Below are 144,179 nucleotides of genomic sequence, written 5' to 3'. Positions count from 1 at the left end.
GGAAAAGTAAGCAAATTTAGGGGAAGTGCTGTCCAATTTTCTAGGCCGTTTGGTTCCTTTAAGTTTGAATTGCCTTTTGGTAGTGTAGACACCAAATTTTAGCATAATTTCATTTACTATTTTATTTTTTTGTCTTTATTTGTCGTGTTAAATTTTATTCACTTTTTAGTTTATTTTAAAGGTTTTTAGCGTAGAATTTATCGAAAAGGAAAATTTGTTCACAAAAATATGTTTATTTCTTTAAATTCAATCTTTTGGCACTTTAGTTATTTTTATTAAGTTATTTTGAGAAATAATGAAAAATGAAAAATGATGAAAATGAAAAAAAAGGAAAAGTGAAAAATGCATTTTTTGTGGTTTCTAGTTCATTTACTTTTTCATCCAATGTTAATCAAGGTGTTTTTGTTTTTTTATTCTTATTATTTTAATTTTGTTTAAGTTTATTTAAAAAAAAAAAAAAAACGTGCTCGCGGCATTCAAGCTGCATTTTGCCGCAGCTTGCAAAGAAGCATCGGGCAGCTCCTTAGCTGCAAATATATCAGAAAGGGCTGGGGTTTAGGTTTTGGGGTTGCCCATATAAAAGCTAAGAGAGTGGACAGCCGCAAGGGGGGAGTGACGAAAAAGAAAAACCAGCAAAGGCAAAAGAAAAGAGGAAGAGAGCATCGAGTGGCGGCTGGAAGCAAGGATAGAGGGAGAAGACCGAGAGCTGGGGAAGGGTTAGCTTAAAAAGAAACCAGAGCCGCAAATAGGGAGAAAAAGGATCTAAAAGAGTCCGACGGCAAGAGTAAGAAACCATGGAAGCTGGGTGGCGGTTGAGAGGTTGAGAGAATAGATACAAAACTGGAGGTTGCGAAGGGATTAGAGGAGAAGAGTGAACAGCAAAAAGGCTTCGGCAGCAAGGGAAGAAAATTTTCCAGCAAATTTTGTTTCTCCAGGCTGACTTCCTGCTATCTTTGAGGGCGATTTTCTCTATGAAGTTGGCTCCTTTTTGGACGTCTTGACTGATCTGGAACACCTATGAAGTGATGGGAGCAGTTCTTATTCAGATCTCCTGGAGGAAAAATCATCAAAAAAGTCTTCTAATCACGTCCAAAAGTACCTGGATCGCCATTGTTGGAATTTTTTTTTTTACAGCAACCTTCTCAAGCTCATCTCTAGAACTAGCATACATTTTCTGGGCAGCATCCCATGTTCAACTGGCCAAGAACCATAATCAGGTAATCATAACTCCATTTCTTGTTCATCCTAACTCTTGAATGAAGTGAAATCCACGAAATCTGTGACTTTGGTGTTTCTTGGGCTGACTTTGATTCTCAGTAGTCGATCACGGTTTGGCTTTTGATGAATCTGGTCCCATCATTGTTTTTTTGGCAAAATAGGAGGATAAGATGTCCAAGTAAATCTGATTGAGGACTTTCCTTTGTTTTGGTCACATATGTTTGTGTTTTATTTTCTTCCTCTCGTTGCTTTGATCTGTCCTGTCTTGCATTTTCATCATCAGAAATTTCATTTACCAAAGTTGGGTAGCTTAATCGATGCTTTGTTATGTTAGGAGGTTGAGGATGGTTCTAAATTGATAAAAAGGATGCCATGATTTCTTTTCTATTGTGCGTTTGGAATTTCATTTTTCGCGTGAGTTAAAGCTGCATATTTGCAGCAGTAAAAAGAAGCTCCGGCCTTCTCTTGGCAGTTTTCTTGCCTACATTTGTTCACCAAGTTTCGGCTGTCCCTTTTGCTGGTTGATCTTGTGTGGAGAGAGGAATTGGATGGGTGAAGATGGGTTGGCATGATTGAGTCTAAAACATTTGAATCATGTTTGAACACTTACTAAAAATGAACCAACGAAACTGCTGAACCATTGTGCACGTTTTCCAGAATTTTGTATGATCGTGGCCTAAGTTTGCTGTTTGTTTGAATGTCAAAGTTGAGTGTTGTGCTGTTTAAATCAAAGTTTAGACATTTGGTTTGAGAAAGATTGATCGAGTGTTTGTGTTAGTTTTTCTGAAATCTGTTTTGGAAATAAAAAAATGCAGCAAGTTTGAATTGCAGCAAGCATTTTCATGGATTGTATGATGTTGCCTTGAGAATTTTTTGTACAAGTGTCTAATATTTTGGTTGTTTTGTGGACCAGTTTCTAGCATGTTTTGTTAAATGTTTTTGGTTTGATGTTTTGAGCAGAGATTGAGAATCTCTGTTGTTTCTTTCTTTGTTCTCTTGCTTGGATACTCTGTTGGGATCACTAATGATAGATGATTATGGCCTAAAGTTGATGATTTGGGATTCCTATGAGTTGGGTTGGCAAACATATGAACTTTGTGCATTTTTCTGGAATGAAATACGCATGGTTTGAAGCTGCAAAGGATTGCAGCAGGATTTTGCAGAAATAAGGAAAGTTTCAGCTTTTCTAACGTATGCATGCATGGAAATCAAAAGAAAATTGTTCTTTAACCCCCCAAGTTCTCCCTTATGCCACTATGACCCAACCAATTGAATAATATCCTCAATTTGGTCCTTCGCAGCTTTTAATTTCACAACTTCATTGCTTGTTTGTTTCAATTGAATACCACGCTTTGTTTCAATTGCACTTAATTCATGACTTTAAGGGCTTTATGACCAAGTGAGCTTGTGTTTGCCAATTTTCTTTAATTTTCCCCAAATAAATTGGTACCTTGACCATTTCTTTTATTTTGGAGGATAAATAAGTGATTTTACTCCATTTAGAGCATCAATTCAAGGGGGCGGTATAATTTCTTTTATCCCTCTTTGTGTCTCTCCTATGTGACTCAACGTGCTAAGTGAATTGCATGTCTACTTTGCTTTTCTAGCTTTTCTTTAATTCCTTTTACTTATGTCATTTACTTTTTGTTTTCATTAAATTATTCTTTTAATGGGGTATGTGTACACCTCTTGGCTTGTAATAGATAGGGCTGTGGCGAGCAATTTGGTCCATTTTCCCTTTCCCCTTTTGTTTTACTTAGTGAATGTAATAGATTCACTAGCTTGGTTGCATGCCTACGTGTTAATTTGCTTTGTTAGGGCCTTGCATCTAGTCGAGCTTGCTAAATGTTATGTGCCATGTGTTTATAAGTGTTTGGCATGTCTACTCGCTTTCCATAGCCTGAATGAATGTGATGGATGAATGTACGTTTCCACTAGTCCAACGCTAGTCGGAATTCATAGAATGGGCTAGTCCAACGCTAGACCCTTAGGGATTTCCCCTCGTTAGTACATGTTTGCATGTTCATTACATGTCATGCATTCTTTTTAGTTTTATCATTTTGCATGCCCCTCGAACCCCTTTTCCCTCCATTTTAGGATTTTTGCATTTCATGCTAGTTATAGGGTTCATTTGCTTGAGAGTCTCCTTAAATATGGGATATAGACGAGTGTGGTTTTTTCTAAGCCTTAGCACGCTTGTATTCCCTCTATAAAAGGGCAAATTGAGTCACGATTTAGGTCTCCCCGTACCCAATATGCATGAATTCCCTAGGCTCATGCATTTTTAAATCCACTCTACCATTTTATACCTTCATCACACTTTCATTTTTCCTCCCATTTTTCACACGTGCACCTTTATGTTTCTTCACTTGCACACGAACACTTTTATCATCACTTGCACACATGCACTTCATATTATCATTTCACATACCGTACCTTGCCCACTCACGTGCACATTTTCATTTACATATTTATTGTCTTTTATTACTTTTTCAAACTCATGTCCTCACATTGCATACATGCATTCCATTCATTTGCATCCCACTCGCATTATTCGTGACTTCTTCAAAGGATCGTTATTGGGCTTCACAATTAATGTGATTGGTACCACTCAACCTTTGAAGAGAAATTTCCCCCAATACCCCTAGGTCTAGGGTTTGCATTCATGTAATGCATCCAAATGTAATAAATTCTTTGGTTAAAACAAGAAAATCTTTGATTAAATCATGCAACTAGCCTTGACTAGGTCAAAGGGGTGCCTTGGATTTTATCCTTGCCTTCCCCTTTGTCAAATGTGACTCCCGAACCTTTTTCTTTGGTTTACGTGGACTAGGAGTCGTTTAAAAGGGGTTTCTTACTACTTTTTCCTATTTTTTCTTTAAAAATTCATTTTTTTGGTGACTTGGTACACCTTAACTCATTACCAAGTGGCGACTCCGTATTTAGTTTTAAAAACCTTTTTTAAACTATAATTTTGGGTCAAATCGTCGCATTCTCAAAACCCCATTTAGACCCATTTTTCTTTTAAATCACAATTCATTTTCCAATCACAAAATACATTTTTTAAACCATTTATTTATTTATCAAAAATGGGGCGCGACAGTTGGCGACTCCACTGGGGAAATTCGAGAGTCCGAGCAAATTTGATTTAATCAACCTTTTTCCTTCTTTTAACCTTTTCATATATCACATTTGGGTATTTTAGGGTTGCATTTTTTCCTTTTTTAGGATTTTGCATTTCACGCGTATCCAACTACTCCCTCACTCGCGAATGTATGATTGGTTGATTGGATGTATGTTTACTTGCTTATTTCGCGCTTGCATTGCATTTGGGTGGGGGACATCACCTTAGAGCCTCGCGTTGGTTCTCGATCCCTCCCCTCCAAACGAGCACTAGCATACGTGCATACGCTTTATTTTTTATCCCTTCATTTATTTTTCTTTTAGTGGCTTGTCACGCCACTCCACCCTACTAGGATTAGGCGACCCACTTGGACATGTGATCACGACACGATGTGTGTGTAGCATGATCCAATGGGTCACTCAATCTTCCGCTTTAAGCTATGGGTTGATAGCCTTTAGCTTTTAGTCGAAAGTTGAGGATTTTGATAGATTCACTCAAACACGTAGCCGTGACACGATGTGTGCGTAGCGGTGTTTGGGGAATCGCTCGAGCCACCGACAAAGAACCTTGGGATTGATGACCCTTGGTTTCCAAGTCTGAAGGTTCGGGGACCTATTGAGCTTATCGAGTCTAGATGCATTAGCGAACCCCAACCTCATGCATCCATATTAGAATTGCCTAGGGTATAGTCGGCCTTATCCTGAGCTAGGGATACTATTCACGAGGGGAGGGATCCCACCTCCTTCCTTATCTGTCTTTGTTGCTTTTATATTATCTAATTGTCCAAATGTGTTATGTGATTACGTGTTATGAACTAACATTTTCTTGTTTCTTATCTTTTGCATTCACAAACGTTAGGAAATAAGAGGTCTGGCATGACCTCCTTTTAGGACCTACCCTTGTAGATAGGTTATTGCACGTTTGAAATTGTGGTATATTTTGTTCATAAATTAATAATGCCATGTCATTTTAGGCTTACCCTGGCAGATAAAGGGTTCCTTAGGTCACGTTTCATTTCGAATTGCATATTTACATCGCTTTAATAACTGGCATCATGCATTAAACCCTAGAAAGGGAATGCCATTTAGGGGATCCCGTGTCAGGAATAAACCACCTTGTGTCTCGGATAATTAATCCAAAGAGACTTGCACGTTTACATTTTGTACCATCCAAAGGGGTAGTGCACAAGGTAAGGTAGGATCCGATCGTCTTCATAAGAGCGATTTTTGGAATATGAGCGTCTAATAATCACCTTTTGGTCATTTTATCGAAATCGGTAAAAATCCCTGGCATGAAGGACATTAATTTGAAGAAATTCACAAATGATTCCTCCTGTTGAGACGATGAATAAATTGAGGCCAAATCGTGATTTTAGAAGGCTCATAGACTAATTTTCTGAAACCATCAATGGCCGGCCGATTCAATCGATCCATTTTGTCAATTCATAATCAATTTTGAATAAACCATCATTTGATCAATTTACCCTTTTTAGGGTCATCCGGTCGATTTTGAATAAATCGTCAATTCATTTGACAAATTTACCCTTTTTACGGTCATTCGGCCGATTTTTGAATAAATCACTAATTCAATTTCATTCATTTGGCCAATTTACTCATTTTTAGGGCAACCGAGCCGATTTTGAACAAATCAAGTTTCGTTCAATCTATTTGATCAATTTACCCTTTTTTAGGGTGATCTGATTAATTTTGGATAAATTAAATTTCATTCAATTCATTTGACCTGTTTCCCTTTTTAGGGTAATCCGGTCGATTCTTAATAAATTGTCAATTTCATTTGACCAATTAGGATTTCAATGTCGAATTTCAAATTGGAAAACCTAGTCGATTTTGAGAAAACCATCCACTGCATCCAGCCATTTGATCAGTTGGGGTTTTGACCCGCGCTTTACTGAGAAAATTTTGTAAACGAATTCTAATCTTTTTGATAGGAAGTTCGTCAAGGTCAAACCCGTGCGTTTTTGCAAATTCTTGTATCAATCAAAGGTGATCAATCCATTCGGACGTTGACCTCATTTTGACAAAGTGTCTGTCGTCACTCTAATTGACCAAATTTTCAAAATTATTTTTTCAGTCAATGAGTTGATCGGATCCATCAGGTATTGTATAGTGCCTACTCTGGAGGATTGCATTTTCATGCTAGACCTACCCTTGGCATAAAAGGGTTCCCCCCCATAGGACATGCATACCAATTTTATATTCTTTTTTACTAACTCAGGGTATTTTTCTTTTGTTTCCCCCCTCCCTTGCATTCATAAAAATGTTTCAATAAGGCGAAAATATTCTTCTATATCTGATAATTTTGATCCAATAAAGTGTCAAGATTACAAGTATTATTTGATTCTTGGGCAGATCCTACAATGAAAATACAAATGATCTATCTGGAAGCTCTACGTTAAAGCCTCTGAGAGATTTTGTAATTATTTTTCAAAGGAAATTCTGTTTATTTGATTTGTTAATACATTTTGTTCCAAAAATAAAAGGAAACAAAAAGTGTATATGTGGAGCTCTTTACAAGTTTCTCTCTTCTCATTTGTATAATTGAATGAGAAATTTTGTTTCAAACTTTTTCAACAATAAAATTTTTGGACAATCATTGTTTTGTGTATATTTATGTACATTTCATTATGTATTCTTATTCATTGGAGATTTCATGATGAATTTTAAGAAATAAGACTAAATTGGGATTTTTTCAACCTCCTGCCTGAAAATTCACAATAAGAGTGCTCAGAATTAAAAGATGTCACTCAAAAAGCCCTATGAGATTCCTTTTCTCCTTCATTTGACCCCAAAATAAAATCAGTCACATTGATTGATAAATTGGGGCCATCTTTGCTTGAAAATATCCATTGTGTTTAACCGATTCAGCTCACATCTAAGTGAAAGCAAAAATGTGCATTATTTTTGTTTGTTTTGAAAATTTGGAATGATACTTCGAGCATTCTTTTCTCTACCTATACACATTTTATCATTTGCTCTCCCATTTGAGCCTTTGAAAGAATAATTTCGCTTCAAATAAGAGCCTTAATGATCACTACCTTACATTGGGAAGATTTCCAAAAGAGGAATGGATTTTCAATGACCATTTCACTATTTTGGTTGTCATGAGGTGTAAGAATGATACTTTGGCCATCGTTTCTACAACCTAAACACCATTTATCCCTTGCATCCTCATTTGAGCTAAAAATTGGTGGTTTTTTTCGAGTGCACATATGATCGCACCCCACATTGAGGAAGGAGATTGGGGAATTTTGAAAAAAGAAAAAGAAAAGGGGAAAGGGAACCGCAAATTGGGAAAATTTGATTCCACTTAGGTTCCAATTTTGAAAAAAAAAAGAGAGAGAAAGAGATTTGTCCGCACGGACCGCCTATGTTTCACAAATATGGATGAACAAGGGTCTTCCTCAGTCAGTTAATTCAGATACATGCCAGAAATTTCCCATTAATGAAGGTTTCCTTTCAGAGTTATTGTAAGGAATGGAATAAAAGTCAGGCCCTCTTCTTTTCCAATCAAGCATTCTATCCCTAGTTATCCCTTTTGAGCCATCAGAATAAATTAGTTCGTTTGGCAACCCTTGAGAATCGCCAACCCCACACTGGGGCAAGTTTGAGTTGAAAAGGAAAAAGTTTCCAGAAGTAAAAAGTGGAAGCCACAACATCAAAAGCAAAAGAAGAAAAGAGAACCTCAGTTCAAAAATAAACTGGGGCAAATTTTGTGAATATTCAAAAATGGCAGAAGGCTGAAAAATCAAAAAAGAAAGAAAATGAAAGAGAAAAATCCTCAATTGAGCATAAACTGGGGCAAAGTTCTGATTTAGCCCTAAAATAGGGTTGGCGCAACAATGTGATCTCAGATTCTTCAAACCATTTTTAAAATCTGCCTTCAAGCCTTAACTTTTCTAAAACACCACACCTGACCCCATTACAAAAACCGAAAGTCCCGACTTCTGTTCTTTGCAATAGCCCTGTCAAGAAAATTTCTGATGCTGGAAAATTTTAGCTGTATTTCTGAATTGCTTGAGTGTGGGGGCTGATGCTACTCACCATGGAAAACCCACCAGATCAAAGAAAAAAACGGAAAAGCAAAAAGGAAAAATGAAATACAAAAGATTCGATGGTGAAGTCCATATTGAGTGATCAAACAAAGTTCAGAATCTTCGAGTTCAAAATAGGGGCAATTTTGGAAAAATGCGATCTGTGGTGCAATGTCCTTGAAAGTCTTATCCTTCAACTATCGTTTCAAATCACATTACAAGCTAACAAAATCCATCGTTGACTTATTCCTTCATGACAATCCAAAGTGAATATTATGCTCATAAGAAATCCATCAATCATTTGTGATCATAAGGGTATAACCAGTTTTCGCATGTTTAGCTATCGTTCTTACCCATTTGTTGCAAACTTAAAGCTTATACGTTGACTCAATTTTCTTAAGAAATGAGGGTGACAAACTATTTGCTTTCACTAAGATGTGACATATGATGGATTACATACAACTGGGGCACAAAAATGAGACAAATTCTGACCTCCCATTTCCTTAGCCATTTCAAAAATAAAGTCACTTGATTGGTTCTGAAAAGATGAGTCAACCAGAAGTGGTGACCCGTTACCCTAAACACCAATGTTAAAAGTGAGGAAGAAATCTTCTTGAATTTGGTGTTACTTCGAGGAATTCATCATGAAATTTCTGCATGAGTTCAAACTTGACGTTTAAAGTTTCTTCACATTGTTGTATATGTGCATTCTTTTTGTTCAAATAAATGGGAAATCATCTGAATGAATTTTTGCAATTAAGGGAGCCCACACTGGGGCAAAATTTTATTTGTAAGATTTCATGAAATAAGCCTATACTGGGGCAAATATTTTATAATACATGTGAGATTTTTGTCCAAAAAATCAAATAATAACATTTTTCGGATCAATCCCGCTGCTCTTTTCATGGAATTTAAGTGCATATCATGCTTTGTTAAGCCCCCTGTGCAGGTATTCATGGTTCAAAATGACGAAAAGCATCCAGTGAGGCGGAAGGCCGATACTGCAAAGAGAAGTAAGAAGAAGGAGGGAAAAATGGACCCGACACTAGGACAAATTAGTTTGAAAAATTCTCTCGGAAAAATCCGAAAGGAAAGAGAAAAAATCAAAAGGGAAAAGTCAGAAAAAAGAAAGGAAAAATCAAAAAAAAGGAAAAAATGAAAAAAAAAATGAAAAAAAAAGAAAAAAGAAAAAAGAAAATAAAATAAAATCAAAAATCAAAGTCAAAAATCAAATCAAATTCATCACGCCAGGCTCAGGTTTTATCCCACTGACCGCTTTTATTTTCGTTGGGCACGGGTTTTATCCCTCCGACCTCGGCAGGCTCGGGTTTTATCCCACTGACCGCTTTTACTTTCGTTGGGCACGGGTTTAATTCCTCCGACCTCGGCAGGCTCGGATTTTATCCTACTGACAGCTTTTACTTTCGTTGGGCACGGGTTTAATCCGCCCGACCTCGGCAGGCTCGGGTTTTATCCCACTGACTGCTTTTATTTTCGTTGGGCATGGGTTTTTATCCCTCCGACCACGGCAGGCTCGGGTTTTATCCCACTGACTGCTTTTATTTTCGTTGGGCATGGGTTTTTATCCCTCCGACCACGGCAGGCTCGGGTTTTATCCCACTGACCGCTTTTATTTTCGGCAGGCTCAGGTTTTATCCCACTGACCGCTTTTATTTTCGGCAGGCTCGGGTTTTATCCCACTGTCCGATTGTCAAAACATTTTATTTGCTATTGGAGCTGGGTTTGTCCCGCCAGTAAACATTTCATTCTCATTGCTACTGGAGCTAGGTTTGTCCCGCCAGTAAGCATTCCATTTGCATCGCTACTGGAGCGTAGGGTTAGTCCCGCCAGTATGCATTTCATTTTTATAGCCACTGGAGCTGAGGTTTGTCCCGCCAGTGAGCTTTTCATTTTCATAGCCACTGGAGCTGAGGTTAGTCCCGCCAGTGAGCATTTCATTTTCATAGCCACTGGAGCGTGTGGTTTGTCCCGCCAGTGAGCTTTTCATTTTCATAGCCACTGGAGGCCACTGGAGCTGAGGTTTGTCCCGCCAGTGAGCATTTCATGATCATAGCCACTGGAGCTGAGGTTTGTCCCGCCAGTGAGCTTTTTCATTTTCATAGCCACTGGAGCTGAGGTTTGTCCCGCCAGTGAGCTTTTTCATTTTCTTAGCCACTAGCCGTGGGTCAGTCCCACTAGTGAGCACTTCCTTTTATTCTGCCGCTAGCCGTGGGTTAGTCCCACTAGTGAGCATTTTCATTTTCTTAGCCACTAGCCGTGGGTTAGTCCCACTAGTGAGTATTTCATTTACCCCGCCGCTAGCCGTGGGTCAGTCCCACTAGCGTGCGTCCCATGATTTTAAATTTCTGTCTGGGTCTATCCCATTTAAATTTCTGTCCGAGTCTATCCCGTGGGTCTATCCCATTTAAATTTCTGTCAGGGTCTATCCCATTTACATTTCTGTCTGGGTCTATCCCATTTAAATTTCTGTTTGGGTCTATCCCATTTAAATTCTGTTCGGGCCAGTCCCGTTTAAATTTCTGTTCGGGTCAGTCCCGTTTAAATTCCTGTTCGGGTCAGTCCCGTTTTAAATTTCTGTTTCGGGTTAGTCCCGATTTTAAAATTTCCTGTCAGGGGTCAGTCCCCATCGTTTGAGTAGTTCGCAGCCGAATAACGCAGGTAAGTATTTGGTGTCTACTTCTTTGTCTCAAGTTTTTTCAAAACTCAAACAAGGAGGGGCAAACTGTAGACACCAAATTTTAGCATAATTTCATTTACTATTTTATTTCTTTGTCTTTATTTGTCGTGTTAAATTTTATTCACTTTTTAGTTTATTTTAAAGGTTTTTAGCGTAGAATTTATCGAAAAGGAAAATTTGTTCACAAAAATATGTTTATTTCTTTAAATTCAATCTTTTGGCACTTTAGTTATTTTTATTAAGTTATTTTGAGAAATAATGAAAAATGAAAAATGATGAAAATGAAAAAAAAGGAAAAGTGAAAAATGCATTTTTTGTGGTTTCTAGTTCATTTACTTTTTCATCCAATGTTAATCAAGGTGTTTTTGTTTTTTTATTCTTATTATTTTAATTTTGTTTAAGTTTATTTAAAAAAAAAAAAAAACGTGCTCGCGGCATTCAAGCTGCATTTTGCCGCAGCTTGCAAAGAAGCATCGGGCAGCTCCTTAGCTGCAAATATATCAGAAAGGGCTGGGGTTTAGGTTTTGGGGTTGCCCATATAAAAGCTAAGAGAGTGGACAGCCGCAAGGGGGGAGTGACGAAAAAGAAAAACCAGCAAAGGCAAAAGAAAAGAGGAAGAGAGCATCGAGTGGCGGCTGGAAGCAAGGATAGAGGGAGAAGACCGAGAGCTGGGGAAGGGTTAGAAGGACGGCCAGAAAATCTAAAAAACAGCGGTGGCGAGCTTAAAAAGAAACCAGAGCCGCAAATAGGGAGAAAAAGGATCTGAAAGAGTCCGACGGCAAGAGTAAGAAACCATGGAAGCTGGGTGGCGGTTGAGAGGTTGAGAGAATAGATACAAAACTGGAGGTTGCGAAGGGATTAGAGGAGAAGAGTGAACAGCAAAAAGGCTTCGGCAGCAAGGGAAGAAAATTTTCCAGCAAATTTTGTTTCTCCAGGCTGACTTCCTGCTATCTTTGAGGGCGATTTTCTCTATGAAGTTGGCTCCTTTTTGGACGTCTTGACTGATCTGGAACACCTATGAAGTGATGGGAGCAGTTCTTATTCAGATCTCCTGGAGGAAAAATCATCAAAAAAGTCTTCTAATCACGTCCAAAAGTACCTGGATCGCCATTGTTGGAATTTTTTTTTTTACGGCAACCTTCTCAAGCTCATCTCTAGAACTAGCATACATTTTCTGGGCAGCATCCCATGTTCAACTGGCCAAGAACCATAATCAGGTAATCATAACTCCATTTCTTGTTCATCCTAACTCTTGAATGAAGTGAAATCCACGAAATCTGTGACTTTGGTGTTTCTTGGGCTGACTTTGATTCTCAGTAGTCGATCACGGTTTGGCTTTTGATGAATCTGGTCCCATCATTGTTTTTTTGGCAAAATAGGAGGATAAGATGTCCAAGTAAATCTGATTGGGGACTTTCCTTTGTTTTGGTCACATATGTTTGTGTTTTCTTTTCTTCCTCTCGTTGCTTTGATCTGTCCTGTCTTGCTTTTTCATCATCAGAAATTTCATTTACCAAAGTTGGGTAGCTTAATCGATGCTTTGTTATGTTAGTAGGTTGAGGATGGTTCTAAATTGATAAAAAGGATGCCATGATTTCTTTTCTATTGTGCGTTTGGAATTTCATTTTTCGCGTGAGTTAAAGCTGCATATTTGCAGCAGTAAAAAGAAGCTCCGGCCTTCTCTTGGCAGTTTTCTTGCCTACATTTGTTCACCAAGTTTCGGCTGTCCCTTTTGCTGGTTGATCTTGTGTGGAGAGAGGAATTGGATGGGTGAAGATGGGTTGGCATGATTGAGTCTAAAACATTTGAATCATGTTTGAACACTTACTAAAAATGAACCAACGAAACTGCTGAACCATTGTGCACGTTTTCCAGAATTTTGTATGATCGTGGCCTAAGTTTGCTGTTTGTTTGAATGTCAAAGTTGAGTGTTGTGCTGTTTAAATCAAAGTTTAGACATTTGGTTTGAGAAAGATTGATCGAGTGTTTGTGTTAGTTTTTCTGAAATCTGTTTTGGAAATAAAAAAATGCAGCAAGTTTGAATTGCAGCAAGCATTTTCATGGATTGTATGATGTTGCCTTGAGAATTTTTTGTACAAGTGTCTAATATTTTGGTTGTTTTGTGGACCAGTTTCTAGCATGTTTTGTTAAATGTTTTTGGTTTGATGTTTTGAGCAGAGATTGAGAATCTCTGTTGTTTCTTTCTTTGTTCTCTTGCTTGAATACTCTGTTGGGATCACTAATGATAGATGATTATGGCCTAAAGTTGATGATTTGGGATTCCTATGAGTTGGGTTGGCAAACATATGAACTTTGTGCATTTTTCTGGAATGAAATACGCATGGTTTGAAGCTGCAAAGGATTGCAGCAGGATTTTGCAGAAATAAGGAAAGTTTCAGCTTTTCTAACGTATGCATGCATGGAAATCAAAAGAAAATTGTTCTTTAACCCCCCAAGTTCTCCCTTATGCCACTATGACCCAACCAATTGAATAATATCCTCAATTTGGTCTTTCGCAGCTTTTAATTTCACAACTTCATTGCTTGTTTGTTTCAATTGAATACCACGCTTTGTTTCAATTGCACTTAATTCATGACTTTAAGGGCTTTATGACCAAGTGAGCTTGTGTTTGCCAATTTTCTTTAATTTTCCCCAAATAAATTGGTACCTTGACCATTTCTTTTATTTTGGAGGATAAATAAGTGATTTTACTCCATTTAGAGCATCAATTCAAGGGGGCGGTATAATTTCTTTTATCCCTCTTTGTGTCTCTCCTATGTGACTCAACGTGCTAAGTGAATTGCATGTCTACTTTGCTTTCCTAGCTTTTCTTTAATTCCTTTTACTTATGTCATTTACTTTTTGTTTTCATTAAGTTATTCTTTTAATGGGGTATGTGTACACCTCTTGGCTTGTAATAGATAGGGCTGTGGCGAGCAATTTGGTCCATTTTCCCTTTCCCCTTTTGTTTTAGTTAGTGAATGTAATAGGTTCACTAGCTTGGTTGCATGCCTACGTGTTAATTTGCTTTGTTAGGGCCTTGCATCTAGTCGAGTATGCTAAATGTTATGTGCCATGTGTTTATAAGTGTTTGGCATGTCTACTCGCTTTCCATAGCCTGAATGAATATGATGGATGAATGTACGTTTCCACTAGTCCAACGCTAGTCGGAATTCATAGAATGGGCTAGTCCAACGCTAGACCCTTAGGGATTTCCCCTCGTTAGTACATGTTTGCATGTTCATTACATGTCATGCATTCTTTTTAGTTTTATCATTTTGCATGCCCCTCGAACCCCTTTTCCCTCCATTTTAGGATTTTTGCATTTCATGCTAGTTATAGGGTTCATTTGCTTGAGAGTCTCCTTAAATATGGGATATAGACGAGTGTGGTTTTTTCTAAGCCTTAGCACGCTTGTATTCCCTCTATAAAAGGGCAAATTGAGTCACGATTTAGGTCTCCCCGTACCCAATATGCATGAATTCCCTAGACTCATGCATTTTTAAATCCACTCTACCATTTTATACCTTCATCACACTTTCATTTTTCCTCCCATTTTTCACACGTGCACCTTTATGTTTCTTCACTTGCACACGAACACTTTTATCATCACTTGCACACATGCACTTCATATTATCATTTCACATACCGTACCTTGCCCACTCACGTGCACATTTTCATTTACATATTTATTGTCTTTTATTACTTTTTCAAACTCATGTCCTCACATTGCATACATGCATTCCATTCATTTGCATCCCACTCGCATTATTCGTGACTTCTTCAAAGGATCGTTATTGGGCTTCACAATTAATGTGATTGGCACCACTCAACCTTTGAAGAGAAATTTCCCCCAATACCCCTAGGTCTAGGGTTTGCATTCATGTAGTGCATCCAAATGTAATAAATTCTTTGGTTAAAACAAGAAAATCTTTGATTAAATCATGCAACTAGCCTTGACTAGGTCAAAGGGGTGCCTTGGATTTTATCCTTGCCTTCCCCTTTGTCAAATGTGACTCCCGAACCTTTTTCTTTGGTTTACGTGGACTAGGAGTCGTTTAAAAGGGGTTTCTTACTACTTTTTCCTATTTTTTCTTTAAAAATTCATTTTTTTGGTGACTTGGTACACCTTAACTCATTACCAAGTGGCGACTCCGTATTTAGTTTTAAAAACCTTTTTTAAACTATAATTTTGGGTCAAATCGTTGCATTCTCAAAACCCCATTTAGACTCATTTTTCTTTTAAATCACGATTCATTTTCCAATCACAAAATACATTTTTTAAACCATTTATTTATTTATCAAAAATGGGGCGCGACAGGTAGAAATGAAGGGCTTTTGGGTTGTTTGAGCCTAGGTCTTCATGTTACCTTTTCATTCCTAAAAATCATGTTTTGCACCCTTGTATTTGTAATTATTTGGCGAGACATACAACTAGTAGTTGAGCCTCACATGTGCATTCTGTTTACTCGATTTTGGAAGTGGAATTTTCAATTGTTTTACTTTGGTTCTTTTAGGGTTTCTTGGCGATTAAAGCCAGTTTGAAGTGAAAATTTTTGAAGTATCCGTACTTGAACCGGTGAGTGTACCACTCCCCTCACTTGTTGTTTTACTCGGTTTCTGTACATGCAATCTGTGATATGAACGTTTGAACTATCTGTTTATTTTGTTTGAAACGAGGGTGTACTTTATCACACTCGTTCTCTTGTCTGTTCATATGCTAATTTTTGGTGCGAATCGGAATTTGTTGTCTGTATCTATATTTGTATCTGTTATCTGTATCTGTATCTGTTCTGATGTCGTTTGGAAGCTGGTATCCAATGACCTTTCTGTGACCTCTGAGCTCAACACCTGTGGCTAGTTACTCGAGTCGGGCCGACAAGGGCCTGGTCGATTAGATAACGAACCACGGTAGTCTGTTTTGGGATCTTTGGGTATTGAGACCCTTGATTCCGGTATACTCGAGTATTACCATTTCTGAACTGATTGGAATTCGGGCCCGGTAGGGGTATGTGAGGTGGAAGGAATCGGAGAAAGTGGAGTCTACGGTATTGGTTACTCCTTTAGCGTTGACGGAGTGTCAACTATTATTTCAATCAAATTTCGGTGAAGCAAATGGAAATTTGGCTCCTGAGAGCCACCCGTATCCTTTCTGTCTATGGTGTTTGTTCATTTCTTTATTTGATTCGCATATATAATTAATTGAATATGAAGTTTCGCGTTTCTTACTTGCTGGTATTTTGGGTATCTCATTGAACGTAAACTCACCCCCTTCCCGTTATCTTTGTTTTCTTTATAGGGGACAAACTTTGAAACCACGATTTTGGAAGAAAAGGGGTCGAGCTAATGTATATGTTATTTTGTTAAGCTCCTTTGTAACCGAAACCCTAATTGTAGTTTGTATAGCATGAATACTTGGGCTTGTATTTTGGATCACTTGTTCAAGACTCTGATGTAAAAATATGTATAAGTGTTTAACCGACGTACCGTACTTCCGTATGGTTTGGTAAGCACTGTTGTAACTATTGGTGGTCTGCAATTGTTCGTTTTCTTAGATCCTTTCACGCGTACTATATTGGGTTTGTGTGAATCGATTCCGTAGTCCTGGCGAGAGTTGGGCAGGCGGTCCGCTGAACCCTTTGGTTCGCCTTAAGGTGAGGTGGGGCTGTCACAGATAGCACCATAGTTGATCCATTTACTAAAACTTATTTTAAAGGAAATATGATAGTCATGTAGACTCATTTGATCTTTGACTTATGAGTAGGGGTGGCAATTTTCGACACGACACGAACCTAACACGAAATTAATGAGTTTGGGTTGAGGTTTCGGGAATTCGGGTCAGAATCGGGTTGAACCCGATGGACCCGAAAAGAAAACAGGTCGATTTCGGGTCAACCCGTGGTGACCTGATATGACCCGATATGACCCGTTTACGAATTAAAAATAATTTAATAAATATAAAAATAATTTTATCTAACTAAACTAAGTTATTCTTTTTTTTCAAAGCCATTAATTACTTAATCCTAAATGAATTTATTTAATTTGTGTGAAGTTGAAATTATTATATTTGGACAAATAATATATTATATTATTTTTTACTTTTATACTGTTTTAATTTATTTTATATTTTGTTTGGGATAAAACACTTTTACGGTATTTAATTTATTTTAGATTTGGTTTGGAATTATTTATTTAAATTTTTATTACTTGATTATGTAATTAGTTTTGTGAGAAATTAATTTTATTAGAAATTACAGTGATAAATTAATAAATTAAAATTAAATTTCGGGTCATTTCGGGTCGACCCGTCAACCCGTCAACCTGAAATTTTCGGGTTCGGGTCAGTATACCTGACCAGTCACGGGTTGGCGGGTCGGGTTCAGGTCAACAAATTTTCTGACGGGTCAGGTCTGACCTGATTTGGACCCGAATTGCCACTCCTACTTATGAGTGATCGGCTTTACTGTAAGTGGGAGTTGAAAGTGTAAATGCTTTAAAGTCAATCAACTTCTAGGGTTTAATATTCACTTGAACTATTTATGTTATAATAAGTGACATCTTTATAATATTGATTGCTTATATTTACATAAGTATGATAAAGTCCTCAGAGTAAACCTAATCAATGAAATCATGTGAGTTATGATGATGTGATTCATTCGATTATAAATAATGTTTATTCTTAAATATCTCTAGTCAAAGTATTAACAAGGCAAGACACTGTTAATATGGTTAAACTAACACATACTATACTGCTTCTATTTAATAAGTATTAGATCTCATCTATTATAGTGTTTGAGATACCTAAACTAGTATATGAGTGTTTGATAGGATAATCAAATTTACTAGATTGATCCGTATATGGATATTCTTTAAGTGCCAAAGGATTAATCTCTAAATGACATTTGTGTAATTAATTCTTAGATTTAAGATTATTATGGTATCTTGAGTATGGAAGGTTATATTTTGTTTTGATATATGATTGCTCCCGTAATAGAGAACATTTACATCATTAGCTTATAAGTATATACTTAAAGCATGAAAAGATGGTGAATAACTTATAAGGATTTAACACCTCTGATGAAAAAGGAGTTATATCATGTCTGGCAATTTGAAGAAGTATAGCTCAAAATTCTTAGCGTTAAGTGGAAGAGTTTTAAAAAGTGTTTCTAGGTATTTATTTGTTGGGGTCATCTTTTGGTATAAGAAATGAACATCATTCAAATAATAGAATAAGTACAACTTATTTCAAAATTAATATAAGATAAGTGTGACAAAAAAATATTAATTACATGATAAACTTTTATTGATTTTTTAAATTATTCATTGTGCATGTCTCTATGATTCCTTACAAAAAAACGCCACTAGTTCTCAGGCTTTGGGGTATTTTCGTTTTACTAGTTTATGGTGATGGACAAATTGTCAAGGTTCAATTTTACAGTTTAAACATGGGAATTGTGAGCCTGATTCGAGAGTTAATTTTCACCGGATTTATCAGTGATCGAGCATTGATGAAACATGGCAAATTAGCGCTGAATGTCGCATTCTAAACATTGCTGCTTTGGACCAATAACAATAAGAATTAAAATATTGTAAAATTTCTGCTCTAGAGTTTTAAAGTAAAATAATAATTCAAAAATCCGTTTGGCAAATGAATCTTTTGAAATGTTTGCCTAAATTTTATTATAACTTACCGTAGAAATTGTAGAAAAAATTTTAAATTTTAAAATTTTTTATTTCTTTTCTTTTTCTCTTTCTCTTTCTTCCTTTCTTTTTTCTTTTCTTTCCTCTCTTCTTCTTCTTCCTTCTCCCACCCTTGCTAGGCCGCCACCTCTCCCAGCCGAAAGAGGAAGATTAAAAAAAAATTTATTTTTTGCCTTTTCTCTCTCCCTCTCCCTCTCCCCCTCTCCTTCCCTTCTGTCTCCCTCTCTCACTTTCTCGCCACCTCTCCCTCCTTTCGTCGAAAGTTGCAGCACTAGAAACGGGATTTTTTTTTTTGCTTTTTCTCTCCCTCTCTTCTCTCTTCTCCCCCTCCCTCGCCACCTCTCCCTCCCTCTGTTGGAAGTTGTAACAACAAAAATGAGAATTTTTTTTGCTTTTTCTCTCCCCCTCTGCTCCCTCTCCCCCCCATCTCCCCTCCCCTTCCCTTCCCCCTCCCCCTGAGAGGGTCGGACCAGGGGGAGGGGGAAGGGAAGAGGAGGGGAGGAGGGGGGAGAGGGAGAGAGAAAAGAAAAGCTGCATCTGCTGTCACCGGCCAATCTACCATGGTGGTGGGTTGAGATGGAAGAAGAGAGAGAGAACGGGATTTTTATTGTGTATTTTGGATATTTTGAAATGTATAGATAAAAAATTTTGAAATTTTTTTAAAAATTACCGTAATTAAAATTAATAAAAAACTGATAGGAGGCAAATTTGGGTAAAAACCTGTTGACCTTGGTCGATCAATCCTTGGTTTTGATGATTAACAAACCAAAATGTAGATTTGGGCTAATGTTTTTATGTGAGTAATTTGTTAGAACAGATTCTTGTGGCATAAAAGAAGAAGCAAAAACAGAGCACTCATGTGGGACGTCCGAAAGGAAGCTATCGGACGTCCGAAAGGATGAAGAACATCAAGAAGGAAACTCTGTCGGACGCACATCGATCGCATCGGACGTCCGAGAAATTTCGCAAAGATTTGATGACTCTCTGACGACGGTCGGACGCAGGGTTCGGACGTCCGACAGGTGGTTTGGACGCAGGGTTCGGACGATCGACAGGTGGTTCGGACGTCCGACAGGCCAACGGCTAGTTTTGACAGCATTTAATATTTGACCGTTGGAGAGCCTTTTGAAGCCATTTCTCACCTTCTATAAACACCCCAAAGCACAAGAAGACAAGAGACTTTTGCCAACACAAAATACAAGCTTACAAGTGAGATTTTTGAGTAGAAAGATTCTTTGTTGGTTGTATAAGGGGTTGGGAAAGTTGGGTTGTGAGGTTGCTCAAGTGAAAACCTTGGTGAAGGTGAACCTATCACTTGGAGTGGTAAAACCTTGGTGAAGGTTGCCTCATTTGTATAAAATAGTTCTTAATTGGGTGAGTGATCTTTCAAGTGTAGGTTGTTGAGGGTTAACTAGAATTGTTGTAAAACTCCTTGGCTCAACCAAAGAGTGTTTGGGGTGAGGAAGGAGTGAACCTTCACTTGTACATCTTGGTTAGCATCGCCATCAATTGAAGAGACTATTGGATTGATATTTGGTTTGCATTTCTTATCTTTTCTCTTTAATTAAGTTTTCTTTATTGTGCTTAAATTTGATATATCTTTGTGCATCATTGTGAAATTGTTTGTACTCATTGGGTTGCACCGGGCTCTTACAATTGGTATCAGAGCTTGGTCTCTTTTGATCAAGCTTAACCGCTTAGAGTAAAGATCATGGCAACCATAAAAGTTTCTTTTTTAGAAGGGCAATCTATTGATAGACCACCTATGTTTAATGGTTCTCATTTTAGCATGTGGAAACAAAGAATGATGATTTTCTTACAATCCGTTTATATTGAATTATGGTATGTGGTAGAAGATGGTCCTTATGAAGCTAGAATAGTTGACTCTACCACCAATTTGAGTAGATTAAAGACTAGACAAGAATTGAATGAAAAAGACAAGAGATACCTTTCTTTGAATGCCAAGGCCATGTGTATATTGTACAATGCATTAGATGTAAATGAATCTAGTAGGATTAAAGGTTGTAAATCAGCTAAAGATATTTGGGATAAATTGTGTGTATTTCATGAAGGTAACCAAGATATTAAAGAACAAAAGAAATCTTTGCTTGTTTCTCAATATGAATTTTTCAAAATGCATCCTCTTGAAAATGTTGATAAGATGTGTAGTAGATTTTGTGACATTATTGAAGATCTTAAATTGCTTGGAAAAGAATATTCTTTGGGTGAGAAAAATAGAAAGATTTTGAATGCCTTGCCAAAAGAATGGGAAAACAAAATAAATGCTATAGAAGAGGCAAAGGATTTAAATTCTATGTCCATTGAATCTCTTGTGGATACCCTAACCTCTTATGAATTAAAGCTGAAATTCAAAGTGCAAGAGGAAGAAAATGCAAGAATGTATAAGAGAGGCATAGCTTTTAAAGCATCTCAAGTGGGGGATAACCCATCCTTCATGGGTAATGAAATCATGGATGTGGACAATGATACAACTCCTCACATCAAAAGTTCCAAGAAGACCTTCAACAAGAGATGCTCAAGAGGAGATTGCAAAATTACATGGGATGAATGCAATTCAAAAAGAGAAAAAGAAGAGTTGGCCCAAATGGCACTAATGGCCGTTGGAGAAGATGAGGTAAGTTCTTATCACTCTTCTTGTGATGAAGATAATGAAGATGATGATGTGAAAATTCTTATGATTAAAATGCATAAAAGTTTGAGAAAATCTTATGCTAAAAATAAAGATTTGAAAACAAAAATAAATGATTTGTTGGAAGAAAACTCCAAACTGTTTCAAGAAAACAAATGTTTGAGAATGGAAAATGATGATTTAAAAAATCAAAAAAGTGTTTTTGATTGCAAAAATAATTTGAAAATGAAGTTAGAAGAGAAAACAAAGTTTTATGAAAAAATGTTGGAGGAACAAAATGTGTTAAAGAAAAGAATTAATGACTTGAACGAGTTTCTCCAAAATGAAAAACAAAAGTTTTCTCAAACAAAAGAAAGCAAATCTTTTCAAGGCACAAATAAGTTTGCTATGATAAGAAGTAAGAAAATTAGTTGCATTAAATCCACCTATGTGCAAAATACTTCTATCATGTGTAACTTTTGTTGCAAATTTGGACATATGCAAAATGATTGCTATGTAAAGAAAAATATGAGAAAATGCATGAAATTCATGTGGATTGCTAGATCATGTCTTATTAACTCCCAAGGACCCTATAAAGAAAGGGTACCAAATGAAATTTCTCATATTTAGGTACATCATGAAGATTTGATCCAAGTAGTGCTATATGGTTGTAAGTACATTTGAAAATTTTGATATTCAATATGGTCTTGATCTGAAAAATAAAGGGGGAGTTTGTTTTTTTTTGATTGATGCCAAAAGGGGGAGTAGGATTTATTGAAATTTCTTCGTATGTTGGCACTTTCTAAGGGGGAGCTTTATTTGAACTTATTTGATAAAAGAAATCTTCATTTTGTTTGTCATCATCAAAAAGGGGGAGATTGTTGACCTTGGTCGATCAATCCTTGGTTTTGATGATTAACAAACCAAAATGTAGATTTGGGCTAATGTTTTTATGTGAGTAATTTGTTAGAACAGATTCTTGTGGCATAAAAGAAGAAGCAAAAACAGAGCACTCATGTGGGACGTCCGAAAGGAAGCTATCGGACGTCCGAAAGGATGAAGAACATCAAGAAGGAAACTCTGTCGGACGCACATCGATCGCATCGGACGTCCGAGAAATTTCGCAAAGATTTGATGACTCTCTGACGACGGTCGGACGCAGGGTTCGGACGATCGACAGGTGGTTCGGACGTCCGACAGGCCAACGGCTAGTTTTGACAGCATTTAATATTTGACCGTTGGAGAGCCTTTTGAAGCCATTTCTCACCTTCTATAAACACCCCAAAGCACAAGAAGACAAGAGACTTTTGCCAACACAAAATACAAGCTTACAAGTGAGATTTTTGAGTAGAAAGATTCTTTGTTGGTTGTATAAGGGGTTGGGAAAGTTGGGTTGTGAGGTTGCTCAAGTGAAAACCTTGGTGAAGGTGAACCTATCACTTGGAGTGGTAAAACCTTGGTGAAGGTTGCCTCATTTGTATAAAATAGTTCTTAATTGGGTGAGTGATCTTTCAAGTGTAGGTTGTTGAGGGTTAACTAGAATTGTTGTAAAACTCCTTGGCTCAACCAAAGAGTGTTTGGGGTGAGGAAGGAGTGAACCTTCACTTGTACATCTTGGTTAGCATCGCCATCAATTGAAGAGACTATTGGATTGATATTTGGTTTGCATTTCTTATCTTTTCTCTTTAATTAAGTTTTCTTTATTGTGCTTAAATTTGATATATCTTTGTGCATCATTGTGAAATTGTTTGTACTCATTGGGTTGCACCGGGCTCTTACAAAACCCATTTGCCAACCTTCATGATAGGGCGGGGCCCAAATAATGATTGATATTGTGGTGGAACCCACAGCTGTAATGTCATTTTTTTCGTTCCCAATAGATAATGTGACATGGTAGTACGGGCATAGCGTGGCCAATTGAGGTCCTAAATTTATTCAAAACTATCTTTGGGCAAATCTGTCATTTTAGCTTCATTCCCATTGAAAGAATCCAGATTCTCTCCTCGTGACTTTGGACAAAATTTTACTGCATCCTTCTAGCACTGTACAATCGGAATCAAAATTGAAACATTCACTACCGAACAATTAATAAAGCAACGCTGATCAAATCTGGATTCCGATGCAAGCTCCCAATTTTCTTTAGCTCGAGGAACACCACGCCAAGAAGCAAGAATCATCTGAATAGCGGTGACAACCATTTCAACAGCTGCCACATACAAGAAGTTTGAATTTGCTGGAAAATCTGTTTATTCCTTACTTGCCAGATAGAATGGAGTGTTAATTTTATGAGCAAAACAATTTGAGCCAGCAACACCATTCAACTTCATTTTACCAAGTTGTATGTCTTCTAGTTCTGTATATCAAATATAGCAGTGGAATTGTAGAGGAATTACAGTAAACGAATAATTATAGTATGTAGTACCCAAATTGATCTAACACTTTTTCAACACAACTATTATTAACAAAAGCATGAGGAGTCAAGCGAGGACAAAACGATCACTAAACCTACACAATGTCAAATTACTAAAAAGCTACCATAACTGATTAATTACACAATAAACTCTCTCACACCTAAGAAAAATGTTCATTGAAAAACACCATTTCCTAATGAAGGATGATGATTGATGGCTGACAACCTCAAATCCACAGAGGCCGAATAATGGATGGGTATCATGAATGAAAGGCTTGCCAGTGGAGAACAAAATGAGGAAATCAAAACGTAACTAATTTTGCATGGACATTGTACTAAAACGTGGAACGCATAGGAAGGACTGGCTTCCAATAATTTACAAAGGACTAGTCCCAATATTCTGTTGATGCACATGGACCAGGAAGCACAATAATTTAATTAGGATGGACCGGTCCCAAAATTCTGTGGAAGCACAACAATTAAGGATGGCCGGTCCCAAAATTCTTTGGAAACAGGTATGAATAGTCATAGTTTGGGTATACGGTGATGTTAATGTCAAATTGAGTCACCATTCGAAGGAGAAAAGAAAGGAATCTACGGAAAAGAAAATGTGCATAACTAAGATGGTTGTTGAGTCTCTTATTCTTTAACAAAAGAATCTAATAGTTCATTTTAAGAATATCAATTAGGGAAAAATCTACTTTTCGTCCTTAAATTTTGAACTAGGCACATATTTCGTTCTCAAACTTTTAGATGCACCACATTTAGTACATGAATTAATTATTTTGGGCCAAATTTAGTCGAAGGAGAAAAGAAAGAGATCTAGCGAAAAGAAAATGTGCATAACTAAGATGTTTGTTGAGTCTCTTAACTAAGATGTTTGTTGAGTCTCTTATTCTTTAACAAAAGAATCTAATAGTTCATTTTAAGAATATCAATTAGGGAAAAATCTACTTTTCGCCCTTAAATTTTGAGTTAGGCACACATTTCGTCCCCAAACTTTTAGATGCATCACATTTAGTACATGAATTAATTATTTTGGGCCAAATTTAGTCGAAGGAGAAAAGAAAGGAATCTAGCGAAAAGAAAATGTGCATAACTAAGATGTTTGTCCAGTCTCTTAACTAAGATGTTTGTTGAGTCTCTTATTCTTTAACAAAAGAATCTAATAGTTCATTTTAAGAATATCAATTAGGGAAAAATCTACTTTTCGTCCTTAAATTTTGAACTAGGCACATATTTCGTCCCCAAACTTTTAGACGCATCACATTTAGTACATGAATTAATTATTTTGGGCCAAATTTAGTCAAAGAAGAAAAGAAAGGAATCTAGCGAAAAGAAAATGTGCATAACTAAGATGTTTGTTGAGTCTCTTATTCTTTAACAAAAGAATCTAATAGTTCATTTTAAGAATATCAATTAGGGAAAAATCTACTTTTTGCCCTTAAACTTTGAATTCGGCACACATTTCGTTCCCAAACTTTTAAATGCACCATATTTAGTACATGAATTAATTATTTTGGGCCAAATTTAGTCGTACGAGAAAAGAAAGGAATCTAGCGAAAAGAGAATGTGCATAACTAAGATGTTTGTCGAGTCTCTTAACTAAGATGTTTGTTGAGTCTCTTATTCTTTAACAAAAGAATCTAATAGTTCATTTTAAGAATATCAATTAGGGAAAAATCTACTTTTCGTCCTTAAATTTTGAGCTAGGCACACATTTCGTCTCCAAACTTTTAGATGCACCATATTTAGTATATGAATTAATTATTTTGGGCCAAATTTAGTCCAAAAACTATAAAACATTCAATTTGGATGGAAAAGCCTGACGTGACCGTTAATTTTGATTGAAAAATTGTTTTTACTTAACGGTCACGTGCCAAATACATGACTTTCTCCATTCAAATTAAGCAATTTACCATTTTTCAACTACATATGGTAAAATATAATTAATTCATATACTAAATGTGGAGTATCTAAAAGTTTGAGAACGAAATGTGTCTCTAATTCAAAATTTAAGGACGAAAAGTGGATTTTTCCCCTCATCAAATACTTCTTCACAGAATTTGATTATCAAGGAGATCATGTACATGCTGTATTCCAGGCAATGGTGATTTCTGAACACGTCCGAAAACATTTTGAACCCAAATTTAGAGTACTAAACTAAAATCATGTTCTTTTGTCCTATATTTTAAGTAACTAGTATAAGAGAGCGTACGTTGCATGTTGTTTGTATTCCTTTTTGAGATATTTAGTCGCAAAGCTTTTTCTCGTGATTACTAGAAATAATAGAGATGTTAAGTATTTAAAGTGTCGTATCAAAATAATATTCTCCTTCAATAAAACATAAAAAAAATACAAACTTTAAATGATTTTCAATCTCATTAGAAAGCGTAGAATATCAATATAAATCTAAATTAAAATCCAGAAGATAACTACTCACATAAAACTCTCCAAACAAACTCCTCCAAAAATTTAATGGAATTTTAACATACTTGACAACCATTTTATTGAGTTTTGGTGCACCCATATGCTGAACACTCAAACTGAAAGTACTAAGTCACGAACGACATATACTACTTTTTGTATAGAAATTTACATGCAGGATTAAAACCATCAAAGCAAATTCGCAAAAGTTGATATATTTAACAAAGAAAAAGGTTCTTTCACTGTGGTCCTCTCAGGAGGTACCCTTATCGATACTATATGAAAGAATCATTTGAAATCTAGCATGCAAGCAAGAAATTAATGTCGCCACCTACCCCCAAAAAAAGAAATTAATGTTGTCTTCGTATGTGTTTAATGTAGTACAACATGATGGTTCAGTTTTTATGTATTGACTGCTTGATTAATGTTGATATGGATACATATCTAACTCGGGCCCTAACAACGAATTAGTTTGGATAGCAAATGATTTATACAAATTTATCTACTTGCATTATAAACATATTTTTAATCACATTTTTATCTCACAGGCATCACATCAAAAAAGTGCTGTATTATTTTTTAAAAAAATTATCCCAAATAATCTCTTATTTGAACACAGTTGCATCGCCCAAAATGGAATATATTTTCATTGAAAATGCTACACTATTTTTTTTTAAAAAAAAATTTGTTCCAAATAATCTCCTATCCTAACACAATTGCATTGGTCAAAATGGAGTATATTTTCGTTGGATAAGAGGCCAGTTGAGGTCGTAAATCTCTTATCCGAACACAGTCTACGGACATAACGTGGCCAATTGAGGTCCTAAATTCATGCAAAACTATCTACAGGCAAATCTATCATCTTAGCTTAATTCCCATTAATAGAATCCAAACTCCCTACTTTTGACTTTGGACAAAATTTTACTCCATCCTTGAATATCAAATCTTTCGCCAATTATATAGCAAATTTTCCCTTATAAATATGCGAACTATAAAAAAAAGATTTCCCTTGAAAAAAAAATATTTGCAGGCCGCATTGACCAAAGTTATCATTGAATTGTTTTTGTGAATAAAAATAGTCCATTTTTATGGTGTAAACTTAAAAAGTTTAAAATCAAGATGAGTGATTTAAAATTCTTCGGAAGTACAATATTTAGGATGGTCTGGCCCCAAAATTCTAGTAAATTATTTGAGATATTTTTATTGTAGCACTTTTTGTGACGTGATGTGTGTGAGATAAAAAGATAATTGGGAAGATAAAAAGGTGTATTGGAAATTGTAATAATTATGTAAGCAAATATATTTGGGCAAATAATCTCCTGTCCAAACACACTCGTAAGAATAGTCACATTCGCGGGGTAAGGTGGCGTTGGTGTCAATTTGAGGGACTCGTGCCAGTCCAATAATTACAAAGGACTTTTTGTTCAGGTAATTTACGAAGTACTGGTCCCAAAATTATGTTGAAGCACAATAATTCAGGATGGATAAGGAAGCACAATGATTTAATTAGGATGGACTGGTCCCAAAATTCTATGAAACAATGTAAGAATAATCACATTTGTGGGGTACGATGATGTTAGTGTCAAATTGAGGGACTCCACGCAAGGATCGGAATAATATAACACTTTTTGAACACTTTTGTAACTTTATGTGAATTACTTGTAAAATTTTATAACAAGACACACAATTATTATGTATGGGATCTATATGAACAATAATAAAATATCACACTCCTATTGTAAGTTTGAACAAGTAATTAAGAAGCAAATACAACTTGTTTAAAAAGTATTATACTGTTTTGAACGGTTGTCAGTGCATGCCCCGCGTCCCAATTTGAATCACTACTTGCAGGGACTGGCTGTGGGCGCCCACCAAATGGTGATGCATATGTAGTCTTCAATTGAGTTTGTAAGAATGTATTTATCTTGTAACATGTCAAGCCGTACATATGTATTTTGACAGAATTTCAGGGTTAATCTTCCTATACACAGTTCAACTAAAGTCAATCTATTGATAGATAAAGAAACAAAAAGTAAACTGATAGCTACGGACATAATCAAGAAAAGCCAAGCCATATATCAGTTTAGACAGAAGTTTTGGCGCTGTTCTATCAAATACACAGTCTAACAAAGGGCAAATCATTCACAGTTTACAATAGGATACTTAGAGCAGTTCTTCTACTGCATATATTATGATCCATTAGATTAGATTGTCAACAGATACATTTTATCAAGGGCAAACAACCTCAGCGGCCACTAAACTATTTGTCAGATCATGTTTTGGCCATTAAACTATTTTTCGTCAGTAATTGACCACTAAACAACTTAATCAGTAAATCCGTGACCATTTAATCGATAATTGCTCTTAATCTGTAAAATTAGCAGTACACGTGGCAAAAGTGCTGGGTAATTTTTAGTGGATTAGACAGTAAAGCAAGATGGGAGGTTTTAAGTGGCCGCCATTTTGATTGCTTTGCTTGGGCTATGGTGGGGAAGGACTTCGGCACCAGAAAAATTTTGGAAGATTTGCTGCTGCAACATGTCTGCCAAGCCAAGGATGATATGGCCCCATTTTCAGATTTGGACTTGGCTCAGAAGCTTTACCAGTTCCTGCAGTCCAAGAGATTCTTGATTGTTTTGGATGATGTCTGCTCTGCCGATGCTTGGGAGTGCCTCCGCATTTGCACTTTTGTCTCAAGAACCAACCGCCAGCAAAGTGCTGCTCACCACTCGGGATGTCGAAGTTGCAGACAAGATTGCTTCTTCATCAGCCGACGACAAAGGATTCATTCACCGGATGAGATTTCTTAACCCAGACGAAGGCTGGGAGCTTCTCCGCAAGATGGCTTTCAACGCTCACTCTTCTTCTGGTAAAGGCATCATTTCCAGAAAAAATCTTACCTCTCCTGGGCAGACCACATATCTTCTTGCTGGGTTCCAATTTGTCCATGAGGTCTTCATCGTTGCTGTTAATTTGCAGAAGCATCTAGGTTTAGCAGAGCGCCTCGACATTCTTGTCTTCTTCTTCGGCTTCTTGGATTTGTGGCTGAAGATTTGGGGCTCCCAATTGAGTCCCTATTTTTTCCTCCATATAATTTTCCATTCGGTGATTGTTTGAGGAAAGAAATTAAAAGGAGAATACGGTCGCATAGTTGTTAGATAAAATTACCCTCGTATTTTGCCACGTGTACTACTAATTTCACAAATTAAGAGCAATTATCGACTAAATGGTCACGAATTTACTGATTAAGTTGTTTAGTGGCCAATTACTGACGAAAAATAGTTTGATGGCCAAAACATGATCTGACAAATAGTTTAATGGCCGCTGAGGTTTTTTGCCCTTTTATCAACTACAAACACTGAAGAAGGAAATTCCAACATTACGATGATATTTCTACGAACATTTGAAACGAAACAAATGGTGGGCCCATGTGTTTTTAAAAAAGTTGTACGTCTTCTGTCTATCAAACATCGCTGTGGAATTATGATGTTTGCTGGCTAAACAACCTCAGGCCCACGGAGGCCGAATAATGGCTAGGCATCATAAATGACAGGCATGCAAGTGACTAATTTTGCATGGGAATTCTACTGAAGAACGGAATGTATGGAAAGGACTGGTCCCAATAATTGACGAAGGACTGGTGCACAATAATTTAGGATGGATTGGTCCCAAAATTCTGAGGAAGATTGTGTTTGTTTGGATATCATTTTATTTGTAAAAACTTATATAATTGCATCGTAAACATATTTCTCAAGTGTTTTTTTATTTTTCTGTCTTTCTTTGTATTTCATATACATCATATTACAGAAAGTGTTACAGTGTTTTTTCAAAATATTTATTCCAAATATTCATCTATACAAACACATTCAATAATTTTGGATGGACCCGGAAGCACAATAATTTAGGATGGACTAATGCTACAATTCTATGGAAGCACAATAAGCAGAATATTTGCACCTAGTAGCTTGATATACTCTCACTCTTTACGCTTCTCAGTCTATATAAGAACCATGGTGGTGGCTATCAAACTACCAAAGATAAAATTTATAATGATACCTACTCCCAAAACTGAATGAGTATAGTAGTGAGTAGGGTCGTTTCCACAGGGAACTGGTAGATTTATCACACAGAGATAATTGGGGGATTTTTAAAGGAGAGAGAGATAAACGAAACAAATTAAAGACGAACAATCACAATGAATGCAATAACTCAAGGATGAAATAAACAATTAATTGACACAACCTAGTCAAGGAGATAATCTCGGCACCGGTTCACACAATTGATCATAGATACCAGGGATAATTCACACGTTCACAAATAAATTGGTTCTAGCAATTTAGCAACCGTCAAACTCCCAATCTCTCCTTAATTATATGGTAGTCCAGAGACGCTCGTAAACTACCCCCTTGTAAAATAGATAACCCCAGAGACGCTCGAAGGATTTAATCTAATTACAGCTTTAGGAATTAGAGAGACCCAATTCTAGTTAACAAACACACATGCGGGTTCATTTAAACTAGATTAATTATTCCTACGAACCAAATTAGACTGCTTGCGAGGCAATGAAATTGGTACCGTTTGCCACTAATTTAAGACATTCAAGTGATACGCACCCCTGTCCTAATTGGCAATATATTATTTAGACAATTGAACAACTGGCCATATTGATCCAATAAATCCAAACACTAATAGGCTGTTCAAATAAAAAATAATTAAATACTCACAAACGCAGAATTTAAAATAAACAAAACGATCTCACAATTATTCGTACTCCGGGCCTTGATTACTCCTCAACTAGATAAACGATCTAGCCTTGCCACATAGTCATGACAACAAAGCAATTCAAAGTTTTCATGGAATTCCGTTGATTAAAGACGGAGTAAGAGATTTGGCCGCCAACGTGCAGTTCAAAAGAAAGAAAAATAAAACCAAGAGAAAAAGTCCAAGACCAAGATGATATCCCTAGTCTATTGCTGTCTTCTTTACATTGTTTGCGCCGCCGCCTCTTTTGCTTGACTAATTGGAACTTTTCTTTCCAAAGGAAAGCTTCCTTATTTCCCTTTTTGAGTTGTCTCCAAAAGTCCTCTTTGGAAAAGCTTCCTAATTCCACGTAACTACAATTGCAGCAGCCTCCAGGGAGTAGGGTCGCGTACTCCGTCTTTTTCACGCAGCTCTACCTTGTCTGGTGTGGGCACGCCAGAGAATGCCTAGTTTTCTGGAAATTCACTTCTTTTTGTCACTTTTAACACCACTCACCTGCAAATAACACAAATACCAAATTTGGGCAGAAATACAGTGTCTTGCACAATAAGTGACCAAAATTAAGACCAAATACCAACGAATAAACATTCAATTATCGCCCAATCAAATCCCCCCCACACCAAGACAATGCTTGTCCTCAAGCATCTTAAAGCTCAGAGATACAATCACAGTTACGCATGTGTAGCAATCCACCATGTGAGCACAAATATCCTATCCACTCTAACAATGTGATCAAATTCAGAATTTGCAAGACTCAACCCTCTCTTATTGAATGGAGTACGGTTACTCACCACACCGATATGAACACAAAAGGTTACTCTCACCACACCATAAAATGATGTTACCATATGCTTGCTAATATGTCACATCGCTACCACTTAAACCAAATTTAATGCAAAAATCAAAGGGTTTTGATGCGGGTTGTAATGGGGTTTAGGCACGGGTAGGATCAAAATAGGTAATTTAGGTTCATTATGTCCAAGAGAATGCCGCTGACCCACTGCATGACTTTCAATTTTCTTCTTCACTCCACTGATCTTTCCAAAGCATATCCATAAATTTCCCAACAATAGCAAGTGCAAGCGCAATCAAGGACTTCACCCAATTATCTCAACAAAACACATATGGGCAAAAGCACCTTTTTTTTTTCTTTGTTTTTTTTCTTTTGTTTCTCTCTTCTTTTTTCCTTTTTAGCTTTCTCTCTCTCTCTCTTTTTTTTTTTGGTTGGAAGGCGTGGGCACGCCTTAGAACCCATATTTTTCTTCCCCCCTTTTTTTTCTTCAAAATACGCACAGCTACATATAACACACTTGCTTACTTTACTTGTCTCCTTTCAACCCAATTGAACTCATCATGCATTGAAATCAAGGCATTCCTTTGACACAGGGTGGAAAACAAAAAAAAAGGTTTGAACACAAGAGGTTTAGGGGTGACAAAATGGGTTTGTAAACAAAGAAAAAGTCTAGGCTCAACAATGGTCAACTAGGGGAGATCGGAATAGGGTTGGTCTTTAGAAAGCTAAAAAAAGGTGGCAAACCTAAGTGCCCTTATCCTTTTAATGCATCAAACTCAGAGATATGATCTTGACATGCACAACAAAGCAAGTTCTAGAACAATCAAATTAAGTGTGATATCACTCAAAGAAAGAAAATCGAGCACTTATCAATACAGAGTTCAATAGCTCAATAGCTCACAACAGGGTATCAATCAGCCAAATCTTGCAAATTTCCTCATTTAATTCCATTATCCAGAAAATAAGACATTTGTCCACATAATAACACTGCTCATGCTTGTAGAGTAATTGCAATCATCATCATAGCATAAAGTTCTAGACATTATCAACTGAATCCACACCTATGCTTTTTGTTCCCTTTTCTGAGTTTTTTTTTTAAACATAAAGAGTTAAAACTATTAAAGAGTTAAAACTATCTATCAAACCTAAAAAGCTAAAGCTAAAACTAGTCCCCCCACACCAGAACTCTACATTGTCCTTAATGGAGCAAGGAAAAAAAGAAAAGATAACAAGAAAGCGACTAGAGCTTCCCTGAGGGCCACGAAGGCATGAGAGCACTATGGAGGAGGAGGGTGAGGAGGCTGAAAGCCAATGTGGGTGTAGAAGGCGGCCTGATTCTCAGCCTGGATACTGGCGAAAACCTGCAGAGCTGCGAGACGGCCATCTAGGTGCGCTACCTGGGCACCCAAATCAGTGACCGAGTCCTGTAGGTGATGGAACTGGACGTCCCAAGACGACGGAGCAGCGGAGGAGGAAGGACCCGCCTGAGCTTCCTCTGGCGCTGTGGCTGGAACTCGTAGATGGGGAATACCCTCCCCAAGAGATGTGAACTGATAAGCATCCCCCACTTTGCGAATGAGCCCCATCCTCTCAAGGCTGCGCAGGTCCAAAGGCTCAAGCTCGCGAGCCAAAGTAAACTTGTGCTCCTTATTGAGATCGAGGACTCCCAAGCGGACGGCCAAAAAAGTAATGAGGGAGCCCATAATCAAGGGCTTATGGCGCTTACTAAGGACAGACTGTAACTGAGAGGCCATCCAACAACCAAAATTCACCTGAACCTGATTACACATGCACTAGAAGAAATAGAACTCAGCCTTGGCAAGAATGCCGGAAGAATCCTTCTGACCCGAGAAGTTATAGACTAGAAACCGGTGAATGACCTTCAGCATCGGATCCTTAAGATACGAGGCCTTTGACTGACTCGGATCGTAAAGCTACCTGTCAGTAGACCACTCCCGCCAGATTTCAACGTAGTTAGTGGCAAAAGGTTGGGTGTAGTCGCACGTGCTATTGATATAAGCGCTGGAGGCGATAGTGTCCTCACTCACAAAGCCGAACAACAAATTAAACTCGTTGATAGAATGGGACTGCGGGGTGCCCCTCAGACGATACGTAATGACCCCCGGGGAATCCAAGGCGAGATCAGCGGACCTCTTGAACTCGAAGGTGGCGTAGAACTCGAAGCGGAGCTCTTCATACGCTGGACAGTCAATAACTAGGAACTTACCCCACCCTATGGCAGTAAACAACTGCTCCACCTCCTGAGCAATATTTAACTGGTCGAGAGTTGGGGGGTGGAAACATTTGCACGGAGCGAAGGGTTGGGGCACCAAGGAGTTCAAGCGCTGCTGTTGCTCCGGAGTAAGGTCCTTCAGAGGTTCCCCCCACACTCCAGGAGACAAAGTACTCCTGGACAGTCCCAAACGAGACCTAGTAGAGGATTGGACCGGGGCCCGCCTCTTACGAGGGTTGGAGCTCGATGCTCCAGAAGTAGCAGCTTGCTTTGGAGGCATGGGGGTAAATTGGACAATTCCAAAGGCAGAGAGTGACAAAGAAATGCCAAATGAAGACAGGGGACCACAAATACACTACCCATAGTCAACAGTCAACAAATAAAGCACGAATAGACAACAGAGCGCCCACTAGCGTGCTTGTGACAATGAGAAGGAAATAAAGGCAGCTAAGAAATCCCAAAATAGCAGTCAACAGGCAACTATCCCAGACCAAAAGATGAGTCACAACCCCACAAGTATCAAATAATTAGCCCCACCAGTAATTATCGAGCAGTAAATACCCCAAATCGAAACCATCAGGAGCTAAAAGAGGAAAGCAGGAGTACCACTGAGTCACACCGTGAGGAACGGCCACGGCGAGGGGAGACTGTGCGGCAACGCGCGAGCGGTGTGTGACTGGCCTGGGAGATGGGACACGGCCCTGCGGTTGTCGCGCAGCAGTGGGCGTAGATCTGGAGTGGCGGCCACGATGGCAAGGCGTGGCGTGCGTGTACGGCGTCGGCGGGTGGGGAAGTGGCGCGCGGGAGAAGAGCGGGCAACCGTGGAGTAGTGAGCAGCGGCGGTGGTGGTGGCGACGCGTGGGCCGTGTCAGCGACGGCGTGAGGAGGCAGAGGAGCGGCGGCGTTGGTGCGGGCCGCGAGCGGTGACCGCGTCAAGAACGGCGGCGCGCCAAGTGAAATCTTGAGAGAGAGAGAGAGAGGGGGCCGTAGCAGTAGAGGCCGTGGGTGGTGCGATCTGGACAGGCGACGCAGGGCGGCGGTTGCGGAGACTGGGTCAAGGACTAGCGTAGACTAAGGAAGACCAAAAAGGAAAAGACAAAGAAAAGAATGAGTAAAGTGAGAAAAATAAAGGTGAAGTAGGGTCCAAGTTGGCAATCGTGGATCATGGTTTGGATGGCGTGGGCACGCCTTGGAGTGGGGAGTCGTCTGACCAATGTCTTGAAGCATGGCCAATCGCGAAATGCTGTGCGGCGTGGGCACGCCTTGGGAGCGAGAGTCACCCAGTCACTATTTGCTCGGACCTGGTCCACTAACGCGCATCTGCAGAGCGTCGGTACGCCTTGAGAGAGTAAGTCATCTGTTCACCAACTGATACAAATGTCAATGGCGCGGGCACGTCACGTAACATAAGATTGTCAGCCCCAAAATATGTGCCCCTAATCTACTGCAAAATTGCACCGAGCACACCCAAAACCTACAAAATAGGTCGTGCATCAATAAGAATTCTAAATATTGGATTTAAAACACACAAATAAGGAATGAGATCTCAAGAAACGATAAAAAAAATGAAACTCTTGGGTTGCCTCCCAAGCAGCGCCTCTATTTAACGTCTGTGGTCAGACGATGGGGAGATCAACACTTAATTAGAACTGGGGTCGAGCAGATGGACTTCTTCCACAGTACCAATTTCCGAACTATCCAAAAATGGCTTGAGCCGATGGCCATTCACCTTAAAACTCTTGTCAGTCTCTAGGCTTCTAAAATTTCAACCGCTCCATTGGGGAACACGTTGACAACAACATATGGTCCCATCCATCGGGACCGCTACTTACCTGGCATAAACTTCAGCCTGGAATTAAATAGGAGTACCTTCTGCCGTATAGAGAATTGCTTAGTGCACACTAGTCGATCATGGAATGACTTGGTCCGTTCTTGTATATTTGGGCATTGTCATAAGCCTCCAGGCGAATCTCTTCCAACTCTTGAAGTTGAAGTTTTCTCTCCTTGATTTCTCCATCCGCGTTCAGATTGCACTGCTTAACTGCCCAAAACGCGCGATGCTCGATCGCCACAAATAGATGACACAACTTACCAAAAACTAGCCTATACGGAGACATTTCGATGGGTGTTTTATATGCCGTATGATACACCCAGAATACGTCATCCAATCGGATACTCCAATCCTTGCGATTTGGGTTGACCATCTTCTCCAAAATACCCTTAATCTCCCGATTCGATATCTCAACTTGTCCATTGGTTTGCGGGTGGTAAGTCGTACTGACTCGATGATGAACTCCATACTTACGCATTAGGGCCTTAATGGTGCGATTACAGAAGTGAGTACCTTGATCACTGATGATTGCCCTGGGTACTCCGAACCTACTAAAAATATGGGACTTAAGAAATCCTGCAATAACTCTAGAATCATTAGTTCGGGTAGCCTTTGCTTCGACCCATTTGGACACATAGTCAACAGCTAGCAAGATATAAAGAAACCCGAAAGAACTAGGAAAAGGTCCTATGAAGTCCATGCCCCAAACATAAAAAATTTCACAAAGCAGCATGGAAACTTGGGGCATTTCATCCCGATGAGATAAACTCCCAGACTTTTGACATTTTTCACAGCTTTTACAGAACACATAAGCATCACGAAACAATGTCTGCCAATAGAATCCACAGTCAAGAATTTTCCTTGCTGTTCTCTTAGGACCAAAATGGCTACCACAGGCATAACTGTGGCAGTGAGCAAATATAGAGGGAATTTTTCCCTATGGAACACATAGCCGAATAATTTGGTCAAACCCTATTTTTCATAGATAGGGCTTATCCCAAATGTAATATCGGGAGTCCTGGACAAATTTATCCCTTTTACTCTTATTTATACCACTTGGGAATTTATGACTTACCAGAAAATTAACAATATCAGCATACCAAGGTTCCTCCCCTCTAAGTTGAAACAAGTGCTCATCCGGGAATACCTCAGATATGGGCGCCCCTTCTTCCTCTCTAATCAACTAGCTCAGGTGATCTGCCACTGAATTGTCCACCCCTTTGCGATCTTTGATCTCCTAGTCAAATTTTTGCAATAGAAGTACCCAACGAATAAGCCTAGGTTTGGACTCCTTCTTTGCCAAAAGGTATTTCAAAGCTGCATGGTTAGAGAAAATCGTTACCTTAAATCCCAACAAATATGATCTAAATTTCTCAAAAGCAAAAACAATGGCTAAAAGCTCTTTCTCAGTAGTGGTGTAGTTATATTGTGTTGAAAACAGCGTTTTTGAAGCATAGTAGACGACATGACTGCACTTCCCACTTCTTTGACCGAGTACAGCTCCCATCACGTATTGACTTGCGTCACACATAAGCTCGAAGGGTAGGTTCCAGTTTGGGGGTTGAATGATTGGTGCTGTGGTCAACCTACCTTTTAGTGCATCGAAAGACAGTCGACAGGCTTCTCCAAAATCGAATGCTACTTCTTCTTGAAGCAATTGAGACAATGGTTGTGCGATTCGTGAGAAGTCCTTTATGAAGCATCTGTAGAACCCTGCATGACCAAGAAAACTACGAACCTCTTTGACATTAGTAGGGTAAGGCAAGCTAGTAATCAAATCAATTTTCGCCTTGTCGACCTCAATACCCCTAGATGAAACAACATGGCCCAAAACAATACCTTCTTTGACCATAAAATGACACTTTTCGTAATTAAGGACCAAATTCGTTTCAATGCACTGCTGTAAAACTTTTATCAGATAATGCAAGCATTGATCAAAAGAATCACCATGAACTGTGAAATCATCAATGAATATTTCGATGCAGTTCTCAATCATATTAGAAAAAATACTCATCATGCATCTTTGAAAGGTCCCCGGAGTATTACATAACCCAAAAGGCATACGACGGTAGGCAAAAGTGCCAAAAGGGCAAGTGAAAGTTGTTTTGTGTTGATCCTCTTGGGCAACCGTGATTTGATAGTACCTAGAGTAGCCATCTAGAAAACAAAAGAAACACTTACCTGCCAACTGTTCAAGCATCTCATCTATGAATGGTAATGAGAAGTGATCTTTCCTTGTTGCCGCATTCAACTTCCTAAAATCGATGCACATCCTCCATCTATTTTGGAGTCTCATCGGCATCAACTTGTTCTTCTCATTCTTCACAAGGGTGATGCCGGTCTTCTTAGGTACGACATGCACTGGACTTACCCACTCACTATCAGAGATAGGAAAAATTATTCCTAACTCCAATAGCTTGAAAATCTCCTTCATAACCACTTCTTTCATTACTGGGTTGAGTTTTCTCTACCTTTCTCTTACCGGTTTCGCCTCTGACTCAAGGAGGATATAGTGCATGCAAACAGAGGGTTTATGCCCTTGATATCTGCCAACGTCCATCCTATTGCTGGTTTATGCTCCCGCAAACCTCGCAGGAGTTTTTCTTCTTGCACCTCGATCAAATCATTTGCAATGATGACTGGCAGAGTGCTGTGATCTCCAAGATAGGCGTATTTCAAGTGTTTTGGCAATTCTTTCAACTCCAACTCGGGTGCCTATTCCATAGAAGGTAAAATTCTTCCATTAGAAATAGGTAATGGTAGGAATGAGTCTACTGACCTGTCGGGAAGTGCAGGAAGCGAGTGTAGTGCCATAATGGGTTCTAGAGTGTCCTCCTTATCCTCACTTTCCATGCCTGCACTCGTCTTGCTATGTTGTAGCACGAACTCCAGCTTGTCTTCCATGAGATTCTGCTCAAGATGATCTTGGACAATGGAATTAGTAATACTAACAAAATTAATAGATTCGGTATCATCAGGGTATTTCATTGTATCAAAAATGTTAAACGTGATTGTTTCCCCGTCAAACTCCACAGACAGGGTACCTGCATGCACATCTATCTTGGTCTTGGCTGTACTCATGAAGGGTCTACCTAGAAGGAGTACAGCTGAGTTAACTGAGTTATCATCATTCATGTCAACAATGTAAAAATCAGCAGGGAAGATGAACTCATTCACTTTTACTAAGATATCTTCAACTACACCCTCGGGATAATCATTGGACCTGTCTGCTAGTTGAATCACCGCACTTGTTTCTTTCAGGGGTCCCAAGTTTAAGGCCCGAAATATAGACAGAGGCATAACATTGATAGACGCTCCCAGGTCAAACATACCTTTTTCTATTCTCTTTTGACCTATAATGCATGGTATGGTGAACATACCTAGATCCTTGCATTTCTGTGACAACTTCCTTTGAAGGACTGCCAACACATTCTCACCTACCCTTACTTTGTCTTGGAAGTTCAACTTGTTCCAGTTGGTGCACAACCCCTTCAGAAACTTTGCATACTTCGGCAACTGCCTAATCAACTCCAGTAAGGGGATTTTGATCTCTACCTTCCTGAACGTGTCCAAAATCTCCTTCTCTGACTCCTCTTTCTTTGCTTTGGTGAACCTGCCAGGAAAATGAGGGTTTATGTCAGAGGTCTTAGGAATGCGCGGTGGGGTGCTCACCTCTTCTTGTTCAGGTTCCTCGGCCACTTGTTCCTTCCTATTTCTTGTTGCTTCCGATTTGGTAGGGTGAATCACTTTTCCACTTCGCAGGAGCATTGCACTCGCATTCTCATTTGGGTTTGGGATTACCTGAGATGGCAGTTTTCCTTTACCATTCTCGAAATTACTCATTGAGGACGCTAGTTGGGACATCTGCGCCTCCAAGGATCTCATGCCGGCGCGTGTCTCTTGTTCAAACCTCTGTTGGTCCTGCCGCATTTGACAAGTGCTTTCAACTAATGACTTAACCATATCTTCTAGGGACATACCAGCCTGAGATGGAGACGGCTGTTGTATTGGCGATTTTTGCGAGAATGGTTGTTGGAAACCCGAGGATTTTTGAGCATAGCTGAAGTTGGGGTGGTTCCGCTACCCTGGATTGTATGTAGGTGCGTAAGGGTCATTTCTTCTTGGGTGGGCTCCAAACATACCTCCCATGGCATTGGCCTGCTCGTATGGATCTTCCTGAAGAGTTGGGCACATGTCGGTTGCATGTTCGGAGGCCGCACATATTCCACATATTTTCACGGTTTGAGCCTTACCCATTGCCATCTGTCGAAGCAAAGTTGTTAGCTCCGTTAACTGATGTGCCAAGTCAGCATGATTGACCTCATTGACTCTCCTAGTCATGCCCTCGGACCGGGTCCTAAACTGCTGAGAGTTCTCAACCATGTTTGAAATCAACAATTTGGCTTCGTCTGGGGTTTTATTAACCAAAGCTCCTCCACTGGCTGCATCCACCATACTCCTATCCATGGGTTGGAATCCCTCGTAGAAATATTGGATTAACAGTTGGTCAGGAATTTGATGATGTGGGCAACTGGCACACTGTTGTTTGAACCGCTCTCAGTATTCATAGAGAGTCTCTCCATTTGCTTGCCTAACTCCACATATCTCCTTCCTGATGTTGGCAGCCCTGGAGGCTGGGAGGAATTTTTCAAGGAATTGTCGTTTTAATACTTCCCACGTAGTGATGGACCCCGATGGCAAGTAAAACAACAAGTCCTTGGCCTTATCTGCTAAGGAAAACGGGAAGGCACGCAACTTGATTTGTTCCTTAGTGACTCCCTGAGGTCTCATGGTTGAACACACTACATGAAATTCCTTCAAAGTGCTTGTGTGGGTCCTCACCTGCAACACTACGAAAAGTAGGTAATAAGTGAATCAAACCAGACTTTAATTCAAAACCCTCCTCAGTGTCAAGGTACGTGATGCACAGAGGCTGTAGGTTAACATTCGGGATTGCAAGCTCCCTCAAGGTTCTTTGGGCTGCCATTGTTTCATTGGGTCTAGGCGAATTTGTTTCCAGGTCAATTGATGTGTCACCAAAGTGAAAGTTTTGCTCAAGTTCAGATGGTTGTGCTGTTGAGGTTTGTTGCTTTTGCAACTTTGTCTCCTTTGTCAACCTCCTGGCGGTTTTCTCGATCTCCGGGTCAAACTCGAGTTTTCCTGTACGAGAAGATTGAGGCATAAAACAAGGGTAGGATAGCCTGTGTAATAAATTACTTCAAACACCAGTTCCCCGGCAACGGCACCAAAATTTGGTGGGTGTCAAACCACCAAAAATTTGCACCTAGTAGCTTGATATACTCTCACTCTTTACGCTTCTCAGTCTATATAAGAACCATGGCAAATCGGAATCAGCCATTTCAAATCGAAGGCAAACTTTTGGAATGGCTATTCTTTTTTGTGGTATGTACAATTTTATTCTTTTGTATGCGAATTAAAACCTGACTATTCATCTGATCTATTTAAAAAAAAAAGAAAAAGAAAAACAGTTTCTAGCAGTTTTCAAAAATTATAAGGATGATTTTTCAAAGTATTCGCACATTCACCCCATACGGAATTTGGCTAGCATATGACCCTGTTTGGAAGGTGAGTTTTTTGAGAGTTTGTCTAAAATTTTACTGTAATTTACTGTAGAAATTTTTAAAAAAATTTTTAAAATGTGTAGATTTTTGAATATTTTGAAGTGTATAATTTAAAAACTTTGAGGAATTTTTTGAGATTACTGTAGTTAAAGTTTTTAAAAAATTTATAGCAGATAAACTTGATAAAAAACTTGGATTCCAAACAAGGCCGATACTGAAAATAGGAATGATTCTTCTGGGAGCAAATGTGGAAGTCAAGGCTGTCAGGCCTGTGCTTGCCCACGAAATTGCATGGGGCCGACCGTGTACAAGAGTAATGGAACGAAGACCTACACATTTTCCAATGAGAGAATGAGCATTGCATGTTGTACATATTATTTTTTTGTGATGCTCAGCCACAAAGTTTTGTTCTCGTGATTATTAAACATAAAAGAGATGCTAAGTATGTAAATTGTTGTATTACGACTAATCTTCTCCTTCAATAAAAACATATAAAAACTTTTATATTATTTTTATAAACTTTAATTGACTTTCAATCTCATTGGAAAGCATAGAATATCAATATCAAGCTAAATTAAAATCAAGAAGATAAACTGCTCACATCAAACTCTCCAAAAACACTTGTCCAAAAATTTATTGAAATTCAACAGACTTCACAACTATTTTTATTGAGTTTGGTACATGCTTATATTGACTCAAACTAAAATTATATAGAGGAACGTGAAGGATAAGATTGTATTCAAGCAAAAAGAGGAGAAGCTCCCGTTACCAAATTCATTGTTTTGAAACTCGGATCGGTGATTGAACTGGTAAAGTGGCCGGACCATGATCCAAGCGGATTAACAAATTCATCCCCGGTTCATTGATTTTTTATTTTTTTTATTTTTAAAAATAAAAAATAACAGATAATCAGAAATATGTAAAATCAACATAAAAATCCTAAATTTTGTAATATCTTTTGGAGTAGATTTATTGATCTAGTACCTTCTAATTCATCTACCAAACAAAAGAAAATATATTTAATAAAAAAATAAAGAATCAACAAAAATATGAGCAAATCTATCTAATAGCTTAAATTAAACAAAGAAGAGTTTAACTTTCCCAGCTCAAAAGAAAATCTAATAGAATATGTAAAATTAAATCCAAAAAATGTAGAAAAAATCATGAATATCAAAACAAAAGATAGAAGAGGAAAGGGTAAAGAAGTATGATTTTTTATCTACCAAATTCAATGTCATTATTGTCTTCACCATCAATAATGCAAAAGAAAAGAAAGAAGAGAAGAGGGAAAAAAGAAATAAAAAAAATAAGGCATTACAACGAGCCAATGTAGAGTGGCAGCGGTGCTTGCTAGTGGAGAAGAATTTTTGGAAACAAAAAGCGAGAGTCCGATGGTTAGAGTTGGGGGGCAAGAATACCAAGTTTTTCCATTCGGTAGTTAAGCAGAGGAGATTGCAATCAATTATTCACCGGATCCGAGATGAGCAGGGCAATTGGATCACATCCGATGACGGAATAGGTGTAGAGGCGGTTCGGTATTTTTCCTCGCTTTTCTCAGCGGAGCCTACCTCCTCTTGGGATTTGTCTCCCATTATTCCCAAATTCATCCAGCCTTCTGATAATGATATGTTGGAAAAGGTCCCTACACTGGAGGAGGTGCGGCGTGTCGTTCACGCTATGGATGGGGACAGTGCGGCTGGTCCTGATGGGTATTCCGGGATGTTTTTCACGTTTGCTTGGGATATCATTGCTCAGGATCTTTATAATGCGGTTGTTAGCTTTTTCTGTGGAGCGACGGTGCCGAGGAAAGTCTCTGCGACATTGATCGTGTTAATTCCCAAGGTGCAGAACCCTAGCTCTTTTGCGCAGTTTCGGCCTATCAATCTGTGCAATTTTCTTAACAATGTGCTCTCCCGAATTCTCACGGAGAGGCTGGCCACTTTGTTGCCCCGCATCATCTCTCCTAATCAAAGTGGTTTTGTTCGTGGTTGTCAAATTGCTAATAATTTCTTGCTTGCTCAGGAGGTAATCTCGGGTATTGGGCGGAAAAATAGGGGCGGGAATGTGGCAATCAAATTGGATATGACAAAAGCGTACGACAGGGTATCTTGGATTTTCCTGGTTAACGTCCTGCGTGCATTCGGGTTCGGTGAAAGGTGGATCGATATGGTTTGGCGCCTGGTGTCCAATCCGTGGTTCTCAGTACTCATAAATGGTATGCCCTGTGGCTTCTTCCCAGCGTCACGCGGCCTCCGGCAGGGGGACCCTCTATCCCCCTCGTTGTTCATTCTAGGAGCCGAGGTCCTTTCTTGTATGTTGAACCAACTCCTGGCGCGTCCTGGTTTTTGTGGGTTCAAGGTTCCTAGGTCTTGTCCTCCTATTTCTCACTTGGGGTTTGCTGACGATATCCTTATCTTCTCTAGTGCTTCGACGACATCCTTGAAGTTGCTTATGGAGACGTTGGCGAGATATGAAAGTGTCTCAGGGCAAAGTATAAATGCAGCAAAGAGTGCTTTTATGGTGCACTCAAAGATGTCTCGGGGTAGGAGGGCTACAATTCAACGCATTACGGGATGCCCCCACAAGGAGTTTCCGGTACGTTATCTTGGATGCCCACTTTTTGTGGGGCGGTAGAAGCAGGCTTTCTTCCAGGATTTAAGCAACTCGGTGCTCGCTAGGATTAACTCTTGGAAGAATCGGCTCTTGTCGCCTGGGGGTAAGATTGTTCTGATAAAGCATGTGTTGGCCTCTATCCCACTCCACTTATTGGCTGTGATGTCTCCTCCAAAGTCGATCTTGGCTACAGTTGAGAGGCTCTTCGCGAATTTCCTCTGGGGCTCGGAGGAGGGTGTGGCCAAACATCATTGGATTCGCTGGAGTGACCTTTGTGCGGCTAAGGAGGAGGGAGGGGTGGGGTTTCGCTCCATGACCGATGTTGTTAAGGCTTTCTCAATGAAGTTGTGGTGGAGATTTCGGCAGAACTCGACTCTTTGGGCTAATTTTATGATGGCTAAGTATGCCGCTCAATCACATCTAGGTATGGTAGGGGCTTCACACACGTGGCGCAGGATGCTCCAGGTGCGGGACCTAGCCGAGCGACACATCACTTTTGTTATTCGTTTTGGGAGCTCTCACTTCTGGTTCGACAACTGGCTAGGTCCTGTTCCTCTGTCCTCTCGTGTGGAGAGTGTCTCAGATCATAAGGTCTCGAATTTCTTTAGGCGGGGCAATTGGGATGCTCATTTGTTGGCGGCATGGGTGCCAGCTGACACAGTAGCCGAGATTACCCGATTTGCTCTACCGATGATTGAGGAGGGCGAGGAGGATGTCATGGTTTGGGCACCCTCTCAGTCAGGGGGTTTCACACTGAGCACGGCTTTCGAGTTGGTGTGCGGCCGTGGGTCGCGCTCTTTTATTTCCTCCAGGGTGTGGCATCCCCTCCTTCCGTTGAAAATCTCGTTCTTCATGCTTCGCCTACTGCGGAACCGGCTGCCCCTGGACTCTTCGGTATGTGCACTTGGTATTTCTGGCCCCTCAAAGTGCTTTTGCTGTGCTGAGGCTATGGTTGAGTCCCTCGACCATGTTTTTTGTGGGGGCGGCGTAGCCGTTGCAGTATGGAATTTTTTTGGATCACCTGCGGCGGTCTGGTATGTGGGGGCCTCTGTACGGGGGCACATGGCCCGTTGGTGGTTCTCCTCGTGCACAAATGCGGCCTTGCAGTTTGCCCACCAGATTATCCCCTCCTTGATTTGTTGGAACATTTGGAAGGCGAGAAACAGAGCGCGGTTTGATGACAAAGTTTACTCTCCTAACGCTATCTGTGGGTTTATTCTGGATGACGTACGGTACCTTTTTAGTCTGAAGTTCCCGGGATATTCTTGGACCTTCCCGACATGGTTTGGTTTTTATGCTGCTCTCACCTCTTTTCGTAAGCCGGAGTCGTTCAGGCTGGTGAAGTGGTTGAGACCGAAACCGGGTGAGTTTAAACTCAACACGGATGGCTGCTCTAAAGGCAATCCCGGAAGGGCTGGAGAGGGTGGGGTGCTGCGTAATAGTGAGAGGGGGATCCTGTTCGCCTTTTCCACGTTCTTCGGTCATTGCACTAGCATCCAAGCTGAGGCGAAGGCCCTTCTCTTCGGGGTTAACTTATGCATCTCCCGTGGATATGCGAGGGTGCAACTTGAAGTGGATTCCTTGGTGCTCGTTCAGGTCCTGCAGCGAGTAGCTCACTGCCCGTGGAGTATTGACTCGGAGATCCGGTCTCTTCGGCAATTGTCGGCCCATGTCGTTAGCATCTCCCATTGCTTGCGAGAGGGTAATCAAGTGGCGGACGGCTTATCTAATATTGGCTGTGCTGATGGGTGTACCAGAACCTACCTCCAGCTATCGGATCTCCCTTCTCAGGTTCGAGGGCCCTTTAGGCTGGACAAGATTGGTCTCCCGTCCCTTCGAAAGTGCTAGGGTCCTTCGTAGGATTGTGAGCCAGTTCTCTTTCCCAGCCAAGTAGCTTAATATTTCGTTGTACTCCTTGGAGGCAAGGTCTATGGCCCCCCCTCCAGCGATGTCTCTCTTTTAAGGCAATAAAAGTTTGTTTAAAAAAAAAGAAATAAAAAAAATGAAGAGATGAGTAGAACTTGTAGAGTGGCTCCCTTAGGTGAAGAATCTTAAAGGAGGAAGAGGATTGAGAGTTTCTTTAGTTTTTTGTTGGATTAGTCATTTTATTTTTAAATTGGGCTAACTAAGGTTTTTTTTTAAAAAATTTGACAAAAATGGCCATCAACCAACTTAATTGTAGTAGCAGATAATTACTTGTAGTCGTTGGTCTTTGATAGAATTTAAAAGCTCAAAAAAGTGAGCAGCTCATAGAAAAAAATCCAAGTTCCAAGTCAAAATTCAAAAAATCGGACTTGACTGTTTTTCTTTTTATATTTTCATTTTTCTCACAGAAGTAGATTGATATCATTGTCGGTTCACGGCCCGACCGATCAAACCCGTTAATCCGATCCCATTCTTAAAACACTGGGATGGACCAGGAAGGATAATAATTTAATTAAGATGGACTGGTCCCAAAATTATTTGGAAGTATAATATGTAGGATGGACCGGTCCCAAAATTCTGTGAAATAAGGTAAGAATAGTCACTTTTGTGGTGTACGGTGATGCTAGCATGAATTTGAGGGACTTCGAGCTTGGACCGGAATGATGTAATACTTCTTGAATATCATGTAATTTTTTTTGTCTTATTTGTAAAATTTTATATCAAGACACACAATTCCTTATACTATATAAGATTGAGTTTTGGTGAGCATTTCAACCGCACAGGCAGGGGCCTTTTGGGAATATAAAATATTGTGGTGTGTTTTACAAGCTATAGGTACAAGTGAGGGAAGCTTGTGGTTAGGTATATTACCCAAAATACCCTACCTTAAGTCAATCAGACAGCCGTGACCACTTTACTTGGTGGAATGCCCAATTAATGTTCAACCGTAATTGCCTTTCGTATAGCCTACATATGCTCGTGTGTTAGTGTAATTACTGTAATATCCCTTAACTAATAATTAGTGGGGTTTTTGAGCCGCTTGCTGTGTCTGAAACGCTTGACTGGTTGCTGTACCCTTATGAATGCTAAGGCTTTGGTTGGAACCCATTTCTTGCTCATTTACATCTGAATTAAACGGCCATAAACGTGGGTCTATTTACTTCCCTTTGCGCTTCAGTGCTTCAGTTTTCTCTTTTTGGCTTTGACTACTCCGACGCGCCTCATCGTTTCCTTCTTCATCCAAGCTCAGCTCTGAATTGCCCATTTGCGCTTCATTAATTACCCCCCAACTCAATAGCCAAACCGGCGCTATGTTAATGCCGAACTCGTCGCTCATCAGTTTCACCCTTTTCGCATTCTGCAATTGGGATATTTCTTGGTGGCTTCATGCTAAGCACCTCCAAATGTACTTCAGCCGCAGCTATTCCTGGTGGTTCAGTTTGAGGTGAGACTTGTCCCCTCAAATTTTTCAGCCCTCCCCTTAATTTTGACGGTTTGTTCTTAATTCCTAGAATTATAGACTCTTACCGTGTATTTCAGCTGCAAGATAGCATTTCCCCGTACAAATCCGGCTGTCCTCTGTAATTTGACTAGTTGTTTTATATTTTTATAGGTTTGGAGCAACATCCAGAAGGAGCTCTCGGTCGGGATTCTGGCATAAGGTTAGTTTTTTGACGTACTCCGCCTTTCTACAGTGTGCACGAATTTCATTTTCACAGAGTTTGATTGTCGCGATTTGTGATGTGCTTGATTATATCATGTATTGTTGATTTGACTATGTAGACTTCACTTGATTCACTGCTAAATGATTGAAAGTGGGCCGTAGAATAGAGAAAGACTCCATAAACAAAACAAGAGAAAACAAAGGCTAATTCAGCAATATGTTGGCTGAAATTGCTATAAAGTTAACACCACCTTAACTCGCAATCTTAATGTGGAATTGAAGCCTTTAAATTGGCCTCAAGGTTGCCTTTTCTTACCTCCTACCTCATATTTATCTCATTGTTGCAATCTCCAATTCAGCCAACATTGCTGTGCAATCACACTTGCACCCGTTCTCTCCTGATCTTAATGCAGAATTGAGGCCTTTTAATTGGTCTCAAGGTTGCCTTTTCTTGGCCTCTGCATAAGTCATATGAACCTTTTTACTAGGTTTATACAATTAAGTCAGCAACCAATATGAACTTCTATGAACAAATTCAGACAATCCTTTATGAGATTTATTAAGTCTCATCTACGCTCCGGCTCCTTAACTCAATCTCGAAAATATTACAGCCTATGCTTTGTGGAAAATTTATAGAAGAAAGCAGACTTAATAAGTAGATAGGTAGATAGGAATTTAGACAACGAGGTGCCTGTACAGTTTGAAATTATACATAGGTCAAGGGATATATAAGTTTCAGTTTATAATAGCCACTGGTCTAGCTTCTTCAACAGCCACAGGTCTGATTTCATCACCTCCTTCCCCTGTCATCCATGGATGCGCTGAAGTAACAGATCAGAGGATCAAAATTCCAGTTAAGTTGTACCGAAAGTTAATAATATATAGGATTTCTAGACCATAAATTAATCCTTTCATCTTGGAGATATCAAGATAAGGAGTAGGAATTGACACAGTAATTTAAGTTGACCTGAAAGGCCTCCATAATGTTTAAACTCATACTAGCACTCCATAATGTTATACGTCTCTCTTCCCCTCTGCTTAAAAGGACAACAAATTATGCATAGATTTCTGTAGAAAAATAGTAACTGTTATTAATAGAAAAGGTCAACGTGAAGATCCTTATTCAAGGAACAGAAGAGATGATAACCATTCTGTGCATAAACTACAGCATCAACCTTTCATCTGCCCTCCCCCTCTCCCTTCCATCCAACCAACAATTAAGAAACAAAGCTAGGATGCAATGTTGCCTCAGTACAATACGTTCCCTTCTGATATACTATTCCTTAAGGCACCTAGACCTTCATTCAAACACAGAGTCTGGAAGTATCAAATGCAATGACCAAATAATTTTCAGTTCCCCTCATTCTAAACCAAGTCATCACAACTGGTGACTGGAAAAAATTTCAGCTACAATAGCACTATATGCTGCCCCATTCATTCAACCTCTAATTTCTGAGTTGTGCCAATTCGTAATTGAACCAAACTGTGTATTGTAGTGTAAAGGAAACACGATAGAGCACAAAAGAACTAACCATTCCGACATAAACTTTTTAGAAGCCCAACTACGAATGACTTTGCTAAATGCCTGTGACATCAGGGAAATGAAAATGAGAGGTATCGTAGGACATGAGCAGATGAATCAGGCTTAAAAAGTCTTGTTTCTTACATATAACCTTGCCTTTTTCTCCACCACACATAATATAATAAAAGTCTTTTTTTATTTACTTTAGTTTCTCCTTATTCTGAATTCATCGTCTTATTCTTTTTGAATCAATTTTGTAACCGCAAGTGATACATTTGTCTAGGAAGCACCAAAACTGGAAGCAAAAAGAATTAAAATGTATCCAGAAGTAATTGGGACCAAAACTGGAATCAGAACTAGAAGCTCTAAAACCATAACTGTAATTGTTCTTAAAGGTTTGATTCTAATGCCACCTTTCAAAGAAAATGAAAGCCGGCATTTCTAAAATCATGACCACCCCTATTCCTTCCTTTTCTCCTTGCAATATGCAATGGTCCAACCCAATCTTTACCAGTTTGGCCATTTACTTGAAAACTTCAAGATAAAATGTAACTAAAAGTTCCAAATTCAACTATCATACACTTCCCTTTCTCCTTTTTCCTATCGTATTACGTAGAATCCCCTTTAAATCGAAAAGATCATTACAAATTATATTGGTCCAACCCTATTTCAATGCTCGTTGTTTATTAATTAGCTTACTATATTCAGAAGGAAAACTAATCAATGGAAAGCTATCGTGCCTTCTTAATTTCATGGGTAATTAGCAATAATATTGAGAGTTCAAAATTGGATAATTCATTGTTAAACTTGGTAACAAACTAAATAACAGTTTAAATAGCTATTAAGGTGAGAATTATTGAGAGGCAAGAAAAACTGGTTAACTATGCAAAATATACGGCTAAAAAGGGGGAAAAAAAAGCTTTACGTATGCCTCAGAATTATAATTATTACATACATCCATATAGATACATACATATCAAAAGATACTAGAAGCTGTTCCATTGACAAGATCATAACTGGAGGTGAAATAAAAAATATGTACATAGAACAATATCATATTTCCTAAACGGATTAAACGAGAACATTCAGATTGAAATCAGCACGTCCATACTTACTGAGTACTTGCTCAGCAGTAAATCTTCTGATAACACCTTTGCTAAGCATTCTTCTAAGCAAATCCTTGACTTCTGGAGACAGTGAATTGAACACCCTAGTAGGAAACCTCACATTTACCCTGAGAACGCCTCAAAAATCTCTGGGGCTGAATCACCAGAGAATGATGGAAATCCAGCCAGCATTATGTACAAGATCACACCAGCACTCCACACATCGCCCTTTTCATCATAATGTCCACCAGCTACTACCTCAGGGGCCACATAATAATGCGCCCCCACTACTCCAGATATTAGTTGTCCATCAGCAATGAATTCTGCTGAGCCAAAATCAGCAAGCTTAAGCTCATTCCAGTTATTAAATAGTACATTACCAGGCTTGATGTCACGCTAGACCATCCCTAGGTGGTGATAATGTGCTATTTCCTCCATCAATGGTCTCTGTAGATGATGAGAAAATGGCCATGAAAATATAAGTTTGCTGCTGAAAATAGTAAACTGACAACATTAGTATTGTTGACATTGTTCATAAGATGCTAAAGTAAACACCAACTGAACTGCCACCGAGCAGTATACTCTAAGCGACACGAATATATCCTTTTGCCAGATTTAAACTATTGCATAAGAAAATCCACCACAGCCCTTACTCCCAACCGTTCAGAACTCTCACTGAATCTGACTCTAAAGGACCCAGCCTATCCCAACGTGCACTTTCCTACTTACCCTTTGGTCTAGACAACATGTACTTAATTATTTCTGAAGAGACCAAATAAATGCAAAGGATATGAAGGGAATGAAAAGGCATAGGCCAGATTAGATGTCTTGGCTACATATGTGATTTACTACTGCACTTGATACATATCTGTTGATTGTTATGCTTGAACATTTAGAAATCTGATTTATCTGTGGGATCTTGTGCCTTGATTGTTATTTAGGATAGTGAATTCCTAAATAATATATGATGTCGGACATTTTCGCTGTTATTATTAATACCTTTATTATAAAAGACGTTTCACCCCCAGGAAAACCTTTAGGATGTATAATTATCGTGGTCTAAAATGACTATACCAAGTAAACATAACAAGTTGCAAGAGCAAAAGCGACGGCGAAATGAGAGAGCAAGGGCTAAATATGCATCGTTGCCTGAAGAAGGAAAAGAGCGACAGCGACAAAAAAGCCGAGATGCTTATAAGAGAAGAAAACAACAGGCCTGTGAGGATGAAGCTAGCAGGTTGTTATTACAGCAACCTTTAGAAGTGAACGATGGAGGCCAACAGAATAGTAGCCTTTGTTATACAAGTAGATGACTTTAAATAAAAAGAGATAATCCCTAAGATACGTTTGACCAGGCCGACAAATTTTAATACATCATTTTTTAGATGCGCATGACCCTTGTGAAACAAGCTGCAAACAAACATCCCATGAAACTGAGACTCCGAACAACTGCCCAGGTTTGCAGATTGTAATTTGGATCAATTCCAGCACTAAACGAAACCTAAATGTATTATTAAAAGCCAAGGCTGATGTGTTATACATACATATATAGGCGCAGCCCCAAATGTTTGCTGTCAGCCCCCAGCCGACATGGAGACACACAAAAAAGCTCAGGTTGATCCACAGTTAATAACTTAAAAGCTTTAGTCTAATTCCAACTTATATTTCCCATATCCTATGTTAATCATATTCAAAATTGACACTTATAGATCAACCACTGATATGCAGTAGCTGTACTGCCCTGTTGACAGATGCTATCAATGATTTACCAAGCGTGACTATAGCCGAAGGTAACACTCTAATAGAAAGTAGTCACCTATTCTATGATAGATTACATTCTAAAACAGTAATCACTTGCAATTGTTGATTTAGGATCTTCATCTTCATTGGCTGTGAACACTCAGAAACCCTCCACTCGGATGAAGATATTGAACCAAATGACAGGTTAAAATTTTCAGATATAGAAAGCTCCCCGAATTTTATACATATCCCCAGAAAACTAAACATTAATAAGAATGAGTTGTTTCTAACTATATCAAAATTATTGATTAGTGCCAGCTTCTGCAACGAACAAAGAAACTACAAAAAAAAAGTGGTCTGGACGGCATAAACAAGGTAAATAAACATTTAAGAAAAGTGTTTCTAAATTCGCTTAATATACGTGCCTAAATCAAATTTTATCAAATGTAGGCAGCTCTATGACTAAAGGAACTGAATTGTTATCCTCCGTTATCTTAGAAGCTGATACTTTACCTGAAGTAGATGACTGTAAGTATTGCGGGGCAAAAAAATTCTTTTCAGAGACTGCTAATTTTTGCTGCTCAGATGGAGAGGTAGTGTTGAAAGAAAATAAGCTTTCAGACATGTTGATTGAATTATTTACGGGGCAAACTGAAGAAGCCTTGTGTTTTAGGACATACGTACGAACCTATAACAACATGTTTGCCTTTACGTCATTTGGGGTTCACTATGACAAGTCATTATGTAAGAGGACAAATGGGATATATACATTCAAGATACAGGGACAGACTTATCACTACATTAATCAACTTTTACCTCATGGAGGATCGGGGATGTTCTTACAACTATATTTCCATGACACTGAACATGAGCTTGTGAACCGAATGGCATTTTCTGCAAAACTCAGCGAGGCCGTGGTCTTAAAGCTCATAGAAGTGATGAAAAATAACCCATATGCTTGCTTCTTCCGTAGTCTGCGTCATGTCCCTAATTTAGAATCCCATCAAATAGTTCTCAAAACCCATTGTGATAGTGATCAAAGGGTGTTTAACAAGCCAACTGTATCTCAAGTAGCAGCGCTTTGGGTAGAGGGTGAAGGTGCGGAGCAAACATATTCAAGGCATATTATAGTATACACTAATGGTGGAGAAAGCCGTAGAGTTCAATACTACTATGGTTGTTACGATCCTTTGCAGTACCCTCTATTATTTCCCCTAGGTGAGACAGGGTGGCAACCAGGAATTAAGAGATCGGGGACTGGGAACCCAAAAAAATGAAAGAGATGTACTAAACATTACACAGATAATGCAACTTTACACAATTTCAGATCTGCCAATGAAGTGATACAATCTGAGGAACAAGGTCAGCAAAATAGCCAAGATTAAAATTTTATCTATTACCCCTACGTTTCAAGCAAGTAACTAAAGGTAACTTTTGTCATTTTATGCATCAGCTTTCAGCCAATTTGAAGACTCAAAAAAATATGTGTCGATGAGGGAATATTATGCATATAGGTTTCAGATGAGAAAACAAAATACACCTGGTATTTTGAACACTGCTCGAGCATTCCAACAATATGTAGTCGACATGTACGTGAAAATAGAAACACAAAGACTCGACTTCCATAGGAAGAGACAGAAATTAATAAGAACTAAACAGCTCCAAGAAGTAATGGACTCTGTTGTTGAAGGGGAGGCTAAGGGTTCGAATGTTGGCCAACGAGTGATCTTGCCTGCTTCATTTATAGGAAGACCTCGAGTTATGAAAAGGCGTTATGTTGATGCCATGAGTTTGGTACAAAAGTATGGAAATCCTGACCTCTTTTTGACAATGACTTGTAATCCTTCATGGCCAAAAATCAAAAAAAAATATGCTGCCAACAGATGAATCACAACAGCTCCAAGAAGTAATGGACTCTGTTGTTGAAGGGGAGGCTAAGGGTTCGAATGTTGGCCAATGAGTGATCTTGTCTGCTTCATTTATAGGAGGACCTCGAGATATGAAAAGGCGTTATGTTGACGCCATGAGTTTGGTACAAAAGTATGGAAAAGCCTGACCTCTTTTTGACAATGACTTGTAATCCTTCATGGCCAGAAATCAAAAAAAATATGCTGCCAACAGATGAATCACAAAATAGAGTTGATCTATGTGCTAGAGTGTTCCATGCAAAACTTGAATTACTGAAAGAGGAGCTCTTTAAAAAAGAAATCTTTGGAAAAGTTGCAGCTTATACCTATGTTGTAGAATTCCAAAAACGTGGATTACCCCATGCTCATTTCCTTATCATTTTACACCCTGCTTCAAAACTTTACTCAATGGAATCATATGATCAAATTGTATCTGCTGAATTACCTGATCCGGTGGAACAGAAACATTTATTTAAAATGGTCTGGAAATATATGATACATGGCCCATGTGGTGACAAAAAACCTGAAAATATTTGTATGCAAGAAACTACCACCAAAAAATGTAAGAACAAATATCCTAAAGATTGGGCAGAGAAGACATTGCATGGGGAAAACACTTATCCAACTTATAGACGACGAAATAATGGAAGAAAAGTCTTTGTATGAGGTCATGAGTTGGACAATAGATGGGTTGTTCCATACAATGGATATCTTCTAGCAAAATTTAATTGCCACATTAATGTAGAAATCTGCTCAACAATAAAAGTGGTGAAATATACATACAAATACATATACAAGGGTCATGACAAAATTCATTTCTTTGTTAATTCTGAAGCTAAATCTTCTGAAATAGATGAAATCAAAGAGTACCAGGCAGCAAGGTGGGTTTCCCCGATAGAGGCAATTTGGCGAATTTATAGGTTTCCCTTGTTTGATATACATCCTGCAGTCATCCATCTTCAACTCCACTTAGAAAATTATCAATCATTAACTTTTAAAGATGATGATGGTCTCCGAGATTTGATGAAAAACAAGCATGCAAAAATGAGTATGTTGACTAAGTTTTTTAGAATGAATGCTACTGATGAAACAGCAAAGAAGCTAAAATGCACCTACAAAGAATTTCCTGAATACTTTGTATGGTACCCTGGGAAAAAGTTGTGGGACGTCATAAAACAAAGAGACTGCATTGGGAGAATAGTGACTGCAAACCCAATAGTGGGAGAGCGATATTTCTTAAGGCTGCTGTTGCTAAATGTGAAAGGGCCTAAGTCATTTGCTGACCTGAAATCATTCAATGGAGTTTGTGTGAACACATTTAGAGAGGCTGCAATCATGAGGGGTTTATTTGAGTCAAACAATCCTCAAGAGCAGTGTCTAGAAGAGGCAGCCTTGTTTCACATGCCTTACAGTTTTAGGAGGTTATTTGCTACATTATTAGTCTATTTCCCTCCTGCTGATGCTAGATCATTATGATTGAAGTTTAAAGGCTCCATGTCAGAGGATTTTGCTAGATTACCCTACCTATCTGCTGAGGAAAAGGAGCATAGGGTCCTTCATGAAATCAACAAATTTTTAGAGTCAATGGGAAAGAACATCAATACATATGCTTTAGTTCATAGAGTGCTGAAGTTTGATCAGGTTGGAAAAGGTACATGAGATACAATGAGTGAAATGAGTATAAAAGTCACAGAAAATGATATATCTGCAATATCATTATTAAATAAGGAGCAGAAAGCAGCATTTAATTTGATTATTGAAGCTGTCTTTGTGAAAAGTAAGGGTTGCTTTTTCGTTGATGGCCCTGGGGGAACAGGGAAAACATTTCTATATAGAGCATTATTAGCAGAAGTGAGGTCAAAAGGATACATAGCATTAGCCACTGCTTCATGTGGAGTTGCAGCAGCTATACTTCCAGGAGATCGAACTGCACATTCCCGTTTCAAAATTCCGCTAGACATGAACCCAAATAAGATGTGCAAAGTGAGTAAACAAAGTTCATTAGCAAAGTTACTCCAACGAGCAAAATTAATAATTTGGGATGAAGCACCGATGACACATAAAGCTGGAATTGAGGGAGTTGATAAATTATTCAGGGATCTAATAGACAGCTCTGAGATTTTTGGATCAAAGGTCATTGTTTTTGGAGGAGATTTCAGACAAGTATTACCAATTGTTATTAGAGGGTCAAAATCTGATTTTGTTCAGTCCAATTTAATAACATCTTATATCTGGCCTGAACTCCAAAAGATACAATTGAAAGAAAATATGAGAGCAAAATCAGACCCCAATTTTATAGAATATCTTCTTCGTCTCGGCAATGGAACTGAACCAGTTATATATGATGAAAATGTTGAGATTCCTGCAAAAATGCTTATCAGATATACCACTGAAGAAGAATCTTTAACTGCTCTAATCAACATAGTGTATCTAGATTTTTCAATTTTTGCTGGCAGCAATTATTCAGGAATCAATAGAGCTATCCTCACTACAAAAAATGATTTCGTAGATGTGATCAATGATACCTTGATCCAAAACTTCCTAGGAGATTCTTTTGATTATATCAGCCGTGACACATGCTTAGATCCTTCTCAACAAACAATTCTGGAAGATTTCATAAACAGCCTCATGCCTAATGGTTTACCTCCACATCGATTAACTCTAAAGCAAAATACACCAATTATGCTGCTTCGGAACATTGATCCACCTGAGGGACTACGTAATGGCACTAGACTTGTATGTAGATCATTAAAATCTAATGTAATAGATGCTATTATAAGCTCAGGCGAATTCAGTGGAAAACAAGTCTTTCTCCATAGGATTTGCTTTAGTGTTGAAGATGATCCAAATTGTCCAATCTCTTTTGAAAGGATACAATTTCCTGTAAGGCTTTGTTTTGCAATGACTATTAACAAAGCTCAGGGACAAACTTTAGACTTTGTTGGTATTTATCTTCGTGAGCCTGTATTTTCACATGGCCAGCTTTATGTTGCCATTTCAAGAGCTAAAAATAGCAATTCTGTCAAGATCCTTATACGTCCTCCTATACATGATATTACCTTGGACAGTTTGACTGCAAATATAGTCTACCAAGAAGTTTTGCACTTAGCTAATGCATAGTCTTATTAAACATATTATTTAAATGCACCTGCTGTATATACATCATGCCCCAATATTATACTAACATAGTTATTTTCCCAGCTATTTGCAGCAATACTGCAGAGAAAAATGGACAGCAACTTGGTTCAGTTCTATGAGATCAGCCCAGAGTAAAGTGATTGGATTACAATTGGCCAAGTCCTGGAGAAGCAAAAACCTCAAACTTCAAGGAAAGGAACTACATATCAGAAACTGGTCTTTGTTGATGCTGAGGTAATAGTTAGGCATCTACAATTATTTACTTTTATGTTACTCTGTCCTGTTCACAATTTCATTTCTAGATACCAATAACCCAAGATTTTAGCTTACAATCATAAAACTAATTTTGATTTGCTGTATAATGGATCTCACTCTAGAATTTGTTCAGCCTTATCGTACACAAACAGTAGCAAAAAACCCAAAAACTCCATGCTCAAGTTCTTCAGTTTATGTAGCTCCTGCTATGACCTTTCTAATTATTCATTTTCCCTTTTCCATACTCAAATGTGTTTTAATTAAAAATGCTAAGTCAGGTGCTTAACTTCAAGACTTCCTGAAATATCATCATAATAATAGCTGCCAAAATTATCCCTTTTGTGACCATCCCCAGATCTAACTTCCTACTGTGATTTTATCCCAATGAACATATAGTTTGTTTTCCCCCCTTTGATTACGAGTTTTAGAACCTTTTTGCTGTTGTACATTCCTTATCATTAAATTCTGCTTCCACCATTAATTGATGTGTAAGATTTTGTCTGCTGGATCAGAAGAATACGTAACTGAAATAAATAAAGCACCGAGTTAAAGGCTAAAAAAAAGAAAAGGGATCACAATCTCAGTTCCCGCAATTTTGCTGTTATACCTTTATGTTATGCTTCATATATACTACCACTTTCTCATGTAACTGGAAGCAGTTTTGATATTCAAAGCTGCTTTTTGGTAGTACAAGAAAAGGGTCTGAAAATGCCCATAGGAAGTTGTAGGCTTGTAGCTACCATATGGGACAAGAGAAGATACAGACACAGTAGGGAAGCGGTGGGGGGGAATCAGGATAAGGGCATTATGGATTTAGGAGGACGCATAGGGAAAACTATATAGCCAACTATCGTAGCACCAATTTTTCCCCACTTTGGTTTAAAAAAAAGTAAAACTCTTGAAGTAGGGAATTTTTTTCCTAATGTCTATTGACAGTGATGGAATCCAGTGATTGCAATAGGTTATTAGTCATTTAGTACAAGGCCATAAATGTGCTTAAATACATAGACATTACCAAAGGCTATAAATTCCCCTAAAGTATCAAAAAAGGCTGGTGTACGATTGGGTAAGGCTGGCCAACCTCACACTCAATTCTGTAGTGGGCAGCCTTTTCTTGCCTCTGCCCTTATCCAACTCTCAGTCGTAGTTAGTAGTAGTTAATAAAAGACTTTGCATTAAAACGGATTAAGGCCAGCCATGAAATGAAATGAATTATAGTTTCTTTTTGTGTCTAGGAGAAAGTGCTAATGCAGTGAAAAGCATTTGGTTGGCTCATGCTGCATTGACATTTGTGTTATGTGTGTACGTGTGTTTTAGTTTGATCCATCACTACTGGGCCTACTGTGGATATATGTGTACTATCTCGACTATTAGTTACTCTTCATTCTTCAATGCTCCTGGGTTGTTGGATTATTTGCTGAGATGATTGTTCAGTCAACTTCTTAATTAGGCATTAGCTTCATAGAGATGGAGAAATTTCACACTATCATCAAGAAAGACTTCAGTTTGGGATTATAGCGTTGCTCATATGATAGCACAACATATACCGGGACAAATGAATAGGGTCACATGATCAAATTTATTTTTAAAAAAAAATGATTCCCAACGTTTAGATTTTTTATTTTTTACCTATTGGTAAATGAGGTTACTATGAATTTTCATAAAAATGTGGTGGGAATTATATGTGGGGGGGGGGAACAGGGGGATTGAAGGATAGATCGATCTTCTCAACTTTTGATCAGCAACATACCCTTTATATGGATGGAGACATCACAATAGGTTTAGATCAGCCACTATTGGTGCCTTGGCTTTCATTGCTCTGCCCTTATATCTTGATCTCAATAATCTTTTTTCTTCGCCTCTCCTGCAATAGTATTATACTGTTATCCTTGTTATTAGGTTGATAGAATGCAATCAGAAAATGAATCATAGATATAATCAACATAATAGTCAATGAACTTATTTGCAATCTTTTAGATGCATAATGATTAAATCTAACGTTGAGATACAAAACACAAAGAACACGTCCTGGGATGCTAAAATTAACACAGGGAAGGGGACTGAAAGAAGTACTGGGCTTGAACGAATCCATATCTCGAAGATAAGTTCTATTTGGTAAATAGTCGAGAAGGATGCTGGGTTAGTAGTAGTGTAACCAAGTTTGGGTCTATGCCTGACTCCAAGAGCAATATTTTCTTCTGCTGACCTTCTACCACTTATTTACTACAGCTTATCACTTTTCCAAGATACTTGTTTGGTCATATTGCTTGGGTAGAATAAAAAGCTTAAACTTGGTTATGCTGTAGTTTCATTAACCAAGTCCATGAACATAGCTATAACTTGTGTTCACCATCAAACACCTAATCCCTCAACACTGGCAAAATCAGCTTCCCTCACAGGCGCTTATAAGGTAATTGGATATTGAATGGGAAGACCAAAAGCGATGTAGGTAGAGAATTGGCCAGTTGGTGCCAACTACTCTACTGCCCTATTGAGTGCATTTCGCCATAAAGCTAATTCGCAACTGAACGACCATGGAATTCACGCTAATTCAGCCTGCACTTTTATCACATCACTTTTCCTTCACTTTGTTTTTAAATAGGCAGTATTTGTAAGACTCCTAAATACTTTGTCTCCTGTAAACTACATGTGACGCAATGCCGGCCATTGTACTTTCTACAGAGGCTCTTAAAAATAACTAACCTTTGACATTCTACTCTTTTCTGCACATCCCCTATTTGTCCACTATTCCATTCTTTCCATGGATTTGTAATTGTTGCAAATGATCAGCTAAGTAATTTGGCCTTGTGCATAGACTTTGAACTGATATGTTCCACTACACCATAACCATTCACAAATGAAAACTTTTCTATTTCAGAGAAGAAAAGCACAAGCAATGATATACGGTGGTGACATCCATTTTTTCAAGAGACATTTCCAGCCATTTCGTCGATACTATATCTCCAGTGCAAAACTTGAGACAGTCCAGCCCAGATATAGTACTTATAGCAATGAATACTGCTGGGTTATTGACAATTCAACCGTTGTGCAGCAAGTTCATGAATCGGAGCCTCCGATGCTACCAGATATCTTCAACTTCAAACCGTATGGCAGAATCTATGAGCACATTGACACAGATGAAGAAATAGGTAATATTTGCCCCCTCTCATATTATTTTATAATACATTCATCCGAATAGACAACCTATCTCTACTACACAGATCTACTTGGAGTTGCTATACATGTTAACCCAAGGGCCATGAGGGGACCAACACCTACCAGAGAAATAATCATAGTCGATGAAAGGTACATATTACATCCATCCAATTAAACAAAATAACATTTGATTTTAAATAAACATGGCTAACTTGTACATGTAGCTCCCAACCTCTTGTCTTGATGCTTTGGGGTGAGCATGAATTTGATAAGGGCCAACAAATAGCTGACATGATCCACACACAACCAATCATTGTTGGTCTAAGAATTAAAGCAACCTCCTATCATAGTAAGTCTATGCATTTGACTACAGTAATGCTTCTGATTCTCACTATTACATACTGTTGAATATGTTAACCCCATATTCACCCCAAATATTAATGAAATAAAACTATTCTCTGTGACACATAGCTTTGAACCTATCAACCAAGTTTGCAACTTGTATCTTGATCAATCCTCCGACTGCTCAAGCAAATGCGCTTCGTACTTGGTAATGTCAACCTCTAACATCCAGCATAAACTAATAAATGACCTATTCTTAAAGATCAAACTTTACATCATACCTCCATTACCTAATACATTTTGCCACTTGCAGGTCAAGCAAAAATCAAGAAGCATTCCTGAAATTCATTGCAGAACGAACATATGCAGATCGCTTAAACCTCATCCCAGCTCCAGTCGATGATAGAGTTGTCACTATCAAAAGCTTGACAACTACAAATACGGTAACCATATAATCTGCAATACTCATGCAATTTAAAAACCATCTAAATAGCTGTACACCAATTGAACAGAAGCGACCATACTGGATAAGGGGAATACCAAACCTACTTGACCGGAGCCAGAAAATGTGGTACAATGCATGCCCTATCTGCTACAAGTACCTTAGAGCACGGCCGAACTTGGAATTTGACTGCACGTCATGCCACAAATGCATTCGTGTCAGCCCAAGGTATATATACTATTCTGCACAGTTACCTTCTTCCAACTTCATCATTTAAAATCACCAGCAAACGAACAGCAAAAAATAGCCCAAATGAATTACAACAATGATGGATGAGTTCTGTAATAAGTTTCACTTTTTTGCTCTTATCATCCAATCTTGATTAGTGGACTCATTTTAGTTTCACTGAAATGGATTGAGGGTTTTCTAAGTTATGCAGACTTACAGAGAAAGAGTTTTGTTAAGCCTACATTTTGTTAATCCGCTGCTTTTGAGGGACTCATTTTGTTATTCATAGTACTCATTTATAATGTGGATCTGAAGTTACTGCACTTATACTGGAGAAATTGTGCACAATATGTCCTCATGTTCCATATTACAGTAGTTTAAGTGGATCCTTCATATCTTTTTCCCCCTTATGTAAACAGGTGCAGACTGACGGTACAACTTATAGATCACACCGGCTCAATCACCCTTGATCTCAATGGCAATGATGCTGAGCAACTGCTACCTTTCACTATCGTTGAAATCCAAAAGCAAGAGATACAGGTACAAAGACAAATGGCCCCTTAACCACAACTCAAACTCACTAAATTAATCCATTATTCGCTTATCTTTACATTTTCATAATCCATTACAAAACAAGCTGGACTATACCACCATTGAGGATTTTATCAAACAAAACAACCTGGTCTGTTTGGTAAAGAAGACTCAAAATACGTACAATTCAGCTGCTGCAGCCAAATACATTGCTATCATTGCTCATATCAGGAACTCAACTCCTGAAGAGCTTGTTGTCATATCAAAGTACACTACCAACTATGCAACCACATCAGCATCCTGGAACAACAAGCTTAGCTGAAGTAGCAGAAAAAACAGGCCGCATCTCTCAAGGAACTGCAATAGATATCGCAATGACAGAAATGGAGACGAGGAAAAGAGCTGGCCCAGCCAATTTGGAGAACTCATCTTCCACAAAGTCCAGCGAAGGAACCAGTGATGCATCACCTGCACAACAAGAGGACGGAACCACCAAGAAGCAACACAACTGAGAACTTAAGGCTGCCCTATTAAACTATCTAAACTCGTCTACTACTACTACTACTATAACTAAATAAGGGACTCCATAGAGCCATAACTACAGCATTTACTCTCTTTCTGCACTCCAATCTTCCCTTCATGGACTATTACTACTGTTCTCATTCTCCTACTTTATGGATTTCTTTATGGACTATATGTGGTTTGCAATGGTAACTGCTTCTCATTATTTGATGGCTATATCATCTTGCAATGCACTATTGTTTACTTCACAAATCAACCTCCTTCCCCACAGGCACCAAACACCCGCGCGATACGCGGGCACTTCCCCCCCAGTATTATGCATAAGACTCACATGAATGATAATAAAATATCACACTCTTGTTGTAAGCTTGACAACTATTTAATTGTCACTACAAGAAAATTGTTCATCAGTGATAACACAAAGTCATTACAGAACATACAAATATTGTCACAAATACCTTTTATTGACGACTTTTTGATCGTCACAAAGTCGTCACTAAATCCCCGTCTGTAAAAGTAAACAGTGACAACCTAAAATTTCGTCACTAAATAGTTCTCATAAGTGACGACTTTAAGTAGAGCATTTTTGACAAAAAATCAAGTCGTCAATAAAACACTTCCGGATTGTTGTCACTAATGACAACTATTTAGTGACGACATTTCAGGTCGTCACTAAATAGTTGTCATTAGTGACAATAATCCGGAAGTGTTTTATTGACGAATTGACCTTTTGTCAAAAATGCTCTACTTAAGGTCGTCACTAAAAAGCACCGAAAGCCATTGTATATAACTATTTTACTGATAACAATTGTCGTCACAAATGTAGCTTAGATTTAGTGACAGTTTCTGTTGTGACAAGGAGTTTTTATTTTTTATTTTGTGACAACTTTTTTTTGTCATTAGATAATTTCTCAATAGCTTAATAGTCATAATTTGGCCTGTAATCATTGCTAAATCATTGATTTTAAACAAACCATACAAATAAACATGAACAATTGATAACCAAAAGTATTTGCATTAGATTACATGGTAATAATATAGCATTCTCAAATGCCAAATTCAAGTGTACATTACCCAACTAATGCCTACAAAAATAACATTTGTCCAAAATATCACTTGTACATAAGATACAAGTACAAAAGTAATCACAGTTTAAGAAATTGAAAAACATCTAAATGAACCACTCCATGAGCAAAAGGCAATTTTGTCTTCAACGTTCTTCAACCATAACCATAGATATCTTCCAAAAGCTAGTATGAATAGCATTTATCTGTCATAAAAGAGTAAAAGAAGTAGGTAAGGGGAGGAGTACAGTAATAAAGAACAAGTAATGAGACTTAGATTATTAAGACAAAAATTACAATTCATTAAGAATCTCATATAATTTGGGGCCACATATTACAACACCAGCAAGAAATTAGAAATCACAGTCTAATCTATACAAATACAACACTGCATAAGCTCAACTAAAGAGCTCTCTAAAACAATTTTTTTTATTTTCTTTCTTCTTCTTTAAATAGCTCAGCTTATTGAACAATTAAATTGGACTCCCACAGTAATTATTGTTTAATCTTTATACTTTTGGTTGTTTATATATTAAAACACAGAAAGCAACTTATTGTACGAGGTGTGAATACAGGAGATACTAGCCCTCTTTGATTTTAGGAGTTTATGCTTCATAAATCATGAAAGAAACGATGCTTCTGTAGGATTAAACTGTGCAAAGAGAATGAGTTATTTGCCTCACAATGTGAAAGTGAAGACCATCTAAACAGGTGAAACCAATCAAAGTTCACAAACGCCCCCTTTGCATTATATTCATTTCTTTCAAGTCACTACATAGGCAAAAAGAAGATTGCTATCCATGCATGGTCTGTCGCTTGTACTTGGAAATAATATACTATTGCAGATGAACAATCAGATTTTTACCTCTCTATTGATAAACTAATAGCACTATATACATGATACCTAGATATTTCCCAAAGAATAAGTTCAGATAACAATGATGCATAACATCAGCCCCAAAATATGTTATTACACAACCATCAGCCCCATAACCATAACAATAAACTACATAATCATAACAAAAAATAGTCCACAATGATGGATAACATTAGCCCCAAAAAATGTTATTACCAGCTATTACCAAAAAACAGTCCACAATGACTACAAGTTACCAAAAACTACACATCAGCCATAACCATAACCATAAACTACACAATCATAACAAAAAACAGTCCACAATGATGCATAACATCAGCCCCAAAAAATGCTATTACCAGCTATTACCAAAAAACAGTCCACGGTGACCACAAGTTACCAAAAACTACAAATCAGCCATAATCATAACCATAAACTACACAACTATAACAAAAAATAGTCCACAATGATGCATAACATCAGCCCCAAAAAATGCTATTACCAAAAAATAGTCCACAGTGACCACAAGTTACCCAAAAACAGGTCACATCAGCCCCAAAAAATGCTATTATCAAAAACAGTCCACAATGATGCATAACATCAGCCCCAAAATCAATAAGTTAAAGGATCAGAATAGCAACAGTTCACATTAGTATTGTAATTCAATTATTCGTATGAGAAGGATGCATTACCAGCTATTACTACCAGATGCATTTCCATTGCCTTGGTTCTTGGACTGCAATTCTGCTCGTAAAGCCTTAAGGAGTTCCTGCATTTCAAGCTGCTAGTTTTGCATTTCAGCTTGTTGATTCTCAAGCCTTTGCATCAGCTGCTGTTGAGATTGGACTTGAACTTCCAATTCAACTGATCGTTTCTCAGCTTGTTCTGCCTTTTTCTTGAATTCTTCTATCTCTGCAAGTTTTTGTGTAATTAAACTAGCCTTGGAGGGGCCACGACCATGTACATATCCAGTTATACGCCCAGTCACCTCAATACAGATGTCTTCTTCGGTTTGATTTACACCACTAGATTAAGCTTCTAGCTGTAAGTCCTTCATTTTGCTCTACAATCACAGGTTTGCTATTATTGATATATGCATAAGAGACATGAAGCATTGGTATTAAGTTGAAAGTGATATTTTTCTTACCAGTTTTTCAGCTGATGTCTCGTCAACCATAGCATTCTTCTTTCGACAAAAATGTGTCATGTCATAAAGTTCAATTGGTCCAACTGTCCTTCCCTCCTTAGCTTCCTATTAGCAAAACAGGTTAAATAACCCAACCACACATCATAAATGAACTACTTTACACGTTTACTGACCCCGGTCATCCTTATGACGTAAAAATGATTTTGTTCCAGCTGTATGGGCAGTTTGCTGCTTTGATCTGTTCAGCTTATTTCACTCACTTAAGGCCTACAATTGTCAATTCTATCTCAGATCTAGATAAAAAAGAGACATTGGCAAAGTATATAGCAAATTAACAAGTATGTGCTACACATACCTTGAATTCTGGACTACAATAGTAATCGCAAAGGTAAATCCAATCTGATTCTTTCACATATTTTGGTCGACGTGCAAGAGCTTCCTCCTTAGAGCCACATTTTTTGAATAGCATGTGAAAATTATAATGTCGACTTCTATATTGTGAATTTAATTGCTTAATTAAAGCTGGTTTCACATGCTTTCCTCCATCATAAGTGAAACTATTCTGAATTAAAAATAGAAAGACATATCAAAATCAGAAAAAATTAAGGGACTAATTTAAATTGCGTCTAGAAAACCAAAAAAATACTATGATAGCAGATTCTTACATTAGTAATTCTTAGCAGTTGATCTCTATCATCTTTAGGAAGCTTGCCCCATTTAGGTGCTTTCCACTTGCCATACTTTCGAATAACGCAGCTTGCCTCTGAAATGTATCGTTGAGCACCTTCTCCAACTAGTCTTCCACTTATTTCAGAAACAGTAATGTTCACCTTTTTTTCAGCTTTCTTTTCATTTGATAGTGCAATATTACGCGTATATTCTCTTTTTCTTTTTAACGTCACTTGGTCTAGTAGATACAAAGTAAACAAGACCATAAGTGCTAACAATAGCAACCATGGCAGTAATTAGTTAATTAGAGTAGAATTACACGTAAAACTGACATACCTGAACCGTTTGACTCAAGGTCTTGCATACTTTCAGTTTCATTGCTTTCACAACCAATAGCTTGATTAGATCCAACATGCTGTGAAGTAGGAGTTCCATCAGTTTGCATCCCAGCAGCTTCTTGTGATGTCATTCCATTGCCTGAAGATTTTTCAGCAATCTGTCTACTCTCAGCTTGTATACCTGAATTTCTTGTAGCATTTTCTCTAGCAGAGGATGCACTAGGAATCTATAATCCAGCAATTCAAGCCACCATTATACAGCGACATGTAAAAGTTGAATCAATTGCTTTGTCATAAACCAGTTTATCTAAATGGCAGATTGAAAAAAATAATAACTAACCTCAGATTCATCAAATAGATGGATCCTAGAAGACTTTTTTGTTAATACAGGTTCAGTGACATTGCTTGTCTTGGGAATTGCACTATTTTTTGGTTCACTAGCTTGCTACAATAACATAAGAATGTGCTTATCAATAGTAACTAGTTTAGGATGATAATTGCTAGTTTAGGAAAAAAGAAAATATCTGAAAATGACTCTTGTTTCTTTACCTGGCAGCTTACATTTTCTTTAGTTTGCTCCACAATTCCTCGCCCAGCATCCCGACTTTGTCGTAAAGTAAATTTTCCCTTTTTCCCCGGTCCAGCCATCTATCTACATAATCATATAACGCAAGCACCACCAAAATCGTAAACAACACAAGCAGCCATGACAACATATCATAAATTACAGAAAAAATACAAGAAAAAATTTGATTAAGAAATTCAATGAACAACATTGTTTAATCTGATTCATAGTCATCGATTTGTACAAATTGTTCATTTTCATCCTCAGAATTGAATTGTTGCTCAATTTCCTCATTATTATCAATAAAATTGTCATCCAATTGCCTTGCACGGCTAGCTGACAATTCTATAAAAAACATAGCACCAGCCTCTATCCTTTCTTCAGTTTGCACATCTCCTCTCTTCAAACTGACCAACTCAAGATTTTCTTGTACACCAATCAAATCTTCATGATACTCTTCTTGGTATGCCTCTTCGTTATCAACCAAATCATCTTCATGCTTCTCAGGAACATCATAAGATGAGCGTGGACTAACTAACTCTACAACATGCCAATTACCTCCAAGCTTCATATCTTGAAGATAGAAAACTTGTTCAGCTTGGGATGCTAATATAAAAGGCTGGTCTGAGTACCATGTTTTTGACATGTTGATGCTAGTGATATTGCTCTGCTTGTCTACTTTGATTCCCGAATTATTCCTCAAGTCCACCAATCACATTTAAACACAACTACTCGATTTTGAGTAAATGAGTATTCAACCTCAACTATATCATTAATTATACCATAAAAGTATGTTTTTTTATCAGCATGCTCCCCCTTTACCATAACTCCACTATTTTGTGTCTTTCTTTCTCTTTCCCGAGCCTTAATGTGGAATCTAAATCCATTCACATTACAGCTAGCAAATGTATTGACTCGAAAATCAGGTCCTCTAGCCAAGGACAACAATTCATCAGTACATTCTCCACGTGTATGTGTATACATGACCTACATCAGCCATACCAGATTCTTTAATAGTTTACTAAAATAAAAAGTAAAGGAAATTGACAAGTTTTTAACATCTCTTCCAATACTTACACGTTCTTCAAACCACTTTGGAAACTCCGAGTCTAGCCTTTGCTGTACGCTCGATAAATTTTGCTTTTCAAGAATTTGTCTATGCTCCCTAAATTTGTAGTAGTAGAAGTAGTTACATATTCTATCAAATGACTTTAATTACAAGCAATAAAGAACATATTATAGAACACGACATAGATTTAGCATTAAAGTATATTATTACCTCAAGTAATCATCTACTTCTTCGCAATTTCTCAAGATGAACAGGTGTATTCTTTGCAATTCAACCTCACTTAGATAACCAATCAGCGCTGCCTCAAAGGGCCGAGCCAAGCTAGAAAATATAGATAATTTTCCAGCAGCTTCGTGTTTCTCCATATTTCGTTCCGTTTGATTAAACCTGGTCAGAACATCATGCAAATACCTGGAAATGAATGTAAGACATTCATCATCCAAGTAGCGCTTAGCTATACAGCCTTCAGGTCGTGCCCTATTATTCACATAGCCTTTGTATTGACCCATTTTTCTATCTAAAAAAAAATTCAGCCCGAGTTGTTAGAAAATAAGAAAATTGGAGGTAAATCAAATAGGCATTATTAAAAATAAGAGGCATGTACCTCTCAAATGGAAACATCCACCGGTATTGGGCCGGTCCAGCAATCTTGGATTCAGTGGGTAAATGGACCATTAAATGGACCATTACATTAAAGAAATTTGGAGGAAAAATTTTCTCAAGTTTGCATAGTATTAAAATAATATTTTTTTCCTGCATTTCCAGCTCATCTAGATAGAGAGTTCGAGAACAAATTTTTCGAAAAAAATTGCTGATCTCTACTAAAATTTGAGATACATTTTTTGACAGCATTCCTCTAGTTGCTAGTGGAAGAAGTCGTTGTATGAACACATAGTAGTCATGACTCTTCATTTCTAAAAGTTGACGCTCCTTGGTCTTCACACACTGAGGAATGTTCGAAGCAAAGCCATCCGGGAACTTGATAGTGCTCAAAAACTGGCAGAAATTCTTTTTCTCTAGGCGTGATAAAGTGTAACATGCAAGTGGCATAACTTTAGATGCGCCGCCTCCCGGTTGTAGATGCAACTCTTCCCTTAATCCCATTTCTTTTAAATCCTCCCTAGCCTGCCATGTGTCCTTAGTTCTCGAAGGGATATTCATTAATGTACCTACCAAAGATTCACATACATTCTTGACAATGTGCATAATATCCAAATTATGTCTAATTTTATTGGTACTCCAATATGGAAGTTCAAAGAATATGCTCATCTTCTTCCAATTTGAACTGTTCTGCACGCGTTTTCTTTTCTTCTGTTGCAGCAAATCAGGTGCCTTGCCAAACTCAACTTGCTCAATACGAAGAAGTTGTTGGAGGACTTCCTCACCTGATAGGGTCCTAGGAGGCTGTCTATGTTCTCTTTCTCCATTAAATTGCTTTTTTTCTCGACGCCATTTATGATCAATAGGCAGAAAACGGCGATGGCCCATGTAACAACATTTGTGACCATTATTAAGATATAGACTAGTCGTCTCATCTAAGCACACAGGACATGCCTTGTACCCTTTTGTACTCCATCCCGACAAATAGCCATATGCTGGAAAATCGTTTATTGTCCACAAAAGTGCTGCACGTAACATGAACTTCTCCTCCCTGAAGGCATCATATGTCTCCACACCAGTGGCAAATAACTCTTTTAACTCATCAACTAGTGGTCTAAAGAATATGTCAATGTCATTTCCAGGTGCTTTGGGACCAGGAATAATCATTGATAAGAAAAAAAATGGATTTTTTAAGCATTTCCAAGGAGGTAGATTGTAAGGAACAAGGATAACAGATCATATACTGTATGAATTGCTCATGGTTCCAAAGGGATTAAAGCCATCACTAGCAAGTCCTAGCCTCACATTTCTAGGATCTTCAGCGAAGGACTTGTGATTTCTATCAAAATCCTTCCAAGCTAATGAATCAGCAGGATGTCGCATCATGTTCTCATTATCTACACGTCTCTCCTTATGCCATCTCATATCCCGAGCAATCTCTTTGTTCACAAACAGTCTTTGCAGTCTTGGTTTTAATGGAAAATAACGCAACACCTTTCTAGGTATTTTGGAATTTGGAGATTTATACCGCGGTGCTTTACATTTTTCATTTGGACAATGATCAAGGCCTTTATTTTCATTCCAAAAGAGTGCGCAATCATTTTCACAGGCGTGGATCTTTTCACACTTCAGCCCCAACTCACGGATGAAATTTTTTGCCTCGTAATATGAACTGGGAATCAAAGCTGTAGGAAATACTTGATGCAAGAACTTCAGCAACATATCAGTAGATTTACAAGTCCACCGATTCATTGTTTTCAAGTGGAGGATATGAACAATAAACGAGAGTTTTGAATACTTTTCACAGCCCGGGTATAGAGATTTTTCAGGCTCCGATAATAATCTGGGAAACCTACTTGCTTCTCCTTCTTTCTCGGTACAAGCACCCGTATCAAGTTTCGGTGAATGTCTCCAACTCTTACCAAAGTTAGCAACTCCTACATCATTTAACAGCTCCTCCATACTGTCAAAGTCACTATCGTTGTCATTTATTTCTATGTCATCATTCTCATCATCAGATTCAAACCCTTCGCCATGATATATCCACCTAGTATAACTATCAACAATTCCTCGACACAAGTGATTGGCCATGACTTTCTTAGTTTGATCCTCAAAATTATTGCATACTTTGCAAGGACATGGCAGTTTACAATTAGGATCCTTGCCTAGAAAAGCAAACTTAATAAATTCATCAACTCCATCTAAATACTTGGGGTCTAGGTAGTTCTTAATAGACATCCAACTCCTGTCCATATTGTTGCAGCCATTTATCCTACCATAAAGAATATGACCGCCACATTATATAGAAAACAAATGCAATGTAATATGAACTAAATTTAAACTCCTCAAATACCAGCAATGGGATCCAAGGTGTAAAACACATTTTTAGCAAAAATCAACCATCTCAAGTACAAATGCATTAGTAAGGCAACAAACTAAATAGAATCTGCAGCCACAGTATACATGCAAAAGTTTGGCAAACAAAAGATAAAGCCATAACATGAATAATCAATTTCATAGGCTGATTTTGCTAGCTAACAGCACACTACATGTTCAAAAAACATAGGATCAGGCATCATATATTTGTAAAGGGAAGATGCCCAACGCAAAAATAATAGAAGAGTAAAGCACAAATATAAATTTCAAGCCTGAATAATGGTAAGAAGGAACAGTACTTGAAACTCAGACCACTCAATTGGTTTCCTTTTCCTACCAAGAACAGGAGTTGTTTGCAATCTTAGCACCGCTCCAGATGCAGTAGTATGTGCCTTTACAAGAACTTCCTTATATCTGGTCTGAAATGCAACTGGGAAAAAACGTCCAGTGCTTTTGTTACCAACCCTGTTTATCAAGAATATCCCCAATTATATGGTAAGCCACTAATGTAAGGACTTGAATACAAGGCATAGACCTTCTCCACCAGCCTCTTTAACATCCATTAAAGATAAATTTAGCATCTCCTTTTAACAAACTTAGAATCTGGAGTATCTTGAGGAAAAAGGGGACTTTGAGCATAATCAATTTACTAACAAGAAAGACAGGTTTTCAAATTGCTCATATCTTTTAAGGAATACGTGACTTTGAACTAAATATGAGAACATCCAATTTCAGGTTAGTGAAAGTCCTTAAAGCTTCCACTGATGGCTATGCGCTTTACAATTAGCCTGAAATTGACTCATCACAGTTTCTAATGTCCTACCTGAGGTCGGTCAAGTAAATTGAAAAACAAACCATAGCTAAATGAAATTGTGATCACCGGCTAAGATCAGAAAGTCATTTAGTGATGTGATAATATGTAGGACAGCCTGGATTAAAAATATTGTAGAATATGTATATCTAATATCTCCATAGAGTGGTTTAATAGTCTAGTGCCACTTAAATGTTAGAGTAATCAAACGAGGACCATTTATTCAAAAGCAAAACGTTAAACTTATTGTAGAAAAATTAGATTGTTAGCTTATCTATTTCTTCAGTGATTTTTAGAAAAGAACAAAAATTAGATTGCTGGTTCATTTTTTTTCTTGATCATCCTAACTGGTATTTTTGGGAAAAGAATAAATATATACACTGTTTAACATGCATACTTCTGAGAATTATACTTGAATAAAATATGACCGATTTGACTTTATCAATTTGTCAACTAAATCCATAGCTTATGCTCCACTTTGGAGGATTAATGCTGTACATAATCAATATAACTATGCTACTTATTAAGCCATCAAAAGTGCAGATTTCAGATATAGGGTGTTAATTTAACCCTTCGATCCCTATATACAAAAACCAGAATTTTCTTTTTAAAAAAACAATACCAGAATTTATTGCAATGCAACTGAAAATATTAGACAAAATAGACCCACTGAGACTAGAGTCTTGGTTGCTGCTAATTCACAAGAACTGGGCAGTGGACATAAATGATTCCTTCGTCCATTCCCTCAATTTCTGTCCCCTTTCATGGCAACCTTATCGGATAAGGGGATATATACGCAAGAAAACGAAAAAGATTTTGGTCACGGTTACACCTAACTCTCAACCAAGACATGTATTACGTAATTAGCAATAGGGCCACAAAAATTTAATATATGAGTATTTCCAACGACAGCAAACCAAAACCATGGAAGCTCAAAACTTCGCTTACTGGGTAAGCCTACAAAAATTAATTGTGCTGTCAATGAAATAACCTTGAACTACTCACCTAATTGGCCAGTTATTTAAACAAAACTCGATCCCTTCTCTCGGAATGCCCAACATAGGCTTCCATTCCAATTTTCAACAATTCTGTCTCCTCCCTCTTTAATGCATTCCAGAAAATAAGGAGCACCGGCTCCTCGGACCATCCTAAACTACCCTAACCTGTGGTCAGATAACCCGAAATATTGAAGCTAAAACAAGTAGCTACACAGCTTAATCCAGGCGACTCAGTAGCGATAACAAAAAGGATCTTACATATTAGGGATTTGGAAAAATTGGGGAAAATGTATAGGAGAGAGAAAAATGAACCTTTCCAATGAAAACCTTGTACTTTAATGCTGGACAGCCATGGTGATGCTAGTGAGAAGCCAGAGAACGGATTTGTTGTGTGGGTGAAAGTATCAGGCCATGCGGAAGCTCTGTTTTGTGCTCAGTGCAGAAGCTTGTTTACTTCAGCTCGGTGAAAGTTTGTGTTGCTCAAGTGTTCCGTTGCTTTAAGTCAGACCAAGTGTTCCGTTGCTTTTGTTTTCAGAATGTGTTCCGCTGCTTCGGTCTTTGCTTTGCTTTGGATATTGTTTTTGTTTCGCGGCACTTTCACTATGATTTGATCAAAATTTTGACTTCACTCATTTTCCCTCCATTTGATACCAAAAATCATGTTTTTTTCTAGATTTGTAATATGGTTTGAACCATAGATTTTAATGCTATAGTATTATTCTTTATTTTTTAGCAAAAAATAAAAATTTTCATCAACATAGGTGGCAAAAATTGTTAATTTCATATAATTGAAAATGTACTTTTATAATTTGCTAATATTTTATACTAATTTCTTATAATTGCAGCACTAAAGAACATCTTGTAATTGAAAATAATTAAACTCAAATTATATGGTTATAACATAGTTTCAATAAAAATAATCATTTTCCCAACATTTGAGACCAATCATCATGCTTTTTTTATTTTTAATTTGGTTTGAAGCATAGATTTTATTGCTATAGTATTATTCTTTATTTTTTAGTACAAAAACACAAATTTTCATCAATATAAGTGGCAAAATTTGTTAATTACATATAAGTGAAAATATACTTTTATAATTTGCAAATATTTTAGCCTTGCAATTTTTTATAATTGCAGCACTAAAGTACATCATAATTGAAAATAACGAAAGTCAAATTCTATGGTTATAACAGACTTTCATTAAAAATAATCAAATGCTATTAATAAGACATTATTGTTAAGTCAAAATCAAAGAAAATTTAGTGATGACATAATGTTATCACTAATTTATTCAAGATTATAATGACAAGAAAAGTCGTTACTAATTAAATTGCTAGTTTTTAATATTGTCAATTGCTAGTTTTTAATACTTTTGTGAAAATATTGATAATGGTTGAGAAAATTTTGTTACATTACTGCAAGTGATAAATGTACTTTTGTTCTTTTTCAAACATTTATTTTAATGTTTAATTTTGTTTAAAACTATTGTACTAGTATAGATTTGCAAGACAAAACTTAAGTTCTCAATAGTTAAAAAATTCATTACAGAGAAAACACAAAGTAATAGTTGCAAAATGTGTATAAATTACAGATATTTTAATGTGTATAAATTACAGTTTATTTTAATGTTTAATTTTGTTTGAAACTATTTTACTAGTATAGATTTGCAAGACATAGATTTATGGGTAATTTCTTTTTTTTTTTGCTTTCACATATTTAATTTATATTAAATATAAAACCTACCAGTTTCCCTTTCATAAAAATATTAGTGCAACACTTTTTGAATTTTACTTACAAACATTTATGTATTTAACATAAATTAAATGATTCAGAGTGAAATGCCCATAAAGAGCAAAATATTTGTTCATGTAATGGAGGAAACCCACAAAGAGTTGGTACTTTATGGGTCGTTTCTTTTTTTAAAAAAATTTAATTTATGTTGAAAAGATAACCTGCCAGTTTTCGTTTTGTAAGAAATCAGTGTAACACTTTTTGAATTTTACTTACAAACATTTATAAATTTATCATAAATTATATGTTTGAGAGTAAAATGCCCATAAAAAGTTGGTACTTTGAATAGATAATGCTCATTTGCCCATAAACTACACTTCCTGAAGGCTATTTTGTTAATTACTTTGTAGTACTTTGTTATTCCTTTGCTAATACTACTTGGCATGTAGTACAAAGGATAAATCTGGCATAAATTTCTTATTCCATTGATAAAAAGACCTGGCTGCCTTATAACTATTGTAATGAAAGATATATCTTTAGAGTTTATAACAAATTATTACTTAAGTTTGAGAAAATTATAAAATATTTATGCATAGTTTATCAAGATACCATTCGCAATTTCCTAATAAAAAAATACGGGCTAAATTGTAAAAACTAGGGTGCCATAATAGAAATAATAAAATTGGTGTATTACATATGGGGGTTAAATTGCAAAAGTTAGAGTGCCATAGTAGAATTAATGAAATTGGTGAATTACATATGGGGCTAAATTACAAAAGTTAGGGAGTAATAATAGAATTAAAGAAATCGGTGTACTACATATGGGGCTAAATTGTAAAAGTTAAGGTATCATAATGGAATGAATGGAATGTTTTACAACATTTGGGGCTAAATCGCAAAAGTTAGGATGGCACAGTAGAATTAATGAAAGTGACTTAGAAACAAGTACTTTAAACAGTGACGATTAATTCTTGTCACTAAATCCGAATCGGTAGAGTGACAGTGACGATATTACAAGTTGTTACTATATAGATCATTTTAGTGACAACGTTTTTCAAGGTCATCACTGAAGATTTAGTCGCTTTGAGCAATTATGATAACTATCCTTGTCGTCACTAAACAACCACGTTTTGTGATGACTTTTGTCGTCACTAGAAAATGTTGTCACTAATGACCATATTTCTTGCAGTGTAGTTTGTGACGAAAATATCGGATCGTCACTAAATATTTAGCTGCTTTGATGCAATTGTGACAACTTTAAGTGTCGCGACTAAAGAAGCTCCTTTTGTGACGACTTATTGTCATCACTACAAAATGTTGTCACTAATAACTTTTTTTTTTGGTGATCAGTGACGACAACAAAAAGTCGTCCGTAAATAGGCCAAGCAATAGTGATGATATTCTTAATGTCGTCACTATTGTGTGTTCTAAACACTCTCACGCTCTTGCTAAATCTTAGCGGGAATTTACTAGTGACGACTTTTCTAAGTCGTTACAAATGAGTTGGCTCCCATTGGAGGTTTGTGACGAGTTAGAAAGTCGTCAATAAAGGATCCCCTTTTGTGACAACTTTTTTTCGTCACAGAGAAAAGTTGTCACTGATGACCAATTTTCTTGTAGTATGTCAAACTCCTCCAAAATATAAAATATCAAACTCCCCCAAAAATTTAACGGAATTTTAAAATACTTGACAACTATTTTATAGAGTTTGGTGCACCCCATGTGCTGAATGCTCAAACCGAAAGTGCTACTACATATACTACTTTTTTGTATAGAAATTCACATGCAAGATTAAAACCATCAACGGAAATTCGTAAAAGTTGATATATTTAACAAAGAAAAAGGCTCTTTCACTGTAGTCCTTTCAAGAGGTACCCTTGTCCATACCATATATATGTGTGTGTGTGTGTGTGTGTGTGTGTGTGTGTGTGTGTGTGTGTGGTATATAATCAACAATATGAAAGAATCATTTAAAATCTAGCAAAGCATGCAAGCAAGAAATTAATGCTATCACCTACCCTCAAAAAAAAAAAAAGAAATTAATGCTGTCTCCGTACGTGTTTAATATAGTACAACATGATGGTTCAGTTTTTATGTATTGATTGCTTGATTAATGTTGACATGGATACATATCTAACTCGGGTCCTCACAACAAATTAGTTTGGATAGCAAATTATTTATACAAATTTATCTGCTTGCATCATAAATATATTTTTAATCATATTTTTATCTCAATGGCATCACACCAAAAACGTGCTGTATTATTTTTTTAAAAAAATTATCCCAAATAATCTTTTATCCGAACACAGTCGCATTGGCCAAAATGGAATATATTTTCATTGAAAAATGCTACACTATTTTTTTTAAAAAAATTGTTCCAAATAATCTCCTATCCTAACACAGTTGCATTGGTCAAAATGGAGTATATTTTCGTTGGATGAGAGGCCAGTTCCTCCGGTGAATACCTTTATGCGCAAAAGATAGAGGTCCAAAATTCATGTAAAACATTACAAAAATGTCTACGGACATAACGTGGCCAATTGAGGTCCTAAATTCATGCAAAACTATCTACGGGCAAATCTATCATTTTAGCTTAATTCCCATTAAAAGAATCCAAACTCCCTACTTATGACTTTGGACAAAATTTTACTCCATCCTTGAATATCAAATCTTTCGCCAATTATATAGCAAATTTTCCCTTATAAATATCGGAACTATAAAAAAAAAAAAAGATTTCCCTTGAAAAAAATATTTGCAGGCCGCATTGACCAAAGTTACCATTGAATTGTTTTTGTGAATAAAAATAGTCCATTTTTATGGTGTAAACTTAAAAAATTTAAAATCAAGATGAGTGATTTAAAATTCTTTGGAAGTACAATATTTAGGATGGTCTGGCCCCAAAATTCTATGAAACCAGGTAAGAATAGTCACATTCGTGGGGTAAGGTGGCGTTGGTGTCAATTTGAGGGACTCGTGCCAGTCCAATAATTACAAAGGACTTTTTGTTCAGGTAATTTACGAAGTACTGGTCCCAAAATTATGTTGAAGCACAATAATTTAGGATGGATAAGGAAGCACAATGATTTAATTAGGATGGACTGGTCCCAAAATTCTATGAAACAATGTAAGAATAATCACATTTGTGGGGTACGATGATGTTAGTGTCAAATTGAGGGACTCCACGCTCAGATAGGAATGATGTAACACTTTGTAACTTTATGTGAATTCCTAGTAAAATTTTATAACAAGACACACAATTATTACGTATGAAATACATATGAACAGCAATAAAATATCACACTCCTGTTGTAAGTATGTATAAGTAGTGAAGAAGCAATTACAACTTGTTTAAAAGTATTATACTGTTTTGAACGGTTCTCAGTGCGTGCCCCGCGTCCCAATTTGAATCACTACTTGCAGGGACTGGCTGTGCGCGCCCACCAAATGGTGATGCATATGCAGTCTTCAATTGAGTTTGTAAGAATAACAAGCCGCACATATGTATTTTGACAGAATTTCAGTGTTAATCCTCCTATACACAGTTCAACTAAAGCCAATCTATTGATAGATAAAGAAACAAAAAGTAAACTGATAGCTACAGACATAATCAAGAAAAGCCAAGCCATATATCAGTTTAGACAGAAGTTTTAGTGCTGTTCTATCTAATACACAGTCTAACAAAAGGCAAGTCATTCATAGTTTACAAAAGGATACTTAGAGCAGTTCTTCTGTATTAGATCCTACTGCATACATATTTTATGATCTATTAGATTAGACTGTCAACAGATACATTTTACCAACCAAAAACAGTGAAGAAGGAAATTTCAACATTACGATGATGTTTCTACGAACATTTGAAACGAAACAAATGGTGGGCCTATGTGTTTTTAAAAAAGTCGCATGTCTTCTGTCCATCAAACATCGCTGTGAAATTATGATGTTTGATGGCTAAACAACCTCAGACCTCCGGAGGCCGAATAATGGCTGGCTATCATAAATGACAGGCATTGGAAGGACTGTACAATTTTATTCTTTGGTATGCGAGTTAAACCTGTTGGGGCAGTTTCAAAAAATAAAAAGAGAACTATTCATCCCATCTATATATATATATATATATATATATATTGAAACCTATTCATCCCATCTCTCAATTGATTTTCACATGATTTAAAATGATTTTGGAAATGAAAACAGGGATGATCCTTCTCGGAGCAAATGTGGAGGTCACGGCCGTCAGGCCTGGGCCTGACCAGATTTGCCCACTCTATTGCATATTTGTCGAGTACGTGATATGTGATGGAGTAAAGATCGAGGCAAACTGCACCAACTGCTGCTTCTCCGAGGGCAGTACTCTTCACTTTGCTGATGGAACTGAAGAGTATTGTACTTGGCCGCCTAAGGAAAAATTGGGATTTGGTAAAGGAGTTTACAAGATAGAGTACTCTAAACGAGTACTAAATAATGGGTATAATATATGCCCTTTTTAGTATGTATTTCGGTTTCCGCGAGGGTGCAATAAAATGGAAGTATAAAAATGAGTACTTTTCTTACAAGAAGCGAGGGTGCTATACATAATCAAATTCGTGATACTTTATCTGGAATGATTAATTATATCTCAAAAAATTGTATGTAATTCTCCCAAATATACGAGGGAGAGAGAAAGAGTCCAATTAATGTAATTCTTATAATATATGCTGTAAACTAACATTGAAATTTGTCAAACTCATACAAATAAATTTGAGTAAATTTACAACTAATATTATCAACTCAACTCGAGAAACCCATTTTGGATAATAGTTTCAAGAACTTAACGATTCTTTCATTTTACTTGATCCACCAACTTCTTGTGCATCATTTGTTCAGTATTATCCAGAAAAGCATTATGGAGACGTTAGAGTATAGCTGTCATGGATAATGTTCATATATACCATCATGAGATCAGCATTCTAATCTCTTGACCTGGGCATTAATTACTCAAAATCAACCCAACCGATGCAGTTCACATTTTCTCACTTCCACCTGACCAATTTGACCAATTCTCCAAGACAAAAAGAAGTGTCCTTTCATACTGGATATTTTTTTAAAATCAAAAATCAAAAAACATTTTCAGCTCCACGGAAGATTTACTTGATTTTGACTCTAAATTAACATTAGAAGAATATGAGGAAGAAAATTAGCGTTATTCAATATGACGAATTCATGCATAACTTCTTACTAAATTAATTCCAAAAATGTACTTAGTTAAAAAAAACCAAGATAATGTGTGTTGCGCATTGTTCGTACTACTTTTTAAAAGTATGCTCCTTTTGTCCACTACTTAGAGCAGCTAGCATAAGAGAATGTACATTGTACATTATGCATATTACTTTTTGTCATACTTAGTCACAGTTTTTTTTTCTCATGAATACTAAAAAAAAAAGAGATATTAAGCATTAAAGTGTTATACTAAGACTAATTTTCTCCTTCAATGAAACATATAAAAAAAATTTTACAAACTTTAATTAATTCTCAATCTTATTGAAAGTCATAGAATTTTAATATCAAATAAATTAAAATTAAGAAGTTAAACTACTCTCATCAAACTCTCCAAACAAACTCCTCAAAAAATTTAATGAAATTTCAACAGGTTTCACAACTATTTTCTTGAGTTTGGTACATCCATATCCTGACTATTCAAAGTAAAAATATTAAGAGGAAAATGAAGGATAAGATTTTATTCAAGCAAAAAGAAGAAAAGAACCCCGTTGACAAATTTAAACACATTAATATATTTGTGGACTCTCTCATTGTTTAGTTAAAGAATCTAGTATCCATCCAAAAAGTTAATTAGCATTTGATCAAGCAATTTGGTTACCAAAAGAACCATCTAAATGTTGTGTTCAATACAATGGTGATAATTAGGCACGTCTAGAAAATTTCCTGTGAATTTCAAGTGTTTCGTTCCATTAGAAAGTGAAATAATTTTATTGGTGGATATCAGAATAATTAGGAGGTACTAGATTTCTTTCTGGTGAAAAATTTGCCATCATTTTGGTGGATGGAATAAAAATAGGGGACAAAGATTGCATTTCCCACTTCAAAATTGACCTTGTGACCTCAAGTTCCAAAAAAAATCTAAAGTAGGTATTCTCTCCTTGGAAGATGCCAATTTTGCATGACTACAAAACTATCAACAGATTAGGTTGAAACCAAATACATTGATCAAAGAAGGTTAAGGATGCCTTATATGCATTTCAATCTACTTCAACATTGCCCTGTGCATTTAATAGAAACATTTGAATAGAAACAATTGGTGGGCCTGTGTGTTTTGAAAAAAGTTGTACGTCTTCTGTATATCAAACATAGCTGCATCATAAATGACATTGACAGGCATGCAAAAACGTGACTAATTTTGCATGGGAATTCTAGTAAAACATGGAATGCACAGGCTTTGGAGGAAGTCCCATCCATGGCAGAGGTTAGACGAGTGGTTTTTGCAATGGATGGGGAGTGTGCTGCGGGGCCGGACGGATTCACGGGTAAGTTCTTCACGTTCGCTTGGGATGTCATTGCTCAAGATATTTATAATGCGGTGCTGAGTTTCTTCTGTGGGACTGAGTTGCCTAAGTTTATTACCTCCACTTCCATTGTGCTTATCCCTAAAGTGGCAAATCCCCAGGATTTTTTGATGTTTAGGCCGATTAGTCTTTGTAATTTTTTTAATAAGGTGCTATCTAGACTTTTGGCTGATAGGCTGTCTGCCATTTTACCGAAGATTATCTCCCCCCAGCAGTCAGGCTTTGTTAAGGGTAGGAATATCATGGAGAATTACTTGCTGGCCCAGGAGGTGCTGTCGGGTATTGGCAAGGCCTCGAGAGGGGGTAATGTTGCGTTAAAATTAGACATGTCTAAGGCATACGATAGGGTGTCATGAACTCATATTGTGAGCGTATTACGGCGGGTTGGTTTTGGAGAGCAATTCATAGACAGGGTTTGGAGGTTGCTATCTAATGTGTGGTTCTCAGTCATTGTCAATGGGGCCTCGCATGGATTTTTTAAATCGGCTAGGGGGCTTCGGCAGGGGGACCCTCTATCCCCAGCATTATTTGTCATAGGAGTTGAGGTGCTCTCACGGGGTCTGAATAGTCTTGTGCATCAATCCGGATTTGTGGGTTTCGGGTTCCACACGGGTGCCCTCCCATCACTCACTTGGCCTTTGCTGATGATGTAATCGTCTTTGCAAACGGTTCGTCAAGGTCTCTGAAACGTGTTATGCGGGTGTTGGAGTTGTACCATCAATCCTCAGGACAACTGGTTAATGCTCAAAAGAGTAGGTATTTGGTGCATCCGTCGTTGCCTCCGTCTCGACGCAGAGTGATTGAGCGGATCACGCAGTTTGCCAGGAATTCATTTCCAATTCGTTACTTGGGATTTCCCCTATACTTAGGTCGGTGTAGATCGTCGTATTTTGGGGCAGTCAGCCAAGCTATCATAGGAAGGGTGTTGTCGTGGAAGTCGAGGCTTCTCTCTCCAGGTGGAAAGTTGATACTTATCAAACATGTCCTTGCGTCTGTTCCTGTTCACTTGCTTTCGGCAGCAGTGGTACCTTGCTCGGTCTTCTCGATGATAGAAAAGGTTTGTGCAAATTTTCTATGGGGCTCAATGGCGGAAAAATCAAAGTTCCACTGGATACGATGGTCTCAGCTATGCTACCCCGTGGAGGAGGGTGGGGTAGGTTTTCGAAGACTTCGGGATGTCTACAGAGCCTTTTCATGTAAGTTATGGTGGGGGTTTCGGACTGGAGCTTCACTTTGGGCGTCTTATATGCAAGCTAAGTACTGTAGGGAGCAGCATCCTTGTCAAGTGCCTCTCAGAGTATCTGCTACGGCTACTTGGAGACGAATGTGGTATGTTAGTCAGCAGGTGGAGCTATCAATGTTATGGCATATTAATGGGGGCGCCTGTCACTTTTGGTACGACAATTGGGTAGGCAGTGGTGCTTTATCTCTCAGCTCGACAGTCATCCCCGATCTCTCCTTTGGGGACTTTATCACAAATGGAACACGGGATGCCCAGTTGCTATCGCGGGCCTTACCACCAGGGATCATCCCCTTAATCTTACAACATCCCATACCTGAAGGTGGTCGCGCAGCTGAGCCTGTGTGGATGCCATCAACATCTGGGAAATTCACGCTAGCATCGGCTTTTGGGGTGGTTCGTCAAGCCTGCAACACTTTTGCGGTTCTATCACACGTCTGGCATCATCGGATACCGTTGAAGGTATCTTTCTTCATGTTACGCTTATTGAGGGGGAGGTTGCCAGTAGTGGATGCCCTCTGCCAGCTAGGTTTTCAAATGCCGTCGAAGTGTCTTTGTTGTCGGAGCCCATCTTGCGAATCTATTGAGCATGTGTTTGCAACGGGACAGATTGCCATGGAAATCTGGGGATATTTTGGGGGTGTGTGTGGCGTGGCTAGTACAGGATCCTTACTGCAAGCTCGGATGGTGGCATGGTGGTTTGTGGAGCAGCGATCGGAAAGGAGGCACTTCTTGTTCAAAATCCTTCCTAGTCTCATCTGCTGGCATATCTGGAAGGCTAGGAATAGAGCCGTTTTTGAAGATAAACCCTTGCAGTCGGCAGATATTGTTCGGGCCATATTCAAAGAGGTGAAGATGCTGGTGGAGATTCAGTTTAAGGGCAATGTTGGGGTTAATACGTTTCTTCAGTTGTATGAATGGTCCTCTCACCCAGCGCGCACGTTTGGCTTCCAATTGATACGTTGGGCAGTTACAGAGGTCAGGAGGCTAATGCTGAATATGGATAGGTGCTCAAAAGGTAACCCGGGTCTGGGCGGTGGTGGTGGTGTCCTACGGGATTCGTCAGGAAGCCCTCTATTTGCTTTCTCAGCCTTTCTGGGGGTTACCTCTAGTTTACGGGCAGAGACTATGGCCCTGTTGATTGGGCTTCGCGAGTGTGGTCAGAAGGGGTTTGGTAATGTGGGCATCCAGCTAGACTCCTTGGTCTTGGTGGGGATTCTGCGGAAGCAGTTTCAGTGTCCTTGGCATGTCCGGCGGGAGATGGGGCAGATTTGGCAGTTGCTGGGTGAATCCCCGCGGATAATTCATTGTTACAGGAAGGCGAACAATGTTGCTGATATTCCATCTAATGTGGGAGTAGCTCACCCTGAGCATAAGGTTAGGGTTTATGACCACATCCGACTGATTCCACAGATGGCTCGTGGTGCAATCCGGCTAGATAAACTAGGAGTGCCTTCAATTAGGAAGTTCAGGATGTGATAGGGTTTGGGTTTGCGTAATTTCTGCTACTATTGTAAATTTTGGTTCGAATCAATAATATTGCTACATTTATTAAAAAAAAAACATGGAATGCACAGGAAGTACTGGCTTCCAATAATTGACGAAGGACTGGTCCCAATTTCTGTCGAAGCACAATAATTTAGATAATTTTGGGGGATTATATCAGAAACCACTCTGGAGGTTTCTCCTAATATCATTTAGTACCGTTAAGGTTTTAAAAATAACACGTACTTCTCATAATAATTACAAAAAAACTTTATTAGCCCTCGCTTGATACATAATTTACATATCAAATAAAGAGCTAAAAAAATAGAAACAAAAAGAAACAAAAGTCACATTTTTCTCTTTCTCATTTCTCCAACATCCTCTCTCACTCATTTTTTTGGGATGACTATGCAATTTTTTATTTTTAAATTATAATAAATTGAATTTTATTTATCTTTTACCTCTTGTGATTATGATAGAATGGGGTTTGACTTCTTTGTTTATTTCGAGCTGATTTTTGTAATGATTAGTACAATTTAAAGGATTGGACCATGAGTTGAGAAGAAGTTGGAAAAAAAATATATAAGTTCATAAGAAATCGATTTTGAGCTTATAGAGTTAAATTGGTGTTAATATATTTCTAATAACATCTTTTTGTTTTCCAAATTTATATTTTTATGGACTATAGTTTTGTGATATGGTGGTACTATAAGAAATTATTTTTCAGGAGATGATTTTTCTTGGCCTAAACAAAGTGGCTTATGAGTATTTTTATTTAGCAAAATGAGCAAAAGGGCAGTTTAGGGCTTTCACCAAATAATAAAAGTAAAAGAGGCAAGTGATATTTTTAATATCTTAAGAGTGATAGATGATATTAAGAGAAAGATCAGAGGAGGTTCCTGATATTTTCCCTAATTTAGAATGGACTGGTCCCAAAATTCGAAGGAGGATTGGGTTTGTTTGGATATCATTTTATTTGTAAAAATTTATATGATTGCATCATAAACATATTTCTCAAGTACTTTTTTTATCTTTCTAACTATTTTTTTATTTTATAAACATCATATTATAAAAAGTATGACAATATTTTTTAATATATTTATTTCAAATAATTTCCTATCCAAACATACTCGATAATTTTGGACGGATCCAAAAGCACAATAATTTAGGATGGACTGGTCCCACGATTACGTGGAAGCACAATGAGCAGAATAATTGCACCCAGTGGCAGGAGGGCAGGTGGGCGGGCTAAATAAATCTGAATTCACTCTTTACTCTTCTCGTCTATATAAGAACACAGGTATAAGCCCAAGCGATTTCAAACCAAAGGCAAACTTTTGGAAGACAAGGAATCATGGCAATCAGCAAGATTGGTGCAATGGCTATTCTGTTTTGTGGTATGTACAATTTTATTCTTTTGTGTACGAGTTAAACCTGTTGGGGCAATTTTTAAAAATAAAAAGAGAACAATTCATCCCATATGTGTATATATATATAAAAAATAAGTTTCGAGCATTTTTCAAAACCCTATACGGGATTTGGTTTGCACACGATATAAAATGATTTTGGTACTGAAAACAGGAATGATTCTTCTGGGAGCAAATGTGGAAGTCATGGCTGTCAGGCCCGGGCCTATCAGGCCGTGCCCACTGATTTGCCTACTGACGGAGTACAAGATCTGTAATGGAACTAAGACCTACACAAACTGCAGCAATTGTTGCGTCGACGACGGCTGCACTCTTTACTTTGAGGATGGAAGTTCACTATATTGTGAGTGGCCTTGGGCTAAATATTAATTCCATGATTGGTGTTGTGCTCTAGACAGCCAATATCAGGCTAAACGAGTACTAAATAATGGGTAAAATATATGCCCCTTTTAGTTTGTGTTTCAGTTCCCACGAGAGTGGAATGTAACTATGTAGTATATCAGTGATTCATGAGATAGTGAATCATGTTCAATAAAATGGAAGTATATAAATGAGTACTTTTCTTACAAGAAGCAACGTGCCATACATAACCAAATTCATGTTACATCATCTGGATTAATTAATTACGTACCTAATTCTCCCAAAAGTACGAGGGAAAGAGACAGAGAGGTAAAGAAGACTGTTAAAAGTGGATCTACGGGTTCTCCAATTTGATCTAATTCTTACAATATGTGTTATAAACTAACATAATTTTAGGATAATTGAAATTTGCAAACTCATACAATTAAGCTAAAGCAAAATTTTACAATTATACTAAAATTGTATGAATTTACACCGAATATTATAAATATTTTATCACCCAAGCTCAATTGGATAAAACTCAACTTGAGAAACCATTTTGGATAAAAGTTTCAATAACTTAACTATTTTTTCATTTTACTTGATCCACCAACTTCTCGTGCATCAAAATTTCGAGTAGCATTATGGAGTATAGCCGTCATCGATAATGTTCATATATATCTCCATGATATCAACATTCTAATCTCTTGACGTGTGCACTAATTACTCACAAATCAACCCCAACCGATGCAGGTCACATTTTCTCACTTCCACCTTACCACTTTGACCAATTCTCCAAGGCAAAAAGAAATATCCTTTCGTATTGGTTATCTTTTTTAAATGAAAATCAAAAAACATTTTTGGACATAAGGAGATTTTACTTGATTTTGACTCTATTTAACATTAGAAGATTATGAGGGAAAAAAATTAGCTTTATTCAATATGACAAGCGTATAGCAGGAATTCATGCATAAGTTCTTACTAAATTAATTCCAAAAAGATTTTACTTGATTTTGCCCATTGTACTTATTACTTTTTCAAAGTATTCTTTTTTTTACCGGTACTTAGAGTAGCTAGTATAAGCGCATGTACATTGCACATTATGCGTATTACTTTTTGTGATACCGGGTGACGAAGTTTTTTTTCTCATGATTGCTAGAAATAAAAGAGATATTAAGTATCAAAGTGTTATACTAAGACTAATTTTCTCCTTCAACAGAACATGTAAAAAGCTTCAATTGAATGTCATAGAATTTTTAAACCATATAGAGGAGTTGGCCACTACTGTATATAGTGGGGTGGGAGGTCAAGGGTTCAAACCTTGCCTCCCATCAATGTGTCTCAATATGAGGAGTGTTCTAAATTCATGCGGGTGAGTGGTGCACCCGTCTGGTCAGATGGTGGTTAAGTTCCCGTCTGATTCCCCCGACTCCATTGGCCCACTCCCTAGAGTCGCTTCCCTTAAAAAGTAAGTTCCCCCTGTCTTAGGAGTAGGAGTAGGTTAGGCTAAACTAACTGTTGCCGCTAAAGTGAAAAGAAAAAAAAAAGTCATAGAATTTTTAAATCAAGCTAAATTAAATTAAGAAGGTAGACTTCTCGCATCAAACTCTCCAAACTCCTTCAAAAATTTAATGAAATTTTAACAGACTTCACCACTATTTTCTTACGTTGATATATTTAACAAAGAAAAAGGTTCTTTCGCTGTGGTCCTCTCAGTAGGTATTTTCTTACGTTGACATAGTTAACAAAGAAAATGGTTCTTTCACTGTGGTCCTCTCAGTAGGTACCCTTATCGATACTATATATACGTGGCATATAATCAACAATATGGAAGAGTTTAAAATCTAGCAAAGCATGCAAGCAAGAAATTAATGCTGTCACCTACCCCACGAAAAAGAAATTGATATTGATATCTTCTTACAATTTTAGTGTAGTACAGCATGATGGTTCCAGTTTTATGTATTGATCGCTTCATTAATGTTGATATGGATACGTATCTAACTCGGGCTCTCACAGCCAATTGGTTTGGATAGCAAGTTCTTTACTTAAATTTACTTATTTACATCATAAATATATTTTTAATCAGAATTTTATCTCACATGAATTATATCAAAAAAATGCAACATAGTTGCATCAGCCAAAATAAAATATATTTTGATTAAAAAAAATTATTTCAAATAATCTCCGTTCTGAACACATAATTGCATTGGCCAAAATGGAGTATGTTTTCGTTGGATGAGAGGGCAGTTCCTCTGGCGAATACCTACCTTTATGCGCAAAAGATAAAGCACATTATATATCATTCATATCTGATGTGATGTGGCGGTGGAACCCGCTCAATAACATGGCGATGTGATTTTAAACTCATGCAACAAAAATGTCGGCAACAAATCCATCATTTTGTTGGAAAGGTTCGAACCTATATGATATGATAGCAATAAAAGAATCCAGATTCCCTACTTACAACTACGGACAAAGCTTCTTAATTATCTTAATTATGATGTTTGATGGCTGACACCTCAGACCCCCGGAGGCCGGATAATGGCAGGCTGTGATAAAGGACAGGCATGCAAGTGGAGAAAAAATTGACGAAATTATCACGTGACTATTTTTTGCATGGGAACGTATAGGAAGGACCGGTCCCAATAACAATAATTTACGATGGACGGGTCCCAAATTCTGAGGAAGATTGTGTTTGTATGGATGTCATTTTATTTGTAAAAAAAATTATATATTTCAAATAGAGATAACCCAATCTCAAGTTACTAATATTTCATTTTTGAACAGAAATATTAACTTCTAAGTGATATCTTGGTGTAATAACAAATATTAATAACAAGAACATGTTAAAAATAAATTTTTATTTGGACTAGTTTATAATTCACATGTAAAATTTGAGTAATCACCATGTGTTTATTACCACAATTGCACACACAAGTTTGTTAAATATTGACCTCCTTTTGGGTCAATCAATATTTAGAAATTTATAAGTATCGAACTAGTTCTATTATAAAACAAATTAATTTCCACAATAGATGTCACTTTGGTGGCATATTATTTCAATTGGTTTATTAATATATATAAATTTTCAAAAGTTCTATGCCTAAACAAAAATTTCTCAAAGTCGGGAGGGCAATTGGTCACCCTCAACTTCATTTGCCTCTGCCTCTATTATTAATGCATCAGCTTCTGCTGGTAGGTTTTGTTGAGGCTTGCAACTTTGCTATTGCTCCTCCTTCTATGACCGCTGCAAATCATTGAGCCAATTCTGTTTAATAGTACTAGAAAATAATACCAATTGTAAGAAAAAAGATATATAAATTTTATATACACTAACAGAATATATATAAGTGGGATTAGACATATATCATGTATGTAAAATATAATAGTTAAATTTAAATTGTGATCAGCTGTGGTGCATCCTGCTCCACTTGTGTATACACTGTTAGTATGTACAAACTTTATCCAAGAAAAAAATGGCAATCAGAGGATACAAAATTTGTATGATATTCTAAAAGATGACTGCAAGGATTCCTTCTCAAGTGGCTACAAAATTTAGTGGGCAAAATCCTATTTTAGATACCAGATTCTACAATCCACCAAACTGTAAATGCATATTTAAGAACAAAAATTATTTTGCTGGGAAATGTCAATTTTAATAAAACGTGGGCACCCTTAAATTGAACAAGAGACAACGACTTTTTTTTTAATTTTGACATTAAAAAAATAGATGATGGGAACAAACGTACATGATTTTACTATGAATACCTATTAGGGCCACTAAGTGAAGAAGAGCTAACGGTTTTTAAGTTTAGGCCAAAGACAAACAGAGGATAGGGACAATTGTACGTGATTTTACTGTGAAAACCTATTGTTGGTTCTAGACCAAAATAAATCGTATAAGTCACAATAATTTCTCTAATAAAATTTAACAAATAAATTAACAAAAATTCATACCTTCATCTTGCATTAAAAATGCAAATAATTTGTACCATAAAAATGTTGATTTGGCATGGGTTGAGGCGCGGACTAGGTCGCTCTCTTTAAAACGATTCGCGCCCCTACGGAGTATCTTCCGGTGTAGTAGGTCTCAGCACGTCGCCTCCAGGATACAACAGCTCAGCCTTTTACACACTGTAGTCTACTCCAATCTACACGATTGGAGCAAGACAGAAACCTCACACTAACACTGTTCTTTGCTCTATAAACTCTTATAGTAGTGGAGGAAAAAATAGAAGGTAGTATAGAGATAGCAAAGTATATATTTGGTTTGGTTGATAGATGCCTTATATATAGGCTAAGAAATTAGGAATATTAAAATACCAACATTAATAGGAATTAACACCTCATATTTCAGTTACAAATTGAAAGTCTAGATTCATTGCATAATGGTAAAAAAATTACTAAATGATTTCATAAAACCTAATCATTACATAAGTTACAAAAGCAAGACATAAATCCCATAAGTTACACATTTAAATGTTTCAATTTGTAACTGAAAATTTATTTAAAGAATTTGTAATTTATTTTATTTGAATTCAAAATAAATATGTGATATTTTTTATTAAAATATCCAACAATCCCCCACTTATTTTAATAAAAAATATAATATTCAAAGTTTAACACTTAATAGGGCAAAGATTAAAAATTCATGCATAATGAAGGTGGCAATGCCTTTAAACCTTCACTTAGTGCTCAACAATTCCCGTGCTAGAGTCAAAGTGGACTTAACCTTTAAACGATGACTACTTGAGGGCACGTTAAATCGTATCACACAAATGAACCTTTCAGTGTTCTCAAATAGGTTTCATAAGCCAGCACATTTATGGCCTTGTGCTTTATCCCGGTTTTCATGAGTGCTCTAGAGAACCAGCCCAAATTCTTATAGGAAGCGGCCCTACTTCCACACTCATATAGGTGAGTCTATCAAGGATGCTCCTATGACTTAGACATCCCACCCATAAGGGCTATAGAACTCATTAAGGGAATAAAAATCCCAACCTCGCTTATCGTCATAGGATCACAAATGCATTTACATCATAGGGATAGACAATATAATCAAAGTAGTGCATATTAATCAACCAAATCACTCTATGATTCGTTTGCCTCCGACCTAGTTCTTAGGATCTCCAGTCCCTAGGTGGTTGTATCCTCATAGGTGATTTTTAACATATATTAGACTTTTGTCTTATCCCTCTCGATGTGTATCATATCCTTGACTCAAGCTTGAGATTTATTTTTTCAACACAAATAAAATAACAAAGATATGATATTCTCGAATTTTTTCAAATAATCTCTTAGTGGTCCAAATACATGGAACCAATCTTCGATGAGAAAATTTCTCATCCATATATTTTTGCCAAATAGTGTAGGCGTATATTTACTCATAAGTAATTTTTTTTAATTTTTTCTATGGCCAGTAGTCTAGTGATGCACTAGAAGCCATTCTAAAAAATCTCCATGGTTATTTTTGCTTTTGCAAAAATATCAAAAAATATTTCAAGTACCTTCACATCAGGTCATACTTTTCAGTGAATGCTAGTCTGCACAACTCAAAATAAAGTTAGAATAGATTCAAAAAACAATAATTATGTTATACTCACAAATTGAGCAAATAGAATGGGCATATATTTGCTCACATCAAGCAAAGCCACATTAATTTCCATCATTTCTGTAATCTTCTCAGTGGCTAGTAATCTAGTAACCCGCCACTCTCATAGTCCTCAATGAATTTTCTTTTGCAAGAAAACTACATAAGTAATTCAAATCTATCCAAATCATGCCTCATTTTTTAATCTGCACAACTCAAATTAGAGATTAAGAAAATTCAAAAAATATAATAGTCAATGCACTATTATTTTTTAATTTCAAAATTCAACTTGCAAGTAATGCAAGCCTTATAATGAAAAATCTCAAGAGTTTCAAAATTCATAGCTACCAGCTTAGTCAACATCCGCTGTCCGTGTTTCCATCCAAGCATAGTCTTACTATAGTCATGCTTGGCAAGGAAATTAAGTATTCCAGTTTTCATTAAATGCAAAGACAGCCACATAGCAAACAACATGAAATAATTTAATACAAATCCAAAAGTTGTTGGTTGCCTACAAATTGATGGCCTTTGACTCGAATACATATTTTTCAATGTACAATATCACATTTTCAACTCAAAAGTTCATATTCACAATTTTAACAAAATACGAGTCAAGAGAATAGAATTGTTGAGAATTATATGGCTAATAACTTTATATTTCACAACTTCAAGCCACTAAAGCTATTATCCATGTATATAATTTTTCCTTGGTGACAGTGTAATCTTTTCTTCATGTATTATCAATACTGTTTATTGCTTATGAAAATGCAGACCTCAAGCTGGACTAAGATCATATGAATTGAAGACAAAACTAGAGAATTTTAAACCCCCACTATTTAAATATAACTTGAACCCTCATAATTGCAGTTTTTTTTTATGCACCTTGATACCACTATTCTTAAGACAATAACTGGCCACGTTATACATGCATTTCATGGAGTATATATCTTTATCACCAAATTAATCATTTATATGTCAATGCCAAAATTTTCAATCGGAATAAATCCGTTAATATAAGAGACATTGAAAGTTCACTATGTAACATGACAAGCTCATGTGAAAATAGTTGCTTCATACAACATATATTAAAAACTCAAACATGGCAAAAAATTATTATATTTAGTCTAATAATATACAAAGACATCATGCAAGTACCATGTTTTTCTTGAACAAACAAATACATGATATTCTGTTAATAATAGGCAACTTGGATTCAAAGGTATATATTGCGAATTATTTATATGCGCTTACATAATATTGATACCAGACTCTAAAGCACATAAAACCAATGGATACTATCCTTTCTAGTCTCAGTCTATAATTGTGACCATTCACATGAAATATCTTGTTTATTAAAGTTTGTGCGGATTATGTTAGACACCATGTAAGATTCTCATTGTCAGGATTATGTTAGTTTTATGATTAGATTATTTAGAAGCAAAATATGCAACCATAACCTTATCTTATGTGAAGAGGCTAAGTCGTCTTAAAATTGTTGGTTCTAGACCAAAATAAATCATATAAGTCACAATAATTTCTCTAATAAAATTTAACAAATAAATTAACAAAAATTCATACCTTCATCTTGCATTAAAAATGCAAATAATTTGTACCATAAAAATGTTGATTTGGCATGGGTTGAGGCGCGGATTAGGTCGCTCTCTTTAAGACGATTCGCGCCCCTATAGAGTATCCTCCGGTGTAGTAGGTCTCAGCACGTTGCCTCCAGGATACAACAGCCCAACCTTTTGCACACTGTAGTCTACTTCAATCTACACTATTGGAGCAAGACAGAAACCTCATACTAACACTGTTCTTTGCCCTATAAACTCTTATAGTAGTGGAGGAAAAAATAGAAGGTAGTATAGAGATAGCAAAGTATATATTTGGTTTGGTTGATAGATGCCTTATATATAGGCTAAGAAATTAGGAATATTAAAATATCCAACACCTATTGTCTAGCAACAATTGCTTTTGCATAGGAATCCTTAATCTGAATTGTTTTGGGACCAATCTGGGTTATCCTACCAGAATTCAGTTTGAGCAATAAGGCTAGTGCATTGAGCAAGCTCATGTGCAGGTCTAGAAGACTAGAACAACATTTCTCAGCCTAAAAAAACACCTAAACTTGCAACTGATGAAGGCAATTTCAATGTCATATACTGAAGGGCCCAATGCAGATAGAATTAGAAAAACTGCAACATTGCCTTTGGTCAAAAGTTGATTGTAGGCTTGCAGGATATTGTTGCATTGTGAGTTACACAAAAGCCATCCATGTAGGCAAAAGAAAACCACTACTTCTCGCGACTTTGGGCGTGTTTTTGTGTTAGGTGGACAAATTGTCAAGGTTCAATTTTACAGCTTAAACATGGGAATTGTTAATTTTCACCGGATTTATAGGTGATTATGCATTGCTGATGTATGGCAAATTAGTGCTGAATGTCTCATTCTTCGCATCGCTGCCTTGGACCAAAAACAAAAGGAGTTCAAATATTTTAAGAGCTCTACTCTAGAATTTCGAGTACACGTTTAAATTGAATGAGCATTTGAGATTCAATACAAAGAGTCATTTTTGTGGTGACTATTAATCCCTCTTTCCTGATTTGTTTGTAGCGTTGCATCTAGGTAGTGAGCAGTTTGTCAACTGATACGTTTTATCAACTCTGACCTGCTATCTTAATACGCACATTCACGTTTTGACACTTCAATAAGGCCAACACTTCGGATCCTACTTGGACAAAACGGATCAATAAATAGAAGTACGTCTTGTTCATTAACATCTTGAAAATATTCCGACGTAGTTAGGTAGAGCTGTTAATCGAGCCGAGTCGAGCCGAGTATTTGGCTGCCGAGCTCGACTCGAGTTTAATTCGAGCCGAGCTCGACTCGAGCTCGTTAAGAAAACGAACTTTAAAATGTGTTCGAACTCGACTCGTTAAATATACATGTGGCTCGAGCTCGAGCTCGACTCGTTTATCACAAACGAGTCGAGCTTCACGAGCTCGAGCTCGAGTTCGTACAAATTAACATTAATAAAAATCTATAATTTTTAATTTATATAATTTTGATTTCTAAAATGGCAAATATGCCCTTCATTAACGAGCTCTAACGAGCTACTCGAGTATCAAACGAGCTGAGCTTACTCGGCTTGTTAACTAAACGAGCATGTTTCGAGCTCGAGCTCGACTCGTTAACCAAAATTAACGAGCCGAGCTCGAGCCTTAACGAGCCGAGCTCTAACGAGCTTTCGAGCTACTTGATTGGCTTAACAGCTCTATAGTTAGGCAGTCAAACCAACTCTCATACGAGCTTCCGGCGGTTCATTCATTTGACCGTAAACTAGGACCACTTTTGATTCTGCAATATTTTTTTTATTAATCATTTCAGATTCTTTTCAACAATTTTTTTGGCAAATTAATCTTTTCCATTGCTGGAGAGTAAAGTTTAACAAGAGAGGTACTTCCTAATATTTATGTCCACTAATTTCTAGCACTATACAATCGGAATCAAAATTGAAACATTCACTACCGAACAATAAACAAAGCAACGCTGATCAAATCTGGATTCCGATGCAAGCTCCCATAGAACATTAAAGCTCAACGCGAGTTGTTTCTAGTTGACAATTTTGTCTCTTGAAATCACCAAAAGTTGTTTCTTGAAATCTCTACACTTTTCTTTATAGCTATAGCCGAAATTTTGAGTTAGGGAATAGTTAAAAAAATTGTGTGAATATAGAACAAATTGATGAGTAAGTTGTAATTGCAATTGAAGCATACGTGACCTCTGAAAATGTGGGCATGAGGTCGCATATTACCCCATATTATGCCTTATTGCAAGTTTCCTCATTTCTGACCAATCTTCAACCTTACTCTATTTTTGCACCAAATTTTACTAATATTTTCTTGATAATAGAGGCTGAACTAACTTTTTTTCAAAACACAAAAGTTGCGGCCCTTTTAGTTATCTTTTTTAGTTTTCAAGAATCGCTCAATTTGGAGTTCTGCAAACTGAAAAAATAACCAAAATATCCTTGATTGGTCAATCTCCTATTTCAGCTTTGACAACAGAAATGGTCTACTGTATTTCGAATTTGTGACTATGAAAACTCATGAACTGGATTTCGATATCTTTATAAGAAATGTTAAGTTATGTCTTACTTCAAAATGGCTCAAGAATCACCTCAATCTGATATTGGTTATTCAAGATATAATTGAAATACCAACAGCTATCAAAACTGTCAAACTCTTTTTCTTTAATACTTGATTGCATTTCATCTCTTGAGAATTTAGTACTTTGTATTCTTTTTAAATCATTTCAAATCATCAACAATCATCCAAACGTCTTTGTAATTATTTCCATTTGATGATTGAATCATTAAACCTACAAAAACATGAAATTGTCACCATTTTAACATGTAGAAATGCAATGTTTCACACTTAAACCATAAAATGTAAATTTCACTAGAAACCTAGTTAATTAACTATAAAAATGGATAAAAACATACCAAAACTAAATAATAAAACACACTTAAATATCTCAAAATGCATACTTATCATTACCTTTCTCTTTAATTTACTTCTTTTGAATCCTAGCATATTGAATATCTGGTATCTCATACCCAAGGAATTTAATTTAGAAGTAAATATACTAATTAATCTCAATTATAAACTTAACTTAAAATAAAACTTTCACAAAGTTACATTTTATTCAAGTTAAAATCATGCAATCAAAGTTTGTACTATAAGACTTATTCTTTAAAACCTTTTAACTTATCAACTCTTGATAATTGATTCACCTTTTCAACTCTTGATAAGTTATATTCTTTTAGTCAAAACTTGACTTATAGTCCATGACAAAATTTGATTAACCTAATTTTTCAATATAGCTAATCATTCTCTAATAAATCAATGTTTATTTAGAGAAAATTTTGTCATTTAGTGATGGAATTATTGTTCAAGAATTTCATATATCTTAAACCTTGATTATCTGTTATTCAACGCTTTGAGATGTCTAATTATGGTGAAAGAAAATGAATCCTTGTAACATAGGAGATTTAGGAAGCATCTATGACACACTATCGTCATCTCCTTTGTACTTACTATAAGCATATACTATTAATTCCATTCCATCTTCCATGATTGGAAGTATTAAAGTTTTAAAAGATATAACCAGATTTACTTGAAAACTTTTCTCAAGTCTCTTTGCCCGTCCAAGAAATTGAAAATATTAATTATATTAAGAATAATATGTAATTACTCATAATTTCTTCAACAAGTTGTAAAGATAAAAGAGAATTGCTATTTATGTAAAAATAAAAATAAGTTTGATTTTGTTCCCACTATTTTAATACTATAACCCTCAAACATGAAACCAGGAATTCAAAAATCCCTAGTGGGTTAGAATCTCATTTTAGTTATTTTAATCTTCATTAAGGTGAATAAACCAAGATAACTAAAACAAGTTGGTACTTATTACCAATTACAATAATTATAACTTCTAGATAGTTAAATTGTCAACTTTAGACAAGATGCATCTTATGTGTTTCTCAATCTTTGCCTCTACAACATACAACCTTCATTGAGGTGAACAAGTTATATATTGTAGTTAAGTTTAACTTATTATTCCAAGATCTCACTCATAATAAAATACGTCCTTGAACAAGAACTCCTATTTTACTATAACAATGAAAGGCAACTTGTGTCCAGACTTAACATTTAATTGAGGAATTTTAGACATAATATATCCAAGTTGGTCTCATCAAGTATATAACATGCATATCCATTCATCAAAATAAATAAATAAACAGACTATAATAAAACATGGATGATTATGGATTTTATTGCTAAACTAGTTCTCTTGAGCCAAAAGAAAACTAGATGGTCAACTAAGAGACAAATAACATCTCCATGCCTTGTACACATTTTGTATGTCTGTCATGGTAGAATTGGTGCCATCTCCATCTTCTTTGTACATTATAAATATAAACCTAATCTAAATATTTTAGATTCTCAACCTTTCCCCATGCCTAATATAGTCCATTACATAATATTGAGAGAAACTTTGACTTACATTCAATGGGAGTGAGATGAAAAGAGCATTTATATTGAGAGTATTTAGAGAAAGCAAGACACATAGGTCCTATTTCAAAAATACCAAAACCAAAACATACATACATTCAACCATTCCCATTGGTTTTAGTCCATAACCATCCATCATGCATTCACATAATACAACACTAAATGAAAGTATAATAATGCATTTATTTAATTCTAATCGTGAATCATTATATGCTCAAATTTTAAGCCATTTAAAGTTTCAATTCTTGAAAAAACTATGGAATACATTTTCTAATCTCATTAGAACAATTTTCAATATTTTAAAACCATGAACAAAACTTTTGCCTAATCTGATTATGAGCCCAAGTCTAAATAATGATTTTCTAGTCCAACTAGAATTTCTTAATTCACTTAGGAAAGGAAATTTTCTTTTAAGTCATTTTAGAATTTCAAATACTAACTTTAGAGTATTTTCCCAATTTAATTTCATTAAATTAGAAAGTTTCTAAGGTATTTCAACACCTGCCAAATTTAATCTCAACAAATTTGGAAGTTTCTAAAGTTGATTAGACTTTCTTAATTTTAGTCTCACCAAAATTTAGTAAGTTTTCAAAACATAATTGAACAATTTTTTTTCCAATTTGAATTTTTAAGATTTTTTTTTAAAAAATACCATAATTCTAATCATATTAGAAATATAGGAACTTTTCATGTTGTCTTAGAAACCCACACGGAAAATGGAAATCAATGACCATATCTTATTTGTCATTGGAAACTTACTGGTTTCCCAATTTTCCTTTCTCCAGAAAATTTTTAGCAATTGTTAACCAATCAAACATCAACTTCACCATCATTACATGGTAGGAATTCGAAGCAACAAGAATAAAAAAAAATGCAACAAAGTAGCTGCGGTGGGACTACGTTAAAAACCATTGTAAAACAGTGATTTCATGCAATTTCCAGCAACCAAACAATACAGGCATGAAACGTTTTCATGCATGGAAGAAGAAACCAAGGCAAATCAATTTGACTATGATAAATATTAGGCCAACATTCCTAAGTTTACAAAGTCAAACTATTTGAACAATTAATTTGGCTCATCTTAATTCATAGGTATGGCTTCGAGGGTTGCCGCCGACTTGCCTTAGTTTCTTCTTCCTAGGGTTTCGCTTGCAACATGGCAGCCATGGCTGCCCTCCGGCTGATGCCTGGAGGGCAACCATCTTCGCTCTCTCCCACCTTTGCAATGAAGTCTTTCTCTTCACTCTTCTCTCAGTTGAATCAGCCCCTGCTCAATGTCAAGGCTATGCTGTCCTCTCATAAGGGCGAGCCTGCTATATCCTTTGCTCAGGATGATCTTGACACTCTGTCCGCTCCTTTCACGTTTGCTCTCGTCGGCAAATTCTCTAAGGGAAGGTCTAGCATGGAGGTTATATGGAAGTTTTTTCTGACTTTGGATCTTAGGGAAACAGCATCGGTAGGCTTACTCGACTCTGGACATGTTCTCATTCGATTGGGGAATGAGGTGGATTTCCTTAGGCTTTGGTCTCATAAGATTTGGTACATACATGGTGTTTCTTTGCGAGTGTTTAAATGGTTAGCCGCTTTCCATGTCGATCATAAGCCTTCGGTGGTGCCGGTTTGGTTCCAATTGCCGAAATTGCCAATTCATCTCTTTCACAAGGAGTCTCTCTTTCAGATTGTGAGCTGCTTGGGTAAGGCTTTGTTCGTGGACTCTGCAACAGCTTCTGGAGTGCGCCCTAGTGTAGTTAGGGTGTGTGTGGAGATTGATTTCCTACAACCTTTCCAGTCACGGATATGGATTGGTAATGGACAGCATGGTGGCTTTTAGCAGCAGCTTATCCCGGAACGTCTTCCCTAATACTGCGACTATTGCTTCAAACAGGGACATGACAGGGCTTCATGCTTCGTTCTTCATCCTACTTTGAAGGTGGAGAAGGTGGAGAAGAAGGGTGATGAGGTGCGTAACTCGCTTGTGCCTGTTGAGGGCGTCCCACTGGTGTCTAATGCAAAGGGAAAGGAGACTGCCCAAGAGGAAACTTTGCAGAATGTGGATGGGGATAATCCTATGGGTAGCATAGGGGCAAGTGCTGGAGGGGTTGTCGTAGACTGTGCGCATCACCAACAGGCTGGCTGGGTCAATCCTTTGATGGAGGATGGGACGGCAGCAGGAAGACTCTAGGGAGGAGTTGGCGATGCCGCAGGCCGTGGGCTTGGGGGGAGAACAGCAGCGGCCGCCTGCTGGAACCAGCATGGTGCTTGCGGCAGTTGGAGCCAATGAGGAAGGGTGGCAGCAGGCCATGCTACGTTGGTGCAGGACCCTTTGCTTGCGCACATGTTGCCTTTCCAACAGGTGCAGGTGCAACCATCGCCTGATGGGTTAGTGGATGGAAGGGATGGCGTTGAACCTGGGGCAGCGGTTGAGGGAGAGGAGGAGGTGGTGTCCGACGGGTAGTTGGAGGAGGAGGCCATTTCCATGGCTGAGTAGAGGACTGGCAATCTATCGCCGCGAGGGCAACTAGTCCAACGGCAATGTAAGCCTAGCTCCTTGGTGATCGACATTTTTAACCTTGACCCAATAATTCAACAGATTCAGGAGAAGACTAATGGTGGGGTGATGTTAAGCTAGTTGATAAACCTAAGCGTAAGGGTGTTCGCTTGTGGGCTCCTATTGATCGTTCTCTACGCTCGAAGGCAAAGGTGTGCTCTAACTCCTTCTCTGCATTATCTGATGATTAATTTTCTATTCTGGAACATTCGAGATATCTCGCGTACTCCAAATTTTCATAGATTAAAAAGGTTAATTTTCGAGTTCTCGATTCAATTAGTGGCTATTTGTGAGCCTAAGGTTTGGGCGTGTGACATCTAAATGATATGTGCTCATCTCAATATAGATAGTTGGATGGTTAATAAGGAGGGATCTATCTGGGTGTTCTATAAAGATGGCTTCCAATGTGCTCCTGTTGGGAAATCTTCTCAACACCTGTCCCTTAGAATCTCACCTCAGGTGCTGTCGGTTCCCATTTATTTTTCCTTCATCCATGCAAGGTGTACTGAGCAAGAGCACGTTCCGTTGTGGTCAACGTTGTTAGCGGATAAACCGAGGGATGATCCATGGTTGGTGGTGGGGGATTTTAACACCATTATTAGTGCAGAAGAGAAGCAGGGCAGGCTGATGAAGGTGTAGAACTGAGATCATTTATGTTCAAGGCTGGAGTGTTTGACGCAGGATTCTCAGGTCATGTTTCACATGGTGTAACAATAGGGGTGGTCGTGCTCGAATTTGGAAGTGACTAGATAGACTGTTATGTAGTCCGACTACGACTTTAATGGGGATGACTTTTGGAGTTCGGTACCTAGGCAGAGGGCCTTCCGATCATGCCCCCTCCTGTTATCAGCTTTGACTCAACTTGATAACAAGTCTAGACCTTTTCGTTTCTTAAACGTTTGGACTTCGAAAGTAGAGCTGTTAGATGTCATTAGAATGAGTTGGTCAAGCTATTGCCCAGGACGCCCGTTGCAGCGGTTGGCGGCCAAATTACGGCTCACTAAACATGCAATCCAACATTGGTCGCGGGAGCACTTTGGCAATATATTCGATGCAGTGAAGCAGGCAGAGGAGGCAGTAATGGCGGCGAAGGCTGCACTTGATAGTGACCCATCACAACAACAATGGTTAGCACTCCAGGAGGCAAGGGCGGTTATGAGGAACTCTCTAGTCAAGGAGGAAGCATATTGGAGGTAAAAAGCAAGAATCAAGTGGCTTCAGGATGGAGATAAAAACTCAAGGTTTTTTCATGCAGTAGTGGCAGAGAGACGTGGTAAATCAGTTATACACCGGATTCGGAGTAACACGGGGGAGTGGCTGATTGATGAAGCTCACATTTCAGAGGAGGCAGTGGAGTATTTGACAGCCTTTTTTTCGGTCGAACCTTGTACAGGGTCATGAAGCACTTTGGAGGTCATTCCCAATATTATTTCAAGGGAAAAAAACACTGAGTTGCAGCGTCTTCCCTCGATGGAGGAGATAAAAGATGTGGTATTCGCAATGGATAGGGAGAGTGCGGCGGGCCCTGATGGATTGATTCACAGGTAGGTTTTTAACTTTTGCATGGGCGTGGTGGGGCATGATGTGTTTGAAGCCGTCGTTAGCTTCTTCTATGGTCACAAGCTGCTGAGGAGCGTTCGTCGACTTTGATAGTACTGCTTCCAAAGGTATCCTCACCCCAAGGCTTTAGTCAGTTTCGACCCATAAGCCTTTGCAACTTTGTCAATAAGGTTATATCAAAACTGGCGACTCGGTTGTCAAAGGTGCTGCCAAGTATTATCTCTCCTCAGTAGAGTGGCTTTGTTAAGGGCAGGCAAATTTGTGATAGTTTTCTGTTGGTCCAGGAGTTGGTGTCGAATATTCACCAGAAGAATAGATGGGGAAATGTAGTTTTGAATTTCGATATTGCCAAAGCCTACGATAGAGTCTCTTGACCATTTTTGCTCCAGGTGTTGAGAAGGTTTGGGTTTGATGAGGTATGGATTGATATGATTTGGAGACTTATCTCGAATGTGTAGTTCTCAGTAATAATTAATGGAGCGCCTCAGGGATTCTTCAAATCTAGTCGTGGATTGAGACAAAGGAGATCCGATTTCACCGGTGCTCTTTGTGATTAGTGCGGAAGTTCTTTCTCGTCTGTTGAACACTTTGAGTAGCTATTGGGGTTTTACGCCTTTTAGAGTTCCACGGGGCTGCCCACCTATTACTCATCTAACCTATGCCGATGATATTATTGTCTTCTCTAGTAGGTTGCGGCAATCTATGCGATTGGTGATGAAGGCGCTAGACGCTTATGTTTCAGTGTCAGGACAAAAAGTGAACCAACAAAAGAGCTGTGTCTTGGCTCATGCCAATTTTATCGGGAGCAGGAAATGGTCTATTGCGAAGATGACTGGGTTTCAGTCGAAGGAGTTTCCGGTTAGATATCTGGGTTATCCTTTATATGCAGGGCGGAGGAAGAGATGCTACTTTGCAGGGATTTGTGACTCGGTCACGAGTAAAGTGTTGTTATGGAAAGAGAGCTTTCTCTCGCATGGTGGTAAATTAGCTCTAATCAAGAGTGTGCTGTCCTCTATGCCACTTCACACATTCGCTGCTTCAACCCCTCTCAAGTCGATATTTAGTGGGATGGAGAGCATTTTTGCTGATTTTTTGTGCAGTTCCTCAGACACTAGGCCGCGCTTCCATTGGATTAAGTGGGCCCAGTTGTGCAACTCGTATGACAGGGGGTGCTGGTTTGAGATCCCTTAAGCATGTGTTTGATGCCTTCTCCATGAGATTATGGTGGCACTTCCGATTGCGACAATTGTTGTGGGTTGAGTTCATGCACTGTAAATATTGCTCCAACCTTCATCCTTCCTTTGCTGATACTTCTCCCGGGGACTCTTGGACTTGGAAGAGACTGGTGGCTATCCAGGGAGTAGCGGAGCAACACATCTATTGGGTTTTGGCTAGGGGCAATGTGAGCTTCTGACATAATAATTGGTTGGAGACGGGCCCATTATGTCGTTATGCGCGGTTTTCGATTTTGTTGAACAGGGTTGTTGGAATGTACAGCGGTTAAGCAGGGTAGCGCCTAGCGGATGGGTGGGGAGGATGTTGGGAGTCATGCCTCCCTCGCTGGACCAGGCGGATACCATGGTTTGGGCTCCTAGTACCTCCGGTGTCTTCTCATTAGCATCAGCCAACCGGATCGCTCGAGAGAATGGAAATAGCTCTTGGCTCTACTCACTGCTCTGGCTTCAAGGGCAGCCGACAAAGATTTCTTTTTTCATGTCGAGATTGGTAGGGTCCTATTTGCTGGTGATGGGCAAGTTGCATAAACTTGGTATATTCGGCCCCTCTTGTTGTGGTTATTGTCTACACCCATTTCAAGAGTCTTCTGATCATATTTTCTATACCGGAGAGGCGGCAAAGAGGATTTGGGGTTATTTCGAAGGGGTGATTGGAGGGTTTCAGGAGTCCTCTACGATACGCCACAAGTTGGTTAGCTGGTGGTTGAAACCTACTCGAAACCCATACCTCCAGTACCTTTTCCGTTTATTGCTGTCTTTGATCTGTTGGAATTTATGGCAGATGCGGAATTCATTTGTCTTTGATGGCCATCTGCGACCCATGGCTCATGTGTGTGCGGCAATTTTTTAGGACCTCAGGGATATTTTCCTCCTTAAATTTAAAAGCATCACTATCTCTGCTCAAGATTGGCCGAGTTTTTACGGTATGGTGGCTGGCCTGCATAGGGTTTCCAGGACCTTGGTGGTTCGGTGGAGCTGCCTAGTTCATAATGTCGTCAAACTGAACTCGGATGGCTGCTCTCGGGGAAATCGGGGGGTGAGTGGAGGTGGGGGGTGCTTCGGTGCTCGGAAGAAAGGTTTATTTTAGGGTACTCGTGCTTCTTTGGGGGGATGACGAGTCTGCAGGCTGAATTGAAAGCGATGATTTTTGGTGTTGGGCTGGCTATTGATCGTGAGTATTCTGAGTTGCATTTTAGAATCTGATTCTTTGGTTCTGGTTCAAATCATTCAAGGGAAGACTCGGTGTCCGTGGCAGTTGCGAGGGGACTTACAGGACCAGTTAAAAGTCAAAAGATTCGTTAGAGAGGTATCACACTGCTTTCGGGAAGCGAATAAACCGGCTGACCGCCTTGCAAACATTGGAGCGGACTCAGGGAAGACTCTAACGTATGGCTCATTGCGTGATTTGCCTCGCTTGGTGAGGGGTAACTTCGCTCTTGATCAAATGGGTGTTCCAAGTTTGCATAGAGTTAGAGTGTAGGTTACGCTAGCACTTGTGGTTTCTGGTTTTGCTTGCCATGTACGCCCTCCTTTTTTATGAAATAAAGTAACCTGTTTCCAAAAAATATATATATAGGTATGGCTTCTATGTTTCTCCTTTAATCGTTGCATTTTGTACTTATGTGATCTCATCACATTTAAATAGTCATCAAGACGTCTATTTGGATTGAAATTTCTTAAAAGAAAAAAATTATTACCTCATAAACACATTTTTCAATTATCCTTTTATCTCATATATATCACATCCCAAAAAAATTTTCAAATAATCTTCAATCCAAACCAAGAATGTTCGATATTCAAAACAAATAAAAAAAAATGCATGCCATAAGAAAGCCAAGAACGTTCTGCTATGCAAGATTAATCAAACCTTGGGTCTTGGTCATATGACTTGCATCAATGACAATTTACCCTTGACTTTAATCATGCTGATAACGTCCTACAATTTTCGTCTTAGTTCATGCTTTATGACGAGTGCGGGGCATACATATAATAATTTGCTCATCCACAGTCAAGTTTTACATTTATAGAAATATAAATACCCCATACGTAATTTGTCACAACTATACGAGTCAAGAGCGAATATAGGGTATTAAGAGTCGATCCCATAAAGAAAAATAGATAATTACCGGCACTACTAAATTCCTTTATTATTTAGATGTTCAACAAATTAAAAGAAATAAACTAAGGGATAAACGGATAGATAAATGCAAATAAAAACTTCTTGGATAATGGAATCCCTACCTATTCATACTAGCCTAACTCCCTAACCAAATGAGTACCAAAATCTCAGTTAAATTATGGCATAATTTTCTAATAGATGTGATACCCATTTTCGCCGGTGTACCAACTATACCTATAGTTAATTCATACATACTTTCGTGGTTATGAACTCAACTATAAGTTCATTCACTTCTATGAAATTACATGGAACAAAGCCACAAAATCCACAAAGGTGTACCTCTACTTTCATGAGTGTACTTCCTAGGTTTAACACTTCTATGAACTAGTGTCAAATTTCAAATTTCATTGCAAATCTAACACTTTTAGATGATTATATTCGATGGCCAGTTAATCATGATTATAAGAGCAAAAGTGCTAAATAACTCAATCAAGATAATAGCATCATTTAGCCAAGAAATTAACACCAAACAATCATCGAAAGTTCAACCAAATACCCAAGGCATATATTTTGAAATAACATCACAAACACAATATCCAAATCTTGCATTAACAAATTTAGAGTTCAATACAAAGATAAAAAGTGGAGATAAGAGAATCCTTGTTACTAGAGTTTCTTGAGCCTCTCCTTCTTCATCTCCGTTGGCCTCCTTGTTGAACCAATACAAGCTTGGATAACCACAACTAGACTATACTACACTAACCTACATTAATATAAGAGAAAATAAAGAGAATTACATTTATTAAGGGTTTGTGTCTTGCGCCAAAGGGTTGTGTTACATTAATAGAAGAAGAACAACAAAAGGGTTGTGTCTTGCCCCAAAGGGCAAGACACAACCCTTTTGTTGTTCTTCTTCTTCCTCCAAACTCTCTCTCTTCTCTCAAGCTAATTTTGAACTCACTACCCACTCTTCCTCAAACTAGAAGAACTAGCTAGTATATATTCTTGGTTTTCAGGAGCCAATCTCTCTCCTCAATAATGTGTTTCTTTGTTGTTAAGAGTCAACAAAAAAGCTCCTAGATCCTCCAAAAGTTGGTAGCAATTGTCCTTTTGTGTTTTGTTCAAGATAAAGAAAGAAACAAGAAGCATGCAAGTTGGTAACTTGCAGCTGCCAGGAATCCCTTGGACGAATCCCTGGAGGGATTCTTCCAGGGATTGTATAGAGCAACTATGAATTGAAGTTCTGATCACAAACCGCATGAGGAAATGCGAGCAGTTTCTGCCACGGATTCATCTTCTCTCCTTTTGTTTTCTTTTTTCCTTTGCACCACTTCACTTAGCATTTATTGTGACTCCTCAAGCTTCATATCCGTGCTCATTTTACTTCTAATTCCACTTAAACTTGATCATTTCACCTACAAAAATAGAGAAGCTTTGCAAGTAAAATGATAAAAAATCACAAATAATTCATTAGTGACATAAAATGGACAATTCATACCAAATATCTTACAAATTGACTCAAAAACAATATGAAACACATTAAAAAAGACAGCAAATTTAGCCATTATCACTTTATCTTCGTTTTTGTGCCGTTCGTGATCTCATCATAAAGCGGCCAAAAAAACTTCATTTTTCGATTGAAAACTTCATATTACAAGCATTAAAAAATTTTTAAAAACAATTCTAAAAAATTTTCAATCAACTTTGTTCATATAAAACCCAAAACTAACTTCAAGAATAGCATATAATTGTGATCTAATCATCATCCATGACAATTGAATAAATTTGTCACCTGGGTTAATCAAATCTGGCTCTGACACCATTGTAAGGAACTATAGAGATATGCATAGCGAAAAATTTAAAATTTTTTATTCCTTTAGTAGATCCACCTTTGATTAAATCTATGTGACATAAAATTAATTTAAGAAAATTACTTCAATCCATGAAAATCTTCTTAAACCGACGGAGATTTGACAAAGAAGGGCAAAGCGATCCACGTAACAATACAAATGTTCTGTCTTTAACGGTGATCCACACGAACCTAAACTAAGTTGAATCAGTTTAAGCTAGATTAGTGCTCCCTATTGCCAAGGCACTTCCCATAAATTGGTTAAGAAAAACACTACTTTTTTACTATGAATTACTGCTCCAATGAGAAAAATAAGAGATGTGATTCTTCTCTTATTTTCTTGGACGAATTTTGGGTATTTTTCTCTCAAGATTTTTCTCAAAAATCTCACAAGACAATTGGTGTATCAATTAGTCTTGACAGCAAAAATGTTTAGTGAGTATTTTTATAAACAAATAACTTGTCCATATCCTTATGAAAACCTGAAACCAGTTTCCAATAGGATTCAACTTCCTTATCCTAATACAACTCTTGTATTTGAAAGACTTAAACTTATTTGCACAACAAATCCCTCAATTTTTATTTGTTTCACAAATTAAACTATAAGTTATAAAAACTATCTATCAAATCCCTACTTGAAATTGATTTAATCTATTTAATGTAGTACTTTATGTGTATGACCCATTAGGTTCTCATATGTGTTGGCAATAAGTAAGAGTTATAATTTTTAATAAATGAAATTAGATAAATTAAAACTTCTTTACTTTGTCATTGATTCTACCAATCAATCAATTCATTTTTATAAACTAAGATTGACATCTAACAATGCATCATGACTACTCAAGTAATGAAAAAAAGTGAAGTGGATGATTTCACCTTTCAACGAATGTTTACCATGTAATTAATATTTTTTTACCACACTTATCTCACATTAATATTGGAATAAATTGTGTCTATTCCAATATGAGATTAATGTTCATTTCTTGTACCAAAACATAAATCCAATAAAAAAGTATATAGAAATACTGTCTAAAACTCTTCCATTTAGCACAAAGAATTTTGAATTATACTTCTATAAGTGGTCAGACATGAGATAACTCCTCTTCCATAAGAGGTGGAAAATTCTTATAGGTATTCACCATTTTTTCATACTTCAAGTATATACACATTTGCTATTGTTGTGAGCATTCTCTGTTATGGGAGCAATCATATAATAAATAAAGTATAGCTGTCTGTATTCAAGATACCATGATAATACTAAATCTAAAAATCACTTGCCCAAATGTCACTTAGAGATCAATCATTTGGTACTTAAAGGATATCTCTGTACGGATCAATCTAATGAACTTGATCATCTTATCAAGCACTAATATACTAATTTAGAAGTTTCAGACATCATGTATATCAGGTTTACTACTTCTCATATTGAAGCGGCATAGTATATGCTAGTCTAACCGTATTAACAATGCCTTTTCTTGTTAATATTTCGACTAGAAATATTTAAGAATAAACTTATTTATAATTGAATGAATCTCACCATTATAACTCTATGATTTCATTGATTAGGTTTACTCTAAGAGTTTTATCATACTTATATAAATGTAAGCATTCCATATGATAAAAAAATAATTTATTATAACATTAATGGTTCAATTACACATTAAACCCTGGAAGGTAATTGACCTTAGACTTAATATTTGCTCAAACACTTATTCAACAACTGGCCTCATTTATTTTATATTTTTTTCTCGAGCTTTGGTGCACAACTATTAGGTTTATGAGTAAAGGATTATATTTTACATTGGTTCGAAAGATGGAGAAAGAGCACTTAATATGTAATGGTGCGAAACCTAATAGTTTAAAGTTTTAGATCAGAATTGAGTTCTTGACTTTACATATTGAATTTTTTGATGGGCTATCTCCAGGTTTTCCTCCCTAACAAGTGGTATCAGAGTTTCAGGTTGCTAGATTGAGCTACTCATGGGCAAGTGGATTATTTTAGGAATTGATCTGGTGAAAATTTTCTTCTTGGTGATGAATCAAAGTGCTAAGGAATTTGGTTGATATTGGACCAGGAGCGCCATGGGTTTGGCCGAGGATCGAATTGTCCTTAGACCAAGGAGCCAAGGGTTGGTAGGGGTTCAGAATCCATTTTGGATATTGAAGAATAGTGGATCCATGATTAGAAGAGAAGAGCCATTAAACTTGGGTTTGCCTTTGGTGTTAAGGTGGGTTTGCGTTGAGTATTAATGTGAGTTCAGAGAAGAGCCATTAAACTTGGGTTTAATATGAGGGGTTACTCATAAAGGAAAAGATTTGTTAGATTTATGAATAAAGGATTATGTCTCACATTGATTCGAAAGATGGAGAAAGAGCACTTAATATATAAATAAGGGTTCAAGACTTAATAGTTTAAGTTTTTGGATCAGAATTGGATTCCTGATCTACATATTGAATTATTTGATGAGCACTCTCGAAGCGTTTCTCCCTAACCACAACAACCGATGAAATGAATCCCATTTATTTTAGTAAGGTGCCAAACATGCAGCACCATTTTTCCTCGTCTATTTTAGTGTCTAGATGCCTGAATATCCAGTGAAAATCACGTGTAGATTTGGCTGAAGACAGGCACGGTTGGCCGTCCACAAATGTCACGCTCGAGCTGGAAAATTGGACTTTGGCAATTTGTCCGTTCTTCCATGTCAGTGTAGTTAGTACCATCTGTATACAAGTAAATGTTTTCGCACTAATTGCTATGGCCGATTGTGGCCTTTTGTCAACAAATTTGTATAGTTTTCTCCCCAAATGCTACGGCTCATTGTGATCTTTTGTCAACGAAGTCACTAATGACTTTTGACAAATCCTTCATCTGAATTGTCTTGGACCAATCTGGGAAGGTGGTGGCCATGAATTATATTCTTGACCAATTGAATAAGTGCCTCATGCCACGCGTGAGGATGTCTAGAAATTAGGTAGCTTGTTATATTATCTAGGATAATGTGGATGAAATTATTACTAAATTGTTTTGTTAAGTGAACTAAATGTAGACTTTTCTAACGGTGGCTAGGCAAGCCCTATAAAGAAGTTTATTAGAACCCGTTTAGCAAAAGGTTGAAACACTCACTACCCAACAATTAACAAAGCAACGCTGATCAAATCCCCATTCCAATGTAGGCTGCCAAATCTTTCCTATCCAAACACATTAAAATAATTTTAGATGGACCCCGACGCACAATAATTGAGGATGGACATGTCCCACAACTCTACGGAAGCACAACAATTGCACCTAATAGCACGATCAACTCTCACTCTTTACTCTTCTCAATCTATATAAGAACCTATCCAAAAGCCCAAGCGATTTCAAATCAGAACGCTAACTTTTGGAAGACCAGGAATCATGGCAATCAACAAGATTGGTGCAATGGCTATTCTTTTTTGTGGTATGTACAATTTTATTCTTTTGTATACGAGTTAAACCTCTTGGGGCAGTTTCAAAAAATAAAAAGAGAAGTACTCATCCCATCTACATATATATATATATATATATATATACACGTACACACACATAAGGATGATTTTTCAAAATATCTGCACTCACCCCTCTTAAAAGATTTGGTTTGCACATGATTTAAAATGATTTTGGTACTGAAAACAGGAATGATTCTTCTGGGGGCAAATATTGAAGTCAAGGCTGTCAGGCAAGCGCCCCTCAGGCCCTGCCCACGAAACTGCATAGGGGGCACCGTGTACAAGGTCTGTAATGGAACGAAGACCTACACAGACTGCACCAACTGTTGCGTCTCCGACGGCTGCACTCTTTACTTTGAGGATGGAAGTTCACTATACTGTGATTGGCCTTATGCTAAATATTAATTCCATGATTGGTGTTTGTGCTTTAGACAGCCAATATCAGGCTCAACGAGTACTAAATAATGGGAAAAATATATGTCCCTTTTAGTTTGTATTTCAGTTTCCACGAGAGTGGAATGTAACTATGTTGTATATCAGTGATTCGTAAGACAGCGAATCATGTTCAATAAAATGGAAGCATAAATGAATATTTTTCTTGCAAGAAGCAACGTGTCATACATAGCCAAATTAATGATACAGCACCTAGAATGACTAGTTACATCTCGAAAAATTATAATTCTCCCAAACATACAAGGGAAACAGAAAGAGAGAGAGAGAGAGGTGGAAACTAGAACTAAAAGTGGATCGGGACTTTTCCAGTTGCTGTATTTCTTACAATATGTGTCGTAAACTAATACAATTTTTAGTATAATTGAAATTTATCAAGTCATACAACAAAGTTGGAGAAAAATTTATGATTATGGTAAAATTATACAAGTGTACACCAAATGTTATAAATATGATATCAACCAAACTAAATTTGATAAAACTCAACTTGAGAAACCCATTTTAGATAAAAGTCTCAAGAACTTAACAATTCTTTCATTTTACTTGATCGACCAACTGCTTTTGCATCATTTGCTCAGTTTTATCCAGAATAATATTATGGAGCCTTTAGAGTATAGCCGTCATTTATAATGTTCATATATATATATATATATATATATTTATATATCCATGAGATCAGCATTCTTATCTCTTGACCAGTGCACTAATTCCTCAGAAATCAACTCCAACTGATGCAGGTCACATTTTTCTCACTTCCACCTTACCACTTTGACCAATTTTCCAAGACAAAAAGAAACATCCTTTCATATTGGATATTTTTCTTAAATGAAAATCAAAAAACATATTTGGCTCTACGGATATTTTACTTGATTTTGACTCTAGATTAACATTAGAAGAACATGAGGAAGAAAATTAGCTTTATTCAGTTTGACAAGCATGTAGGAGGAATTCATGCATAAGTTCTTACTAAATTAATTCCAAATATGTAGTTAGGTTAAAAAAAAAAAAGATAACGTGTGTTGGACGTTGTACATATTACTTTCTAAAATTATGCCCCTTTTGTCCAATATTTAGAGAAACTAGCATAAAAGAATATGTGTTGCACATTATACGTATACTTTTTGTCATACTTAGTCACAAATTTTTTTTTCTCATAATTACTAAAAATAAAAGAAATATTAAGTATGTAAAGTGTTGTACTAAGACTAATTTTTTCTTCAACAAAACATATAAAGAAAACTTTTTACAAGCTTTAATTGATTTTCAATCTTATTGAAAATCATTGAATATTAATATCAAACTAAATTAAAATTTAGAAGATAAACTATAGACATCAAACTCTCCAAACAAACTCCTCCAAAAAATTTAATGAAATTTTTAAAAACTTGACAACTATTTTCTTGAGTTTGGTACATCCATATACTAAATATTCAAAGTGAAATTATTAAGAGGAAAACGAAGGATATGATTCTCTTCAAGCAAAAAGAAGAATAGCCCCCTGTTACTAAATTCAAACCTGATGTGTATGAGGTATGCATATAAAATTAAGCTCAAATTTACAGTCAAATTTTATATATATAAATTTTTAAATACCCCTCACAACATATTCAAAAGTATACGAGTTATAAGCGAGTATAGGAACATAAAGAGTCAAACCCATAATGAGCACATAGACGCAATTATTAAGGACTTAAAATTGCTCTATTATCTAGACTGCCAAATAAAATCTTAAGACAAGCAAAATAAAGTACACTATGCAAACAGTAAAAACAGGTTAAGAAAGGTGGAAACCGACTAACCCAAGACTCAAGAGTATAGAATCCACAGCCTAATCGCAATCGGTAATCAAATGGCCAGGGTCTCCCTAATGGCTTCTGTCTCGCTCGGGGTCATTTCCAATTATAACCTAGACCCGCTCTCACAACTAACTAGCGCTATCAATCCTAAGGTACTCCTACTTTTGTAGGGAGATCCAAAGTGAACGGTGAATCTATTTCATGAAATTTACAGCAAATAACCACTTAAAGGTACGATTACTTTCATCTGCCTACTCGTTAGATTTTATTTATTTTCTTTCCATTAATGAATAGCAAATCTCTTTGCCTATCCATCAACTAGTGTGAGCTAAGATTGGTGGTTAAGCAACCCTAAGTGTTAAAGCCAAATAAATAAACAAGTCAAGTACAAGGCATCATGAGATTAACCAGCATCAACCACAATCACAATTCAAGTGTTTCATCCATCTCCAAGCAAAAGATTAGCTAGACATAATGAAAGTATGTACAAAAATAAGCACAAGTCACTCATGTAATCATACACAATGTAACAAAAACTAAAGAGGGAAGGAAAGAAATTGCTCATTCATATTGAAGAAATAAGAGTTCCTCCAACAACTCCACATCCTATAATCCATTGCATCAAGATTACACAGGACTTTTCTTAATCCTTGGCCTCTTTGTTGAGCCAACACTAGAATGGACTACAACTATCATAAACTATTCCTAATCTAAACTAGAGACTAATTTCTAGCCAAAGATCAACATTTTGTTGTGGTTTTTTTCCTCTTGTCCTCTCTATTTTTCTCTGCAAAATCATCCATGAGAAGTCCCTTCTATAGGGAAGAGGATGGTTGAATTATTGTGCAAGTTGCGCTGCTCTGCTGACACAAATCCAGCCACGAAACATTTGTAATTCACTGGAATTTTTTTAAACGTGCCTAATAATCACTATTGTATCAAACACAATATACAGATGGTTCTCTTGGTAAGCAAATTGTTTGATCAAAAGCTAATTAGGTTTCTTGATGGATACTAGATTCTTTAATTAAACAATGAGAGACTCCACAAATATATTAATGGATTTTGATAAATGCTTATTTTGCATGTTTTTATGTAGTTGTTTATGTGTATTTTGTCGTGTTTTCAATTAAGTTTGAGTCCAATAACAAGGTTTTTAGTTGAGTTTTGCATTTTGTGGTTAAAAGGAGAAACATTGCATTTCTATGGACTTAAGTAATTAAAATTTTATATTTTGTAGGTTTCATCAATTCAATCATCATTTAGAATGAAGCGAGTAGCAGTTTGAATGATTCTTGATGAATTAAAGTGCATTTAAAATGATTATGAAGTGTAGAAATAAAGAAATGCAATGCGTGCGACACTTGAGCAAAGGAAGGAAAGATTCCTGAAGAAAAAAGCATTTGGGGCAATCCATTGACGGATTCTAACCTCCCAAAACCAGATTCAGGAATGGATTAAATGCAAAGATTGAAAACTCACGAAGAATAAAGCCAAAGAACAGATTCGTGGATGGATCTGCGGACCTCAAGTCCGCAGATCGACTCACAGATTGCACTGGGACTTGCGGATTCTTGGCAGGAATAGGGGAGCAATCCATCCCACCATCTGTTCGTGGACTGCGGTGAAACATTTGTAATCATTAGGAGGTACCACAATCTGTCAGAATAATTAGGAGGTACCAGATTTGTTTCTATTGAAACATTTGGGATCATTTTGGTGAATGGAATAAAAATAGGGGACAAAAATTGCATTTTCCACTTCAAAAATTAACCTTGTCAGTGCAAGCTGCAAAAAATCTAAAGTAGGTATTTGAGTTGATAATTAAACTAAGTAGCAATTTGGAGACGTGTACGCCTTGAACAATATTCTCTCCTTGGAAGACACAAATTTTGTATAATTACAAGTCTATCCACGGATTAGGTTGATCATTATCAATGAAATTGGTTCTGTAAACAGAAAAGTACTAAGATGGAGTCCATTGATTTACAACTTCATCTGGCATAAACTTAAAAAAGTTTAATTTGAACTTAATTTTTGAAAGCAAATACATTGATCAAATGAAGATTAAGGATGCCTCACACATATTTCAATTTAATTTGCCATGTAAATAGCGACACATTTGATTACACGATGACACAAATTGAACAAACATTAGACGATGAATGACGAATACAAGCAACAGAATAAAATGAACAACGTCAAGAAAAATCGAAATCAGCCTAATACATGGCACCACTGCATATGACTCCTTAAATGCTTCATTATTGAAAGCACCCTACAAATCCCTTGGTTCTACAATAGATGAAATTAAGGGGCAATTATGGAGAAGCTAGACACATCGTTTGACGTGACTCTCGCCGACATGGTCACATCTACTCAGGGCACAAAGTTTATTCCAACAATCGATATCAGTAGAGCATGGGAAAGGGCAAATTGGTTTTGCTCCAAGTTCCATTTTTTACTCATGTATTGTTTGGTGCGTCCAAATGAGATCTATATGTCAATGGTTGAGACTTCAACAATTTGAAATGTCCAATGTCCCTGTAGTGCATGAACTGTTTCTATGTCTTCACACAAAAATTTTCAAAAGTAAAGAGTTGTTTGGAGTAAAATTCGATAAGATTTAAAAATTTAAGATTAAATAAAATTAAGCTTAATAATGGTGATTAGGTCTCAATAGTTATTGAACTCAGAAGTCAACTTGTCCGTGCCAGTTTAATGTATTTGTGGGCGGTGTTGAAACCAGAAGTTGAGATTTGCTGGGCAAGGCAAGTAAAAATGGTACTATTTAGGGGGACACTCTTACATTTTTGTAAAAAAAAAAATAAAAAAAAAACTCGGGTTGAAGAAGTCCAACATTTACGAGGATATAATTGAGAACTTCTAAGATCATTGTGGGATATAAGAAAATTTTTGGAATCCTAAGCGGTGCAAAGTTTTGACTTATACAAAGACATTAACGTAAGAACTTTAACTTTTAAGGGGATTGATGTTGAAAATTTTAGCTTACTTTTTTTTTTGTGCGTGCAGGAGAGAGGCTTGAAGCAATCACAAGAAAAGTAAATAGTTTCAGCATTTTTGAAGCTTTCTCCATTTCTTCTCAATGCTGAATTTTTCAGCAGCAAATCACCGGCTAGATATCTCCTGAGCAAGTTTGATGGTTCGGGTCTCAATTCGGAGACTAATATATATAGGGGAAGGCAAGAACCATAAAACTCACTGGTGCTACTGGGGACGTTTCCTTTCTGTGTGCTGGATAGTTGTCAATCATTGAAAATCATTTGTTTCAACCCTAGCTAGTTAGGTTTGTGATGGACTGAAAAATTTTTACTAACACACAGCCCATGTGATTACAGTATCCAAGAAATACAGTATAATGCGGTAATGCATGGAAAACACGCTCTACCATACTTTTCTATGATTATTATCTGTAGAAATTGATTTAGAAAATCAATTTTCTGTGCATGTCAACTTTGCTATATTCCACATCCAAACACAGGGGTTTTTCTTGGTCACAGCTTTTGATGGACTAATTTCACTCCACAACACTTAATTTATTATCTATTCAATAGTGTCTTTGAAAACATGTTTTGCCCCGAATGAAAATAAACAGGATGAATATAGCTTTGGTCATTTCATTTTTGCTAAATAAAGGCAAAATTTGAAAACAACTACAAGATTTTGGCTTGATAATCAACCTTTGGTACGGCCTTGAAAATGGGGTTCATGAGTGGAAACAATAATTAATCTTGAGGTTGCTGAAGAAGTTTTGCTCTAATTGTTCAGATTGAGGCCCCTAGATTTGAAGGTTCTAGATTTAAATCTCTTTTCTTCGTTCTCGTTTCTTAAATCCCATTTCTTTCCTATTTAAAAAATAAAAAATTTTAATTAATCTTGACGCAGAAAACGTCAATTCAAAAACCATAATGATGGTAATTTAAATTAATAGCGGGGAAAAATTAACAAATAAGTGGACCAGTTATGCCACATTGCGGTGTAGTACCAATTCACGAACTACATATAGTACTTTTTGTATAGATTTTTACATGCAAGATTAATACCATCAACGGAAATTCGCAAAAATTGATAGATTTATCCAAAAAAAAAAAAAAAGAAAGGTTCTTTCATTATGGTCCACTCAGGAGGTACCCTCACCGATACTATGTGGTATATGTAATCAACAGTGTGAAAGAATCATTTAAAATCTAGCAAAGCATCGCCACTCGGCACTTTGCTGACGCTAGTGTCGGTGCCGCCAGCTGGCTGCTCCATCGGCAGCCTCCATTTTTGTTTCCTCCTCCTCCCTTTTTCCTCTTCTTGTTCCCCCCTATCCGATCACATAACACCTTCGCCGGCAGAGGTGTTGGCAATGGCGGCTGGTAGCGGGAAGGCAGGAGGAAGAGCAATGGTGAGGTGGGGAAGAAAAAGAGGAGAGAAAAGAAAAGAAAAAAGGAAAAAATTTTCATATAACTCAAAAAAAATTTTCTATAAATTCTACAGCAACATACATCAAAATTTAATTTTTCTTATAGGGTTAATTACATATACCTCTCTTAAGTTTCAGCCAATTACAAGTCCATCCTTCAGCTTAAGTTCTAAGCTACCCATCAAAGGCCTAGCACTCTTCTTCCAATTTTATCCTCTCCAAATCAATATTTTGAAATTCGAACCATTAATTGAACCGATAAAGTAATCGGATCGAGATTCAACCGATCAAACTGGTTCAACCCCAGTTCAATAATTATATACACACACCCTCCTGTGCACATACTAAGATATCCCATAGATATAACATGATAAACAGTTGGTGAACATTGTGAGTTACTACCACTACCAGCATACATCCTAAAATGAGATATTTAAATACAATTAGTCAAACAAATAAATTAATTAAATGGTTAGTTCTAAATTGAGCAAAATTTAATTAATACATTGACAAAAACCTGTTGTCTTTATATTAGTCAATCAAATTAGCAAGTTTATATTGGGTAGGAAAAATGATGCAGAAAATCGAAATCAACAATTTGAGCAAAAATTTAGTGAATTGAGAACTAGCAAGGTCATGAAACTGGACTTCACCAACTAATTAACAACAAGGTCATGAAATTGGTCTTCACCGCTATGAAGGGAATTGAGAACTAGAAAAGTGATTCACGAATATCTATATAGATGCTTAGGACATATATACATAAATATATAAAGGCTTTATATATCACCAAAACAAGAAAGAAATAGGATAAGGCTGCAACTATGAATCTATGACATCTTCCGGAAACCACTCCAGTTTCATTTTCTAAACCGACTATGAACTCCAAGCTATCTAACCGTATCATTACAACGTTTAACAAAATGTGTCCCTCTCAAGCAATTCATCAAACAACTGGTAAGCAGACTTGAGACATCCACATTTCACTAAATAAATGCAATGTTTCTAGCCAGTGACCCAACAAAGACATCGTCAATTATTGAAGTTTTGTAAGAAATATAGTAAAATTTGGATTTTTTTCTTCTAAAGTTTATACAACAATAGTGGACATATTTTAAAATCAACTCAAAATATTTAATTTAACCCATAATTCTAAGTTAAATAGAAAAAATACGGACCATAAAAAACATATACACAGCAAACTAACAATGAGCAAAAAAAAGAGAGAAAATGTAAAGCTAACCTGGTAATAGCTTGAAATTTCAAAGCTAACTAGCTAACTGCTAAGCCGTGCGCTTCAACTTTTGCAAGAATACATGAAGAAAAAAATATGGTTAGAAGTTAGGATTCTCTGCCATTGAGCAATGAGATTGTATTTTTGAAATAAAAAAAAAATTGGAGATCGAAGAAGGGAATTGAAGTTGGGACTTTTGTCTTAAGAAGGAAAAAAAAAAGATGGAAGTACAAAGACTAAAGAGAAGAGAAGGCTGGGATTGTGGAATGTGGAGTTAGACTTCAGGTTAGTTAGACTAGATAGTTGATCGAAATAAGAAATCAAATATTTTAAAAATTAAAAGCCGCGGTTCTGAATTAGCAATTTTTTTGCAGTCCCTCCTGTAGGTGGTTACTTTCTCTCTCTAAGTAGGGAGCCAACTTCACCTTTAGTAGGTGTTGGGTAGTTACTTTTTAATTCAAATTCAATTTTCCCGTACTTTTCTTATTTCAAACCTTCAATTAACAAATACAATTCAGACAAATTGAAGCTATTTCTTCCATTTTGATCCACATTGCCGGTGCTTCAATGGTGCATTTGGTGGAATAATTTCATTATCATGATACTGTCATCCTACTCCTGATTGAGTTTTGGTTGTGGTGTCTGCGAGTTTGAGTTCTCAAGCTGGATTCGACGCTCTGATGAGCTCGGCTGAGCTTGCTACTTGATTACAGCTGCTAGCGCGATTGTTTTTCTACTCCAGAGTCTTTTCTCCATCGATATAGGTTCTGCTTACAGGTGACTTCTTCCTTTGTAGTAGTCGTAGTAGCCTTGTGCTATCTTTCTAAGTTTCCTATTCTTCTTTTGTGCTGTTCGTTTGGCTGCGTTCCTGTCTTTGTGTTTTCCTGCGTTTTGGTTATGTAGCTTCTTTAGCTTTTTGTGGCTTCTATTTCTGTTTGGTCTGGATACTGGTATTGTTCGCTTGGTCTGTGATTCGCTGGGGTTCTTACTAGTATTGGCTCAGGATGACTGAGGATCTGGAGGAAATTTTGAGGAAATTTGCTCTAACTGAGGATGAGGCTGGGGGTGTAGAGTTAGATAGTAAGGATCTGGCTCAGGGAGTAGTGGAATGTCAATTGAGCATTATCGGGAGGGTGGTGGGAGAGAAGACTGCGAACATTGCTGGTATAAAGAGCTTTGCCAGTAATATGTGGCCGTTTGCAAGAAATCTAAGGGTTGTTGAGATAGGGGTTAATTTGTTCCAGTTTAGCTTTAGTAATAAACAGGACATGGATAAGGTGCTGAGGGGAAGGCCATGGGTTTATGATAATTTGCCTTTGGTAATTTTACCCTGGGAAGAGGGGATAGAACTGAACCTTGAAGCCTTTAATAGGACTTGGATTTGGGTCCAGCTATGGAACTTACCTATTCATTGGATTACAAAGGATATTGGTAGGAAAATTGGGGGAGTGTTCTGCTCCGTGAGGGAGGTGATTGTTCCTAGTGGTGGTGGGAAGGAGGGGAAACATCTAAAAATCTTGGTTGAGATGGATTTAACTAAACCTATGCTGAGAGGAACCACGGTTAAGCTGAGGGGCAGTTCTAGATGGATAGAGTTTAAATATGAGAAATGCCCTGATTTTTGTTACTGTTGTGGGGTCATGGGGCATAATGAGAGGAGTTGCAGGGAAAGAAGGGGGAATATGGATAAGAAGAATCAGTATGGAGCCTGGCTTAGAGCAAGTAATGCGAGGAGTCCTATTAGGAAGCAGTATTCTTCTGGTAAGGAGGAGGGGAAGGTTAGTGAAGGGCCACATTTGGATAAGGAATGGGGGAACAGGGGGCAGGAACAACTCTGCCTGCCCTGGAAGCTAGTAGAGGTAAAGGGAGATTCTATAGTCAAAGGGAATGAGGGAGAGGAGAGGGATCCAGGGGTTTTGATGAAAGACACTGGAAAGAATGGGGGCCAGGGAGTGGTGGTGGAAGTCATTAAGGAAGAAAGTGTGCAGCCTGATCATAGGAAGAAGGGTGATGCTGGTAAGGGAAAGAGTAAAGTTACTAAGGGACTGAGTTTCACTACTGAGGAAAAAATACAGGAGGGTGGCCAGAGAGGGGAGCTGAAGGAGCAGGAACTATTTGATTCTATGTTGATTGATGGCATTGATACTGATTGTAAGGAGAGGAAGGGAGGGGATAAGGGGAGTGATCCTGTGACAGCACAACAGGAGCTGGATGGTAGTAAGGAGCTAAGAGGGGGAAAGTATAAGAGGAATAGGGGGTGGAAGAGGTTGGTTAGGGAGGTAGGTAGAAGAATTCCTCTGGAGGACAAGAATGGGGGTATGGTCATAGTGCATGAAGGGGGTAAAAGGAAGCTGAGTGAGAGTGGGGACAAGGAAAATATTAGTGAACAAGAGGAAGGTCAGAAGAGAGGCAAGACTGTGTGTAGTGTGGCTGGGGTGGACCTAGCATCTGGGGTGGTGGAGTCCTACCTTAATGGGGCTCCCAGGTCCCTATGAGAGCTCTGGTGTGGAACTGTCGAGATGTTGGGAGCCCCTTGACAGTTCCCTAGATAGAGGAGAGTGTTAAACTCCACTCCCCTGAGTTGATTTTCTTATCAGAAACAAAAAATAAAGAAGAAGTTATGAATAGGGTAAGACTTAAGCTAAGATATGATAGAATGGTGGTGGTGGATCCTATTGGTATAGCTGGTGGGATGGCTGTAATGTGGAGGATTGATTTGAAGGTCTGTAAGGTACTTTGTACTGACTTTACCATTGAAGTGTTGCTAGAAAAGACTGGGGCTAGGGACAGGTGGTGGCTGATTTGTTTGTATGCTAGTAGTGAGGATCTGCTCAGAGAGAAACAATGGAGGATTATATAAAATATGATGAGTATGTGGGGTCAGAATTGGGTGTTGGCAGGTGACATGAATGACATCCTGTCAAATGAGGAGAAGTGGGGGGTAGTAGGAGGTGTGAGAGTAGTTTTCAAATTTTTAGGAACTTTGTAATCTCTAATTAGCTTGTTGACATTGGTTTTGAAGGGATACCATGGACCTGGTTGAATCACTGGGAGGAAGGGCGGGAAGTTAAGGAGCGTTTAGATAGAATTCTTTGCAGTAAACAATGGAGAAGTGAGCATGAGAAGGCTAAGTGCATACATATCCAAAATAATGCTTCTGATCATGTTATGCTGCTGCTAGACACTGAGCCAAAGGGTAGGAAATGGCTAAGGAGGTTCTATTTTGATAGGAATTGGATCAATAATAAGGAAGTGGGGGAGATTGTGTCTAAGGAATGGGAGAAACAGCATGAGGGATCTAGATTTTTTAAACTGCATCAAAAAATCAGAAATTGCAGAATGGCTCTTCTGAACTGGAATAGACAAAAGGGTAAGAATGCAAAGAAAGAAATTGTAGAGCTGAAGCAGAAGATCATAGAGGCTAATACGGATGGGCAAGCCAATAAAGTTGGGAGGGTGAGAGTACTTAAGAAGAAACTGGAAGAGGCCTATAGGAGGGAGGAGGTGTTCTGGCAACAGAAAGCTAGAGTCAAATGGTTGAAGGAGGGGGATAAAAATACAAAATTTTTCCATGCTAGTGTTACTGAGAGGAGAAGAAGGAATAATATTTCCAGTTTACAAAGAGGAGATGGATCTTGGTGTGACTCTGAGCCAGATATTGAGGAGGAAATCGATGGTTACTTTCAGAAGCTTTTTACTACCAGTAATCCTCAGCAGTTTGAGCCTGTTCTGAGTGGGATCCCCACAATGATCACAGACCAAATGAATGCTATGCTAGTTAGACCTGTGTCTGAAATGGAAGTCAGAAAAGCTGTGTTTTCTTTGCAACCCAACAAAGCTCCTGGGCCTGATGGCATGACTCCTGTGTTCTTTCAACAGTACTGGAGTGTGCTAAAAAATGATTTAGTAAGTGCCATTGCTAGTTTCTTCCATTCTGGGTACTTACTAAGGGCTGTCAATGAAACCATCATAACTCTCATTCCTAAAATTGAGTCCCCAGTTTCTGTCTCTCAGTTTAGACCCATTAGCCTGTGTAATGTTGTCTATAGGATAATCTCTAAAATTCTGGTCAATAGACTTAAGCCTTTCCTAAAACACTGTGTTAGCCAAAACCAGTCAGCTTTTATCCCAGGAAGACAGATCATTGATAATGTTGTTATTGCACACGAATCCATCCATTGTTTGAATAACAGAAGATGTGGATCAAATGCTTTCATGGCTTTGAAATTTGATATGGCCAAAGCCTATGATAGAGTGGAGTGGATTTTTGTGCTAAAAGTAATGGAAAAGATGGGTTTTTGTCAAAAGTGGAGAAACTGGATTTCGAAGTGTATGTCTTCTGTGGTGTACTCTTTTAATTTGAATGGAGAAGAAAGAGGTTTGGTTACACCTACAAGAGGTATCAGGCAAGGAGATCCCCTGTCTCTTTACATCTTTTTACTTGTTTCTGAGGGACTGTCAGGATTGTTTAAGAGAGCCATGACTAACCATGACATTTCTGGACTTAAGATTGCTAAGCAGAGTCCAGCCTTGTCTCACCTCTTTTTTACAGATGATACCTTGGTATTTTGCAGAGCAAATAAGGAGGAGGCTGATCATGTGATGAATCTGCTGAAGCTGTATGGGGAAGCCTCAGGACAAGCCATAAATGCTGAGAAGTCCTCAGTGTTCTTTAGCAAGAATACTGGGAATGCAGTAAAGGGTGAAATACTTAATATCTTGGGTGGTATGAAAGAAGCTAAGCAAAGTAAGTATCTGGGCTTACCAATGGTTATTGGAAGGCCAAAGAGGCAGATTTTTAACTACATCAGGGAGAAGGTCTGCAACAGGCTAGGGGGATGGAAAGAGAGGCTGTTGAGTAATGCTGGTAAGGAGGTGCTTCTAAAATCTGTTATACTAGCTCTTCCTGCATATGCTATGACTTGCTGCAAATTGCCTAAAGGTTTATGTAAAGATATCTATAAAGAAATGGCAAGATTTTGGTGGGGGGATAGGGAGGGAAACAGGAGAATCCATTGGATGGAGTGGAGGAGGTTGTCTGAGGTAAAAGCGAAAGGAGGGTTGGGCTTCAGAGATCTCCAACAATTTAATACGGTTATGCTTGCTAAGCTGGTTTGGAGGATTTTGACAAGGCCCAACCTGTTAGTCAGCAAGATTGTCAGGGGAAGGTACTTTAGAGGATCCTCCATTTGGAACATGAGAAGCCATGCAGGGGATTCCTGGATATGGAAAAGTATCCTGAGCTCAAGGGAGGTGTTAGCAGCAGGGGTTAGGAAAAGAGTGGGAGATGGTCAGCAAATTAGGATATGGAAGGACAAGTGGTTGCTTGATTTGGAGGATGGGAAAATAAGATCAAAAAAGCCTCTGCATTGTAGTATCCAGAGAGTTCATGAGTTGATTTCTGAGGGAAGGTGGAATAAGGACTTACTAAGGAATCTGTTTGAAGAAGAGGGCTGCCAAAGAATTCTTAATATTCCAATAAGTGCTTTTGGGGGAAAGGATAGACTAGTTTGGATGCTGTCTAAATCAGGAGAGTACACTGTGAAGTCTGGATATGTGATTGCAAAGGAAATACAGAACAAGGGTAGCAAGGATAGCCTACAGCAGGAAAGCAGCAGCAGAAACGACACTAATTCAGGGGTGTGGAAGTTTCTATGGGGACTGAACATTAAGCATAAACTCAAGCATTTTATTTGGAAATGTCTCCAGTGCATATTGCCAGTTAATGAGACAATTAAGCGGAGAATTGGAGAAGGTAATGATAGGTGCTGTGTTTGTGGAGAAGGGACAGAAACATTGGAGCACATGCTCTTTTTCTGTAAGCATGCTGAGCTAATATGGAAAGCTGCCCCAATTAGTTGGGATGGGTTGAGGGACTGCAGGCATAATTTCTGGCTGTGGTAGAATGGTTTGATGGAAGCAAAGGTTAGGAAGGAAGGTAGGGAGCATATTGAGCTGACTATTAATGTATTATGGCAGATTTGGAAATCCAGGAATAACATACAGTTTAATAGGGAGGGAAGATGTCCTGGTGTAACAGCAAACAAGGCAGTGCAAGAGTGGCTAGAGTTTCAGGTAGCAAACATGGCATTAGGAGATGAGGTAGTTGTTGGGAGGGGAACAGGAGAAAGGATGGTTAGATGGCAGCCACCATCTGGGAGTTTCTTATGTTTAAATACTGATGCAGCTATTAGGAAGAATGAAGCTAAGGTAGGATGGGGAGTTCTTGCTAGATGCAGTAAAGGAATGTTAAGAGGTGCTTGGGCTGGTTGTGAAGGGAGAGAGGGAGTTCCTGCTGTTGAAGAAGCTATGGCAATCCGGAAAGCTCTGATTTTTGCCAAAAGGAATGGCTGGACGAACATTATCATTCAATCTGATTGCAAGGGAATTATTGATCAGATTAGGGAAGGGAACCTGAATGATCACTTAGCAGGAGCTGTCCTTTTTGATATAGAGGTTCTGAGTAAAAGTTTTAGTTCCTGTTTTTTCTCTTTTATTAAGAGAGAAGGGAATTCTGTGTCACATCAGCTGGCAAAATTTGCCTTAAGTTTAGTTTCTGAGATAACTTGGTTGGATTCATTTCCAAATTGGCTGAGTAGTATAGCCAAAAATGATGTAGGGGCCTTTGCTCCAGATTTTGTAATCCTTTGATGAAGTAATGAAAGTTTTATCGTTTGGAAAAAAAAAAAAACCGCGGTTCTCGGTTTGATATGGTTTGAACGAATTAACTAGTTTTTTCCAAATTTGACTAGTTCTTGTCAACCCAAGCTATGAACTAGACGAAAGGCATGATCGGTTTGCGATTCAATCGATTGAACCAGTCAATTCGGTCTGATTTTTAAAAACATTATGAACTCCTCACCTAGATGTCAAGAGCAATTAGATTCAAAAAGTATCACAGCAAAATTTTTGAATTGTGATCAGGTTTCTTATGAAATCAAATTGAAATCAGCAAGTGCAATTACCTATCAAGAGATGGTGTCAAAAATTTCCATGCATCTATGCATACTTTGATTGAAAGGAGAGAGACTGCATCTATTCGGGTCTAGGAGGGAGAGAATGGTGATGGAGGGGATAGCAATATGAAAGTTTGCAGCGAGTTTCTTGGCAGCAGGGAGAAGTAGTGATTGATGCTTTTGCAACTAGTTGCAGGGTTGCTTATTTCTTCCGTCTTCCGTTTATATGTTTGATAATTTTTTTTCTTTTGTTTTTCGTTTTTTTGTAACTGTATCTCTTTATCATTTAACTCAGAATTTCCTTTTTCCCTTTGTCTCTTTCTGTATTATTTTAGTTTCCTAGTTACTGACTCTAGATTCTTTAATTTTTACAAGTATATTTATCTTTTCAAAGGTTGTCAACTCTTTTAGTTAAATTCAGTAAAACAACTCTTTGTTAGTCTTTTAAAAATAAAATTAAATGGAACCTTTTTATATTTATTTTTTCCAGAATGAAAATTCTTTTGTACTCTTGTGAAAATGTTTATTAGAGCCTCATCCGAAAAGTTGGAAAAAGTGTTCTGTTAAGTTTGCTTCTTTTTTTTCCCCCTTTTTTAGGTGTTTGAAATTGCTCTCTTATTAAACTAGTTTTGTACCCATTCGTTGAATGGGAATTGTCTAAAATTAATAAATTATTTAGTGTAGTTCATAAAAATATTTTCATAAAATACAAACTTATTGTATAATCTATTATAACCTTTCTTAAATACATTGTTATTCAAAAATAGTCTTATAATGTAAATTTAAACATCTAATTCAGTGATTAATAATTCGAAATGCAAAAAAAAAATCGACAATATGATGACATTCAAAAACTTGAAAATATGGAAGATCAAATCTTGGCTGATCTTTTGTAAACAAAAGAATGGCCAACCCATTACCAAAACATCAATTTTGGTACTTAATATAAATGGCTTAAAGGTTAATGTGAAAAGAAAAGAAGTTGAATGAAATATTAATAAAAGATAAGAATTCAAAATCAATCAAGTCACGGGAACATAGCAACCTTCTAAATCTGTTCATGGCTAATAGAAACCAAAATGAAAACATAAGATGTATTTTGCTATTAAGTCAAAACATAAAAAATCTAAATAGTCTAATGTATATTGCATAACGTGAATTACTGTATGACAATGAACTTGATGTCTTGCTATTTATGTAATCAATGACACCTTCTTGTTCTTTAGAAGTTTTCTATCAAAGTCCAAAAAAAAAAATATTGAAAACTGCACAAAATTTTTTTAACCCCAAAAACCTAGAAAATAAAAAAAAAATTAATACATTGTTGAAGACAATTAATAAATTGTCAAAGGCAATTAAAAAATCATGTGAAAACACATAGTTTAAAAGGCCACTTTTAAATCACTAACCAAAAAAGCAATATGTGTTCTACTTGAATTGAAGAGTGAATTCATAAATTGAAATAACAAATTAATTACAAAAACCTTGCCAGAAATAAAAACCAATCTGTAACTTTTGAAGACTTAGAAAATTTAAATTCAATGACCTAGCTATGAAAAAGATGTAGGAAATTATAGACCACATATAGCGAGCATAAACAAAGTCCAAATGCGGTCCTTGCATTGAAGGGAATAAAAACGAAATTTCAAATTCGGTCCTTGTATTGGAAAAAACAAATTTCCAAAAACATTGTGGAAAAGTGTAAACATCTGCATTGCTTGATAAAGTGATGAGTAATAGATCGATAATCATATATATGAGTAAAAATATAGAGTATATTCGATAGCGATAATCTGATAAAGATAATCTAATATTTGAATTGATATTTCAAACTTTTGAGTTGAAGATGAGAGAGAGTTGAAAACATAATTCAAAATTATTTATACTAATCCCCTGGAAATTTAAGCTTGATGATTAGGGTTAAGGGAAAAAAAGGTGAGAGAATAGAAGAGATAATTATGGAAGGATAATCTAGAATTGTAAAGTCAAGAGAAAAAAGAGAGATAGAATAGCGTAGGTTATGAGGGAGTTAACTAATAGAGCGCGTTGCACCTACTTGCTATGTCGATAAGCCACGTAGGAAAGAGATAAACTAAAAGGATAAGGATGAGAATAAGACTTTATTATATATATATATATATATATATATATATATATATATATATATATATATATATGATTTATTAAGAATCCTATTAGGAAACTACTTGTCGTCTCGTTAAGCCACGTAGAAAAGAAAAAACATGAAGGAATAACAATGAGAATACGACTTTATTATATATCTATATGATTCTTATTTCTACTTTTCAGATTGACTATTAAAAAATTATGGTGAATTTTTTTCTATTTTAATTCATACCCGATCCATGAATAATATCATGAAAAATAGATACCAATTTTTGACTGCTACAATTGAACTCAAAATTGAGCTCAAATAGTATTTGAGTCGAGGTTGAACTCTAAAAAAATAGTACGTGATGAGGTCGAACACACCCCTGGTATAGAAACCCTCTGGTTTAGGCAATTGTTTAATGAAGTCATGGCAAGTGATTCTCATTTGTGTATATAGACTGTGAGGACCAAACGTAAGTTTGTGGCTGAGGGCTTGACAACTTTGGTTGATGTTGGGGGTGGCATAAGCAAAATTGCTAAGGCCATTGCCCAAAGCTTTCCTAGCATCAACTGCACTGTGTTTGATCCCCCACATATAATTGCTAATCAAGAAGGAGTTGAGAACTTGGACTTCGTTGCTGGAGAATTGTTTGAAAGTGTACCCTATGCCAATGGAATCTTACTCAAGGTAATAAAAGACACTCTTCTAGGGGATTTTAGGATTTTCTGCATCCCTTTTTGCTATTCTCTTCGGAACTGTTTTGCTTGCATGATCTCGAACTAGTATATATCCAAGATGGTAACGTGTGATTTTTATGGTATGAACAGTAGATCCTCCATGATAGGAGTGATCAAGACTGAAAATTCAAAAGAACTGCAGAAAGGCCATTCCAGAGAAAGACTGGTGGTAAAGTGATCATTTTAGATAGTCTAATGGAAAGCCAGATACAAGATAAAGTACAACTTCAAACACAGATCAACATGGACATGCAGATGTTGATCACGCTCGGTTCTGCTACAGAAAGAACTGAGAAGGAACGGGAAAAACTCTTTGTGGATGCTGGATTTAAGCTGCCAAGTATATCCAGTCTGGGTGCAAGGTGTCTGATTGAGGTTTATCCTCAGATTGAGGAACACTTGCTACTGTGAATGAATGATTAATTGTTGGTTTTACTTTATTTTATTTTTGGCTGAGTTACAAATCTCGGCATTTTCTGAAATTCTTTTTTTTTATAGGAAAAAAATTTGAATGAATTCAACTCCGATCACCATTACAGGTCAAAGTATATATTCGCATGTTTTCGAGACCAGAGTTCAGTTATAGAGATTCTTATAAATCGCTCATCAATACAATCTTTATATCGGCAACAGGATTCGAACACATAATTTTTTTTATTAGGAAGTAACCTAAGCTGACAAACTGAGCAAGCTTGTGTTGGCTGAAATTCAAAGATAGACCGTGATGACACCAGTTAGCACTTAGCATCCCCACCTCGGAGCCCACTGTCTAATAGATGTCTGGGACCGCTACATCAATTCTGAAATTCATCATCACCGACTTTTCCACCCAGCCCTGCATGGTCTCATTTATTGTCTTCACATGCAACTGCAATGCAATGCGTTGTACGTCTGCCCATCTCTCTTTCTTTGGCTTCCTCTCTAACACAGCCTACGTACCCTGATCCACACCATCTTTTTCTCTGTGAAATTAATTGGGTGATTGGCAGTGAAGCTTTGATCAGAATTGAGAGATGGGATATTGAAGATGAACGCATAAATGCTTCAGCAATGCTTGTAGCTACCAGCTGCCAGGAAGGCAGCTACTACTTCTTCTTCATTTACTCCTGAAAATTTGAGGGTTTTCTGAATTTGATATCTTAATTGTCCATCTTGGGGCTTGCTCAATGAGTTGCAAGTGTTTTGCTCATTTAGAAATTGGAATAACTCTAGTGGTGGATATTAGAATAATTGGGAGGCACCAGATATGTGTTTTGGTGAAACATTTGGGATCATTTTGGTGGATGGAATAAAAATCGGCGGCAAAAATTTTATTTCCCAATTCAAAAATTAATCTCATGAACGCCAAGCCTTAAAAAAGATTCTCTCCTTGGAAGACGCCAATTAGGTTGACCATTATCAACAAAACTAGTTCAGTGCAAACAAAAAAAACAAAAAAAAAAATTGTACCGAGATGAAGCGTAAACTTAAAAAAGTTTAAACTAAACTTAATTTTAGAAACCAAATAAATTAATCCAATGAGTCATTTTGTGGTAACAGCCCTGATCAACCCTCCTCCGGCCTCCAAGTTGCTGAAGGACAATATGTTGGATGGCTAACAACCTCAAATCCACTGGGCCAAATTATGGCTGGGTATCGTAAAAGAAACGTACGCTGGGCCGGCTGCCTTCCAATAATTCACAAAGGAGTGGTCCTAAAATTCTAAGGACAGTTAGGTTTGTTTGGATGTCATTTCATTTGTCAAAAAATGGTCCCAAAATTCTAAGGAAGATTAATTTTTGATGGACCCGGAAGCACAATAATTTTGAATGGACTGATCCTACGACTCTGTGGAAGCACAATAAGCAGAATACTTGCACCTAGTAGCATGATAGACTCTCACTCTTTACGCTTCTCACCGTCTATATAAGAACCTACTGGGTATAAGTCCAAGCCATTTCAAATCAAAGGCAAACTTTTGGAGGACAAAGAGAAGGGATCATGATGGCAGTCAACAAGATTGGTGCAATGGCTATTCTTTTTTGTGGTATGTTCAATTTTATTCTTTGGCATGCGAGTTAAACCTGTTGGGGCAGTTTCAAAAAATAAAAAGAGAACTATTCATCCCATCTATATTTATATATATCGAAACCTATTCATCCCATCTCTCAATTGATTTTCACATGATTTAAAATGATGATTTTGGTACTGAAAACAGGGATGATCCTTCTGGGAGCAAATGTGGAGGTCACGGCCGTCAGGCCTGGGCCTGACAAGGCTTGCCCAACCTTATGCATAATTGGGATCGAGTACGTGGACTGTGATGGAGAGAAGATCTACGACGACTGCACCAATTGCTGCTTCTACAAGGGCTGCACTTTTCACTTTGCTGGTGGAAGGGAAGTGTATTGTACTTGGCCGCCTGTGCAAAAATTGGGGTTTGGTAAAGGAGTTTACAAGATATAGTAGTCTAAACGAGTACTAAATAATGGGTATAATAACTATGCCAAGTACTATATCAGTGATTCATGAGATAGAGTGAATCATGATGTTCAATAAAATGGAAGTATATGAATGAGTACTTTTCTTATAAGAAGCGACGTACTTTTCTTATAAATTGGATGAAACTCAACTCCAGAAACCCCAATTTTATCCATGAACATTATCCATGAGGGTTGTACTCTAACGTCTCCATAATGTTTTTCTGGATAATAATGAACAAGAAATTGGTGGATCAAGTAAAATGAAAGAATCGTCAAGTTCTTGAAACTTTTGTCGAACTTATAAGAAAAGTACTCATTCATATATACCTCCATGAGATCCGCATTCTAAGCTCTTGACCTGGGCACCAATTACTCAAAAATCAAAATCAACCCCAACGGATGCAAGTCACATTTTCTCACTACCACCTTACCAATTCTGCAGCACAAAAGAAGATATTTTTTTTAATTCAAAATCAAAAAACATTTTTGGCTCTACGGAGATTTACTTGATTTTGACTCTGAATTAACATTAGAAGAATATGAGGAAGAAACTTAGCGTTATTCAATATGACGAATTCATGCATAAGTTAGTTCTTACTAAATTAATTCCAAAAATGTACTTACTTAAAAAAAAAAAAAAACCTAGATAATGTGTGTTGCACATTGTACGTACTACTTCTTATCATGAATACTAGGGAAAAAAAGAAGAGATATTAAGTATGTAAAGTGTTGTACTAAGACTAATTTTGTCTTCAACGAAGCATATAAAAAACTTTTTTACATACTTTAATTGATTTATTGATTTTCAATCTTATTGGAAATCATTGAATATTAATATCAAACTAAATTAAAATTAAGAAGATAAACTACAGACTTGACAACTATTTTCTTGAGTTTGGTACATCCATATGCTGAATATTCAAAGTGAAAGTATTATGAGGAAAATGAAGGATACGATTCTATTCAAGCGAAAAAAGAAAAGCACCCCGTTGACAAATTCAAACACATTAATATATTTGTGGAGTCTCTCATTGTTTAGTTAAAGAATCTAGTATCCATCCAAAAAGTTAATTAGCATTTGATCAAGCAATTTGGTTACCAAAAGAACCATCTACATGTTGTGTTCAATACAATTAATGGTGATAATTAGGCACGTCTAGAAAAATTCCAGTGAATTTCAAGTGCTTCGTTCCATTAGAAATTGAAATAATTTTATTGGTGGATATCAGAATAATTTCAAGGGATAATTTTATTTGTTTCTGGTGAAACATTTGCCATCATTTTGGTGGGTGGAATAAAAATAGGGGACAAAGATTGCATTTCCCACTTCAAAAATTGACCTTGTGAGCTCAAGTTCCAAAAAAAATCTAAAGTAGGTATTCAAGTTAATAACTAAACTGAGTAGCAATTTGGAGATGTCTAAACCTCAAACAAGATTCTCTCCTTGGGAGATGCCAATTTTGCATGACTACAAAACTATCAACAGATTAGGTTGAAACCAAATACATTGATCAAAGACGATTAAGGATGCCTTATATACTTTTTTTTTTTTTTTCATCACTATGGGTATCCGGATCTACATTCGACTAATCCCACAACGCTCCAGCAGAGCGAGCCCGATCAATACTGAAGAAGATAACAATTGAATTGCTGTACGGGATCAAACCCAGGTGAAACTCACCTAAGGAGGTTACTTTTACCCGCAGACCAACCCAGCGCGGGCAAAGGATGCCTTGTATACATTTCAATCTATTTCAACGTTGCCCTGTTCATTTAATAGAAACAATTGGTGGGCCTATGTGTTTTGAAAAAAGTCGCACGTCCTCTGTATATCAAACACAGGTGCATCGCATCTTAAATGACATTGACAGGCATGCAAAAACGTGACTAATTTTGCATGGGAATTCTAGTAAAACATTGAATGCACAGGAAGTACTGGCTTCCAATAATTGACGAAGGACTGGTCCCAATTTCTGTCGAAGCACAATAATTTAGAATGGACCTGGAAGCACAATAATTTAGGGGGATTATATCAGAAGCCACTCTGGAGGTTTCGCCTAATATTATTTAGTACCCTTAAGGTTTTAAAAACAACACTTACTTCTCATAATAATTACAAAAAGACTTTATTAGCCCTCGCTTGATACATAATTTAAATATCAAATAAAGAGCTAAAAAAATAGAAAAAAAAGGAAACAAAAGTCACTTTTTTTTTCTTTCTCATTTCTCCAACATCCTCTCTTACTCATTTTTTTGGTTGATTATGCAATTTTTTATTTTTAAATTTTGTTTATCTTTTACCTTTTGTGATTATGGTAGAATGGGGTTTGATTTCTTTGTTTATTTTGAGTTGATTTTTGTAATGATTAGTACAATTTAAAGGATTGGACCATGAGTTGAGAAGAAGTTGGAAAAAAATATATAAAGTTCATAAGAAATCGATTTTGAGCATATAGAGTTAAATTGATGTTAATATATTTCTACTAACATCTTTTTGTTTTCCAAATTAATGTTTTTATGGACTATAGTTTTGTGATATGGTGGTATTACAAGAAATTATTTTTTAGGTGATGATTTTTCTTGGCGTAAACAAAGTGGCTTATGAGTATTTTTATTTAGCAAAATGAGCAAAAGGGCAGTTTAGGGCTTTCACCAAATAATAAAAGTAAAAGAGGCAAGTGATATTTTTAATATCTTAAGAGTGATAGATGATATTAAGAGAAAGCTTAGAGGAGGTTCCTGATATTTTCCCTAATTTAGAATGGACTGGTCCCAAAATTCGAAGGAGGATTGGGTTTGTTTGGATATCATTTTATTTGTAAAAATTTATATGATTGCATCATAAACATATTTCTCAAGTACTTTTTTATCTTTCCAACTATTTTTTTATTTTATAAACATTATATTACAAAAAGTATGACAATATTTTTTAATATATTTATTTCAAATAATTTCCTATCTAAACATACTCGATAATTTTGGACGGATCCAAAAACACAATAATTTAGGATGGACTGATCCCACGATTACGTGGAAGCACAATGAGCAGAATAATTGCACCCAGTGGCAGGAGGGCAGGTGGGCGGGCTAAATAAATCTGAATTCACTCTTTACTCTTCTCGTCTATATAAGAACACAGGTATAAGTCCAAGCGATTTGTGGAATGATTCTTCTGGGAGCAAATGTGGAAGTCATGGCTGTCAGGCCGTGCGTACCGATTTGCATACTGACGGCGTACAAGATCTGTAATGGAACTAAGACCTACACAGACTGCGGCAATTGTTGCTTCGACGACGGCTGCACTCTTTACTTTGGGGATGGAAGTTCACTATATTGTGAGTGGCCTTGGGCTAAATATTAATTCCATGATTAGTGCTTGTGCTCTAGACAGCCAATATCAGGCTAAACGAGTACTAAATAATGGGTAAAATATATGCCCCTTTTAGTTTGTGTTTCAGTTCCCACGAGAGAGGAATGTAACTATGTAGTATATCAGTGATTCATGAGATAGTGAATCACATTCAATAAAATGGAAGTATATAAATGAGTACTTTTCTTACAAGAAACAACGTGCCATACATAACTAAATTCATGTTGCATCATCTGGATTGATTAATTACGTACCTAATTCTCCCAAAAGTACGAGGGAAAGAGGCAGAGAGGTAAAGAAGACTGTTAAAAATGGATCTACGGGTTCTCCAATTTGATCTAATTCTTACAATATGTGTTATAAACTAACATAATTTTAGGATAATTGAAATTTGCAAACTCATAGAATTAAGCTAAAGCAAAATTTTACAATTATACTAAAATTGTATGAATTTACACCGAATATTATAAATATTTTATCAACCAAGCTAAATTGGATAAAACTCAACTTGAGAAACCATTTTGGATAAAAGTTTCAATAACTTAACTATTTTTTCATTTTACTTGATCCACCAACTTCTCGTGCATCATTTGTTCAGTATTATCCAGAGTAGCATTATGGAGTATGGCCGTCATCGATAATGTTCATATATATCTCCATGATATCAACATTCTAATCTCTTGACATGTGCACTAATTACTCACAAATCAACCCCAACTGATGCAGGTCACATTTTCTCACTTCCACCTTACCACTTTTGACTCTATTTAACATTAGAAGATTATGAGGAAAAAAAATTAGCTTTATTCAATATGACAAGCGTATAGCAGGAATTCATGCATAAGTTCTTACTAAATTAATTCCAAAAATGTACTTTGTTAAATAAAAAAAAAAAGATAATGTGTGTTGCACATTGTACGTATTATTGTTAAAAATAGGCTCTTTTGGTGCTGTACTTAGGTAGTAATTAGTGTAGGAGAATGTACGTCACACATTATACCTATTACTTTTTGTGATACTTAGTCACAAAGTTTATTTCTTATGATTACTAAAAATAAAAGAGATATTAAGTATGTAAAGTGTTGTAAATTGATGTAAAGTGATGTAAACTAAGAGTGCGTTTGATAAAATTGAAATTTGAAAATTGAAATTTAAAGTTTGAAATCTAAAATTTAAATCTATTAAAATGTTGAATTGTTAAGTATTAAATCTGATACATTTGAGTATATATCACATTTAAGTAATAAATGAATAACTTATCATTTATTTTTAAGAGCAAGTTTTTCCTAGAAAATTTAGTGTCATTTAATTAATTTAGATATTCAATTTTTCGTTATCAAACGCGTGTTAACATGTGAAGATCTAATTCATTAAGTTTAAGTGCTGAATTGGATTATTAAAACAAAGCCTAATTTTTTTCTTCAACGAAACAAATAAAAAAACTTTTGTACAAACTTTAATTGATAGATTGAAAATCATAGATTATCAATATCAAACCAAATTAAAATTAAGAAGATAAACTACTCACATCAAACTCCCTATACAAATACCTCAAAAAATTTAATGAAATTTTAACGACTTGACAACTACTTTTTTGAGTTTGGTAGATCCATATATTGAATATTCAAAGTGAAAGCATTAAGAGGAAAATGAAGGATATGATTCTATTCAAGTAAAAAGAAGAAAAGCTCCTCGCTCAGTGTCATTTCCAATGGTAACTGAGACTCGCCCCCGGCATTACCAATCCTAAAGTCCCCCTACTTTCGTGGTGAGATCCAATGTAAATGGTGCATCTATTTCATAAAATGCAAAGCAAATACCTAATTAAGTGTATCGCTACTTTGGTGTATTTACTCCTTCGATTTCATTTATTTCCTTTCCTTTCTATCAATGAATTGCCAAATTTTTTGCCTATACATCAACTAGTGTGACCTAAGGTTTGTGATCAAGCAACCCTAAGTGTTAAAAGCCAAATAAATAAAAAAAGTCAAGCACAATGCATCAATGAGATCAACCATCATCAACCACAATCATTGCCCTTCCTGGGTAGCTCAGCCGGTGACCACATGCGGTAGTATCCCGTAGGTCACCGGTTCGAGTCCCAGTAACAAAAATGGGGTAACCCAACAACCCGAATAAGGGTTGGGGCCTGAAGTGGGACCAGATCCTTTTTTTTTGACAAAAAAAAAAAAATCATCAACCACAATCATAACTCAAGTGTTTCATCAGTCTCCAAGCACAAGATTAGCTGGACGTAATGAATATATATACAAAAACGAGCACAAGTTACGGTGAATTCCACAAAATGGTGAAACCGTTTCTAATATTTTTGTGGTAAAGTTAAGAGTTACCAATCACAAGACGACATGTAAGAAATTACTAAATTGAGCATGGTTTTAGTAGAGGCGTGATGGGAGAAGCCACCATGGAAGAAAGAATTCATACAGGTTGCTTGAAAGTTGGGACCCATGCTAAAATAAATTTTGTTAATAGAAAATATAACTTACTAGGACAAGACCACTGCATGTTCGAAAAAGTGGCGTTCAGTCCTAGCCTCCTAGGAATTGGGATAAATTTCTGGGAGTTATGAAATGTGTTGTCTGCATTTCCTCTCCATAGTTTCTCTGAACTTTTTCGGAGATAGTATAGTTCTTCTGAATTCTCCATAGTGTAATATTTGAAAAAATTGTTTAAAACGTTCTTCACAATAATATGTCATTGAATTAAATTTATTTCACACACATATTTATGCATTATGAATTAAAATTTTCAAAACTTAAGGGGGTCATGACCTCCCATCAGCCCCTCTTGACTCCATCATTGATTTCAATAGCGTCTCAATTCCAAAGTTGTAAAATTGTAAAGGAGCAAACAACTAATCAAAAAACGGAAGTCTACACCAAGTTTGGAATTAACAACTGATCACAAACTTGTAAGATTGATTTCAACAAGTTCACTTCTAAGAAAGACAAGTTTCGTTGAACTTTTTTTGTAGTACGAATTTCACAAAATTCAATGGAGTTAATTAAACTACCAATATTGCTTTCATACAAGATTGTCAAATTGAATGCATAATGTTTGTAACTATTTCATTTTGAAATCAAATAAAACATGCGATTATATTCATTTCTATCAATATATCATTCATTTTCTAATATAAATTTCTATTATTATTTCAAGATCCATCTTTCACAAAAACGTAGTTCTTGAATGATATATACATTTTATCATACTTTGAATTATTGCTAGACAAATCTTAATTTTAATTATATTGGTACAATTTTTTTACTTTTTTTTTTATTCACCTTCTCTTTTAATTTTTTTAATAATGTCAGTGCCGTGCGTAACACGGGTATTCACATTAATAATTATGCACTATCCAATATGTCTCCAGCAATGACCATGCCTATGCAAAATCTAAACATGCAACTTTATATCAGCGGATTGCATGTTTATTTTGTCCCATTTTTTCTTTTTTTTCTCTCTAAAAACTATCCGAAAGAAAGTGATTTTGACAATAGTGGTTTCGTTAGTCGATGATATTTTGTGATAAAGATCACTCCTACCATACAATATAGTTGTCCCACAAGTCACTCACATAACCATACATAATGTAACAAGCGGATTAGTTGCAGATGCATGTTAGTGTAAGTGAAAGGAGCTTACATTCCTTTAATTATGAGGTTTCAAATTTGAAATTCATGAAAATGAAAAGGATAATTTTGAGAGAGTTTCCTTTTGTAAGGCTCGATTTGGCTTGAATAAAATTAGTCACAAATGCAAATTCCTGTGACTTGAACCAAAAAAACTGTAACAAAAATCAAGGAGGGAAGAAAGAGATTGCTCGTCCACGTTGGAAAACAAGAGCTCCTTCACGACAAGAGTGGGACCCAAATAATGATGTGATCCATAACAACAATTTCATTTTTTGCCTTCCATGACAAGGATGGGACCCGATTGATATTGTGACATGGTAATGGGACCCACAATGTTACCACGTGGTCCAAGACTCATGCAAAACTGTCTACGCGCATAATTGGACCATGCAACGTGGCCAATTGAGGTCCTAAATTCATGCAAAACTTTCAATCCGCAAATTGATCATTTTAGCTTCATTCCCATTAAAAGAATCCAGATTTCTCTACTAACAACTTTGGACAAAGCTATGCTCCATTCTCGAATATCAAATCTTCCGATAGCTAATAGCAAATTTTCCCTTGTACATAGGTGAGATGCTAAATTCATTTAAGATGAAGTGATCCAATAAGAAGTTTTGTCTATATTGTATAGAATTAATCATTTCGATATACTAGACTTATTATCTCCTTTTGTTCATGAAAAATTTAAATTGGAAGTTTGAGAATATACTTGTAAACAATTTTATAAAGATGATTTGCAAATAATTATACATTTATTTATAATATTATTGTGTGTTGAAATAGTTTCAAGTGAAACATAACTAAAATTTTTACAATTAAATCGTAACAAGTTATTACTTGAGAAATGGCAAAGGAAACATTTGGATCTATAAGTTCAAATAGAACTTGGATTGGTTCTTTTCATTTTAAATCCTTTATCCTGTATTAAGACTATAAAGAAAATTTGCTCTAGTGAAGGAACCAAGGTCTCATTATATACCCATAGACTTGTTAAGATGCTACCACATGATTTGGTGAAAATCATTGGTAGGAATAAATGTGAAAATAGAAAGAGTACCTGCGGATAGCACCATAGTTGATCCATTTACTAAAACTTATTTTAAAGGAAATATGATAGTCATGTAGACTCATTTGATCTTTGACTTATGAGTGATCGGCTTTACTGTAAGTGGGAGTTGAAAGTGTAAATGCTTTAGGGTCTGTTTGGTTGGAAGTAAAATGTTTTTCTTGGGAAAATATTTTCCGTGGAAGTAATTTTTCATGAAAATCATTTCCCTTTCATCATTTCAGGTGTTTGGTTAGCTTATTGAAAATATTTTCTTACTTTATTTTTCTGGTGTTTGTTTAACTTTTGAAATATTTTCACTTTTATCTCTATCTTTACTTTCTACACATTATAACTACATACTTCTTCCCATGCAAAATAAGAAAATTTATCTCATTGTTTAACTTTAAAAAATTTTGGAGAAATGTATATATGAATAAAAAATATCTCCTTAAGCAATAAACAAATTGCTGGCCATTTAGTGTCAAATATCAATCACATGCAATGCTTATTGTGACATATATCTTGCACTCTCACTGCTGAAAGTTTCTCTGGAAAAGAATGTCCCTATTATATATAATTAATTACTAGTATAGGATGAGCAGAATGAGGTTTTTTTTTTATTTTGAATATACTAGGGGGAGGGTTGGGTTGGGTTGGGTGGTACAGGGGAGGAAATGTAAGGAAGAGGTCTTGGGTTCGAGTTCTCCTGTTTACACTAAAAAAAAAAAAAAAAAAAAACATACTACAAGATGTTTTCAGTAAGTTTGGAACATACTACAGGCGGAATGCATGCATTTCGGAAAACAACTTCAGTAAGTTTGGAAGGGAAGTTGTTTTCCATAAGATGAGTGAAAATATTTTACATAGGAAAATGTTTTCGGTAACTTTTGTGCAACCAAACACGGGAAATTAGGAAAAACATTTTCATCCGAAACAAACGGACCCTTAAAGTCAATCAACTTCTAGGGTTTAATATTCACTTGAACTATTTATGTTATAATAAGTGACATCTTTATAATATTGATTGCTTATATTTACATAAGTATGCTAAAGTCCTCAGAGTAAACCTAATCGATGAAATCATGTGAGTTATGATGATGTGATTCATTCGATTATAAATAATGTTTATTCTTAAATATCTCTAGTCAAAGTATTAACAAGGCAAGACACTGTTAATATGGTTAAACTAACACATACTATACTGCTTCTATTTAATAAGTATTGGATCTCATCTACTATAGTGTTTGAGACACCTAAACTAGTATATGAGTGTTTGATAGGATAATCAAATTTACTAGATTGATCCGTATATGGATATTCTTTAAGTGCCAAAGGATTAATCTCTAAATGACATTTGTGTAATTAATTCTTAGATTTAAGATTATTATGGTATCTTGAGTATGGAAGGTTATATTTTGTTTTGATATATGATTGCTCCCGTAATAGAGAATGTTTACATCATTAGCTTATAAGTATATACTTAAAGCATGAAAAGATGGTGAATAACTTATAAGGATTTAACACCTCTGATGAAAAAGGAGTTATATCATGTCTGGCAATTTGAAGAAGTATAGCTCAAAATTCTTAGCGTTAAGTAAAAGAGTTTTAAAACGTGTTTCTAGGTATTTATTCGTTGGGGTCATCTTTTGGTATAAGAAATGAACATCAATCAAATAATAGAATAAGTACAACTTATTTCAAAATTAATATAAGATAAGTGTGACAAAAAAATATTAATTACATGATAAACTTTTATTGATTTTTTAAATTATTCGCTGTGCATGTCTCTATGATTCCTTACAAAAAAACGCCACTAGTTTTCAGGCTTTGGGGTATTTTCGTTTTACTAGTTTATGGTGATGGACAAATTGTCAAGGTTCAATTTTACAGTTTAAACATGGGAATTGTGAGCCTGATTCGAGAGTTAATTTTCACCGGATTTATCAGTGATCGAGCATTGATGAAACATGGCAAATTAGCGCTGAATGTCGCATTCTAACATTGCTGCTTTGGACCAATAACAATAAGAATTCAAATATTGTAAAATTTCTGCTCTAGAGTTTTAAAGTAAAATAATAATTCAAATATCCGTTTGGCAAATGAATCTTTTGAAATGTTTGCCTAAATTTTATTATAACTTACCACAGAAATTGTAGAAAAAATTTTAAAATAAAAACTTTTTATTTCTTTTCTTTTTCTCTTTCTCTTTCTTCCTTTCTTTTTTCTTTTCTTTCCTCTCTTCTTCTTCTCCCTTCTCCCACCCTTGCTAGGCCGCCACCCCTCCCAGTCAGAAGAGGCAGATGCAAAAAAAAATTATATTTTGGGTGTACTGGTACGGTGATGTTAATGTCAAATTGAGTCATCATTCGAAGGAGAAAAGAAAGGAATCTAGCGAAAAGAAAATGTGCATAACTAAGATGTTTGTCGAGTCTCTTAACTAAGATGTTTGTTGAGTCTCTTATTCTTTAACAAAAGAATCTAATAGCTCATTTTAAGAATATCAATTAAGGAAAAATCCACTTTTCGTCCTTAAATTTTGAGTTAGGCATACGTCTCGTTCCCAAACTTTTAGACGCATCACATTTAGTACATGAATTAATTATTTTGGACCACATTTAGACCAAAAATGATAAAATATTCAATTTAGATGGAGAAGATTGGCGTGACTGTTAATTTTGATTGAGAAATTATTTTTACTTAACAACCGCATGCCAAACACGTGACTTTCTCCATTCAAATTAAGCAATTTACTATTTTTGAACTAAATGTGGCAAAAATATAATTAATTTATATATTAAATATGATGCATCTAAAAGTTTGGGAATGAAATGTGTCCCTAACTCAAAATTTAGGGACGAAAAGTGAATTTTTCCCCTCATCAATTACTTCTTCACTGAATTTGATTATCAAGGAGATCATGTACATGCTGTATTCCAGGCAATGGTGATTTGTGAACACGTCCGAAAACATTTTGAACCCAAATTTAGAGCGTACGTTTGCATGTTGTTTGTATTCCTTTTTGTGATATTTAGTCGCTAAGTGTTTTCTCGTGATTACTAGAAATTATAGAGATATTAAGGATTTAAAGCGTCGTATCAAAATAATATTCTCCTTCAATAAAACATAAAAAAATACAAACTTTAAATGATTTTCAATCTCATTAGAAAGCGTAGAATATCAATATCAATCCAAGTTAAAATCCAGCAGATAAACTACTCACATAAAACTCTCCAAACAAACTCTTCCAAATATTTAAGGGAATTTTAACATACTTGACAACCATTTTATTGAGTTTGGTGCACCCATGTGCTGAATGCTCAAACTGAAAGTGCTACTTCACGAACGACATGTATACTACAGAAATTCACATGCAAGATTAAAGCCATCAACGGAAAGGACAGGTCCCACAATAATTGCTCCTGCAGGTGGTGGCATGCACGATCAGAGACTCTCACTCTTTCCCCTTCTCGGTCTATATAATATAAGAATTTAGGTATAAGCCCAAAGCCATCTCAAATCAAAGGCAAACTTTTGGAAGACAAGGAAATCATGGCAGTCAACAAGATTGGTGCAATGGCTATTCTTTTTTGTGGTACGTACAATTTTATTCTTTATATCAAAATAAAAAGAGAACCATTCATCCCATCTCTCGAGGGTGGGATATAGTACTCTAAACGAGTACTAAATAATGGGTATAATATTAATATACGCCCTTTTTAGTATGTATTTCGGTTTCCTCGAGGGTGGGATATAACCATGCCAAGTAATATATCAGCATGGTCCTTGGGTTTGAATTTTGTCCAATTCATGTAATTCCTACAATATTTATGTTGTAAGCTAACATAATTTCAGGATGATTAAAATTTGTCAGCCATGTTCGACAAAAATAAATCAGAGCATAATTTACGATTAATATTATGCCAACCAAGCTAAATTGGATGAAACTCAACTCAAGAAACCCATGTTCGACAAAAGTTTCAAGAACTTGACGATCCTTTCATTTTACTTGATGCATATGTTCTTACTAAATTAATTCCGGGCAAATTACATAACACAGGCTTATTAAACTTTTTATTTTCCTTTTTCTCTATAAGATTTAGAGTTTTCCTTAAAAATAAGATTAAAAAAAATTACGAACTTGTGGTGGAAAAAAAAAAGGATAAACTGCTTTCTTAGTGACATAAGGGAATATTATTTTAATTCCGGGCAGTCTACGCATGACGAGATTGGCGCCGCCAAAAACACATGCATTCACTAGGTTTATGAAAAAATTTGTATTCTAGAACTGTAAATTCTTCTTACATTTATGGGCAAATTACATTTTATTCCCCTGTGATTAACTATTTTTTATATAACCCCCTAGGGTTTCAAAAGTTATATATAGCCCCTTATGATTTAGATTAAAGTGTCAAAGTGACGGAAATAGGTATTCGTAGCAGAACTTCTAAAAATATCAAAATTACCCTTATAAATATATGATACACTAATCTCGTATGGTTTTTATGTTTTACCATATAACTCTTTTATGGTTTAAAACTTTATCATATAACTCCCTTAAGGTTTTCAAAATATACACATAAACCTCCTTGGTTAATAAATAATTTTTAACTTTATGTAAGGATATTTTTAATATTTTAGGTGACTCCATTACAAATGATCATTTTCATAATTTTGACACTTTAATTTAAATCATGAGAGAGTTATATATAGTTTCTAAAGTTATAAAGGGGTTATGTAAAAAAACACTAAATCACAGGTGATAAAGTGGAATTTGCCCTACATTTGTCGATGACCAAGCCTAAACTTTAACGGAGCATTGAGAAAATCTGGGCACGGCGGTTTGGTTTCTAAAGCATCAATGAATTTCATTTTTCCTTTCCTTGATAGGGGTGGGATCCCAAAATAATAATGTGACGTGGCGGTGAACCAGCAATAATAATTTCATTTTTTTTGGCTTCCGTGTTAAGAGTGGGGACACAAATGATAATGTGCCTGGACTCATACAAAACCATTGTTTTGAAACTCAAACTAGTGATTAAACTAGTAAAGTAGTTAACTTCCATCGTTTCCGGAAATAAAAAAAAGATTAAACTAGTAAAGTAGTCGGATCAGGTTCAATCAGTTCAATCCCGAGTCATTGATTTTTTATTTTTAAAATAAAAAATACCAAATAAGAAAAAATGTGTAAAATCAACACAAAAATCCTAAATTTTCTAATGTTATCTAGGGAAGATTTACTGGTCTAGTACCCTCCAATTCATCTACCAAATAAAAGAAAAAGTATTTCCTAAAAAAATAAAGAATCAACAAAATTATGAACAAATCTATCCAATATCTAAAATTGAACAAAGAAGAGTTTAACTTTCCCAACTCAAAAAGAAATCTGATAGGATTTGTAAAATTAAGTGCAAGGAAACGGTAGAAAAAATCATGGATATGAAAACTAAAGGTAGAAGTGGAAGGGAAAAACAAGTGTGTTTCTTTATCTACTAAGCATAACTTCATTATCGTTTTCACCACCAATAGTGTAAAAAAAGGGGATAGAAGAGAAGAGGAGAAAAAAAGAGGAAATGAGTAGAACTTGTAGAGCGACTGCTGGAGGTGACGATTCTTAGAAGAGGAAGAGTGTTACTTTAGTTTCTAGTTGGATTAGTCATT

The 144,179-nt window shown here is 36.8% G+C and overlaps 5 protein-coding genes, 4 long non-coding RNA genes and 1 other non-coding gene across 10 annotated transcripts; 7 read left to right on the top strand and 3 right to left on the bottom strand.

The window, feature by feature from the left end:
• Nucleotides 1-40,389: 40,389 nt before the first annotated feature.
• LOC113707502 (small nucleolar RNA R71) lies at nucleotides 40,390-40,496 on the top strand. Its single transcript, XR_003452231.1, has one exon. It is a non-coding gene; the product is annotated as a small nucleolar RNA R71 (small nucleolar RNA).
• Nucleotides 40,497-51,352: 10,856 nt separating this feature from the next.
• Nucleotides 51,353-55,411, top strand: LOC140013519 (uncharacterized). The gene is made up of 7 exons (XM_072062823.1): nucleotides 51,353-51,593; nucleotides 51,998-52,078; nucleotides 52,161-52,232; nucleotides 52,479-53,246; nucleotides 53,331-53,390; nucleotides 53,482-53,865; nucleotides 54,789-55,411. Exons 1-7 carry the CDS (start codon nucleotides 51,353-51,355, stop codon nucleotides 55,409-55,411), a joined length of 2,229 nt encoding a protein of 742 aa, XP_071918924.1.
• A 189-nt stretch (nucleotides 55,412-55,600) lies between these two features.
• On the top strand, nucleotides 55,601-57,055 carry LOC113706016 (uncharacterized). Its single transcript, XM_027227914.1, has one exon. The coding sequence runs from the start codon at nucleotides 55,601-55,603 to the stop codon at nucleotides 57,053-57,055; it is 1,455 nt and encodes a 484-aa protein (XP_027083715.1).
• Nucleotides 57,056-60,224: 3,169 nt separating this feature from the next.
• LOC140013518 (replication protein A 70 kDa DNA-binding subunit D-like) lies at nucleotides 60,225-62,349 on the top strand. The gene is made up of 6 exons (XM_072062822.1): nucleotides 60,225-60,477; nucleotides 60,550-60,634; nucleotides 61,140-61,269; nucleotides 61,339-61,496; nucleotides 61,916-62,036; nucleotides 62,134-62,349. The coding sequence occupies exons 1-6, from the start codon at nucleotides 60,225-60,227 to the stop codon at nucleotides 62,347-62,349; spliced, it is 963 nt and encodes a 320-aa protein (XP_071918923.1).
• A 1,402-nt stretch (nucleotides 62,350-63,751) lies between these two features.
• Nucleotides 63,752-65,353, bottom strand: LOC140013326 (uncharacterized). Its single transcript, XR_011820413.1, has 2 exons — nucleotides 65,162-65,353; nucleotides 63,752-63,819 (listed from the first exon to the last, which is right to left on the bottom strand). It is a non-coding gene; the product is annotated as an uncharacterized lncRNA (long non-coding RNA).
• Nucleotides 65,354-67,402: 2,049 nt separating this feature from the next.
• On the bottom strand, nucleotides 67,403-70,024 carry LOC113706015 (uncharacterized). The gene is made up of 5 exons (XM_027227912.2): nucleotides 69,105-70,024; nucleotides 68,468-68,668; nucleotides 68,266-68,353; nucleotides 67,971-68,175; nucleotides 67,403-67,812 (listed from the first exon to the last, which is right to left on the bottom strand). Exons 1-5 carry the CDS (start codon nucleotides 70,022-70,024, stop codon nucleotides 67,403-67,405), a joined length of 1,824 nt encoding a protein of 607 aa, XP_027083713.2.
• A 69-nt stretch (nucleotides 70,025-70,093) lies between these two features.
• Nucleotides 70,094-71,110, bottom strand: LOC140013517 (uncharacterized). Its single transcript, XM_072062821.1, has one exon. The coding sequence runs from the start codon at nucleotides 71,108-71,110 to the stop codon at nucleotides 70,094-70,096; it is 1,017 nt and encodes a 338-aa protein (XP_071918922.1).
• Nucleotides 71,111-85,186: 14,076 nt separating this feature from the next.
• On the top strand, nucleotides 85,187-86,054 carry LOC140013702 (uncharacterized). Its single transcript, XR_011820545.1, has 2 exons — nucleotides 85,187-85,452; nucleotides 85,637-86,054. It is a non-coding gene; the product is annotated as an uncharacterized lncRNA (long non-coding RNA).
• A 24,047-nt stretch (nucleotides 86,055-110,101) lies between these two features.
• On the top strand, nucleotides 110,102-110,874 carry LOC140013293 (uncharacterized). The gene is made up of 2 exons (XR_011820364.1): nucleotides 110,102-110,239; nucleotides 110,455-110,874. It is a non-coding gene; the product is annotated as an uncharacterized lncRNA (long non-coding RNA).
• Nucleotides 110,875-129,843: 18,969 nt separating this feature from the next.
• On the top strand, nucleotides 129,844-130,557 carry LOC140013743 (uncharacterized). The gene is made up of 2 exons (XR_011820597.1): nucleotides 129,844-130,008; nucleotides 130,180-130,557. It is a non-coding gene; the product is annotated as an uncharacterized lncRNA (long non-coding RNA).
• The last annotated feature ends 13,622 nt before the right edge of the window (nucleotides 130,558-144,179 follow it).

The sequence above is a fragment of the Coffea arabica genome, chromosome 8c (assembly GCF_036785885.1).
Source record: "Coffea arabica cultivar ET-39 chromosome 8c, Coffea Arabica ET-39 HiFi, whole genome shotgun sequence".
Lineage (NCBI taxonomy): Eukaryota > Viridiplantae > Streptophyta > Magnoliopsida > Gentianales > Rubiaceae > Coffea > Coffea arabica.
This window is presented reverse-complemented; position numbering and strand designations above follow the sequence as displayed.

What these genes read in the sequence shown, in the direction of transcription:
- LOC140013519 (XM_072062823.1), top strand. Translation starts at nt 51,353, where the DNA reads ATGACTATACCAAGTAAACATAACAAGTTGCAAGAGCAAAAGCGACGG. An exon ending in GATATTGAACCAAATGACAG is followed by an intron (nt 52,233 to 52,478) that starts GTTAAAATTTTC and finishes TATCAAATGTAG; the next exon opens with GCAGCTCTATGACTAAAGGA. An exon ending in GATACAATCTGAGGAACAAG is followed by an intron (nt 53,391 to 53,481) that starts GTCAGCAAAATA and finishes TTTATGCATCAG; the next exon opens with CTTTCAGCCAATTTGAAGAC.
- LOC113706016 (XM_027227914.1), top strand. Translation starts at nt 55,601, where the DNA reads ATGAGTGAAATGAGTATAAAAGTCACAGAAAATGATATATCTGCAATA.
- LOC140013518 (XM_072062822.1), top strand. Translation starts at nt 60,225, where the DNA reads ATGATATACGGTGGTGACATCCATTTTTTCAAGAGACATTTCCAGCCA. An exon ending in GCTTGACAACTACAAATACG is followed by an intron (nt 61,270 to 61,338) that starts GTAACCATATAA and finishes CCAATTGAACAG; the next exon opens with AAGCGACCATACTGGATAAG. An exon ending in TGCATTCGTGTCAGCCCAAG is followed by an intron (nt 61,497 to 61,915) that starts GTATATATACTA and finishes TTATGTAAACAG; the next exon opens with GTGCAGACTGACGGTACAAC.
- LOC113706015 (XM_027227912.2), bottom strand. Translation starts at nt 70,024, where the DNA reads ATGATTATTCCTGGTCCCAAAGCACCTGGAAATGACATTGACATATTC. An exon ending in CAAAGTGGTTTGAAGAACGT is followed by an intron (nt 68,176 to 68,265) that starts GTAAGTATTGGA and finishes TGGCTGATGTAG; the next exon opens with GTCATGTATACACATACACG. An exon ending in TAAAAAAACATACTTTTATG is followed by an intron (nt 67,813 to 67,970) that starts GTATAATTAATG and finishes CATGGTACTCAG; the next exon opens with ACCAGCCTTTTATATTAGCA.
- LOC140013517 (XM_072062821.1), bottom strand. Translation starts at nt 71,110, where the DNA reads ATGGACAGGAGTTGGATGTCTATTAAGAACTACCTAGACCCCAAGTAT.